Source organism: Corapipo altera, unplaced genomic scaffold (assembly GCF_003945725.1).
Source record: "Corapipo altera isolate COAL_440 unplaced genomic scaffold, ASM394572v1 343, whole genome shotgun sequence".
Classification (NCBI taxonomy): Eukaryota; Metazoa; Chordata; class Aves; order Passeriformes; family Pipridae; genus Corapipo; species Corapipo altera.
In genome coordinates, this window is record NW_020884913.1 from 5,604,940 (window position 1) to 5,730,363 (window position 125,424).

General features: G+C 46.0%; 8 protein-coding genes and 1 long non-coding RNA gene across 26 annotated transcripts in view; 2 read left to right on the top strand and 7 right to left on the bottom strand.

The window, feature by feature from the left end:
- JPT1 (Jupiter microtubule associated homolog 1) overlaps positions 1 to 4,476 on the bottom strand; it is a 10,290-nt gene extending 5,814 nt beyond the window's left edge. For both annotated transcript variants that reach the window (XM_027654558.1, XM_027654556.1), the window contains exons 1-3: positions 4,312 to 4,476; positions 1,574 to 1,716; positions 905 to 1,002 (exon numbers count right to left, since the gene is read on the bottom strand). In XM_027654558.1, coding sequence (XP_027510359.1) covers positions 905 to 1,002; positions 1,574 to 1,716; positions 4,312 to 4,367 — 297 coding nt within the window. In that variant the 5' untranslated portion in view covers positions 4,368 to 4,476. The remainder of the gene's footprint in view (positions 1 to 904; positions 1,003 to 1,573; positions 1,717 to 4,311) is intronic.
- A 6,593-nt stretch (positions 4,477 to 11,069) lies between these two features.
- SUMO2 (small ubiquitin-like modifier 2) lies at positions 11,070 to 19,161 on the bottom strand. 3 transcript variants are annotated; one of them, XM_027654452.1, is made up of 4 exons: positions 19,138 to 19,161; positions 16,891 to 17,022; positions 13,775 to 13,846; positions 11,070 to 12,229 (listed from the first exon to the last, which is right to left on the bottom strand). In XM_027654452.1, exons 1-4 carry the CDS (start codon positions 19,144 to 19,146, stop codon positions 12,167 to 12,169), a joined length of 276 nt encoding a protein of 91 aa, XP_027510253.1. In that variant the 5' UTR covers positions 19,147 to 19,161; the 3' UTR covers positions 11,070 to 12,166. The 3 variants fall into 3 exon arrangements, with proteins under 3 accessions (XP_027510253.1, XP_027510251.1, XP_027510252.1); XM_027654450.1 differs by lacking the exon at positions 19,138 to 19,161 and adding an exon at positions 18,368 to 18,559; XM_027654451.1 differs by lacking the exon at positions 19,138 to 19,161 and adding an exon at positions 17,794 to 17,885.
- A 370-nt stretch (positions 19,162 to 19,531) lies between these two features.
- On the bottom strand, positions 19,532 to 24,700 carry LOC113952399. 7 transcript variants are annotated; one of them, XR_003529536.1, is made up of 6 exons: positions 24,608 to 24,700; positions 24,029 to 24,077; positions 23,061 to 23,157; positions 22,614 to 22,869; positions 20,277 to 20,388; positions 19,532 to 20,203 (listed from the first exon to the last, which is right to left on the bottom strand). It is a non-coding gene; the product is annotated as an uncharacterized LOC113952399 (long non-coding RNA). The 7 variants fall into 7 exon arrangements; XR_003529537.1 differs by having other exon boundaries at positions 23,266 to 24,077; XR_003529539.1 differs by lacking the exon at positions 24,029 to 24,077 and having other exon boundaries at positions 24,608 to 24,692.
- Positions 24,701 to 24,899: 199 nt separating this feature from the next.
- Positions 24,900 to 36,283, top strand: NUP85 (nucleoporin 85). 2 transcript variants are annotated; one of them, XM_027654440.1, is made up of 19 exons: positions 24,900 to 24,983; positions 25,058 to 25,151; positions 25,335 to 25,497; positions 25,875 to 25,945; positions 26,416 to 26,459; positions 27,203 to 27,272; positions 28,199 to 28,320; positions 28,658 to 28,792; positions 29,104 to 29,226; positions 29,577 to 29,708; positions 30,100 to 30,206; positions 30,477 to 30,560; positions 30,716 to 30,781; positions 31,257 to 31,408; positions 31,502 to 31,619; positions 32,994 to 33,094; positions 34,703 to 34,854; positions 35,427 to 35,513; positions 36,095 to 36,283. In XM_027654440.1, the coding sequence occupies exons 1-19, from the start codon at positions 24,951 to 24,953 to the stop codon at positions 36,194 to 36,196; spliced, it is 1,956 nt and encodes a 651-aa protein (XP_027510241.1). In that variant the 5' UTR covers positions 24,900 to 24,950; the 3' UTR covers positions 36,197 to 36,283. The 2 variants fall into 2 exon arrangements, with proteins under 2 accessions (XP_027510241.1, XP_027510242.1); XM_027654441.1 differs by having other exon boundaries at positions 24,936 to 24,980.
- On the bottom strand, positions 28,815 to 56,560 carry GGA3 (golgi associated, gamma adaptin ear containing, ARF binding protein 3). 3 transcript variants are annotated; one of them, XM_027654437.1, is made up of 18 exons: positions 56,462 to 56,560; positions 51,028 to 51,112; positions 50,211 to 50,286; positions 49,632 to 49,730; positions 48,715 to 48,838; positions 47,820 to 47,923; positions 47,215 to 47,295; positions 46,203 to 46,340; positions 45,119 to 45,200; positions 44,534 to 44,650; positions 43,299 to 43,568; positions 42,610 to 42,677; positions 41,905 to 42,227; positions 41,131 to 41,384; positions 40,802 to 40,971; positions 40,037 to 40,147; positions 38,822 to 38,827; positions 28,815 to 28,855 (listed from the first exon to the last, which is right to left on the bottom strand). In XM_027654437.1, exons 1-18 carry the CDS (start codon positions 56,499 to 56,501, stop codon positions 28,823 to 28,825), a joined length of 2,181 nt encoding a protein of 726 aa, XP_027510238.1. In that variant the 5' UTR covers positions 56,502 to 56,560; the 3' UTR covers positions 28,815 to 28,822. The 3 variants fall into 3 exon arrangements, with proteins under 3 accessions (XP_027510238.1, XP_027510237.1, XP_027510239.1); XM_027654436.1 differs by lacking the exon at positions 28,815 to 28,855 and having other exon boundaries at positions 38,416 to 38,827; XM_027654438.1 differs by lacking the exons at positions 28,815 to 28,855; positions 51,028 to 51,112; positions 56,462 to 56,560 and having other exon boundaries at positions 38,416 to 38,827; positions 50,207 to 50,286.
- A 27-nt stretch (positions 56,561 to 56,587) lies between these two features.
- Positions 56,588 to 60,450, top strand: MRPS7 (mitochondrial ribosomal protein S7). The gene is made up of 5 exons (XM_027654445.1): positions 56,588 to 56,659; positions 57,455 to 57,646; positions 57,955 to 58,018; positions 58,633 to 58,800; positions 59,687 to 60,450. Exons 1-5 carry the CDS (start codon positions 56,604 to 56,606, stop codon positions 59,906 to 59,908), a joined length of 702 nt encoding a protein of 233 aa, XP_027510246.1. The 5' UTR covers positions 56,588 to 56,603; the 3' UTR covers positions 59,909 to 60,450.
- Positions 60,451 to 60,629: 179 nt separating this feature from the next.
- On the bottom strand, positions 60,630 to 65,850 carry MIF4GD (MIF4G domain containing). Of its 3 annotated transcripts, none has more exons than XM_027654447.1 (6): positions 65,763 to 65,850; positions 63,186 to 63,322; positions 62,927 to 63,036; positions 62,471 to 62,626; positions 61,704 to 61,796; positions 60,630 to 61,577 (listed from the first exon to the last, which is right to left on the bottom strand). In XM_027654447.1, exons 2-6 carry the CDS (start codon positions 63,265 to 63,267, stop codon positions 61,350 to 61,352), a joined length of 669 nt encoding a protein of 222 aa, XP_027510248.1. In that variant the 5' UTR covers positions 63,268 to 63,322; positions 65,763 to 65,850; the 3' UTR covers positions 60,630 to 61,349. The 3 variants fall into 3 exon arrangements, with proteins under 3 accessions (XP_027510248.1, XP_027510247.1, XP_027510250.1); XM_027654446.1 differs by lacking the exon at positions 65,763 to 65,850 and adding an exon at positions 65,308 to 65,406; XM_027654449.1 differs by lacking the exon at positions 65,763 to 65,850 and adding an exon at positions 64,932 to 64,954.
- Positions 65,851 to 65,879: 29 nt separating this feature from the next.
- On the bottom strand, positions 65,880 to 74,786 carry SLC25A19 (solute carrier family 25 member 19). 4 transcript variants are annotated; one of them, XR_003529532.1, is made up of 7 exons: positions 74,376 to 74,594; positions 73,699 to 73,854; positions 72,791 to 72,961; positions 71,813 to 71,996; positions 70,947 to 71,077; positions 66,489 to 70,226; positions 65,880 to 66,404 (listed from the first exon to the last, which is right to left on the bottom strand). XR_003529532.1 is itself a non-coding variant. In XM_027654443.1 (7 exons), the coding sequence occupies exons 2-7, from the start codon at positions 74,499 to 74,501 to the stop codon at positions 70,026 to 70,028; spliced, it is 969 nt and encodes a 322-aa protein (XP_027510244.1). In that variant the 5' UTR covers positions 74,502 to 74,515; positions 74,775 to 74,786; the 3' UTR covers positions 66,465 to 70,025. The 4 variants fall into 4 exon arrangements, 3 of the variants coding, with proteins under 3 accessions (XP_027510244.1, XP_027510243.1, XP_027510245.1); XM_027654443.1 differs by lacking the exon at positions 65,880 to 66,404 and adding an exon at positions 74,775 to 74,786 and having other exon boundaries at positions 66,465 to 70,226; positions 74,376 to 74,515; XM_027654442.1 differs by lacking the exon at positions 65,880 to 66,404 and adding an exon at positions 74,646 to 74,742 and having other exon boundaries at positions 66,465 to 70,226; positions 74,376 to 74,515.
- A 1,283-nt stretch (positions 74,787 to 76,069) lies between these two features.
- Positions 76,070 to 120,834, bottom strand: GRB2 (growth factor receptor bound protein 2). Its single transcript, XM_027654456.1, has 5 exons — positions 120,619 to 120,834; positions 86,625 to 86,722; positions 82,094 to 82,216; positions 79,818 to 79,986; positions 76,070 to 78,409 (listed from the first exon to the last, which is right to left on the bottom strand). The coding sequence occupies exons 1-5, from the start codon at positions 120,694 to 120,696 to the stop codon at positions 78,224 to 78,226; spliced, it is 654 nt and encodes a 217-aa protein (XP_027510257.1). The 5' UTR covers positions 120,697 to 120,834; the 3' UTR covers positions 76,070 to 78,223.
- Between the last annotated feature and the right edge of the window lie 4,590 nt (positions 120,835 to 125,424).

The following is a 125,424-nucleotide window of genomic DNA, read 5'->3' on the forward strand; positions in this document are numbered from 1 at the left end:
GCTATAAATTTAATTCACTTATATTTGCTAAATTGAAACAAGACATTTTCTGTAACAAAGAACAGTTTTGTGACTTAAAGCTCCTATTCATAACAAAAATGGGTTGTGATGCTTGATGTGAATTACCAAAATAAAACATTAGACAAAAGGTGTCTGCTACAACATTTGAGATCAACTATTTACTTACCCAGCTCTTTTCAGACAACTTAAAGCTCAAGTTTTAAACAACAAGATTTCTTTTTTCCACTAAAATTTGTTCATGCAAGTGCAGGCTACCCTGCATTCCTGTGTTTCTAAGGTCAGAGGAATTACTGGCTTTTTACTGAACCACTGTTCAGAGGAATCCTGTTTTTCCCATTAAATGTAATCACACATCTATCAAATGTCATCATACATCTAGCAAATGTTACCTAATTATCTCTATTAACACTACAAATCGTGCTCCATATTGCTACCAAGTGAACAGTTTATACAGAAAATAACACACCTGATGGTATTATTAACACCAGTAACAAATAAAACAAGCATTGATGCTACCGAGGCAAGAACTTGTTGAGATGTGAAACCAAGTTTTGTCAGACCCACGCAGCGTTTGCTGTAGGTAACTATTGTTTATAAAATGTCTAAACCCACAATCACACACAGAGCTGAAATTAGATTTTGCAGCACTTCATTACTGTCTGAGCGATAAAACAAGTTAAGAGCTCTGGAAAGTGGTCCCTGTGAAAAATCCAGCCCTCCATCAACATTTAAGAGTATCAGGTGGAACCTTCAGAAAAAAAAAAGATTGGGAACAAGGCTTTGAATCCTACAGTGCTCCCAACTGTGTGAACATCACTTGTAAGGCAACACCACCCAGGGCGTGAATTGCCCCTTATCGGGCTCTTTGTAATCAAGTACTGACCTTGGGATCTACAAAGTCTCCACAGTTTGCCTCAGTTGAGTTTGTTCTTTGTGGTCCAGATGATTCACAGTTGTCTCTGATTTCACCCGGCTTAGCCCCTACAAGCAGAGATTGATTCCAATCAGGTTGCAAGATAAACTTACCAGGAAAGCAGATCATAAATAGTTACAGGTTTGGGTACTCTGAGGGAGGTGCTTTTTTTTTTTTTTTTAATTAAAGTTTGACCATTCTAAAAAATCCTGGTCCTTCAGATAATAACTCACAAATTACTGTCTTACAGCATCACCTCATGCAGTGAGGGTGTCATTTAAATAGATGGGATTTAGGGTCCCTACTCTGCAGAAATGGAAGCTTAACCCCAGCTGTGAGAAAAACACAAGGCTAAACTTCCTCTAAGTTCACTGTACTGTGACTTGATTAACTTGGAGAAATTGCATCCAAAATACAATTTTCAGCTTGCAACATGCCCAAGACTTGCATAAAAAACCCCTTCTGGTATAAATTCATGAGAAATAAACAATCTCCTGCAAGCAGGTGTCATTTAGAGCCCAAAAGTACCAAGTAGGAAGCAAACTCTGCTTTCCACACAGCCACCACCAGCTTCAGGCTGAGGCACAAAACGAATCCATGCAGCTCAGCAGATGTGGAAACAAAGCAGGATGGTCTTACCAGATGCTTTAGCCCAGGAAGGTGGGTTCTCTTCAGGAGTCCCAAAGATGCTGGATGCCATTTTGTTCCTTCGCACGGGTTGTTCTTTGGGCTCATCAAACCCCAAGGAGAAGTTGGACCCTCCTCCAGGAGGACGCAGGACTCTGCAGAGAGAGGGGGGGCAGCTTTACAACCTGTACCCCTGCTGAAAGCTGCACTCCAGCCCATAAATCAGAGGCTGCCATGGCTCCAGTGCATCATTTGAACTATCCAGGTAAGCCCCTGCCAGAATTCCATCCTGGCACTGCATCTCCACTACTCTTCACTTTAGCAACACTTACAGAAATAAGATGCTCCCAACACTCTACTCGTGCCCTTGGCTTCATTCAGTGTCACCAAGGGCTGCTGCCACCAGCCTTCAGTCTGAGCCAAACAGAAAATAAGTACGTGGGCTTGTCAAATTCCAGCTTTTTAAAGAGAACTCTGTGAAGGTTAACATCAATCCTCAAACTGGCAGCACGGTAAAGGCTGAAGTTTGGAGTATGAGCCAAAGGACTGGTTGCACCACTGGTGGCTGCAGCCTTTTTTTAGATTTGTTTCCTCAGAAAACCCCCCAAGTCTGCAGCATGATTCTGGTCTAGAGGCAAAAGGTGCAATCAAACAGCTTTAAGTTGACTATTATTAGGAGAGACACGTGTACAAAGCTCCAGATATGTAACCTAAATCTAACAATCTGCTGTTAGACAGACAAAAAAGGAGCCTGCTCAGTACTTCATGAGCTTTATTGTTGGTCTGCTTTCCAACCTGCAGAAATCAACCAATATTAACAGCAGCAGCAAAGTAAATCTTTAAATGTAAACTCCTCCTGATCTTATTTTCTTAAGCATGAGATCTTGTATTTGCTGGAGAAGCCAGGAAAATAAAACTGACAGTGTGAGAACTGTCACAACCCCCAGAGAGATGTGAGTACACCAACAGAATTTGGGGTTTCTTGGGCTTTCAAGGCATCCAGTGCTCTGAAATGAACACCAGGACAAAATAGGGATGGTGCACCCTTCCTGTTCTTTACAAATAATTTAATAAATCAAAGTTAGAACCTCACAAAAGGGAGCAGCACACAGCTTGCTGATGCTCCAAGCCTGGGAATTCAACACGAAGAGTGTGTCTGATTGTACAGTGTCATCACCACGGCTGAAGCGTTCAGATATTTGGAGATTTTGCACTTGTTAAAAACTCCAGATGCAACACAAAAACGCTTCTCCAAGCTCAAACACAACAATGGCAATGGAAATTCCCAAAGGTGTGCAGCATGGATATTTAATGTTACTTAACCAGCAAACCACTTTTCCTTAAAAAATTCTTCTCCAAAGTTCTAATTACTAATGCTCAGCTGCTAATGGGAGGATCCCAGGAGACTGGACAGTATGTTTGATTATGATTTGTTTTGTCTCCTCCCTGAATTAACAGATATGGTGTAATGGTTTTGAATCACTCCTTTATCTTTTTTATCCCGAGAAAATGTCTCCATTCAGACGGCTTATTTTCTTAGTTACATCTGTTGCAGTTAATCTGAAGAACAGTCTGTTCAAAGCAGGGCTTGTTCCCACACCACAGATCACCTCTATTCCACCAGAGCAGTGAAACTAGTACTCTCTTAAGGACACGACAGTTTCCACTGACAGTCTTTAATGACATTAACAGAAGAGGCAACTGAAGGGAAAAAAAAAGCCATCACTCAAACTGTTAAAAAGGAATAATGCCTTTTTACCAGCCTCAGCTAAAGGCTGGCAGGTTTCATTAGAAGCCTCTCACAGCCTGGAGATGCTGTAACGTGCCTTATGAAAGCCACGTTTAACACTTCAAGCAATGAGCTGCTCTTAAAAATTCCACCTGATACCCAGCGATGTCCACTGAAAATCCACCCACAGCGCCAGCCGGGAAGCGCTCTGGAAACACGCTTTGCAAAGGGTATTTTTCGCTTTAAAACGCACCCTGAAAAGCTAAAAGGAAACAGGAAGCATCCGCTTTGTCAGGCCAAAACCTGACAGGGAAAAAAAAAAAAAAAACCCACACACGACAGCAGCCTGTAAAAACGGCACGATCCTCTCCAGCTGCGCCTCCGGAGAACGCGGGTGCCCGACAAACGCCGCGCATCTCCTCCACGCCAACCTGCCAAGTTTTTCTTTGTTTCCAGACAGGCTCCGCTTCCACCCCCCCCCGCCCCTCCCAGCCTCGGGAGCGGGGAAGGGGCGACCCCCGGGTACCGTCAGCTCCCGAAGCCAGCGGGTCCCCCCGGGCGGGGCGGCGCAGACAATGGAGCCCGCCCGGCCCCACCCAGCCCGCGGCGGCCCGAGGGGTCGGTGCGGCCGCGGGGATGGTGGCGGGGGAAGGCGGCGGGGAAGGCCCGGAGGGGCGCGGTGCCCCCCGCCCCCGCGCCGTGGCTGCGCGGAGAAGGCGGGGAGTCGCCTCCCTTCTTTGTTCGGCGGCAGCGGCGGGGCCGCACTCGCGCACCGGGCGGGTCTCGGCGTCCCCCGCACCGCCCCCCGCACCGGGCACGGCGCCCCCCGCAGCCCCCCGGGTGGGCGCGGCCGCCCCCCGCCTCCGGCCGAACCCCCCCGGAGGACCCGCACGCCGCCAGCCCCGGCGTGCCCGCCGCAGCACCGCGCCCCAGCACCGCGCCGGACAACAACCCCCGCCCCCAGGACCCCCGGCCCCGCCGCCATGTGGGTGCCAGCGACCCCCCGAGCGGCCCCGCGGACCTGGAGCTGTTCCTGCCATTGGGGTCCATGCCCGAGAACGTGGCCGTGGTGGTCATGGCGGAGGGACGGGGGGAGCCGGAGTGAGGGAAGGGGGCTCTGTGCAGTGGCGGTCCCGCGGATGGTGCTGCCCCTCCCGCCCGGCCCTGCCGCTGCCGGTGACAACTGCGGCCGCCGCCCGCCCCACCGCGGGTTTTATACTCGCCTCAATCCCCGCCCACACCCAGCCTTCTCATTGGACTGTTCAAACGCAGTCGCCATCTTCTATTGGGCCGTGCACTGCCACTCTTCCCTCCGCCCCGCCCCGCCGTCTATCCCGGGGCGCCTCGCCTCACCGGCGGTAGCCTATTGGTTCAGCAATACGTCTGCTCCGCGCTGATTGGCCGCAGGCGGGCGGCGGCACCCTGTGCCGGGGATTGGCGGGAGGGCTGTCAGTCATCTCTGGCGCGCGCTGTGATTGGCTCAGCCGCGCCTGAGGCGAGACAAAAGTGCCCGCGGCACTGCCCCCGCTGAGGGCCCCGGGGAGCGGGGATTCCAGGGGGGGAGTCATGTCGCCCCCTCAGCGCCCTCCCGGCCCCCTCATGCCCCGCGGTCCCCACAGACACGGCCCAGGACACACCCTCGGGCCACCAACGCCCCTCCCTGGCACCCACTCGGCCACGCAAGGCCCGGTCCCTCGCACTCATGGCCGTGCCAGCCCTGCAGGTGCCTCACGAGGTGTCGTGGAGCAGCTCCAAGGTACAGGGATGAGCTACTTGAGAATCACGACCAGCCTTAATATTAACACAGGAAGAGCTGAACTGCTAAAACTACACACAGATTAGAAAAAATAAAACGCTGTGGTCCTAAGACCTATTAAAAAAAAAATCTTGTTTGTTTTTTGTTTGTTTTTTTTTTAAAAAAAGGCCAAACCAAGGCCATTGTGCTGCAGGTGTTGGCACAAGGCCGCCAACGTCAACGAGGGCAGAGACACAGCAAGGGCCTGCAGGACACAGGGCTAGGCAGGGAACACACCTCAAAAAACGTGGTGCAATAAAATAATTTGCAGTATCAGTGTATTATTTCGCAGCAGTGGATTACTGCATGAAAACTGAGTTTCAGCACATGGTATGGCAGCAGGAATACAAAGCCCAGCAACGCTGCTCACCTGCCACGAGGCTGCACGCTTTGTGTCCTGTATCTCCTGCAAACACCAGCACAAATCTCTCACAGCACAGTTTATCACATATTGGCTGTTGACCCATCTGCCAAACCCACCTCTGGTTTGGTGACTGGGAGCTTCCTGAACTCCCTCCGACTTCCACACACACAGATGCTTCCTTGCTCATCACTTTTGCTGCAAAATCTACACATCAGAACCTGCCACTGCAAATATTATTTCAATGAGCACTCGGATAAAAGAGGCAAGTTCCATCCATCTCTCCCAGTCTGAACTAACGACCAGCCTTAATATCCCCATTTTCTCTGGAAAGTATTTCTTTGTGGTCTGGAAAACACAAAGATTGTGCCACTTCACTCTATGTACAACATGAGATGTCCAGTGTCTGAATTATCACCAGCCTTAATATTACCACAGGGAAGAGTGGAACTGCTAAAACTACACACAGGACCACAGTGTTTTATTTCTTCTAGTATAGAATCCATAAAAAAAAATTTATTTTTTTTTTTCAAAAAAGCTCCAGCCACTATTTAGATCCCCAGGGAATTCTCTGTTGCGTCACATCTTTCTAGAGGTAGATTAAAGGGAAATTTTAAGTAAGATGACACAGTTGTTTTAATTCTATTATCCCTTAGGCTTGGGCATTAAGAAGTCAAATGACACCTACCTGCACACAGGTAGAGCATCTGCTCTCTCGGGAACTTGCAGAAATATTTTGTCATCTAAATGCTTTTTATTCAAACCCACAGAATTTGACTCTTAAATTTGTACCCCTGAGACACAAAGAGCCCTTTTTTTTTTTTTTAAAGTCAAGATGAAGAAAAACCCGTTCCCTCTGACAAAGCCGGTTTTAACACACAGCTTTAAAATTCTAAACCTTCAGTGTTTTCCAAGGGGCTGCACTGATCTCTCACAGTCCAGGCTGCAGGGTGGCCTTTAAATCAGCTGCTTTGCTGATTATTCATCCATAACACGAAGGGCTTTATGAAGATGGCTACAGAAACTGGGCTTAGGATCCATCTCAGGATGGTGACATTCGACCAGAGCAATTCTCAGCAGCTGTTTGAAAGGCTCAGACACCAAACAATTCCACCTGTTGTTGAAATTCCACCAGCAAGGAATGCAAGAAGCATCTGGAAGTCTGAACAAGACTCCAGGAAGTGCAAGGGTTAGGCAAGGAGAGATAGCACTGGTTTGAGAAAAGCCTCAGCTTGGTCATCCTCTCGTGACCCAGAGTTTCTTCCTGCCAGGCTCTGCTACTTACAGCAGTCACAAAGAGCATTCCTGCTTTATTCCAAGCACATGGTACAAAAAAAAAAAAAAAGATGTTTTGACTCAGTTTTCTCTTCTTTCCTCATTTCTTTCACAGCTGAAGGTAAAGTGTCAGCTAAAAAATACCCCTTGCCACAGCTGGATTTGCTCCATGGAAGATGGTATCCTACACATCCAACAGTTTGTCCTACTGAGCTGATGCTGTCGTTTGCAAGGGTTCTGGAAGTTGCTCTTGTGCCTCTCTACATCTTCAGGAAAAGTTCCCAACAGTCAATTCCTGTTTAGGAAGGAGGACTGAACCACAATGTCCAGGCTTCTCTCAGAGCTGCAGAGATGTAGCTCTGAACACAAAAAGCAGAGGGGTCAACTCATGCTGCTGTTCTTGTCTGGGAATCCAGCACTACCAGTGTCCTCCAAAGTGCTGCTCCTTATTGGAAAAACAGGCATCTCTGAAAGGGTAAGTCAGTGGCCCAAAGAGCTTTCATTCCAATTTTTGTCTTGCTTGAGTTTGCCTAAACTCAAGGAAAGTTTTCTTAATCAACTGATCCTTCAAGAGCCCTTGCAGGGCATCAGATGTACTTTGATGCTGGAAGGGGGGAGACCTAAATCACCAAAACCAGCACAAAATTCACCACAAAGGGTGAATCCTTTGAACCCAAGTCTCCCCGAAGAATATTCCTTTCTAAAGAAGAAACACTATTTACTATTTGTACAAATAATTTGTACATTTTAACAACCTTAGTCTTTCATCAGCGCTCCAAAGTCAGTCTCATATTGGGATTGTTTAAACCTACAGGTCTTCCCACAGACCCCATTCCTCCTGCAGCTCCTCACCAACTCATCCCTTGTCCTTCTCCAGCACCTGCTGCCCTTCCCTTCTGGGATCTCTGCTGACTCTCAGCCACTCCTTTCCCAGCACCACCAGCCACACCTCACCCCTCCCATGCAAACTGAAATTCTTCAGGGACAAGGGTTAAAACTCTTCCCTCAAAGGGACTCCAACCACTCCATAAATACCAGCTGGGGCTCCCAGCACCTCCATGTTAGAATAAGACCACTATCCCATGGAGTTAGGGAAGGAACCAGGGAACCCCTGTAATTAAGCATCTTGAGGGTCAACCAAAAACTGAAAACAGGGATCAAAATTCCATCTTTCATTTATCCTCACACTCCTACATCCTAAACACCCAGGAGAAGTGCTGTGCCACCAATTCATTCTGACACTAAGCACAAAAAAGCGAGACAAATTCCAGGATTAAATTATTCCCTATCAGAACACATTTAGTTTGGCAACTGGTTACAGCCAGAATGAACAAACCTCAATAATCCAGAGAATGAACTGTATTAATTAGCATGATAATATAATTAAGAGTGATCCAAGTTATTTGCTTTCAGATTGTCTTTTAGTACTCCACAGTACTAAAAGTCCATAGTCCATCACAGCAGCTCACACACTGTACTCAGGAGAGGCCACTATCTAAAACTCTAAGAAAAATATTTCAATTTATTGTTCACTTTAATTTAATAGATGATGATCAAGGAAGCATCTCATTTTTCATTTTCAGCTTTGAAAACAAATTGCTATTCCTTAGAAATCCAGTTATTTCCAACTGGCTGAAGCCTAGGAAGTCTCCTCTCTTGGAGGCAGTCACATTATTCCTTTTCATTAATGTTGCAACAACAGACACAATAGAACCAGTATCCAACAGACAAACAACAGCACTTATGTTACACTGACTCTGAAGTAATGAAGTGAAGGTACTGGAGAGGAATATTCCTGCTAGAAAATAATCTCACTTTGACCTTAACCCTTGCAGAGATGCTGTACCTGCTCTGATATTTAGTTATCTTGGAGCAGCAATTACCTTAGTGTTACTTCAGGGATTTTTCTTTTGTTGAGGACACCTCCATATGCCAGGACAGGAATCCCTCTCATGTTACCCCTTGGAGTATTTCCTTACACTGTTGGCACTTCAGCAGATTCTATTTCAGAGCAGCCCTCGACTCCCAGAACCCCCTTTGAACCAGCACTTCAGGGCACTCAACACTGACCCTTCACAAGAGCCCCCTCTGGAGGGGTGTGATCCCCAGGGTGCAGATTTTCACACTGATTTTCAGGTGTCATTATCTGCCCTGTACATGAATAAAAACGTCTCACTAAAGGTACCTGAAACAAAGTTTTGGTTCCACCTTTCAAAAGGTCCTGTCCATTCCACAACTGAAGCTGTGTGAGGGACTGGAGCCTCACCATACCCTGAAGGCAGGGCCTTACCACCCACAGGACTCACCAGGGCATTGCATCCCAATTATGACTTACTCCATTCTTTTTCACTTTAAAGCCATGGGAGGAATATTAACTAAATTGCACAGCAATCACTTCAGAACACATTATTTGAAAATTGTGGGTAATAATATAATTTGCCCAGGCTCTTGAAAGATCCCAGCTGTTTAATAAACATGAAAAACTTACCTCCCAACCAGCCTGACAGGACCTCTTTGCCCAGTTTCTCTTTATCCTCCAACACAAGGACTTCTAGCAGTCCCTGTAGCTACCAGTGCAAACATGAGAATGCCACAAATCAAGCCAGGCTGAACCAAAAATTTGATCCAAATTTTTCATATCACTTCCAAATCATCATCCCTGGCAGTAGCTTCCTTAGAGGAGACAGTCACAGCAAAACCACTGAGGTTCCAGCAATCAGGAATCCACAGGTAAAATTTCTGACACCAGAAGAACAATACGGACAAGCAACAAGGAGAGTATTTGCAAGAACATGGAGGAGAGTTCTAAAAAAATGGGTTTTTTTGTTTTTTTTTTGTTTTTTTTAAATGTTCAGTATTTCTGCTTACTGTTACACAAATGTGTTATGTATGAGAACCAGAATCAGAATTCGGCCCACTTCAGTTTGCCAGACTAAAGGAAATTCAGTGTTTGAGGCTCTTGAGGAACTAAGTCACTGAAGTTCTTTGAGACAGTTTCTTGCTTGTTTAATCTAATCAAACAAACATTTCAGACAAGACCATTTCATCAGTTTTTGACTGCAGCCACCACCTTACATAACACCATTCAGTACTGTTAGAGGAATCATTTCAGAAATATGAGCAACAAACCCAGGTAACAGCAGTAAGACAGACAAATGCAGGTGAATCCCGTACACAAGTTCATGACAGATGAAGTAACACTCCACTAATTCAGGAAATGAAGACATTGTTTTTAAAAGCTCTTCAGTACCTGTCACTTGACTTCTGTTGCCTCAGGAAATAAAAAAAACACACCAGGCAAGACACAACAGGGAGCTTTGAGCTTCACAGTCTTAAGTTGAGCTGAAAAAAAAATTGTATTTAAGGAGACCTCACCCTTTCTTCAGAAACTAAAGCAAGTCCAAACACCTTTTTTGGCCAAACAAGATAAAGACAGCTTTCTCCTGGGAAAAGTCTTGGCAGGACATCAAGTTGAAAGAATTTTATACACTGATATCAGAAGTTTAGCCAGCTTAAAAGCCAGAGACTCCAAAGCCAAAGAGCAATGTATTCCATGTGTTACTCAAGAAAGGTGCTGAAATATATTCCCCCACCACCCTCTTTTTTAGTTGAAAGTATTTTTTTTCCAGGCCTTTGTGAGTTTGGATATGAAAACATTTGTTCACAAGAGGGAATTTTAACCTTGTAACACACCACAGAAGTCTACAAGATACACACCAAAATAAGAAATACTCTGCTTAGCAGTAGCATTTCCTAGAATTCAAACAAAGGCACACAGCAGGTTAAATTCTTCAGCTACAGAGTCAAAAGCCACTGCAAAACCAGACCCTATTTTTCCTTTAGATGTAACTGATGTAGCATCAAATGTATTAAATCCTGACACAAGTCAAATGGATCACAATTCATCAGCTACATGCACAGAGCCACCGTTCTGCCCCAAAGGATTTCCAGACCGAGCAGGCACAGGCCTCATATACAACAATCACTTCTTGAATTAACTGTTACAAAAACTACCACCAAAAGGTGACCTCTTGTAACAAATTAATATCTAAAAGAGCATTAGCTTACTGCAAACACTACAAAATAGTGGAACATTCCTAGGACACCAGGGACTGCTGTGGGGTCGACAAGTATATAATCTCTCATGAACATCCACGGATTTCACTGCAACCTCTAAACTCCCCCAAGAAGTTCCCCAAGAAGAACTTTGTGGAAAAGACTCGTGAAAAACATCATCATCACTAGCTCCCTTCAGCACTTCCAGCCTTTCCCCCTTCCAAGCAGGAACAGCACAATGGGGTAAAGCAGAGCTTGGAATCTCCACCACCACAGCTAAATGCAGCCAAAAAGAGAACTCAATTTTTTATTTTTGCTTTACATTTCCAAGCATCTCCCATTTGATACCATGGTAAACTGAATGGTTAACGAAATTATTTGCTCTTTTTAACTCAATGTTTACATCAAAAAGCATTCAAATACAGAGTCTTAAGTAAACTACTGCAACAACAATATTGATGCTTCTAATAAAGAATAACAAAAAGAGCTCAATCCAAGGCATTACTAAGTAGTTCAGTATTTTTCAGTTTGCCTAATTGAACAATTTTTTGGCTTAGCAGAACATTCACAAAAGAAAGAAATCAAAATAAAACTGACTTCTATTTCCAGTTCAACTGCTGACTGACAGGTCTCAAGGCAGCCTTTGATTTTCCAACAATCTTCTGACTACACTAGGAGGATTATGTTTACTTACCACAGAGAAAGCTGAGATTTGAGAAGCATAAAGTGCTGCAGAGAGAGAAATAGAGGTGCTGAGTAGTAGTACTCCACAGAAAAAGAAAGAAAACTGGTTATTTTAAACAAGAAGTTTATTTAAACAACAAGACGCTTTACTTGAAGGGAAAACTATCTAGAACTTTTTTTCCTTTTTTTTTTTTAAAGAGTAATTTACCCCTACTTAGACAGAGATTGCTCTACATGTAACAGCTACGTACAAAAAAGTTATAAAATTGCCCTTGGTTTTACAATGATAAAGAAAAACATTGAAATTATCCAATCAAACAAGGTATGCAAGGTTTTTGTTTTTAAACAGTGAGAGCAAAATAACTTACTGGAATATAAAGATAAAAGTAGAAGGAGCATGCCACTAACGGAGAGAGGGGCATTTTCACAGAACCAGTTTGTTTTCCCACCCCATCTCCATTAAATGTTGATCAAAACATACCATTGGCCATTTAGTTAAAAAAAATATGCATTATGTCTGTGCACGTCACCAGTTACTTTATGTACAATAGAAGGAATAGGAAAAAAATCAGAGAGAAGAGAGAAAACTATACTGCAGTAGTCAGGATGTGGCTGAACCAAGTCTCATTTTTCTAATTGTGAAGTGTTGCCTGCGGGAGCACAGTTCTGGAGAGGAAAGTAGCAGGTTCTTTTTGTGTTTTTGTTTTAGTAAACTCCTCCTGTTTGCTGCTGGAACACATCAATTGTATCTTCATCCTCCATTTCCAACTAGAGCAGAAAAGAGAAAAAAAGGCTTTCAGCTCTTCTCAGATCCCTGCCACAGGCTGGGTTGTTCTTGCAGTTCCTATCTTTGTGTTTACTTTTTAACCAGACCAGCCCCACTCCCCTCCACCATCACCCCTTGGTACATTTAACCTCACTAACTCAAAAGCAAAGAAACTGCAGGGAAAGAAAATGCCAGCTCCTAACTGCTGTCCTGGAATGAATTCCAGTGTTAACTTCACAGTGCATTGCATGACTCCTATGGAAGAGGTTCATAATATTTTATTTCTGTTGCCTGCTTTGCCACTGCATCTTTGTTCTCCTATTTCCTCCCTCAGTTTACCTTAGAACACTGCCACAATTCCACTGGGCTGCTGCTGTTCAAACGTGCAAATGGCTACAGCACTGAAGAAGCAGACTGGAATTAAGGCCTCTTCCCAGCCAGGCAGTAAAACCAAGGATCAGCAAGCACAAAAAAAATTGAAAACTCTTTACATGTAGCCATGTGACAAACTGCCAGTGAGGAACAGCAATACTTCATTTTTAGAATTCTCTTTTCTTACTGTAAATTTTTTACAGTTAATACTCCTGGGATGTTTGTGTCCCCTACTGACAAAATCTCTACCAAGACTGAAGGAGCTGCTATAACTAATGCAGGTTTTATTTCTAAATAGTCTCAACTGTTGTTCAGGAAATCAAACTGGTCTAAGGCATTTACCACAGCTATATATAGACTGATACTGAGCTTCAGCAAAACATGGATGGAGAGAAAAGCACTCTTTTGCCTCAATTATCAATAGTCCAAGTTAAAAAGTCACATAGGCTGTGGACATAAGAGGCACATTCTTTGAAGCAACAGCTTAGAAAATCAGACCTAAAAACAAGAGTCTCTTATTTCATAACAAGTGGTTCTGAACAGCAGATAAAACTGTATCACTTGGACAGGCTGGTTAAGCACAGCTATGTGGAGAAGTACAGAAAAATACTCAAGAATCACAGTGAACTATTCTGTTCTTGGAATGTCCCCTGTTCAGCCACTTAGAGACTGAAAATTTTCCATAAAAATTTTGGGAAAACCCCAAAATTTTCCTATGCTGCTGAAACAGCTTCAAATTACAAACAACAGAAAATTACGTTTGTATTATATATTGTATTTTGCAAGCTTGCAAACAGGATCTCTGATAACATCCTGGCAAGCTTTTATGTAAAAGATATAGCCACTGCTTCAAGAAAAACTCAATTCTTAACTTACCATCCTTACCACAGAGCCATGACTCAATAAAGTGACAGTTTTACAGGACCCACCATCTGTACACTGCACTTAATTTTCTTATTACAGTGACAGAGACTTATTACTCAAAACACTAGATAAAATCCTGAATTCTAATAATTCTAAACTAGTTACACCAAAATAATGGTAAAAAAAAATATCCAGTTCTATCACTGACATATACATTTACACAAGTATTTTATAGGAAACAGAAGCATCAATTCCTGCAGCAAACTTGCAGGGTTTTTTTGCAGTTCTTAAGCCTTGTTTTTGCTGGTTACCTGTGCAGGTGTGTCTGTCTCATTAATTGGCTGCCCATCGAACCGGAATCTGATTTGCCTCATTGACAACCCCTGGACAAAGAGAAGCAACACAAAGGGATGTTAAGTCTGGTGTAAAAGCACTCACTGGTTTGCTCTTGAACTTGTCACTGAATTGCAGCACAATCATTAAAAGCCACCATAATGCAGGACAGAGTTTTTGTACTCCCCTCATGCCCTGACTTTGAGGCATTTCACTCCAAATCCCTGCAATCTGTTTTGTATTAAACCTTGCATTGTGTCCAGCAACCCAGAGAAGCAACAGTGCCCCCACTGACTGAGAGTTAAAATAAAGCCATTCCTGGTACACTCCAAAGGCCAGGAGGTTTATTGTGCTTTTGAATAATTCACTGACAAAACAGATGCGACACTCCAGGTAACAAATGCCAAACAGTGATATTCAATACTCCTTTCTGATCTTCCCCAAAACCAAAAGGTATTCTAAAATATTTTTCCCAGAAATGAAACAATAATATTAATCTTCAGCAGCAAAGAGTAAGAAATGGGAGCTTTTTATGTCGAATTCCTATTATCGAGAAATCAAATGTTTTTCCATGCACAGATGGAACTTCCAAATAAAATAAAGGAACCTTCTACTGCCAGTAGTATTTTGAATAAGCATTTATACCACACAACATTCATTTTGCTGACCTCTTCCATCCCTGTAATACTTCTCATTCTCACCTGAGCCAACGGATTGGAAAACATAACTTGGGAGCAACAACTCCTTTTACTGATAATATCAGCTAAAAAAAAAATCAATAGTCAGTTTTCAAAGGTATTTTAGAGAACACCACATTCTGCAGGAGAAGGTGAATGACATTTGGGGATACAACCAGAGCCTTGGTCTCTACTTCCTTCCCAGTTCTGTCTGTTCCCTCTGGAGTATCTAAATATCCAAGAAGCCTCGTTGGGTTTTGAAACCAATCCAGTGGATTGCAGGGTCGTGCTTTGGCATCTCTGAGTTAGAACAGAAGCCTTCACTTAGCTTTGCAAGAGCGGATGTAACACACAAAGGAAAACAATGTAGTAATTATTTTTGAGGAGCAGATTTGTCAGGAAAACATATTTTAATAAATACAAGTAAACTTTTTCATTAACTTAATACTTCACAGCAAAATGCCTCCTCTAGCAGGACTGAGACTCTGCAGTGTTCACTCAGAGCATCCTCTGGTCTAAGAAAACTGTGTGGCTCAGTGACAAGGCAGCAACACTTTTCTGCACAGCAACATTTGGTTGGAGCCCCTCTTCTCTGACATTATGTTACTTAAAATACGTATTTCCTATTCCCAAAGTGATGTTTATTGCAGGTTCCTGACAGCTTTACATGCTAAATAAATGTCAGCTGAAACATACTGAAAAGTTCTACTTTGGTGGGATTGGTGTCCACAAAACACTGAGTTTATGTTCCATGGATGATTTTTTCACCACTTAAAATAATCACAAGTAGTCTTCATCTTCTAAACAGATCATTCAAGGTTTAGTTACTTCCATTTTAGGTCTACTACACACACTAAATGATTTTCATTCTTTAAAGCTGCCAAATCCTCTACTGTACCACCTCTCCAAAGTGAAATCTGAAGTCCACAGCTGAAGGATTTTAAGCCTGAGTGTACCTAGTTAGGTAAATAAATACATTAATAAAATCTAACTTTTAGAGACGTGCAGAACAAATGCTTTTAAACAAAGTTTGAGAGGCACCTAAGAAATAAAATGTAAAGACAACTCCATCTCCACAGAAATATTCTTTGGATAGCTACCAGCTTAAAACTGAAATCAGAACAAATCTCTCCCACTCTCAAGATTTACTAATATTTTCCTCCAATTGATGTCTGGGGGTTTTTTGCTAGTTTTGTTTTTGAGTGTTTGTTTTGGTTTTTTTTCTAAGCAGAGTAGACATTTTGGTGAGAAGTTCTAGAATCTTACTTTTGCTTGTTTTCAAAGTATGAATGGTTACTTCTCATTTCCCAGGATTTTACAGACAAATAGCCACTCCTCAAACTCCCAAAAAGACAGATACAACTGGACTTTATGACTGGAAAAAGCAACACACGGTGATTTGCAAAACATAACAAGATTTTGTATGACTGAGGTAGGAAAAACAAGCTCACAGGTTCAAGCATTCACTAATTTATCCCCAGAACACTCACTCAAGAACATATTCACATGTTCAGTAAGAGCTGATTTTTCTCTTTATTCATATCCTATTGTGGCACAGGGTAAGCCAAAGAGGTTTTACCACTCTGTGGGTGAACTGCAGTTTGTTTTTCTTGGTGATTAAATACTTTATTCTGACTTCACTTGTATTCAACAGTATAATTGAATATTTCTGGGTTTTAAAAATAAATAAATAAATTTCCAAATTCTGAACACTTTTGTAGAGCTGGAACTTTTTAAAGGCAGACAGTCATTAAAAAAAAAAAAATCATGGAGAGCAGAGACAAAATTTTCCTCATCAAAAGCTTCAGAAGAAAATGTTCCACAGGAATACTCAAACAGGTGTTGTTAAAACTTGTAATAGCTGCCTGCAGCTGCCACCACACCAACAAAATACATGGGTTTTGTCCCTCAGAGGATTAATTTGTCAACTAAGCCACAAGAGAAAAACCAAGGTCATCATTAAATGGAGAAGCTCCTTCTCAAACTAGATATCCTCTCATGTCAATACAGTAATACTGAGATAATAAATCACAAGTCAGTGACCAGACCAAGAAGTTACTCAGAGCTATAAAAACCCCTGATTATCACTCAACCCTCTCTCCTGAGTTCATATCAAACCCACCCTTTCCACGCTGATATTTCTGAGCAATAGAGCAGCAGTTGCCTCCCAACAGCCTCCACCTATAAATGCAGATTTCACAGATAACAACCCATCTTTATTTCACTCATTTCCTGTCACAACCCTCTCAGTCCCCCCTGTTAACAGACCCTCAGGACAATACACTTTCCACAACACAATTAGTTTCTGTTAAATCTCTACCATTTTGCATATTTACATAGTTTTAAGACTGCAAGTGTCTTCATCTATCCCTGTGGGGATCACTGTCCCCCAGACACCGGTTCTCCTGAGATCATACCTGTCGTTCACAATAGGCTTTCATTAGTTTACTAAGTGGTGTGTGCCTCTTAATCTTAAACTGCACCACAGACCCATCTTGCCCTGCCACCTTCAGATTAATGTGGTCATTGTTTTCAGTCTTCACTCCTTCCTGTGGAGGAAATAAAAGGGAAAAAAAAAAAATAACCAACACTTTTTTTAGAAGGTACGAAACAAGAAGTTAACATTTTACCAAAGTGCAACAGGTCATTAAAAAAGGAGGAAATAAAGATACTACAGCTGTTCACTGACTTGAAACCTTGAGAAGAATATAAAGGTCAGGAGTTTTTATTTGAAAATGTAAAGAAAAAAGCCACGTACAAAAAAAAACAAAAACAAACCCAACCCGAAATCCTACTGATATTAGCTGTCATTGTGGAGACTGGCAGAGTAGCAATGAAGAGTTACTAGGCCAGTCGTATAACAGATTAAAAAAAAAAAGTTATTTCTATCAAGGGCACGATAATATGCAACAGTGTTGCCAATGAAAGGGATGAAGTTATCTGTGTTATATCAACGATCTGTTATAACGTTGTTCTGTGTTATAACTGTGATCCCAACCAGCAGCGAGGCTCCTTCTCGCAGTATCTCAAACTTTTTCCTACCGGTTGAGGTACTTCTGAAGAAAACTTTCAAGATACTTTAAAGGGCTGTGTTTGAAAAGGTGACAAAACCTGAAGCCTCCCCTTCAGAAGAGGTTTAAGAAACCCCCCCTAACAAGCAGCCCGACCCTCCCGCTCCCTTTGGGAGGGGAAAACTGCGGAGGAGCGACTTCCAGCTGGGTCCCTCGTGTTCTGGGGAGCAGGGAAGGGGATCCAGCCCGTCCCGTTCGGGGGGTACCCGGCACCCACATCCCACAGCTCAGCTTTGTTTTCCCTCTTCCCTGCGCGCCGGGTCCCGCCATGTGTCCGCTCCGCGCCCTCCGCCACTTCGAACTCGGGTTAAAAATTGCGGGGGGAGAAAAAGATATTAAAAAAAAATTAAAATGAGAGGAAAAAAAACACCCCCAAACTATCCAACCCCTCGTCCGTGTCCCTGTTAATTCTCGCGGTGGGGAGCGGGGCCCCCGCGCCCTCCCGGCCCGAAGCGGGGCTGGAGGCAGCACAAAGGGGCCGGAGCCGAGCGGGGACCGTGTGGGCAGCGGCGGCCGGGGCGGCCACGGGGATGCTGCGGCCGAGCGGCGGCAGCAGGAGGAGGAGGAGGAGGAGGAGGAGGAGGAGGAAGGCAGCAACAACCGCCTCCAGACCTGCCTCTCTCCCCGCGGAGGGCGGGAAGGCGGCCCGGGCTCGCCCCCCCCTCCCCGGGGATCCCCCGCCCGCCCCGGGAGCCGCGGCCGCGGCCCCCCCCCAGCCCGCGCAGGAAAATGGCGCGCAAAGGCGGCGCGGGGGCCGCGGGCCGGGGCCGCCGCCTGAGGGGCCGAGCGCGGCGGCGGGAGCGGCGGAGCGCGCCGGCCTCACCTTGGGCTTCTCGTCGGCCATGGCGAGTCGGCGATGCGGGGGCGGCTCGGAGCGCGCACAAAGGGGGGGCAGAGCCGGCCGAGCGCGGCGGAGAGAGGGAGAGAGAGGGACAGAGAGAGGGGAAGGCGGGGGGGGCCGGGAGCGCGCACGCACAGCCGCGGGACCGCGCCTTGCCCCCGTGCGTGCGCGTCCCCGCCGCGCTCTCCCCCTCCCCCCTTCCCGAGCGCGTCCCCGCCGCCCATTGGGCCCCGGCGCGCGGGGAGGGGGCGGGGCCAGGCCCGGGCGGGGGGAGGGGGGGCAGGAGGGAGGAGGGGAAGGGAGGGGGAAGGGAGCGCGCGCGCGCCCCGCGGCCGTTACATAACGCGGCGGCGGCGGGAGGGGAGGGGCGCGCGCGCGCCCCCGGGCCCGCGCTGCCCGCGCGCTGCGTGCGCGCGCCCCCGCCCCGCCCCGCGCGGCGGGCATTGTCCTCCGCAAAATGGCCGCCGGGCCGCCCTCACGGTCCCCTCAGCGCCTCGCGCCCTTCCCCAACACTCCTTCCCCCGGCGATCCCCCTCGTGTATGACCTCCTCAAATACTAAATCTCCCCAAAGCCGACTCGCCACAACCCTATCAGTGCCCCCTCAGCACCTCATGCCACTCTCCCCCCACACACACACCTTCCTCTGAGGATCCTTCTTGTCTCACCCTCATCTTGGGCCTCCTCATATTTTAAATCTCAAAGCTGCCCAGCCGCCCACCAGTGCCCCACACAGTGTTCTCCCCACACACACCTTCCCCATACCATCCCCAGCCCGACTGAACGGGCTGCCAGGGAGATGGTGGAGTCCCTGTCCCTGGAGGTGTTCAAGGAAAGGCTGGACATGGCACTCAGGGCCCTGCTGTGGTTGACATGGTGCTGGATCATAGGTTGGACTTGATGATCTCAGAGGTCTTTTCCAACCCAATTGATTCTGTGATCCCTCTCATCTCAGCCTTGTCCTGGGCCTCCTCAAATCTTCCCCCCCGCTCATGTCTTTGCTGTGTTACGGGTGACACTGATGGAGGCTCCGGGGTCTGGCACCCACACGGTGCCCTCCAAACCCCCTGGGCTGCCCCGGTGAGGGAGAGGTGCAGTGTCTGCTGAGGGAACAGAGTCCCTGCCACATCCCAAAAATGCACCTTCAATTGAACTAAATTCAGTCAAGGTTTATGTGTGTTCTTCAGCAAGCTGAAGGCATGATGCAGCACTCCAGCAATTACACTACATAAATTACACTACATAAATCACAGGATATACCACCAATGATGTGATTTCTTCAAGTTCATTCCAGTTGAAGGGAAGAGGAAATTCTCAGTAACTCCAGGGATTTCATAGGTTCCCACAAAACGGTTTTGGTGCCTTTTTTCTTCAGCATTACACCCACCACAATCATTTGTTCAACTGTTTCTTTACATCACATAGATGGAAAAGAAACACCCCAAAAATTATCCTTGTCAACACCTCAGGGATGGATTTCCCAGGTGGACATCACTCCACACTGGTGCCGCTCGATGTGGGAACACACTCCAGGTCATGGCACAGAGGTGGCCATGTGGTCACACGCACCCTCTGCTTCCGGCATGACAAAACTTCCTGCACCATTTTGGAGATGTTCCTCGTCCATAATAAACTACTGAAATAGTGAAATATCAAGTGAAGAAAAACTCTGCCTACAGGCAGAGCCCAGGCTGCCAGGCTCCCTTTTCACTGTCAGCTCCGATTCTCCTCCTCTGCCTGTGTTACTTCACATTCCAGCTCCTTCCGAGCGCAGACACAGGGATTGTTTTTTTCTGGAAATTGAAGAACAGTAACACCCACTGAGCAGAGGAAGTTAAAGCCAAACCTTTATCCAAGTCCACAGTTGAGAAAATAACACAGGCACAGCCCTACCTGAGGCAAGCAGGCAGCTGAACTTCCACAAAATACTGCTGTGAAGCCTTTTACCATGTCCTTGTAATCCAGGCTCCTATATATTGTAAAACTTTCCCTCTGCTTCAGTACTCTGAAAGATCAAATTTAATCTAAAATTTTATAGAACCTTTCAGTTTTGGTATTTTACTCCTTCTGAAGAGTCTTCTTGAGTCAGTTCTGGAAAATTCCCAGGCACTGGATGCGCTGAGTCTGACCCAAGAAGGCAACAGATGCTGTTTCAAATTGCGACTGCGACTCAAATAGACACTCCTTTGAGCTGTGCTTCCACTCCTACCTGTGTCATTTTCCTTGATTTATCATCAAAAGACTGTTCCAATCACTTGATCCTGCCTGTTTTCTCTGATTTTAATTACTCATGCTATTATTTTACTATTTATTTCAGTTACAGGGATTTGAGAAGCACCTGTGGCTAGAGAAGACAATGTGCTTCAGTCCAAATCCCCCTCACATGTCTGATGGTTGACCAGCCTCCTTTTATTTGAGCTCTGAAGAGCAATGGGCAAGCCCTTTGGACCTTCTAAAGTCCATCATCATCACTAAGCAGCAGAACTACATGACAAGGAAATAAAGCACCTTAATCCCCACTCTATTCTTCTACCTCATCCATGGCTTTTTTAAGCAAGACTCCAAACCCACGGGGTAGTTCAGAGAACAAAGGACAAATGCCAATTCCCAATGGACCTTAAGTTCTATTTTTAGAAATGATGCAACATCTCAGAGAAATGTGAGGAAAGGCATCACAAGGCCGATGTTGCATGACCATCCTGTTTTATTTTGCTCTTGTAATTTCTTCCCCCTCCCTCCTTGAAGATCCCTGTGCTTCTTTGGGAGGTGGGATGAAACTGGCCAAGGCCTGAGCAGGGCATTAAAGATCTGAAGGCAAGAATGGCTTCAAGCGAGACACACGTTAAGGCAGCATCACAAATAGAACAAATGTGCTAAAAAAGACAGGAAAATACTCTAGATTTTATGAGAACATATGGGATTGCACTGCCACTGCAGGAGTTAGATGTGCTCAAAAAGGCTGCAAACTGTTTCAGCTGTACCAGCATCGGCCTCACCACCAATTACACAGATCCCAAATCACAGAGCAGGTTTCTACAAACCTCATCTCTGTGTGGCTTTTATTTTTACATAGCAACAGAGGAAACTCTGAGAAACCAGAGGCTCGGTGGAGCCGACAATAGGCAGTGCTAAAACCTGCAAAGGGACTGGCCAGCCGGCAGCACTCAGAGCCAGCGGCAGGGGAGAAGCCACACTGGGAACTACAAAGGCCAGTCCTGCAGGGACGGGGCTGCAGCAGAGGGGAGCAAAGCAAAGCTTTTTGTCCCTCTCAGCTCCTCCTCTTCAATGCACGGAGCTGAAGGGAAGTGAATAGGGAAGCATCCCAGTGAGAATTCCTGAGACATTCCAACTCTGGAGGGGGAAAAAAAAAAGTCCACGTGTTGTGTCTTAAAATATTTCCATGCTTTGTTTAATTCTTGTGCAGCAGTTTTATAAGGAAGGAATATGGTGTATCTTGCAGAGCTCTTTGGCTTAATTCACCAGCCTCTAGTGAAGAGGGTAGGGAATACATGCATTCCACATACATTCCTTTCACACTGAGATTTTAAATCGTTAAGATTTTTAAGACATTAAGGCAGCTACAGGCAGAAGGTGTGTGCTCCTGCCCATCAGCAAGCATAAACCTTCAAAAGCAACTCCAGCCCCTCCAGAACTGTGTGTTACTTTGCACTGAGTCCAAGGCAAGGACAGAAAGCAAACAGTAATTTGGAGGCATAAACGAGTGCATCGAGCTCAGCCCCGACCCTGCAGGTCTGAGTGCTTTACTCAGGCTTTGCTCTTCATTAATGCTGGCTTAGCCCTGGGAATAGAAATTACCTTTTGCCTGAGGCCCTGCCTGTGCTGTGCCTTCCCCATTCACGATGCTGATCATTCTCCCTGTTCCCCAAATAGCTTCCAATCCTCCTGTTTCACAACTTCTAACTCCTATCCTCATCAGACCTTTTCTTTTTGGCTTTTTCTTTTTCTCCTGGCTGTAAGACAGCAATGCAGTTTCTTTTTGCCTTTGCCTTCCTTGCTGGACCCAGAGCCTGTACTCCAAAGCCTTTCTGAGCAACACGAAGTTCCATGGTGACACAGTCATTCCCAATTCTGCTTAATTACATGGACTGGACAGGCACAGAAGCCTTTTTGAGACATGAGCAGGAATGTTTCCCTTCTAGATACATGCAGAGCTCCAGCCAGTACTCAAAAGAGGACTAAGAAATGTCAGGATTTCATACTAAAACTCACCTTTCCCAAGATGACCTCCCCAGGAACCAGCCACCTTTCTCATCAATTTAAGAACACCAGATGCTGCAGATAGAAAAAGCCCCTGAGGCTTTTAGTGAGTGAGCAAAGTGGACTGCACGTGCCAAGAGACAAGCAGGGGAGGATCAGAGAGTTTCACCTTTCAGTGTCTCTTTACACAGATGGATGCTGGAGCAGAAGAGGACGCTGCCCCACTCCTAGATCCACCACCTCAGCCACCAACACTTCTCTCTCCATGCTGAGGAAGAGAAAAAAAGACCAGTGAGGGATGGGCACCCTCTGGGGTCATCAGGCCTTGCAATACAGATGGTAAAGGTTGGTCACCTGCCTTTGGGCTGCAGGCAGGGCCCTGTGCCCTGCACAGTGTATATTCTATCTGTATTCTGCCAGTCACAAGAAACCGATGCAGTTGTAGAAACAGCACTTTACCTTTGAGGAATGAAGTTACTGCTGGGTTTTCATCCAGTTTTCATTTGTATCTGGAGCCATTTTAGATCTAGGCATCCCCACTAACATCCTCAGAAGCCTGCAGCATAGAGCAGCACCATTTTGTAAGACAAGAGCTGAATTTGACTTTGTACGACAGAGATTTGAATACATGCACATCCCCAATAACAAAAAACAGGACCCTTACCCGCAATAAAAGGTGAGATATTTAAAACTGATGAGTCAGTTTCTCAAGCAGCTTTCTGAGCATTTAAGTTCTCCTACCCTGCAACAAGCCATTCCTGCTGACCTGAGCAGACACCACTTCCTTTTCTCAGCACGACTGGTGACACAACATGCTCTTGCCAGAGATAACTGCTGGCTTTATTTTTATTGGAAATGATGGATGCAGCAGCTGATAAGTAAAAAAGGGCAATTTAGCCGTAGAGTGTTGCAGCATTTGTCATATGAGGACAGCGGATGATTTACGCTATCTTGAAAAATTAATTTTTAAGTGAGCGTCTCTGAAAAGCACCAGCCTGAGAGGGACTGGTTCCAGCTGTGAGGTCAGCAAGACAGCACTGCTAATATTTCTCTTAAAAAGTGTATCACTGAACAACTTGGTTATTGGGAGGCACAGGCAAAAAGTGAGGAGTACACAGAGGTGGGAAGGAGAGCAGGATGGGAGGAGCAGGATGTAGTCAGTGTTTTATCACACCAAGGTATCAAGGGATACTCAAGTAGCATGTGAGCTCCCAGCATCAGCAGAAAGGTGATGAGGCAGCTTCCAGCAGGCACCTCTGCCCAGGGGGTAGCGACCTTCACCCTGACCGTGAGTAATTGAATAAGGCACAGCGGGAGTTCTTCCTGCTGTGATCCTGCTCCATTATGAGTCCTTTCCCAGCCCACCGGCAACTCACTGAAGTCACAGGGCACTTAATTTGATTAGGCAGCTTTATCAATGAGGTCACCTGAGAGCTCCAGAGAGCGTCACCTTCAACATCCTGTAGGCTCATGTACCTGCACGTGTTTTTTGTGTGCAAAAAGAAATGAGAAACTGGTTATTACAGTGCAGTCGATGAAGCGAGCACAAAGACAATGCTGTGCAGTGACCAAGCACTGGGACAGATTGTCCAGAGAGGGTGTGGAGTCTCCCAGAACTGTCACTGGAGATATTCCAGAACCGTCTGGGTGCGATCCTGTGCCACGTGCTCTGGGATGACCCTGCTGGAGCAGGGAGGTGGGACCAGATGACTCCACTGACCAGATGTCCCTTCCAACCTGACCCATCCTGCGATTCTTTGACCAGCTGATCACTGCACCGCACACCCGGGGCCAGCACCACACCCACAGCGCACTGAATCCCTCCTGAGAGGAAAATGAGGTAGAGCAATATGGGGCAGCCTCCATCCATCCATCCATCCATCCATCCATCCACCCACCCATCCATCCATCCATCCTTCCATCCATCCATCCATCCATCCATCCATCCATCCGTCCATCCATCCGTCCATCCATCCGTCCATCCATCCGTCCATCCATCCACGCACCCCGTTCCCCCGCTCGCCACATGGAGGCTCAGAACCCCCCGGAGCAGCCCCAGCCCGGCCCGGGGACGCGGCTCCGGCGGGATCGGGATCGGGGCGGAGCGGGGCCCGTCCCGCCCCGGCGGGGCCTCGGCAGCGGGCGGTGCTTCCGGGGCGAGCGGCGGCGCCTGCCCCGACCCGCCGGCGGTTCCCGCTCCCTCCCGTTCCCCGGGCGGCGGCTCCGCCGGGGCGGCGGCGGCGGGGCCGGGACCGGGCTCGGGGCCGGGCCGCGGGGCTCGGGGCGGGCAGGCGGCGTTGCGGGCAGCCCGGAGGGGCCTGCGGAGCCTCGGCGGGAGCGGGAGCGGCCATGGAGGAGCCGGACACGGAGCCGCCGCTCGTGGTGCGGGACGGGCGGGGCGGGCGGGGCGGGTGCGGGGCCGGGGCCGCCGCTGACGGGCCGCTGTCCCCACACAGGTGGTACCGGGCGCGGACCCGTCGGCCCGGCAGCTCTGCTTCGCCTGGGGCCCCGCCGAGGTGCTGGTGTGCGAGACACGCTTCGGCCGCGCAGGTCGGTCCCGGTCCCGGTCCTGATCCCCATCCCGATCCCGATCCTCATCCCGGTCCCGATCCCCATCCCGGTCCCGATCCTCATCCCGGTCCCGATCCCCATCCCGGTCCCGGTCCCGATCCCCATCCCGGTCCCGGTCCCGATCCCGGTCCCAGTCCCTGGCGCTGACGGGCTCTGTTGCAGACGCCGGGGAGGGAGCGCCCAGCTCGTCCCGCGTGTTCGTGGTGCGCAGGGATCAGGACATCTACATCCAGACCCTGCGGAAACTCTTCAATGAGTCGCACGGGATCTTCATGGGGCTGCAGCGCAGCGAGGAGGAGCTGGCGGGGAAGTCGCGGAAGGCGCAGTGAGTGTTTTGGGGCGCGGGAGCGTGGGGGGCACCTCTGCCCCTTCCCCAGCCGGGCCAGCGCCGTGGACTGATGAACACCCCCAGAGAGGGATGTGCCACTGGCCAGGCTGCTTTGACCACCTCTGTAATCAGCAGCGGGACAGAAACAATGATTGTTTTGGGGTGATGTTACAAAACAAGTCTCCGATCCTTCCGATAACCACACTGAACAAGTCCATGCTAGTGTATAGTGTGGCACAGCCTCACTGATTCCAGCTGGAGCCACCCAAGTGCTGGGAGCCCCTGGTGCTCCAGAGAGACTTGCAAGGGCAGTTGGCATGAGACTAGAAAACTCCAACAGCTCTCTCCAACCAAAGCCTTTTTGCACTTGGCAGGTTGGTTCAAGTGAGTAAAAACTACCGGTCAGTGATAAGAGCCTGCATGGAGGACATGCACCAGGCAGCTGGTAAGTTGGTTTGTTCTCCTACTGCAAGAAAAGGAGACACTAGTGACTATAAAAGTAACATTTCAATGGTAAGTTACTGCAACTACTGTACTATAGCATGGGTAGATTTCTGTAATTCTCAGGACTCTGTTTCATGCCAGAGATTTCCAAGTTAGTGTGTAAATCTGGTCAGAGATTATTTTTTTCCCCACTGTGATTTTTGGAGGACTTTAAGCCTTTTCATATCTTTGGCTCCAGTTTTACGGGAAACTGAATCCAGTTTAACAGCTTGCTTCCCCAGAAAGTGGGAAATGTTACTCATCTATGCCCTGTAGCCATACCCAGATTTGTACAGGATTTATAAAACAAGTTTACAAAGCTCATTTAGGTCTGTGCTTGATGAGTAATCAGGTATTATTGTCTTATTTATGAGCCTACAAGGGGCTGTCAAAGGTAAACGTGTCGCTCTTTGATTTTTCTTGTTCCCTCAGTTTCAACTCGGGATCCTGCCCTCCAAGGCCAGTACAGCACCCAGGTAACCTGCATTCATGTCACACAGTCACAGCTGAACATGGATCTCTGGCTGGTGAATTCACCAGGCCACCACTGTGACATAAAGCACTTTAGATTTAACTCTATCCTGGTACAGTACATGCAGTTCATGACCAAGAATAAAAGGAAATAAATAGTTAGTTCCCCTACTTCTAAAGATCTCCAACACCTCAATTCACTGCCATGTCTTATATATTTAGTGTTATAGGTGTGTTTTCTTGCCATCTCAAAGCTGACTGACCAGAAAAGTTTCAGACTTGCCTGTCTGAACCTTCACCTCTCCAGCACTGAGATTCCAACCAGCTGCATCTGAGCCTCACAGCAAGCTCTGGGTGTCCACTGTGAGCTGTCAGACAGCACAGGGTTGTTCTGGGAGGAGCAGAGTGCTCACAGCAGTGTTGTCCTGTTAGCTGCAGTGCTGTTTCTCCTTTGGCCTTTCTTCCTTCTCTGTATTATTAATCCTAGAAGTGCCAAAGGCTGTTTGGTATTGCCCACTGCAGACTGATTATTGCTGCATTTCAGAACACAAACAGCATCAATACTTTCTGAGCTGAATGTGTGTGGTGAAGACACGGCCTTTAATTTCTATCTCTGAAATGTCAATATGACATTTTTCTGTACAAACTGAGTTTAACTGATTGCCATGGACAGCAGATGCCTTTGTGTGGTTACAAAACCCAACTGGAATAATTACTAACTCTGAAACCTGGCCCTGCTTTTCCTCAGGTTTCCATTCTCTCTGCGATGGAGCTGATCTGGAACCTCTGTGAGATACTGTTTGTTGAAGCAGCTGCAGGTGAGCAGGGAACTGTCCTGGTGTTAAGACTGAAGGGTTTTTTGCTTGCATACATATTTGTTTAAAATGTATATGTCATCCATTATGCCATAGTTTAATACGTTTTAGAGATACGTTGAGTGTCAATAAACCCTTTAATCCCCCTTCTGCCTCAGTTAATTGCCTTCTTCATATTGAATTATGTCAAGCTATTCAGTTTGCCCTCTACTTTTCCCCCTCCTGCATGGTACACTATGATTTAAATTGTCTCCTTTATCAGATAGGTTATGAAGAGAAGACATATCAAATGTTGCTGCCAATGTATTTGACTTCTAAGCATAAACACATCTTTTAGCATCAAATATGTCAATGCCAGCTGACATTGATACAGCTCTGATACAATTCCTTTAACTTCAGGATGCCATTTTTGAAGTCAGTTTGTTTACACCAGCATTTTAAAGTAGTAAATAATTTTTTTAAGGAAATCAGATTATGCAAACAAATACTCTACTTGTACAGTTCCAGAATTCAGAAGAGATTCACAAATTACTTAATCTGAAGAAAAGTTAATCACCTAATGCCAAATTTCTTCCTCATATTCAGTTAATAATAATGAACTGACGTTAAAATAAACAGAAATATTCTCTTTGTCTTTTGGCATTGCAGGATTTATGATCTGAGTCACTCACCTTTTATTTCTTCAAGTAACTGGTTTGGGTTTTCTGCTGGACCTTGTTGCTGCTCTGTCTAAAATTTGCCACAGGGAAACCTGTCAGCAGCGGGTGCTCCCACAGCCTGGCTGCTTGGGGAGCTCTGTAACTTGAGTGTGGGAGGCAGAAATCCAACCAGTGAACCCCATCTAATGATGTCCGACTGTTAAGGTTTCTGAGAGAGCAGTTTGGGAACGAACAGGTGGGAACTAAGAGGGAAACCTTGTCTGCACACAGCTGGGCCCCTCCTGCTTCGCCTCCTGGACTGGGTGCGACTCCACGTGTGCGATGTGGACAGCATGGTCCGGGAAGTTCTGAGCAGTGAGAACCCCTCCAAACACAAGCTCTTCTGGAACGTGGTGAGTGCCATCACCTACAAGGTTCTTAAACAAAGAGAATTCGTGCCTATGGGCTTTCCTTCCTCTTCCCTACTTGACACTAGACCGCACCTCAGAAGCTGGGTCGCTGCTGCTCTCTGCCCGTGTAGGTTTTAAGGTGAAGCCATTCTGAAGATCATCCTGCCCCTCGTTGCCATCCTGAGCCTCCCACTTTCATGACCCGTAGAGGTCAAGACTTACACTGTGTCTCTGAATTAGCAGTTTAAGCATTTTAACTCCACTCCACTTGCCTGAATCACAAGTTAGAATTCCCCTCTGATGCCCTTCCTGGGTGCTCATGGATGGGTGGATTTTGCAGGTGGATATCTTTGTGCTCCAAGGCCGGATGGACGAAGCACGGCACTTGCTCTCCAAGGAAGTCACTGCCAATCCCACCTCAATGAACATGTACAAAATCTTGGATGACTTGATGAAGAAGATGCCCATGCCCAGTGTATGTACAAAGTGGATTTTTTCACGCAGTTCATTGGGAAAAGAGCCACCTCTGATGTGTCCCCTGTAACAAATTATTCCCCATTAGAACATCTCACTCTTATTCCTTTACAGTAACAATATTTGTATTCTCGAATTGCCCAAAGACCCAACAATTCAGGTAAAAGCCTGTTAGGTGACAAACCAATATAGAAGGATCACGGGCAGCCCCATGTTTAGCTTTTTATCAAGAACCACTGTGAGTTCAGCCCAAGTGCCTGTTGTGATTTGACTTGTGTTTCACTTATTCCATGTTTCTTACCCTCTGTTCAGCTTGGCAACACCCAGACACTGACTGAGCTGGAGCTGAAATGGCAGCACTGGCACGAGGAATGTCAGAGGTTTCTACAGGACGGGACTTTTGCTTCCAATCCCCACATGGAGTCCATCTGCAAGGTGTGTTTTGGCTGGGAAGGAAGTAAACTGTGGATTTCAGGAGCTCAGTGTAGCCATAACTAACTTTAATAATATCCTAGATGATGTGTTCATTAAATCAGGAGATTTCAGGCCAGTCTAATGTCCTGTGTTCTTGGTTTGCAACAAACTTTGCAAGCCTGGGCAGATCCGTTGCTCCTCCTGTCCAAGGCCATAAAGCTGATGAGGAAACTGGGCTCTGAGAAGGATCTTATTTAATTTTGATCACATCCTCACCTTTGCAGAGCAGGAGTGATGCCCCTGGAGAGTTACAGTGCGTCTGTGTACATCACTGAGTCTGCAGAATTACTCCTGTGTTTTTATCCTGTTAGATCCTGGTGGGAGATGAGGATGCCATCCTGGAGAAGAAGGAGCTCATGACCACATGGTACCACTTTCTGGTTACCCGGCTCCTGTATTCCCATCCCACTGTGAAGCCGATGGAGCTGCGGTTCTATGCACAGGTAGGAAATGGAATTACCTTTATATTCTCCAGTTTCATGCACACAAGGGTTACTGCACTGAGTGAAAGACTTTGGGAGGGTTGAAATCTTACAGCAATGACATTCCTGTAAGATGTTGCCTGGGGTTTGTAAGAGGACTGGGAGACTGATGAAGTTGACAAATAATTGTTGAAGATCCACTTTTCAGTATCTAATGTCACCAGCTGTGTTCCTGCAACTGTTTTCCAGTTTTCTTATGCTGAAAAAAAATCTTTTTTCTTAATGTGTTTGGTCTCTATGACCTGTTATTTCCCATAAAATAAGTTAAACTAGGCTGCTACATCCAAACAAATCTTACTTTTATCATCTCACAACTTCTGAATTTATCATGTCTTGTCATCTCATTCCACAGTCTAGTATGGACCTGTTCCTGGGTGGAGAGAGCAGCCCTGAGCCTCTAGACATGATTTTAATGGCAGCCTTTGAGTTTGAGATGCATCAAGTGATCAAGGAATGCAGGTTGAGTTTTAAGGTTTTTGATTCTCTAGTTCTGCAGTATTGTTTCTGTGTTATTTGGGGTGGGGGATATGGGAGCAGCCCACCTGATCATCCTTGCAAAGAATTTAGCAAAAATATGTGAAGTTGGCAGCAATTAAAAGTATTCCATAAGTGCAGCCAGACATTGCACTGTAACAGAGCTGTGTATTGGTAAGAAATGCCTGTGGAAAACCTGACACAATCCCTGGCAGTGGCAGGCTTAGTTTTTTATTTCTTTTGCTTCGAACACAGCATCGTCCTCAGCAATTGGTGGTTCGTGGCTCACCTGACTGACCTGCTGGACCACTGCAAACTCCTGCAGTCTCACAATCTCTAGTAAGTATTTCTTGGCATTGATGATTTGGATTAAGCTGATTAAGATAGCCCCTCAGAAAACATGCTGCAGAAAGTAAAAGTACTTGTGAAGTAATGTCAGCAGGTTTTTCCAACGAGATGGAAATAATAATGTCTGTTTTCTCTCTTTCCCCCAGTTTTGGTTCAAACATGCGTGAGTTCCTCCTGCTGGAATACGCCTCGGGACTCTTCTCCCATCACAGGTTCCAACTTCTGTTTTATTACTCAGAGGATACACTAACACCAGGGCAGCCAAACCAAATAACTGCGTGTTCACGAAGTAAAAAAGGCAAAGAGAAGTCACTGTTAGAATTTCAGCAGAGGTATCCCTAAGGGATCATACAAGACTGGCACATTTCCTTTCCTGAATGAAAGACAAAAGCTGTCTGTGTGAGCCCATCACACGTAGTGACCAGGGCAGAGTCACTCCTGCCACTGTGCAGGGTGACTCGCACTGAAGCACTTAAGAGCTGCAGGTATTCCAAAGCTGTGGTATTCCAAAGTTACATTACAGGCAGCTGGCATTTGGCAGAAAGGAAAAGCCATTTCAGGTCTGAACACAAATTAATCAGAGCTATCAGTTATTAATGCAGACTGGGATGCTCCTTGGGGCTTCACTGTCGTGCTCATTGAAGGTTTATGTGATGGGAATGGTGGTTGATTTTGCCCCTCTCTCAGCCTGTGGCAGCTGGGGGTCGATTACTTTGACCACTGCCCGGAGTTCGGGCGGGTGTACCTGGAGCTGCACATCGAGCGCATCCCCCTCAACACGGAGCAGAAGGCCCTCAAGGTGCTGCGGATCTGTGAGCAGAGGCAGATGCACGAGCAAGGTGGGGGGGATTTTCAGTCTCACTCTTTGCAGGGATACAAGTGAAACTACTGAAACTTAACCCTTTCCCTCCCGTGCCGTGTCTCCTCCCCAGTCCGCAGCATCTGCAAGATCATGGCCATGAAGGCCCTGCGGAACAACCGCCTGGGCTCGGCCCTGTCCTGGAGCATCCGGGCCAAGGACGCGGCGTTTGCCACGCTCATCTCGGACCGGTGAGCTGGGACAGCAGCCCCCAGGCTGCTGCTGCCACTCTGGGGTGAGGGACGGGGCAGGCAGCCACTCTGCCAGGGCCAGGAAAGCTGCTGCTGGCAGTGGGGCTGAGCTTTCCCTCAGGGCAGGCACCTGCTTGTGGACTAGAACACATCCTCAGTGCTCTCCTCTGCAGTACCCAGCTTGTCCTCTACACCGTTTTCCTTCCTGACAGCTGGAGACAAAACAGCAATCCTTATTTATAAACCAGGAATCCAACCCTCTCAGACCTTGCTTTGATAAACATTTCTTTCAGTAATTTCTGTCTTCTGCACTGTTCTTCATTTGCTCTGATAGAGCTGTTTGATGGGCTGACAGTGACCCCAGGGGACTGATTTGGGTGGAGGATAATCCCCATCTGTGCTTTATTGAGCAGATTATTTATAACCAGTCAAGTTCCCCACACAACCTCCAAACAAGGCAGTGGGAGTCACTTAAGCCACCATTTCTGCTAAAAATCTCACCCCACAATTACAACATTTGCAGCAAGGAGAAAAGTGTTATTGTTTCCCTGGTTTTGCATGAGCTTGTCACAATTCCTGACCTTGCCAGGCTGGGAAGGGTGTTGTGAAAGTGAGGAGGATGCTGACACTTGGCTAAGGCCTCGACAAAACCTCTGCCAACTCTCTTTATGCTTTTTAATCTCCAGCAACCCATGCCATGTGGGTTTTGCTAATTGGAAATAGGCAGGTACCATCTCTTCATTGATAGAGTATAATTTTGAAATGACACCCTGGGTAGGTGGGCAGGCTTTCCACAGTCTTCAGCAGTGGAAAAAGGGAGTGGTAAGAGATTGCTGGTCTGAGCTTTGGTTTGGGCTTTTTTTTCATTTGTCCTTTGAGGGAGTGGGAATCGTTACATTTCCTTCAACAGAAGGAGAAAAGAAACCATCACAGGAAGCAGCTCTGCAAAAAGCAGCATAATGAAGGCTGTGACAAAACAGATGAAAAGCTTTCAGCATTGTTTTTGTTCCTGCTGCTTATCAACTTTTTCACACAGCAGAAAAACAGAGCTTTTGTTATGATCTGGGAGTGTTATTTATGCATCCACCAGCCTCAGCTTCCTGAGTGCCTTCCTTCAGTTGCTCTTTTTAAAGAATAGATCTCAGCTCCACAAAATGCAGAAGTATAAATGAGGTGTCTGTTAAATGTACTTTACACCAGTTCATTGGCTGCTTCCATGGAGTCTTTGATGACTTTGGAAACCCTCACAGGAGGTCGGTTAAGATGGAACTCAGTCAAGTACAATCAAATTTTCTGGGAAGGGATTAGGAGATACAGAATGGATGTGGATGATGTTCTCCCCTCTGAGCTTTCACTGTGTTCCTTTCTCCCCAGATTCCTTAAGGACTATTGTGAAAGGGGGTGTTTCTCCGACTTGGACCTCATTGACAATTTGGGACCATCCATGCTGCTCAGTGACAGGCTGACATTCCTTGGTGAGAACTGCCTACAGTTTTCATACTGGTCTGTTATTTAGAACGTAGTGAACTCCATGGAATTATTTGAATTTATCCTTTCCTCCTTCTGGCTACATCCTGGTTTAGTGATGAGGGGCAGGCAAATGGGAAATGTGATTTGGGATGCAGCTTGTTCCAGGGGATGGCACTGACTGCTGCTCTCTCAGCAGGACAGCCCCGAATCCTGACACTCCTACCTTCCCCTTCCTTAGTCATTTTCCAGGCTGTATCACTACCTAGAGAGGCTCTGAAATACTAACAAAGGCTACCTGGGATACCCTAGGAGGTTCCTTGGGGGAGTAAACCACTGTTTTAAGTTACATTGACAATGTGATAATTTTACTAAGTTCTCCAGAATCTCCACAATGTGGGTTCCCTGTGGCAGTCTCAAGCTCCCTGGAACAAGAGCCCTCCCTGCCCTCCCACTGCAGCTGCTGTGCCAAGTGACAGTGAGGAGCCCCAGCTCGTTTCCCTCCCGTACCACAGCTTCCTCCTCCTGCCTGGCACAGAGCAGCTGTGCTGACCTGCCCCTCTGCCTGCAGCTGCTCTGTGGCCTTTGATTCATGGACCAAAACAGGAAATGGAGCTAAAATGCCCCTTTCTCTGGTGCTGTGGCAGTTAACAAACCCAATTACTGGGACCAGAATCAAATAGGAATTTGGAATAGCTGTTGGCATTGGATTGACTCCCCTCTGCCTGACACCAGCATTACAGGGAGGTTTATCCTGAGTTTGGTCTGTTCCCACTTGGTCCCAGCTTGCAAAACTGGAACTGAATTTCCTTCGTTTAAACCTTATCCTAAATTAGGCCTAGAAGGTAAACATGACTTAGCAAAGTGGTAATCCCTCATCTCTGCATGCCCAGCATCAGCCAGTGACCCTCATGTCAGCCCCAGAGAAACTATTTCCCTTTCTGCTCTTTATAAACAATCCTGAGTGACCTGAAAATACTTTTGCCTGTTTTTCCTTTGGAATTTTAGAAGCATTAGGTGTACCTTTGCTTGACAGCTTTCCCATGTCTCTGCCTTGAGCTCAAGCATTAGTCAGAGGTGAATCTGAATGGGAATCATGAACTTCCAGGAGCTTGACAGTGTAGTAGCTACAAAGAAAGCTGCAGAATGAACCCCCCTTTAATCCTCAGCCACTTCTCACATGCTGGATGTTGAGCCCACTAAATCTTAGCAAAAGCAGACCTTTCCCTATTAACAAAGATCCCAGTTCCCATTTAAGCAACCAGGAGGGCAACGCAGCCTTTCAGACCTGATATTCTGTGGTATCCAAAAGAACATTATCTCTGCTCTCTAAGCCACTGGGGCATTGCTCCCCTGCAGACACTCAGCACGAGGCAGCAGCAGCCACTGAACAGGCTGGTGCAAACCCTGAACCTCACCCAGCACAGCAGCAGGTTTTGGTGCCCTTTCAGCCAGGCTCTGTTGTCACCTTTCTCCATGCACCACATTCCTATTCACCAGACCTGGCCTGCTTTGGGCTCAGAATATTTCAGTTGGGGGTGGTTCTGCAAAGGCATCTCTGAAGGCCCAGCAGCCCCTGCCCCTTTCTCCCCTCCACCAACCCCCGTGGTGTGCAGGGAAGTACCGGGAGTTCCACCGGCTCTACGGGGAGAAGCGGTTCCCGGAGGCGGCGCGGCTGCTGCTGACGCTGATGACGGCCCACATCGCCCCCTGCTCCTTCTGGATGACCCTGCTCACGGACGCGCTCCCGCTGCTGGAGCAGAAGGAGGTGAGATGGCTGCTCACACCCAGAGCCCTCCCCACCCCTGCTTCCTCCTTGATCTCAAAGCAGTGACCCCTTTCCTGCCCCAGGACTTGCATTTCCAGTGCAGGAACTGTCCATGGCAGTGCCGTGTGTCCCACCAGGGACCCAGGATGAGATAACCAATTCTTACCTCTGTTCCCTGCTTTTAGAACAGCAGTGGAATTGATCTGTGCTGGTATTTTAAGCACACGCTGCATCCAGCTCCTTTGGGTATTTGGCTTGAAGATTGTTCTAGTGTAATTCCCTCTTCTAATCCAAATTTTGCTTTAAGATCCATAAAGAGAAGGACAATTCAGCAATTACAGACCCAGAGCAGCCGCTCTGACCTTGTAGCTGACCCTGCTTGGTGCAGAAGGTGGCACTAGAGATCTCCCAAAGTCATATCCAGCCCGAATTATCCTTTGATCCTGCGACTGAAAGGGTCAGAACGGATCTGTGGGAGTGTGAAAGCATTCTCTTCCTCAAAACTGCATTTTCTCAGGCTGTGTGATGTCCTTAAACTTGATCATTCTCAGTAAATGCTTTCATTTCCACAGATCATATTTTCAGCAGAACAGACTTATGAGTTGATGCGATGCCTGGAAGACCTGACGGCAGGGAACGCGGATAAACAGAAATTCCAGGTAGGAATTTTGTTTTGAGGAGAACTGGATAATGAACTGGGGGGCTGTGGGGAATGTCAGGAAAGCTCTGCTCTTATATTCCTACATGAGGGCAGAAGAGAGGGACAGGCTGGCACAGGGTGTTCAAGGGCAGCCAAACAGGCCATCATCAAGAGAGCTTGAAATATTCTCAAACCCAGTGCAGGAGAGCTCCCACTCCTCATGTTCTGCTGGTTTGGATTAGACTGTGATGCTTTTCCAAGATAAATAATTGCAAATTACACAGGCAGTGAAAAGCTGAGGTGCTGCCATCCAGCAGCTCCAGCTCTGAGCGTTCCAGGCAGGGAACAGGGAGCCATTTGCTGCACATGCAAACCCCTGCAGCTGCCAGGGAATGAAAAGGCTTGGCACTGCTGTCCTGGGTTGAACTGTAAAGTAGGAAATGTAGTTTTTGCTGTTTGTGGGAGTCCCTGTAACAGGTAAATACACAAGGACTCTCCCTCTTAATGACCTGCATCCTTACTTTCCAAACCCAGAGAGAGACCCTGTTCCCAGCTTGTTACTGTGTGCAGTCCTCTGACCCAAGCTCTGCTCCCTTCCAGGAGGATGATGTCGAGACCACCAAAGTGGAAATGCTGAGACTTGCTCTGGCACGGAATCTTGCACGAGTCATTGTCAAAGAAGGCACCATGGAGGGGTCCTGAGGATGGCAGGATGTGATCTTCCTCTTCCTCTGGGGCTCACTGTACATAAACTGACTTTTTTAAAGAATAAATGTCTTGTTTTGCAGATTGCTTGATCATTTGTTCTTGTCTTCCATAAACAGAACTTAGATGAACATGATTTTTAACTTTTATGAAGGAGCTGCATCAAAACAGGTGCTTGGTTCCAGCTTGGCCTGGCAGCCCTCCCCTGGTGAAATGAGCCTCAGTGCAGCTTTTCCTTGCATTTCTTGGTTTCTTTACCTCTCAACACCCAGTCTGAAATGAAGGCCACTGTTATACCACTGGGGTTTTGGAAACAGCAACTTTGCCATTTTTGTTTAGTTTGGATGGCCTTGAGTCCACGGGTTGGGTTTGAGGCTTTCCAGAACCAGCAGTGCCCTCCAAGAGCCATTATGAGAAAGGGCCAGCCCAGAGCAAGGTAGGGAAAATGATTTATTCAACATGCAGCAGCACAAACTCAGGGGAGAGGTATGTACAGGTAGGGCTGTTGGGGATGAAGCAGGAACCTCGCCCTACAAACAAGGAACATTCATGGTTTAATTTCCAAAGCTTTCCACAGCGCATTCCAGGCAGCAGCACCGCTCTGCAGGAAGCACCTGCGCTCTCCTGCCTCCCTCCAGGTCACAGTGAGATCCACCTGCAGGCAGGGAAAGCAGTGGAACTGCTCCTCAGGACACACTGCCCCGACCCAAGCACTGCCCCCATGCCTGCTTGTGTCTAAAGTGCTGGCAAGAATGTGCCTGAGGCAGAGAGAATTCCCTCCTTGTCCCTTATCCCAGTCCATGGATTTAGAACTGCTTTAGGATCCAAACAACACACCCATCCCTCTCACCTGCCTTCTACGCTGGGGGAGCTGACAAGGCTGAGCTCTCCATGAGCTTGGATTCCACCTTCAGGGGTTTCTACTCTGATGAGGCCCTCAGGCCTTTCACCTCTAGGGATTTTACTCTGCAACACACTAAAAATAACTACAAATAACTCCAAACTGTGTTTGCAGCCACTGTTCATTCCAGCAGCACCTTCTCCTCTGGAGTTTTCCTACAAGAGGCAGGAGTCTCCTCCTGTTTACTGTTTTTCCCTGTGCTGCTCCTGTTCCCAGTTTGAGAAGAGCTGTTGCTTGACAGCACTGCTGGAAGTGCAGAGCTGGGCGTCCAAGGACTGTCCAAGCACCTGCCTGTGCTTGTGTCAGTGGATGTTAAAACCCCCCATCCATTTACAACAGTCTGTCTCAGAGCTCATTGAGGCACTGCTTGAGATTGGAAATAGAGGGAGAAGGAAGGAGCCGCAGGAACCAAGTTTCGGAGATTTAAACCTGGTTTCTGGGAGACTGTAGCTAAGGGGTCAGTTCTCCTGCCCTGATAGCACAGAACACTGATATCCAGCAAAACTGCTTTCCCCTTTGTGGGAACAATTGCACTTTGCCACTTAATACAGGGAACAAAGAAAACAGGGCATTAACCCAGCACATGCCCCGTCACAGCCCGGGGGAGCCTCTTCCTTTCTTTGCCTGCTTGTTCTGTTTTGATACCCTACAGCTCTTCTATTTACATCTTGCAGGTCATTGTACTCAGCTCAATAAAACATAGTATTCAACTGCACTAATAATACTGCCTGCATGAGGGGACACGAGAGGCATCTCTCCTTATCCCTGGATTCAGTCACTGCCCTTCACTAGTGATTGTAAAGACAGTTCTGCACTCCAGGTGCTGTCCCTCAGTAATACTGACCAATACTTTCCAGCCCTCTTACCTTCTCACTACACATTTCCTCTTTTTCCCACACTATGGAATGCAACGGAGGCAGAAAAATAACCAGTGTAACCATTTGCAGACAAAAAACTCAGCCCCAGCTGCCCGAAAGGGAGGCAACGGGGTGGCAGCCAGCAGTATAAAATAAATAGAACAATAAAGGTACAGCAGTGTGGCACACACTTACACAGGCCCTTGGGAATGCAGCAGGAGTGTGGGGGGAGGGAGCTAAGTGCCATTTCAGTGTAAAAAAGAAGCATTCCCTCACGGAGCAGCATTATTGCTCGGCATGCTCACGGGGCTGGTCACAGTCCGAGGGAGGGCTCGTGTCAGGGCTCTGCGCTGAGCTCACGGCGGCATCATCGCCCCACCAGCCTGTCGGGATCTCCAGACAGCAGTGCAGGAACAAACCCAACTAAATCCCCTTCTGCTGACAGGTCTCCCCTCAAATTACAATAACTTCAAGTTTAATAGAGTGGAAGATAGAACCAGATTCACCCAGAGGTCATGATAAAAGCAGCCAGCACTGCCTGTCACCAGCTGCTGCTCAGTTCATGCTTGGCATAAATGTTCCAGGGCCCCTTCAAGGCGGGGCACAACATTCTGGACTAAAGCTACAAGCAGAGTGGTCAGGACATGTAAACAAAGCTGAACATCACCAGTGGATAGCATGTGTGTCCCTCCCCACGGCACATCCAGTCCTGTGGGATCCTGCCCTGGTCCTGTCACAGTCTCTGGCAGTGTCCTGAGGTCATAGATTCCCCCACTGCTCTACCGGGGGAAACTGATCCACTTCACCCACTTCTGTGCTGGGCTGGTCCCCCAGGGTGAAGGTCAGTCTGTACCTCAGCCTCACCTTCTCCTGCAGGAAAGACAAAACCCAAAAGCAACATGAGAACAGTCCCAGCTCAACAGCCACAAACAAAACACTTCACTGTTACAGCTCTACAGAGAACACAACACTTCTGTTGTACAGAGCAAGGGGAGGAGGGCCCAGGTTAAATTCACGGAGTTCAGCTACTTACAAACCTGAATTATGTTCATTTTTTATTCTACCAAAGTTGTACTGCTTTAATGTGGAGCAGGAGGAGAAAAGCATAAATAACCTCTAATCAGTTTGCACAGATGTGGCCAGCACCCATTGCTCAGCTGCTCTCCAGAGAGCCTGAATAATGGGGCTGGAATAGTTCAACATTTTCAAAATTATATCCCTCATCATATGGAGGAAAATGAAACAGTTCCTGGTCTGTGAAAATCCTAGTGAAACAGTAAGCAGGAGATGGAAGCAGTCCTTCAATGAAGGCACCTCCATGCACCTCACAAAGTTATTCCACCACAATCCACCAAACCTCTCTGACGTTCATCCTTTTGGACCTCAGAGCTTTCAGCCTATACTTTAAGAATGCTTTTGTTGTAATTCTCAAGTAGTCACAGCTAGATTTGTCAAATAATTAGAAAGTCCTTCAGCTTTGGGCTGTATGGAGGAAGCTACTGAAATAACTACAGCAAGGAAAAACAGCTACTCAGATGCTCCCAGCACAATCAGCAGAAAATGAAGTGTTAAGCCCATTGTGTCCCTGGTCACAGGTACATCCTCAGAGAATAATGGAGCAGACATGACCTGCCATTTGTCTGTTGGTTCATAAGAAGTACTGCTGCAGTACCAGCTAATTTAGCATCGATCTTATTATCATCAAAGCCAGGCACTTCAGGTGCACAGGGGAGTCACAAACCCCTCTGCTACCCTTTAAAGATGAGCCTGACATGACTCTTGCCCTTTTTCTGGGAGAAATACCCAGTCCTTCTCATACTTTTTGCTGCCAAAGTCTGTTGTAAGGAGCCTCCTCTAGGCCTGAACTGAAACACCAACATTCCCCAGTAACCACCTTTGGAAGGCACATTAGAATCACAGGATCATTAAGGTTGAAAAACACCTCCAAGATCATCAAGTCCAACCTTTTAGAAAAAAACAGCTCTAGCTGCTCAAATGCTTGGTCCCACCCCTCCATAGAGTTCAGCTGGGATCAAATGTGTCTGACATGGTCAGGATCAATCCCACTGTCCCTCTCACCTTTGCAGGATTTGCCAGAAGCATGACCTGGGTGATGGCAGCAGGCGGCTGGATAGGATTGAATGGAGACAGCTCAGTGCCAGAGGGTGGCTGTAGCTTCACTTTCATGGACTGCAAGGGAAAAAGAAAGCAGAACCTCAGGGATTATCTCCTACCTTGGGGACAATGAAAGATGCATGCACAGGCTGGGGGGACAACAGCACACATCCAAATGGAGGAGGATCAATCTACAAGTGAGGATGAGGGAAAAGAGCCAGCCCAGCTTGTGGAATGTGACAGGAACAGACAGCCCAGAGTAGAAACACTGGTCAGTGAACACCACTAGGACTTCCCTATCTGGGTGCTCCTGTCAGAGGTTTTGATGTGAACACCTTCATGACATAGACAGATCACAGCTGAGACTGGGCCATGTTCAAAACACAAACACATTCAAAATTATCTAGGTGCAGTAAGACTAGAGTGGAATGTCTTGTCAGATTTAGGATGTCTGTCAGAAATTCTGGTTCTGAAGACCTCAAGGGTAGCTCTACCCATGCAACAGACACAGCTGGGTTGATCTTGGATAGCAAGAAAAACAGAACACCTGCAGTTCTTGTCTTATCCTGTTCAGTGTTTTCTGCCTCTGACAGGAACCTTTGTGTTTTGGAAACGGGCAGGGCACAGCCTATGGAAAGACAGGACCAGGCTGTCCCAGGTCCCCAGGTCCATGCCCAGGCCTTCCCAAATGCAGTCTCACACCCCAGGGTCTGCTCCCCGTGTCCCCACCTTGGGCACAGCTGCCTGCAGCACGATGTTCTTCACGGGGAGCGGCGCCGTGTTCAGCATTGACACCACCACGACCAGCACGTCCGACCGGCCCGGGGGGCACTCCCTGGCAAAGTGCAGGAGGATCCGGAACCCGTTCTTGTCGTAGGCTGTCACTGGGAGGGCACTGCCTGAGAGAGGGGAGAGGATCCGGGTTTATGGAGCAGCAGATGATCTGAGGCAGCGTCAGGCGATCGGGGTGCTCAGCTGGGGCTGCTCATCCCCTCTCTCTCCTTCTACTTTGCCTTTAAAAATCGTTCAGAGCAAGGTGAAAAGCCTGAGATACTTACTGGGTTTAATGGATTCCAAGGGAACGTGGACATTGGCCAAAGAAATTTCAGGTGCTTTCATGGGACTGCCTTGCTGCTGGAATGATGCTGGCTGGAAGAGAGGACTTCCTGATCCAGCAGTGCAGCTGCTTGGAAAGGGAGCTGGAGGGGCTCCAGGGGCAGTGGCTGGCAGCCCTGCAGGTGCTGCTAACGGGGCAGAGGTGACAGCAACCCCTGGGAACACTGAAGGTGTCGCCATGCCTTGGGTGGCAGTCCTGCAAGAGAGACAGAAAACACATGGGGAATGGAGCTGGAAGTGAAGCAGGTATTTCACCAACCCCGAGAGATAACAGCAGACCATGAGGACAAAGCAGCAGCCTGGAGCCAGACTGGAATCTGTGACTCCATCAGGTCTCATGTGAGGAGAGCTACAGGGACAGTGGTGGTGGTTGGGTTGGGGTCACTTCTGTAAGTCAGGAAGGAAAAGCAGAGCCCCACCTTGGCAAGGGTGGGCAAGGCTGAGATGGGCAAAGGTCTCTGTACCTTTACAGCTTGTTCCACTTCCCAGCACACCTTTGGATCAGGCAACAGTACAAGCTGTGTGCTCTGCCTGCCTTTCCCTCCTGGAGGTGGGACCTTCATACTCATTTGTAAACTGAAACCTCTGACAAGAAAAATCCCAATCCCACATTTCTGCCAAACTAGAGAGTTGCAAGTCACCCTCAGAACCTGGTGCTGCAGCAAACTGGGCTTTCTAAATGCAGAGCCAAAGCAAAAACCAGGACTTTTGGTTACCCTTTGGCTTCATCAAGGAATTGTCCCAGTGCATCCATCTTATGTGACATATTGCTGCCCACAGATGAGCTGAAGTATCCAGGAGCAGCTGGAATAGTCTTGGGAGGCCCGGTAGGGGCAGCTGGTCCAGCAGAGAACACAAATGGTGCTGAGTTTGGTGCTGGAATGCTGGGAGCAGTCTGGGAGGCTGGGAAAGCAGAAGGCAGCGTGGCTGATGTCCCACACGTGGTCTGTGGTGTGTGATGGAGAAGAGGGTTCCCTGTAGGGTTGCAAGCAACAGTCACCGCCTTCGGATTGAAAAAATCCAGGTCCAGCTGGTCATTCTGAAAGAGAGGACAAGCAGATGCTCTAAATGGCTGCTCCCCCTGATGCAGAGATGGCACAGTTCTGTTACAGAGGGAAAGAGGTTTACCATAAACACAGGTGCTGGGTGGTAAACAGCAAAGTCTGTGGCCTATGTCAGGGCTACATCTGATCTGTAATTTAAGCAAAGGAAGGGCCAACATCATGGGGATGGTTGGAAAACTGAGAAAGCCAGGTTTGGGGGCATCTACTCTGTTTAAACACAGCTATCCCAGATTTTAGGGCTAAGCCAGACTGCCCCTCAGCCTGTATGTATGATCACATGCTTCTCCAAGGTGACAGTGTGTCCTGGGACCTCCCACAATGGCCACCCCTCTCTTCCCCTGAGACCCTCCTTTGTACCTCAAACATGCTCCACTGGTTGTTTTCAGAGGTGTCCTTCCCTGCTGCAGGGGCTGGGTCATTCAGGCCTGGAAGGGAAAATAACAAGGAGGTGACTGGAGGAGAAAATGAGTTCCCTTGGCTGCTGTTTCAGTACCATCAAACTACTTGATTCAGCTCTGATGAAACGCTGAGATGGGCTGCAAGTCTATGATGAGAAACAGAGACCGACAGCACCAGCAGCCAACAGTCACCTCCTGCACACAGCCCTTCTGATGCTTCAGCATTACTATCCTTCAGCCCTTCTAACCCTTCCTGACTTGCACTGTCTCCTGCTGTTCACATCTGGGCTCCACAGGCAGGCATCCTATGCACAGCCCCTCTGAGGCACCTTCTCTTTAGCACAGCCCCAAAATCAGGGCTGAATCTGTCACAAACTGCAGCCTGCACATCCAGCATGTCCGAGCACCTCCAGAGACCAGACTGCAATTGCACTCAACAGTTATTTCCTTGCAGCCAGCTCTGGGAAGAGCTTTTGATACCGACTCACTGACCAAGTCTAATATTCAGGATGATGCAAGGAAGCGTTCCCTCGACTCCAGAGGCATCTCACACTCCTTTCAAACCTGGCACAGCACAGCCAGCCTGCACAGAAGCAGCCTTTGTCAGGATGTTTGAGCAGCCCTTTTCCAGGCCTCTCAGTGTCTTACCCAAGCACAGGAGCTCCTCATCCAGCAAGGACAGGGAGTTGGCTGTGCTGCCCTGCTGAGCGGGCGCCGCTTCCACTTGGCTGGAGGAGCTGCTCCGCAGCGGCGCGAACGTCTGGGGAGGAGGTGGGAGGATGGGGATTTCAGCTGGGGCTGGGGCTGTGCTGGGGGCTGGAGTCAGGGTGGTGGGTGGCATTGGAGGTGGTGGGGTGCTGGTGACGTCCAGTCCAGCAAGGTCGATGAGGGTGTTGAGATTATTTGTGGAGTTACTCCCTGCAGCGGACAGGAGAAGAGCACTACTAGGAAAGAAGGCAAAAGGCTCAGAGCAAACCCCGTGCACAGAAGAAATTAGCAGAGAGATGGTTTAGATATCACAGATCCTCATCTGATCATGGCTTATGGCTCTTTGTAACAGAGAACAGGTATTTGCTGTCCTCAGACCATGTAAATCAACCCAGATACCTCAAGAATTCCTACATGAAAACCTCTTGCAACCACTGCTCCTTCCCCAGTGCTTCTTGTAGCACAACTCATCGTCCTTTCAAAATCTTTTGAGCTCAGATGAGGCTTTGGGAGATCCTACAGCTCTACAATAAACAAAGGCTACCAGAGGGCTGGAGAGCTGAGGAAAATTCATACTGTTTTCATTTCATACTTAGGACAGTCTTGTCCCAGTAAGATGCTGCCAGGCAGCATCACACATTCCTGCTCTCCAGGCAGGAATGTTACAGTTACTCCCAAATGGTAATTCTGTCACACACACGTCCAGAGCTTTCAATGGGGAAGCTGAAGTGTAAAGTGGGCAACTGGCCCAAATTCACAAATGGAATTGCTGGCCAGGAACAGGACCCCTGACCCAGCTCCCATTCTCCAACTCTTGTGTTTTCGATAAAATTGTCTTCTTACATGTCACCGTTAAGAAACAGGACAAATGTGGGGAGGAAAATGTGTGAGAACTTCCAGTCACACAAACTGCTCAGCTGCAGATTTGCTACTGATGTCATCATAGGTTTCAATTATATGGACTGAGAATGGAAAATGCAAAGCTGCAGCACTGTTGCTCAAGTCCAGAATTGTTTAACCACAGCCTAGAAACCTTCTTGTCCCTTCTGATTCACAAACTGTTGGCCACAAAGAACCATCAAAACCCCCTTCACCACAATTAACAGGAAACACTGTTCAAAAGATTTAGAATTGCAGGATTCAAAAGTCACACAGATGGCTTCCCAAGAACTCACCTTCCACTACAGACATCCCAGGCAGATCCACTTCACCATTGATCACTTGCCCCTCTATTATTTTTTTATAGGAATTTATCACACGGGATAAATTGTCACTGGCCTGCAGAATATCCCCTAAATGCAAGAGAGACAAAAATGACCTCCAAGGCTTTAATCACTTTGTTTCCACTAATGCTGAGAGTGCTCAGTTATCAACTAAATAATCCAAGAAAAAACATAAATATTTGGCTATGAGCTCCATTATCCTGTCTGTGCCACACTTCTCTAAGCAATACCCTGACCTTTCTAGCTCCCAGCAAATTGCAGTAACAAGGAAAAAAATGTGTTCAAGGCTGTTCTCCACAGCAAATCCCCTTCCCTCCCAAAGCAGTTGTCTCCCATCCCTGTCCCCAGCCTCCTGAAACACCAACTCTACTGCCCAGTCCTTGCCTGAACTGATATGATAAAGAGGCAAGGATTGTCCTTTATCTGCTTGCTCAAAGCAACAGCCACCCACAGTGTTGAGGTGTCTTTACAGCTGGTCCCTTGCACAGACACAGGTCACAAAAGCAATTAAAAAAGGATAAGTGTAGCTCAGTTTACCCAAACTGCTGTCATTGTCCTCTGTCTCACTGGCCAGCTTGAACAGCGTCCGCCTTTTGGTTTCACACCTTTCGTAGAGCTCCTGGAGGACAGATTAGGACAAAGGGTTTCATCAGCCAGGAGCCACTGCCAGCAGCACCAGTCAGCACAGAAGGACTCCCAGCCATGCACTGGGGAGCCCAGAACAGAGCCCAGTCTTGCTGTGCTGACTGTGCCAGTGTGGCAGGACAACCAGGACCCCGCTCCCTGCCCCGTTCAGAGCTGAGCCCGGGGGTCTAAACACAACCTGCATTTCCAACACGCCATCTCTCAGTCCTCCCTCACACCAGCACTTAAGGACAGCTCTAGTCCCAAAGAGATGTTCATTCCTTTTATTACAGGAGTTCCTAAAAGCCCAAGGAAGAGTAGAATTGTGCTTCAACAATTAGGCTTCAGTTGTGCTGCAACTACTACTCAGAGTCTGCAACCACACAGCAGAAAGGTGGCAAGAACGAAATTTTTCACAGCAACAAACCAGTTTCTTAAGCTTCTTACCATTGTTTCAGGAGCTTGTTGTTAAAAATGAATAGTTTTTAACTTTTAAAATTAGATAATTGGCAACCCTTCAAGGCTCTGGGCCTACCCAGTGGCTGTTCTGATTTTTACCTTCCTGATGTTCTCCCAACCCTACAAAATGAGCTAAAACTCTTCCTCTGAAGGGGAGGAACCATTTTCTGCTCTATTCAGTCTTTCGTTTCTCCATTTCCAGTGCTGTACAGGACGGCTATGACCTGCAATCTGTGTGTCCTAATAGGATCAAAGATTACAAACTGCAGCTTCCTGATTCTGCCACGCTGCACCTTTGGAGAACAGCTGCACCTCACTTCAAGCATGTGCAAAACTGAGCTACTCCCCACTGGGTCCCTTGGTAAAAGGTGATAAAAACAGGGGTGTTTTCTTGCCTGCTGTTTCCAGCAACCACTTTTGTTTCTCACCATTGCTCTCCATTTTACTGCACTGTTTGTAAAACTCTGCAAAACTCAAGTCTGCAAGAAGAAAGGACTGACTCCAGGATTTCTGGGAAGAAGGAGCAGCTCAGACCCACCTTCATGAGCTCCCTGTCGGCCTCTGATGAATCCTCTTTGCTGTAATGAACTAACATCTCATTCAGCAGCTTGACATTGTTGTTCACCTCCTCCAGAGTGTGCATGCGCTTCGTCACCTTCTGAATCCGAGCCTCGTCCTTCAGGGTGTAAAGCACAGACAGAAAAGGTGAGCTTCCCTGCAAAGGTCCAGGTATCACAACCACAGGTATTATCTGTGAACATGTCAACTAATGTCCATTTACCCTGTATTTCCAAAAAGTCTCATTAAAAAGACTTGAATGTATAATTATTCCACTGAAAAATAGAAAAGTTCCCAGAAGTTCTTTCGGGTAGTTCCTTTTCAGATTTTTTTTTTGTTCATTTGTTTTGGTTTTTGGGTTTTTTTTTGTTACTTGATGCTATTTAACAAAATAGATGTGTTTCAAGTAATACATTTACTAGGAACAAGCAGCACTCTCTGGAGAAAAATGTCCACCCATCTCTGATTTAGGATTCCAATTAAAGATGAAGGAGAGTCTGCCCTGGGGACACGAGAAGCTTGAATGGAAACATTTTGATAACCTATACATCCTCTCCAGTCTAGAAACTATACCCTTTTTTTTGCCAGAATCCCAGTGAGTCATTTCCTGGACTCCAGAGTTTGGAATGACTGCCCTGGGTGGATGCATCACAGCTCTACAAACAGGAAGGTGTCTCCACGAAGCCTGTTTGTGAGAAGACCCAGTGCAATGACTCAGCCCTCAGCACCCAGGGGTGGTACCTCGATGCTCTCCCCCAAACCCTGACATGAAATATCACTTTGAGTGATTAGAATGTACTTAATTACAACAAGGGACATTCAATTCTTGCCATGTCCTCCATGAGAGATACCAATTGTGGACATTTCTATGACAGAAACATCCCCCAGGTGTTAGAGCACAAATCTCAAGCACTCCACCATTTTGAAGTCAAATTGCTTAATACCTGGAAGGCAGATTGCTGACCTGGACCAATCCTACAGGAATTTCTTACCTCTTTTACCATGGATTTTATAAGCTTGTTGGCCTCTTGTAAATCATCTGGGTTTTTGCTTTTCAGCAGTTTGGCTAGAAGCTGTAAGACAAGAAGAGGATACTGAGGAAACAAATAAAGACTCTTTGGCAAAGGGAAAGGAATCTAAGTGACCAATTCAGGGGAAAAGGGATACAGACCATTATTACAAAGCTTACACAGCTGTCACAGATACAAGGACTTTGGCAGGAATCATTTATGGTTTATTATCTTATATGAGTTGCTGTGTTCCTCCTTCTACACAGGACTGTGAAATCTCAGAGACTTCTGGTACTAGACAGTTATTCCTCCCAGGCATCATTTTTGGTCCTGTGTGTGAAACATTCTCTGCCTTGCAGGGCTACAGCAAGATGGCACTTGCACCAAGAATAACCCCATAATGGTAACACAGACAATGCCTTAATGGGAACTTTGGGTTAAGCAGGTGGGAAAAGCAGTGAATTTTGCAAAAGCACACACCACCATGCCCAAATAAAACCCACATTATTATCCTTTGCTTCCTTATTCTAAATATGCACTGATTAATCACTTTTCATTAGGGATTATGATACAAATCTTCACTGTACCTTGGATTTCTCCTCATCATCAAACACAGGGTTTTTGGGACGAGGTGGTGGAGAAGGAATCAGGGTTCTGTCTGCAGGAATCACAGGATCAAACATGACAATCCCTGGAAGCAGAAAGGGAATCCCATGGGTTGGTACAGTCACACCAGGCAGTGCTCCCAGGTATTCCCAGGCTGCTGCCAGTGCCAACACACACTCTGCCCACTGACACTGCCCTGCTGTCCCAGTGAACAATACAGATACAAATCCCTGAGCATGGCAGATGATTTTTACCTTGATGTTCCCCCAGCCCCTCAATACGAGCTAAAACTCTTCCTCTGAAGGGGAGGAACCATTTTCTGCCCCATTCAGCCTCTAATTTATCCATCCCCAGTGCTACAAGGGACAGTTATGACCTGCAGTCTGTGTGTCCTAATAATACAGGATGGTTTCCAGACAAGAATGGTTTCCTGTGTTGAAGCTTCTGAGCTTTTTTCACTGTGCCTGCACAAGAAATGTGCCTCAACTGAACCAAAGGTACAGCTGCAAAGCCATCTCGTTAGAACAACACAAAAGGCGACTTGGAGGCTCTTATTTCACTTTAAATTAGATTTGTTCAAATCATTTAATAACTAGTTCCACCAAAAAACTCACCAAAACCAAACAACTTAAAAAAGGCCCTTCGAACCAAAACTAAAGTATTTGCAAGGTATTTAACTAATTAAGTTAAAAAAACCAACCCAACCCAGCCCAAGGCACTTAAACATAATGAAAAGCTTTTCAGAGAATTTCTCCCTTTTTCCATCTCCCCTCAGAGCTTGCCTTGACCCCATTTAATTAGAAGCTGTATATTTTGTGACACTCCTGCTTAAAGCACAGCACCAGAAAATGCATGAATGAGCAGCTGACTTCCTACCTTGTCTCTTCAGCATGTAATAGGCATCCTTGATTTTGGATTCTTCTGGCAATGCCACTGTCCAGCTATACAGCAATTCAATTACTTTGGACTTCACCTTCTCTGAGACTCGGTCTCCCAGGTACTAAGAGTGGAAAAAAGAAGTAAATTCTCCATGTTCCTAGTTTCTTTTTAAAAATAAAGCTCAAAGCCAAAAGCTCAGTGATATACATTAAAAGGTGTATGATCCAAGTTCCAAGATAATCTAAGATACACCTTATTAAGAGGAAAAAATGCTCCTCTAAGAGATTTGAAATAACAGTGAAGAGAAGCTTTGTTATTATCTTCAGCAAACAGAAAAAGCAGATGTTCTCTTGGCTTCAGGATTTTGCTATTTAAAAATTAGAGCAATCAGATAACCACCCCCTCCCCTGTCTTATGGGAGAGAGTCTGGGAATACTTTGCTGCATCAATCATGCCCTGGGGATGATGTTCACCATGTTAAACTGATCATGAATGCCCAGGGACTTAGCCAGGCACCCTTTACACAGCAAGTCAGCAGCAGAGTGAGGACTAGAACTCTATGGTGTGTTACCAAGTCTCTTGTTTTAATCTCTACATCACAGTTCTCCTCCACTATCACTGGAGTTTTGTTTTTTAAAACAACACAGCCTGAGTTTTAGAAGCCCTTGAGTCACATGAAGGATTAGAAGAGCACAGAGACTGTATACTGATGGTTAATAAGTACATCTTAATGAGAAAAATACTAAGCAGAGCATAAAAAACCCCAGACAACAAAAATTCAGCTAACAAATGCTCTTGAGTACAGGCTAATAAATGCAATGAGCCAGACAGAACACTGCAAACATTTTGGATGTTGCCTGTAGCTTACGGATGTCAAACAAAAAGCAACCACAGCCACAGAGTAAGGGACTAACCTTTGGAGACACAACTTTTATTAACTCGTTTAAAAAGCGGAACTTCCCAACTTCATTGTGAAATCTTCTCCCACAATTCTTCATACAAGCTTCCAGCACCTGCATTCAAGGAACAAAAACAGGGGCTGAAACCAAAACCCTACAGTAACAGTGTGTGTTCTGCTTATAGGGAAGGTGAAGGGCCCGTGTCAGTGGGACACATATTCCTGCTCCATACAGGCATCAGTGTCCCATCTTCAGGGGTGACACATCAGGGCTTGGTGTCCCACCCTCACCAACTGTCTCTGGGTCTGTTTTATCACCATTAGGTCTCACAACAATGAACACAAATCTTGCTGAAGGTAACAAACAAAAGCAGCTCAAACTAACCCAGAGTTACCTCTGGCTGCTCTGTGGCTGATGAGCAGGTTGGACACTTCAGGGATGGAACTGTGCTCCCTCCCACTGTCCACTCCCTCCCAGGGATGGGAATCAGGGCACTCAGCCCCCAGCTGACCCCATGGACACTCCCCGAGCTCCCCTAAGATGATGTAATAGGATACATGACTGGATTTAAGAGGAGGGGTAAGGACTACCTACTGTCAAGGCTTGGACTGCCTCCCATTCCTGTGGAGACTGGATTTTATGAGCCAGGAGTCTCACAGCAATCTGTGGCCTGGAACAGAGCAGAGCCCTGTTACACACCAAGCAGGCAAACACAATGGAGGATTTTCAGACTTTCACAAATTCTGCTGTTTAAATGAAATGTCTTCCACACAATTAAAAGGAAATGCCATTAAGTGCTTTTTATCTTTCCACCACAAAGGCTAACAAGAAATTCTCAGGGCATCTTTGTAAGCCTGGGTGTCTTCACATGAAAGGGAGTGAGGGCTGGTAGTCTGAGCCAGCAATTCCAGACTCCTCCTTGGGAGGGGCCAAACAACTCCCAGTACAGTTCCCAGCCCAGGAAATCACTTCATTTCTCTTGTATTTTTTTTTCCTTTTTCCAGAATAAAACAGTTCTTCCTTAGCTCTCAGGAATGCTGTGAGCCAGGAGGTTTCCTCAGTTAAGCCCAGTGAAGATTTTAAAGATGTGAAGCCCCACCAGCACTGTCAGTGACAACCCCATTTTACAGGCTGCAAAACAGGGTAGTTTTGGCCAGAGGAGAACCCTGGAGCTGCAGAAGCTGAAATCAGAGGCAAATTCAGAATTCCCAGTTTCTCAGTGCTCAGTCTGACTGAGCCACACTGCCTTTCACAGAACAGAAACACTTCACAGCATCTTGTGTCTGCTGTAGCCAGATCTCCCTTGTGATATCAGTATATATAAAGAAAATGGGAATGTTTGATGATGAAATGACACATTTTAAACTGTGAATGTTAATTTATGAAGTCTAGAGCAGTTTGGGACACCCACCCTTCAAGTTCTTTGTTGATCTGGTCACAGAATCCAATGATGTATTCCCAGTCTTCTTGCCTGTTAGATGGGTTGGTGGCCTTATCTTTGGCAAGGGAAAGAGAACATATCACCAATGAACAACAGAAACAGTATAAAAGATCACACATTTCCTAGAGAAAACCATTTGACACCCTTTGCCAGCTACAAAAAAGGAGAAAGAAGTTCACACATGGTACTTCTGTTCAGGGAAAGGGTGTGTCCAAGCTGAGACATCCAAATATCCAGCAAGAATCACTGCTTTCCAAAGGAAACAGGTGCCAAATCTCAAGTACTTAGAAACAGGCTATTCCCATACTCTAAATGAGAGCACAGGACAAAATATTGCAGCTCACAGTTTCCTCTGCCTGAAATGCTGTCTCTATCTATTTGGCTGTAACATTAAATTCCTTAAAGGTTAAACCCTCACATTTTCTACACAGGAAATTATTTTTGTATTCCCTGGGAGCTTTGCAGAAGCAAGAGCTGGAACATCAGATGTCTAATATAACTCATTTAGCATTAACACTTGTTTTTGGAGTGCCAGCTGATTTGATAGATGCCTCAGCATTTCTCCTGGGAATTAGGAACTGAAATTTATTATTATAAATTGAGTTCTTCTTGCAAGTAATAAACACCACAGCTTGTACCTGATCAGGAACTCAAATCCTACATGCTGAGGCCAAGAGATCGATGCTCTTCTGCCGGGGCTATTTCAGGCTCCTGAAGGATCCTCCCTTGGGTACTGGTACCTTGCTGACTGTACTGATTGCACAGTAGTGAGGCTATCAGCATCTTTTCTGTTAGGAATGCATCTTCTCCATGTATTCTACTTAACTCTGATGCAGCACTGATTTTACAGTAGAAAAGATTCCTGCTTTAACCTAATTTTCCAGCCGAGCTGACTGGACATGATGATTTTTCTTTCTTGTAAGGGAAGAAACAACGGGCTGTGGCTCTAGCTATATATTTAAAAGCTGGCATCTAAGAAGCTTTCCTCAAAATTTCAATACAAAGGAAAGAGATTTAGGAAATAAAATGTTGCTTAGTCAGACAGCATAGAGCAGGAGGTGAAGGACAGGAAAAAACCCAGCACACATCCCTGTACCTTCATCTCAGAGGGAAGAATAACAAACCAAACACATGCTGCATTACTGTCATTTTTTAACCATCATTAAAACAGACCCTTTCACCTTTCCAGAGGCAGCTAAAACCAGTTGTCAGATATCTACTCCAAACCTCAATCCTACTGTGCCTGTCCTACAAGGTTTGTTCGAATTTCCTCCTCACTGAATGATGCTTGTAAGGCAAGGAAATTTTTCCAGGGGTTGTATCTGTAAAATATTCCACAGGGGTGAATCTCTGTGCCCACTGCTGACTTCCATGGGATCCTCGATGAGCAGAAGGCAGCAGCCAGGGAGGATTAACTGCAGGATCACATCACTTGCCTGCTGAGCTACCAGGCTAGTTTTGAACTCAAGATTCGAGGGAGGCTCAGTTTAAAACACAATTCTTCCAAACATGTGGCACCTAAACCTTATTACCACATTCCCAACTGCTGAACACCCTGCAAGTGTCATGAAACCACGGACTTACAACAATCTAAAGGCTCTTCATGCAAGTGAAACAACACTGTGGTGGTTTGGTGCTCCACAGCACCTCTGGTGCTCAGCAAGCCCAGATGAAAAACACTCAGCTCTTGGCTGGAGTTAAGGAAGTTTATTTAAAAAGTAGAGGAAGGGCACAAACACCTAAGGACACACAACCAAACAGACTTTGTTGGTTGCACATCCTGAAATTAGGAAAAACATAACCCCCCAAAAAAAGTACAAACAGGAAAATGTAACTGATATTTCTATCTTCCAAGTGTGGCTTTTAAAGCTGTTCTGAACATCACCACAGATTTCTCACAATGACACTGGATTATCTGATACTCTCATCAGATCAGGTCCAGACTCAGACCTAAGTTTTTGCACCAAAAGCTCTCATGTGTGGACAGTGAAGCCTCAGAAGGAGGAGTGACTGCTGAAGGGAAGTGCTGTTCCACAGGAAGAAAATCCCTGCTTCCAACATCCATAAAACCTCCACGTGAAGTCCTGGTTCATAAAAGTTAATGAGCTTGATCAGAAGTCCTGCCCTGGCTCTGGAGATGGATGTGCTTGCATGACACAACACAACAGGGCATGTGGATTCCCAGCCTCAGCACAGCCACACAAACACATCCCAGTGGAGCAGAATCACCTCCCTTCACCTTTTCAGAACAGTCCTACAGGAAACTATGTCATGTGCACCAAGGCATAACTTAAAATCCTCTCTTTTTATGCAGAATGCTTAAAACGTGGACAAAGAGCTTCTCTGTACTGCTTTAGAAATCTGATTCCACCCTTATGTGAAAGGATTCAGTCCAGGATGGAGAGCTGGGTGCTCTGGAATATCAAGTCCTTGGCTTCTCTACTGAAACTGCCAACTGAGGCCCATTTGGTACCAGTTATTTGCTTTCAGAGACACTTGTCCATCAGGTCCCATCCTGAAAATCCCATTTCACATTAGCAACCAAGTGAATCTGGATTAGCAATCTGGGGACAGAAGTCTGGGCACCACCCCAGTCCCACCACCACGTCTGTCCCAGCTTTCAGACCCCACTGTGCTCAGGACTGAAAAGCTGCCTCACACCTGCCCTGAGCACCAGAGCCACTCAGCCCTCAGGGGCTCTGCCAGACCCCAACACGCTCAGGAGGCAACATTCAGATGGATAATTAGATATGAAATAAAGGTGCTTGTTTTCTCTAGAGACGCTGGAATGCAGAGAACCACAGACCACTGGCTGACTGTTAATGAATGCTCATGTTTTCCTGGGTTCAATTCTCTCCAGAAATGAGACAAAAGCCACCCCAACAAAGGGTTTCCCCAGGTCAGGCTCAGCATATGAATTGAGAATGCCCAGCCCAGGCATGTTGAATCTGACAGTCAGATTCTGTTTGCATCCCTGGGCAGAAAAGAATGCTGACCCGTGACAAACCAAGGAAAAAATAAACTAAGACAGTCATTATATTTTATCCATCTGTATCCACTCCAGAGCTGGACATTGCCTGAGCCTGACAGGAGTAGGATACAATAAGCTTCCTTCTGGATGCAGCAGAACAGGCAGTGCTGGAGTCAAAGGCTCCAGCTGTGTTTGCACAACTGACATTATTTTCTAACCTTCTCCAGTTTCAGCTCAGTGCAGGAGCAGAGCCTGCCAGCCAGGAGGGGACAGCAAGGATCACCTTCTCTCATCCCAGCTGCCTGGAACGAGGCAGGACACGCAGATGCCAGATCATGGCTGGCTGAGGCGCAGCTCTTGCTGCAGCGGGAGGACACGAGGATGATGTTACTTCATGGCTCTGTGACTCCACCTGATGCCAGAAACAGGGCAGCAGGAGGCTGCACAGCACCAGAGGAAAAAAATCATTGGCAACAAGAAATTTCCCATCTTCCTGTGGCTGGGAAGTTGGCTGTGCTGCTGAGCCATTCCCTTCAGGAAGGGCACAGCAGGGCACACCCTCAAGGTTAGCACAGCCACAGCTTTGTGATGATGAGACAAAAACCCCAGGGAGGCCCTGGTGAAAGCTCTGAGCTGCACCAGCTCTGCCTGCCTGGCCTCAGATTTCTCCAGTAATTCCCTGGCAGGGAAGGCTCCGTGCTCCCTGCGATGGGAGGAGAGGCACAACCACACCAGCACAATCACTACAGCAGTGACCTGGCATAAAAGCATCCTCCTAAATGAGAGAGCAGCACTCAAGCCTTGAAAAACGTGTGCCCTTCTGCAATCAGGCTCTGCCATGTTTCTCACAGTGAGTAAGGCCTTTGGAACTCTTCCCTTTAGCCCATGTTCTGAATATCTGACTCTTCGGCCAAGTACTAATCACCTCCGTCTTAACTTCCTCAATTAAAAAAAAAAATCCCCACAAAACAAGCAGCCAGGCAGCTTTCCAGGCTATACAACCTAAAATATCCTTCCTACTAGAGATATTTTCACATACAAACTGAACTCAGTGAGTCAGCTCTCCTCAGAGAGATCGCAGGGAAGGGATGTGGGTGTTTCTTCTTGTGCCTCACTGGCTACAATAAAAGATATTGACAAACTGTGGGAGTTCAGAGGAGGAGCAAAAACGGTGAAGGGACAGAAGGGATTGAGCTAAAATGAGGAGGAAGAGCTGAAAACAGCTTTTAGTCAGTAACTCGTATAACAGATGATGATAGAATGTACATGTTTGAGTTTTATGTAAAAATACCAAGGAAGAAGGAGAATTATCTAATCTTGCTTATGGAAGGATAACTCCAAGGGTAACAGGTTTTACACTCTGAAGTATTTAGGGTAGTGACCATCTTCTGCTGTTTGCCCAGTGCCCAACTACTTGGAGCTTCACTCACTGCCACAATCAAACAAATAACTATTAAAAAAAGAAGAAAATCTAGGCAACAAGCTATGATGTGCAGGATGGCCACCCAGGGACAGCAGCAGGAGCTCCTGTGCATGGAATATATGAAAAACAATTACTGTTATGACTGATTCATTCAGGAATCACATCCTGCTCCGGCGGCGCTGGGCTGGGATCCCACATTCTGCACAGCCAGAACCCAAAGGCCACGGGCAGCACAGGGAGACACAGAGATAAGAGACACTCAGCAGGAGCCGGGGATGAACAGGCCACAGGGGTTTGTCCCCTGTCTCTAACCTTTAGGACTGTGTGACAAAACATACCTTATGTCGACAAAGGGGTTTGATACAGTCCAGCCCGTACAGAATGGGTGTCCACAGCTCCCCTGAAACTGCAGCCAGGCACAGACCAGAATCTGTCTGCTTGAAAACCACGGTTGTGTAACACACGAAAGCAATTTATTTGGGAAACCAGACAGCTCTGAGCCTCACAGACAGCACTCAGGCTGTACACTGGGCTGGCCAAAACCCAGGTAAAGGAAGGGACAGCAGGGACAGAGAGCAACCACGAGTCTTTATGGTCAAAAAACAGCACCAGCGGAGCGAGGCGAGCTACAGACCTGTCCGTCCCTCACATTTCCCACCAAGGAGCCGATTACCGGCCCCTCCCCACCCTCACCGCGGGGACCGCCGGGCGGGGCGGCCCCGGCCCTGCCCCGGGTCCCATCCCCGGGGTGCCGAACCCCCCCCCGTCCCCGGGGTGCTGTGCCAGCCCGTCCCCAGCGCGCTGACACCTCCCGGGGGTCCCGCCCGGCTGAGGGGGCGGCGGCGCCGGGCGGGCGGGCGCTGAGGGGGGGCGATGGGAAGGGCCGGCGCGGAGGGGCCGGGGCGGGGTCTCCCAACGCCGTGAGGGCCGGCGGGCTCTCAGCAGGGTGCCCCGGTGGCGGCAGCGCCCGGACGGTGCCCGGACGGTGCCCTCAGCCCCCCGGTACTCACTCAGCCACGACTCCAGGCTCTCCCCCTCCGCCTCCGCCATGTTGCCGGCGCGGCCCGAGGCCCCGCCCACCCCGCGCGAGACCCCCGCGAGGGGGCGGGGTCTGCGCCGGCCCCGCCCCCCGCGGCGGCGCGCGCAGGGAAGATGGCGGCGCCCAGCGTGGCGGGGCTGGGCCGGCGGCTGCGGGCCTGGGTGCCCCGGTGAGCGGCGTGAGGGGACCCGGCGGGGAGCACGGGCGGGTCGGCGGCACCCGGGGCACACGGGCAGCACGGGGGGAGGCCAGGGGGCGGCTCAGCGGGAGCACGCAGGAGGTGGGGGGGGTCTGCGCCGCACAGGGAGCGCACGGAGAGGCCGCCCGCCTGCTGGTTGCCGGGCTCACGGAATGACGGAATTATAAAAACGTCAAGGTTAAAAATGACCGTTGAGATTATTCAGTCCAACTGTCCATGTAATCACTAAACCACATCACTCAGCGCCAGATGCAGACGCTTCCGGAACACCTCCGGGGGTGGCGACTCCATCACCGCCCTGGGCAACCTGATCCAATGCCTGACCACCCGAATAGGGAATAATTTTTGTAATATCTAAACTGAATCTTCCCAGTCTTATCTTAAGGCCATTTTCTCTGGTCCTCTCACCTTAGGCACGGCAGGAGACCAACCCCCACCTCACCACGATCTTTCAGGTGGTTGTGGAGAGCAATGAAGTCCATCCCCCCTCCCCCAGGCCTTCTTTTCTTGAGACTAAACCACCCCAGCTCCCTCAGCTGTTCCTCGTAAGACGTGTTTTCTAGACCTTTCACGAGGATGATGTTACTTCCTGGGTTCACGGTGTTGGTTTGTGCCTTGGGCTCTGCTGCAGTGATGGAGAGGAAGGCAGAGATGCCTCTCACATCTAAGGTGTCCTTCTGAGACGTGTTCACATCTGTCCACATCTGCCCACATCCCTGTCACTGCATGTGTGGGGTTACAGCCCCCCTTCTCTTGTCCCTCCAGGCTGATGCAGGTGAGATGGAGCCGCTACAACCCCAGTTACTTGGAGCCAGAAGTGAACAAGGAATTGTACCAGAAACCTTTGGAGGAGCTGACTGAGGAGGAAAGGGAACGAATGGAGCTCAAGGCTGTTCGACCCATCAAAGCTGCTCCTCCCACTCTGTCCAGCTCTGTGTTCAGCGACCCCATGATCAGGTCAGAGAAAGCAGCAGCTCCTCCTCTCTCAGAGGATCCCACAGAGCCACAGTTCTTGGGAGCTGTGCTGCCCTCCTCAGCCTTCATTCCTGGCTGCACATTGCCTCCTGTTACAACACAGTCCCTTTATTCCGGGTTAATCTTTTCCCATCAGCCAGTCCATTGTCCTACAGTGATTAGAGATAATTACAGATCTAGAAGCACCCAGACTTAACCGTGGGAACAACACAAAGGGGTGGGGGGAGCTTATTTGTGTGGGTGATAAAATCAGAATTCAACTCAGATCCCATCTGACTTTGTGTTTTCAGTAAATTCACCAATATGATGATGAGGGATGGAAATAAAGTGCTGGCCAGAAGCCTCATGACTCAGGTGAGAACTCATGTTTCTTCTCTCTATTATGTTAAAACAAGACAAAATGGAAGGCTGGGACATCAAACCCACTGGAACTGGGAATTACCAGAACTCATGTCATCTCTGTGGTCCTGATGCCTTTCCCTCTGCAAACACACTACTCCCACCATGATAAACCATGATTTCTCTGATAAGATATACAAGCCCCAGCCTCATTAGCTCACAGACCAGGTGACAGCTTAATGGAGAACCTTCTCTTTCCACTCTTCAGTATCCCTGTGACCTTCTGTACTGCATAAACTCAGAGAATACCCTTAAAAGCATAATTTTCTCAAAAGATTTCCTTTCCAGCTCTCTGTCATGCTTTGCCTTCTGCATAACTTGCCTGTGAAGTCCCACGAATGTGTCACCTTCATGACACAGCTTTGACCCCTGCAATGTCTGATAAAGAGACTGAAGAGATGGAATAGGGTGGAATAAAACTTGAGCTAAAAAAACTCCACTGGGCCTGTTGCTTATGGGGCTGGAAAACCATCTCAGGTGAAAATGGGGTGCCTATAAAAGTGATGTAACCTCATGGAGTGGGATAACCCATCTGCTCTGCATGTCTCCTTTCCTGCCTTTGTCCCAAGACTTTAGAGGCCATTAAGAGGAAGCAGCTGGAGAAGTACCACAAAGCTCCAGAAAATGAGAAGGAGACAATTGAATGCAACCCCTACGTCATTTTCCACCAGGCTCTGAAGAACTGCCAGCCCATCATCGGGCTCAGCAACATCACCAAAGGAGGCAAAACCTACCAGGTGAGGAGAGAATTAGCTAGGGAGGGAGATGAACGGGCTTCCACCCCTTCAGCTAAAGATTTTCTCTCCTTGGAAAGAGCTACTTTGCAATCTGGATTAAAACAGCACTTAGAAACTCTGCCCAAGATCAGGACTCCCACCTATGAGCGTGGTAATTCCCCTGTCAGGATCACTAAGGTTGGAAAAGACCTCTAAGATCCTAGAGTCCAGCACTAAGCAGCAGCAGTCTCTGGTTTTCTGACTAGGTGTGAGGAGAAGTGCACAGCAAGTATTTTCCAAGGAGACAGAGACCAGCAGCAAAAGAATTGGCAGTCATGGGACTACCAGTCCCATCCTCTCAGCATCGTGTTGCTTGTGGAGAGGTCCCAAAGCCCTGGGGCAGATCAGTGTGGCAGAAAAGGTCAGCTAGATCCAGTGTGATGTTTAAAACATGAGCAGAACCAGTTTCTGAATACAGGCTCTGTAACCCTCAGAACCTGATGGAGAGATAAGATGTGGAGGCATTTGGAGCTAGATGATGGAGGTTGGAATTACAGGACCTTTAAGGTCACTTTTAACTCAAACTGTTCTGTGATTTCTCTGTATTCAGTGCAGGGATGGGGTGACCTCTCCCATCTCTGCCAGAACAAACCAGCCTGGATCCAGCTCCCATTTAGGCCAGAAGTCCACTCAAAGGCCAGTGCCAGTACCCATGGCTGGTCAAAATTTCCATTTTGGCAGCAGTGGCCAGTTGTGTGGACAGAGGAGGAGAATTGGCACAGATCAGCTGTCAGGAGTGGGTCTGGCTGCAGAGAGCAGCACAGTGCACTTCTGCAGGTGCCAGCTGGTCCTGTGTGGCTGCTGGAGAGGAGCAGGAGAGAACTGCTGTGCTCTGAACCTTTCCCAGGTGCCCGTCCCGCTGAAGGACAATCGGAAGCGCTTCCTGGCCATGAAGTGGTTGATCACCGAGTGCAGGGAGAACAAGCACCGCCGGACACTGATGCCTGAGAAGCTCTCCCAGGAGCTGCTCCTGGCCTTCAAAAACGAAGGGCCCGTCATCAAGAGGAAGCACAGCCTGCACAAGATGGCAGAGGCCAACAGGGCTTACGCCCACTTCCGCTGGCAGTAGGGACTCACAAGGACACGGTGCCACGGCCTGGAGAGCAGAGCCCCAGGGCTGCCTGCCTGGGAGAGGCTGGGGAGAGGAGGGAAGGGTGGACCATCCCTTCCAGACTGCTGCTGATCAAACCCAGGGAGAGCTCACACCATCCCCATGAGGTTCATTTCCTTTGTGCTTGTTTGGATGGGGGAAGGGGGAATCTGAGTTACCGACCCTGGCAGGGATGCTCCAGTTCTTTCATAATCACTTTCCTGTGAAGACAAACCTTAGATGTTTTTCTCAGAGCAATGTCATCTTTCACTTACCTGTTTCCTGGGGACTTGGAAGTCTCTCTGCTCCTGAAATCAGCAATGTTTCTGGCTGCACAGCTAAGAGCAGAGCTGGATGTTTTCCATACCACAACCAGCCTTAGCAGGAATGGAACAACAGGTAATAAAAGGCCCTTTTTCATTTTTGGTTCTGATCATCAGCAACACTCTCTGCACAGATTTGATGGGAATGGTAACAAGAAAATAAAACCAGTTTTATGGGGAAGGTTTCTCAATTCCAAACCTTGGTCTGTGTTGCTTGAATCTCACACTGCACTTTCCAGCTACCCTGGTTCTGGACAGCCAGGCTAATGCCTTACACTGGAGCAGAAACACTATCACAGCCTTAAGGCTTCGGTCAGGAGCAACCCTTAAGCATTGTTCAAAGCTCAGCAGCTGCACAGAGAGAAAAGCAGGGCACGTGTTAGTGGAAAACTTTTATTAGAAAAAAATCCTTCAATAGACTATTTTGTTTCCTTTCTTCCTCTCCCATTCTTATAACAAACATCCCATGGCTGAAACTCGCTAAATTCTGAAAAAAACATGACAGTTATTGTATAAAACTTATAAAACCTGTTCCTACATGTGCTCAGGGACCTCTCCTGGCAGGTATTCCTGGCTGAGGGAGAGGCCGTGTGCATGCAGGTGCAGCCAGCGTGCTGGAAGGAATCTGGGGAAAAAAAAGCACTTGGTTGAGCTATTTGTGAGGCCACAGTGTGTTCTGTGACCTGTCCCAGATATCCAGGTACAACCTGAGCTGTGAGATTTCCCTGCTGCCTCCCACGGCTCTGCTGGCTTTGGGGTGAAGCAAAATGTTCTCAGCCTAAACTGTGCTTTCCTTACCACTCATAGAAAATGCTGGTGTGAGCTAGAAGCCTTAGGAGCCCTTTGCTGGCAGCAGCCCAATATTAAGACAGTATCAGTGGGAGAACTTCCTGGGATAAACGTGCCCTTCCCACTGCTCCACACCTCTGAAGTCAGGCCAGCACCAGCTGCAGCCTGACTGTAGGTGCCCAGGGGCTCTAGCCAGTATAAATCCTATTTACAGGAAGTGCTAGAAAATTAAGGTGAAAAGAAATTCCAACTTGGTACGAAGCTTGCTGGTGAAAGTGCTGGGGACTCCCCTCCTCCGCCGCGGGTGGTTAATCCGTCACTTCGCTGTAATAGTATTTCTGGGCAGCGTCTGTCATCTTCCAGTCAGCAGCACGGAACTCGATGATCTCCAGCAGCAGGAGCTGGGACAGGGAGCTGAGCCCCTCCTGCAGTAGGAAGCCGTCTCGGAGGAGGGAGAAGAGCTCATCCATCCGCTGGGAATTCATCTTCTCCAGCTGCTCGCCGATGCGGTGGAGCTGCAGGACCAAGCAGTCCACCTTCAGAAGGAAGAGCAGATGGCTGAGCACAAAGCAATGGAGAGCTCCTCTGCACCCCCCGGGCTGTGCTCTGAGCAGGTCCTTGGCAGGACAAGGGGCACATCAGCAGCTCTCCCCTGCACTCACCTCTTCCTCCTTCTGCAGGCTGTCGGGCTGTGCCAGCCGGAACAGACAGTCATAAACGGGGTTCACCAGAGCCATCATGGGCATGTTGTTCACCTGCAAGGAGGCAGGAGCCATGTCACCTTGGGGCCACAGAGGGAGGAGTCTGCAGCTATTTCAAACAGTTGTTTCCTTGCTGCTCTCCAAAGGAGATGGAAGCAGGATTTAGTTGTGCTGCAAAATGCCATATTGGTGGGATTTACATTTGAGTCTCCAGGAACCAGAGAAGCTGAACAAATGATGTAAAAAACATCTATTTTTAAATGTAAGCAGATAAGTCTTGGGAAATACACTTGTTGCAACAGCATTTTTCCCTCTTACAGCTCTACTTGCATCATTTTTACATCTACCCTAAGCAGGAATCCAAGTTCACACACTGCACAAAGGCCTGCAGACAAACTCTGTCAGTATGTCCCCCCAGGACCCCACAGCAACTAAACCAGTCCAGTCTGGGACATCTGGGAGCAGGCAAATCAGAGAATTTCAAACACCAGGTACAAAATGAGGAAGCTGAGACTCTGTGACTGTTTGTGGAGACTCTTTCTCTGCCTCTCCAGGCCTGTTGCTTGCCTGTAGGTAGCACCAGCCCTGGCAGCATCCTCATGCTGAGAACCAGCTCTGGCCCCCACGGCCCTGGGGCTCCCACCCAACACCCCTGACATCTTGGGATGCCAAGGCCCTTCTGGCACCCCAGGCAGCAGCAGCTGGGTGCTCCTGCCCTGGCTCCTCACCCTCAGGTAGTCGAAGATGTTGCAGATGAAGGTGACGTAACAGATCCAGGCCTGGAGCGAGCGGGTGCGCAGCTCCTCCCTGTCCTTGTACTCCTGCTGCAGCCGGTTCAACAGGCTCCTCCGGAAGATGCTCTGGCCAACTTGTTTGCTCTCTGCCTACAGTCCCACAAAAGCAGGATGGAGGGATGAAACAGGGGTGTGAGAGGGGCAGGAGGATGCTGGGGGATGCAGGACCACGCAGATACCCTCTTGTGATTCCCAGGCAGAAATGCTGCAACTCACTGCCTGTGCTCACCCACTGCTCTGGATGCTGCTACTGCACGGGGCAAGCAGCAGGAGAGGAAAGGTGGCCAAGGGGTCAGAGCATGGGGCTAGGGCAAAGCCTCTTCTGGTCCAGCTGGGGGACAACCCACACAACGTATCCCAAGTGTTTCGCGGTCCGGCAGGAGCTCTCACCTGGATGATGGTGTAGCAGATCCGCCCTGCCTCCTTGCTGAACACACAGTCTTTCAGGGACTGGTCCACTATAATATTGGCCACTTTCTCCAGGTCCACATTGCTGGGGTCTGCAGAGAGGAGGAACACTGTCAGGACCCAGCCCTCTTTGGGCCCTGATTGCTTTGGGGTGTCTGGAAAGCATCCCAGGTCAGTGCATGGCCTGGTACAGCCACGTTGAAGCTGCACATGGCAGGGGAGCTCACAAAATCCTGCTGACCTTTGAGGGCTGTTTTCAGCAGCTTCTGAGTCTCAGAGTCGAACGACTGTATTTTGTACTCTTCTTTGCCCGTTTCCCCCATGACTGGATTCCTCCAGGGGCCAGAGTCAGAGCAACAGATGGGCTAGTGCCAGTCCCTGGGGAAAGAGCACACAGAGCTTAGTTGGACAGAGAGGCACAAACCTTCACCTGCCATTCAGCAAATCCCTAGTGCTGGAGCACACACAGGCTGTTACCCTGACAGCTCCCCGCCCCAAGGAAACTCCTCTGTTATTAGGGCACCAATTCCACCCCTAGATCCAAACACATCCTCACTCCTACATCTTCTTAAGCCTTGTTTTCTACCAGCCTATGATAGAACTTCATCTTCAGAGCCTTTACATTCTTCTGATATGAAAAACATGTTACAGACAAAGCAGACCCAAAATATATCTACCTTGCCTCAGAAGGCTTCACAGTGGCTGTATCACAGGGAAGCACACGCTGCTCCCTTGTACCTTTGAAAAACCCATTTAGCTGGTTTCACACAAAACCTGGGAAGAACCAAAGCCAGCATGAAAACATCCAACACATGCTCACCTGAGCACCTCTCCTACACCAAAGCCAGGCTCCCTCGGCTCCCAGAGAGTCACAGAAAGCTCCGCAGCCAAATCCCCAACAGCAACAGCTCCTGTCTCATCCCCCTGCAGTCAAGCACAGCTCTGCAGCACCAACAGAGCACCTAAATAGTCTCTGGATTGATTTTCTTCTGCTCCACGATACAGAAAAGAAAGCAAGAGGGTACCCACAGCACAGAGAGGAAGGGCTCTGACACGCACACAAGTTGATCTGCTGGATGTGAAATGCTGGGCTGCCAGACCCGCAGCACAAACAGGACAAGGCAATCGGCCAAATGAGTTTTGCCAGCTCGTCGAAATTCCTCGGCCATTACTCACCCTCTCTGCAAACACCGGATCAAAGCCCAAGAGCCCATCACCCTTTAGGGGCATGGGCAGCACAGTGGGCAGCCCGACCCTCGGGCACAGCACTTGCCGTGAAGCTGTGGCACAACAGGTACTAACCCAGAGCAGAGAGCAGCCCCGTGGGGGTGACAACCTGCTGACACTGCTCTCACAGCCAAAGCTCTCACCTGGCCCGGGACCTGCACAGGTGTCTTTCCCAGGTAGATTCACAAGCAGCTGGGTGCCCTCCGTGCCATGCCTGGTTGGCAAACACCTTCCCAGCCGACCTCTCCTCCTTCTGCACTCTCTCTCTGCACCTGCACTCACTCTCTCCTGCTGCACTGCCAGTGGAGCAGCCCGAGCTCTCCAGCAGCCCCGTGTCCCACCAGCAGCATCACCACGCAGAAGGAACCTGGCAAGAGCTCGGCACCGCACACAGCGAGGCAGGAAGTGCCCGAGCCCGTCTGGCAGCGTCTCTGCCGCCGCCGCCGCCGCCCTGCCCCTCTCCCGGAGCATCCATCCCCATGGCTCCCCGGGACGGGCACGGCTGCTTTGAACCGCCGTGCCAAATAACCCTGCCCAGAGCAAACCACAGCGTGTCAACACCAAACCAGGCGGGCCTCGCCTGCTCTAGAGCCTCTGCTGCCAGGACCACCTTGTCTGAAAGGCTGGTGGCAGTGGGTGACACTGGGCACAGCATCGCCCGTGGGTACCAACTGCTGCTCTGCCAGTGATCCCCACCAGACGAGCTGTCCCTGGGACTGACAGGGTTGGGGTCAGCACCCTCAGTCTGCCGGTGATTCACCAGCCCGGGTGCCAGGGCCATACCCTGCGAGGACACACCTGGCAGGACAAGCCCCGGCCAGTGCAAGGGGAGAGACAGAAGCGCAGCGAGCCTCCTCTGCCGGCCCTGAGCAGCTGCCCGAGGGGCGCTACCAGCCCCCAGGACCCCCGTCCGGCCCCGCCGAGCCGAGGGGAACGCCCTGCACCGAGACGCCTCCGGCCCGGGGCACCTGCGCCACCGGAGCGTCCCGGAACCCCCGGCGCTGCCTCCCGTCGCTCCAGCCCCGCGGGTGGCACAAGCCCAAGGGCCCCCGGGCGGAGGGAGCGGCGGATCCAGGGAAAGCAGCCCCGCCGCTGCCCCGGGCGGGGCAGGGGGAGCCGGGCACAGCCCCACCGACCTGCCGGCCGCCCCCGCTGGGTCCTCCGGCCGCCGGGACATCGCCGGCGCCTCCCGGGCCCCGCGCCCTCCCGGCACGGCCCAGGTTTCCTCTTAGGTCATTTCCTCGCCCGAGCCGGGGGAGGGCCGGGCCGGGCCGGGCCGGGAGAGCGCCGGCGGCAGCGCCACCGCCTGCGAGCGCCGGGGCACGGCGGGGCTGAGCCCCTGCACGGCCGGCTGCTCCCTCGGGAAACTCCCTGGCACTTCCCAGGCACGGCCGGCTGCTCCCCCGGGCACCCCCGCGAAACTCCCGAGCACCCCCCGTGGCACGCCCGGCTGCTCCCCTGGGAGCCTCCCGGGGAACTCCCGGCCACCCCCGCAGGCACGGCCGGCTGCCCTCCCCGTTCCCCCGGGCGCCCCTGGTTGCTCCCCGGCCCCCCCGGGCCTCCCCGCCGGCGGGTCACGGGCAGCACCTACCCCTCTATCCTGGTCTCCCGCGGGGCTCTCCCGGCGCTCTCCGGGTGAAAACGGCGTTTATTCCGCTCTCCCCTCCCGGCCAGGGCAGGCTGCAGCAGAGTGGCATAAAAAAATCAATAGGAAAAAAGAAAAATCAGGAAAGGGGAGATGTGCCCGGGAGATGTGCCCGGCAACAAGAGCTGAGTATGGCATAACACACTTCACGTTTTTCTTCTAAACTCCCAACCGTTTCACAGGGGAAGAGCCCCCAGGGGGTGAAGCCTTTGCAGCCGAGCAGCCAGGCTGAAACCAGGGAACGGCTCAGGAAACACAGAACGAGCAGTTTGGGAACATTTTCTGCAGCGCTGTGTGGCCTGGCTGGAGACAAACAAAGCCTCAGCTCACCCACCGAGGGTGGGTGGCTCAGGACTGGCTGCTGTGGCTCCGACAGCCCCTCTTGGACACAGCGATGGGATCAGGCTGCACAAATCCCCCTCGGCTGATCCCTTTTGGTGAGGTTCTCAACTGTGATACCCAATGCAGAGGGTACAGTTCTGCCTGCTGCTGAAGAGCACCCAGGAGACAGCGATGGGAAAAACAGATGGCTCCTGCCATCTCACACTCTGGGCCCTGATTATCCTTCCCTTTTGGGCCACAGTGTTCCTGTGGGGTCCAGAAATAGGCACCAAGAAGAAAGGAATAAACCCACTGTAGCCAAACATGTGCATAACAAAATATTTAATGTACCTTGTCTCAAAGGTAGGCACACGTTGTGCTCAGATGCTTTCTGAAAACAGCAGCTGTGAAAGATCCGCTCAGGCAACACAGCAAAACACCACAGAGTTACAGTTCTACATCACAAGAGAAACTTAAACCCAAATTAAACACGATCTATTCCAATCCCGACCGTAAAACATTCATTTCTTTTCAAAAATGACGCTGTGTAGCTCTGGGTGAGCATCCTGAGAGCAGGACTGTCCTAGGAACTGGAGGAGCCAGCCAGTGCTGCAGGGAGCAGAGTGTTCATCACAGACCTTGTGTGTTCACCCGTCCGAGGCCGGCTCAGCGTCGTGGTGGAGCCAGGAACAACTACAGCACGACTCCTCTGCAATGCTCTGCCTGCTAAGGAGGTTTTGGACTGTTCTGATGGTAAAAGGCACTAGAAGAAAACAAATGCAACTGCTGAGCAGCTTGTGAGGTGAAGTGCAGGCAAATCCCCGTGATAGGATTACCTTGGAGAGAAATCCCACTGGCCAATATCGGGCACAGTCGCTGTGTTGAGTCACTTCACACTGAGCCTCATTGAGTCACTTCGCACTGAACGGGAGCAGCAGCTTCCAAGAGGAAATCTGTCCCAGCATATGGGAGAACAAGGTGACTACAGATCTCTGCTCCTCTAATTCTAGGAAATTTAGCTCCTAACAGTGTGTGTTTTGCCAGAGCAGCAGCAGAAATAAGACCTTGTCCTCCTAGTGGTTCTTTCAGCCTCATTCCCAAAGAGAAAACAACATTTCTGTTACAGTCGTTTCCTTCAGCAAAATGCACATGAGAAATCTATGAGGGACAGGTGCTGCTGACCAGAGACAAGCGACTGCTGGATGCAACTCCCAATATTGTCTAGCTGAGGCTGTCATATCTTTCTCCCTCTCTCACTGGAAGCCCAGGTGCCTTCATGGGCCTGTAACATTTGTGACTCACAGTCCAAAAGGCCCTATGCCAAAGCCCTCTGACTGGGGAGTGTCTCTTCCACAGCCTGGGCCAGACTGGCACAGCTTAAACTCCGAGTTTGCCACCTGTTGGGTGGAGGCAAGCTCAGTTAATGCAGAGTTGAGGAAAAAACTATCCCAGAGAGGAAAAGCTGCTCCATACTCCCCAGTGCTGCCCTCTCTGTGGGGCAGCCAAGCTGCACATGCCTGCATCATCCACAGCACCCCAGAGGAACGTCATCTTAGCAGAGCACTGACTTTCCTGTTCTTTCCCACTGCTGAGTTCCCAACCAGTTTCCACATTTTGTGCAGTTTAGTGGCAGCTCTTTGACATGAAGTGGAAAACAAGTCTTGCAACGTTCAGACAGGACGGATGAGTCCCATTTCCTAAGGAAGCCTAGGTCAGCACTGAGCATTCTCTGCTGTGGCCTGTCCCTGCTAACCATGAGAGCACTGCTCTCACCAGCAGCCAAAAGACAATAACAAACCCAACCTGTTTGTGTCTGTTTTGAAATGAGACATTTCTCTCTCTCAGAAGGATGTCAGAAGGCTGAGTTCATTACTGCTTATGATGTCTGTCCAAGAAAAACAGGTGAACAATAAACAAAGGCAAGACATTGTTAAGATTTTGAGCAATCTCAGAAGAGCCTAAAAAACACACGAAGATGCCAATAGGATTGAGGCACTTTGAGAAACTTCATTCCACATTGTTTGCATTTTCTCCTCTGAACAAAACTGCCATTTTTAGAGTACATGCAGCTCACAGCCCCTCTTTGAGGGTCACATATCGGCCTCCTGCCTGACACTGACACTGCTCAGGGAATTTAATTTTACACAGCTCTCAGTCACCTGCAGTGAAACAGCCACTTTGCACTCCAAGATCTCAAACCACAGCAGACACAAAGTTATTTGGCCCGGGCTTGCAAGGAATCTCTCCAGATACCTCAGCCACCAGTGAAACAGCTGCTTTTTAAAAACAGTCTCTCACAATAGCTCAGGATAAGTGAGCAATGCTGATACGTTCAAAACACCAGGAGAAGTTGTGTCAACGGAATGGAATTGGTCACGCTGGAATTTGGCCAGACCATTTTGGGATTAACACCCTGAATACTGCAAAAGAGCTGGGAAAAGCTCTGTGTTAAGAGAAGAACCATGAAACCATCCTCCAAATAACCCAGGATTCTGCCCCATCCACCCCTCACAGATGACTAAAGTTTGTATAGCAGGGCTCTTCCTCAGGACTCTTCCACACAGCCCAACCACACCCTGCCCAGCTTGAAAACACACAGAATAAAAGAGGAGGAAGAAAGTAATTTTCCTCTTTTCCACTGTTACGTAAATCAGAGTTGTTGGTTGGTTGTTTTGTTGGCTTTTTTAACCACTCCTAAAACGTTTGAAACTCCAGAAAAACACTTCTCCGGCTCTAATTCAATCATCCTTCTCTTGTGAAACACCACCACGCTCAGCCAAACAATTCCCATTTGATGTTCATTCCTTTCACTTCAGCTAATCTTGTCAAAACATTTTCATCTGTTAGTGCCAGTGTAGGACCGAGGTTCAGAAATTTTTTGAGGCCACTACAGAAATACTTGCTAGAAACATTCAAAGGTGTTTGAATTATTACTAAATAAATAACAATAATAATAAAAATTTGCCAGTTTCCACAGGACTTTCCCTTCATTATTTCCAACTTAGAGTAAATATTTTTAACTCCATACAGCATTTGTTTACTTGCTGCATTGAAGCAAAGAACCCTGAAGTAAGAATTAGGCTTGTGCGTTGAATCCCTTCAGAGCAGGGCTCTTAATCTGCAGGTTTGCTTGTGAAAAGTGTGAGTGAGGCAATGCAAACCCCTAAGAGGTGCATGGCCAGACATACCCAAGAAGAGAAATGGGAACTCAGGATACAATCAAGCTCACTGGAGTTAAAGAAAGAGCAAGTCTGGGTCAGCATGATCAGAGAAGACTCTGTGTTTAAGGTGGCTGGGAATGCACAGCCAGCAAGTGGTGACCAAGCAGCATCAGCTGGCAGCAAAGGAAAGGAAAACTGAGGGCCTGTGCACTCAGGTGGTTTTACCTGACTTCACTCCAGCAGAACAGAGGGACCTGTGCAACACCCAGACAAGGATTTGGTGCAAACAGCAGGCACAGAGCAAGGGAACAAAGCTGTGCGGCTGCAGCGCTAGGAAGGGGTGTTTGGTTGGTTAAGCTGCACTAGGCTGGGTCAGGATCCCTCTCTGGGATCCAGGGCGACCTCAGAAATTCACCCACTTTATTGGGTGCCTTTCCAGAGCACAGTTGCTGCTAAGGAATGGTCTGTTTGTTCCCTTCTCTCCATTAAATGCGTGCTTATGAGAGGAGACAGATCTAATAAAAGTGCTCAGTTGAACAGCCTCCAGCAAAGCAGTTCAGTGTCTCCAGCAGAACTGCAGTCACCTTCTCCTTCTGCTTGGTCCCAGGAGGTGATTTCCCACAGGCTGGAGGAGCTCTGGGAGCTCTGGCCTTTCCAACATGCTCGTGACAGAGCAAAGCCATGAGTCTCCCCTCCTGAGGAGAACAGGCAGCCACAAACATCCCTGTCAGCCTTCCTTCCTCCCAGTGCTGTTGGGGCTCTTCAGGGCGCACAGGAGGCTGCAGAACAGCTCATACCAGAAGAAGACGAGGCCAGTGGAGAAGGCAGCCTTCAGCAAACTGGGGGAAAGGCCCTTAAAGAATCCACCTGAGCCTTCCTCCCGCATGATCTGCCTCAGGCAGTCCAGGAAACCCCTGTACGTCCGTACCTGGGAGAGAAACGGCAACAAGATTAAACAAGAGAACTCCAGGACGACTGGAAAACAACACAAAGATCCCCAAACTGTAGCACAGAAGCATAACCTCAGCATGAAGCCTGGAAATGCTTTTCTGGCTACTATTATAACTAAGTGAAAGTTTCAGAGAGGCAGTTCAGAGAGAGCAGGACAGAGGAAAAGTACACATTTAGCATCAGCAATGGCTTATGCAGATCATTCTAACTGTAAAGTCTCTGTGCAACAACAGCATGACTTTAATTTTATGGCACAAGTTTACAAGTTTGTGAAGTTTATTTCAGATTATTTCAGATTGTGCTGCTACTGTTTTCCATCCCCTTCACTCTTTAAGAAGGGACAACTTATGAGCTTTTTGACAGAAAGAAAACACATCTACAGGACTTCAAAGTTTCCAAATTAGCTGTCTGCATGTCATTGTGTCACACTGTGCAGTTTTAACATCTTGTGACACATCAGTGCTAAGAACAAATTCTGTACCTCGCAGGAAGAGGAAAAGCATCCAGTGCAATCAGTTAAGACTTCAAATTCTTATCCCAAAGTTTCTTAGGGTACAGACTGATTTCTTTCTCAGATCCAAGGAATTTGAAGGAAAAACATGAACACAACAGGTACCACTGGTGGATCGTCACTGCATTCCAGTGCACTGGACTGGCTCCACAGTCATGAAAATCCATCACTTCCAACACTTCTCACCTGCCCAAAGGCTGCCCGACCGTGCTCAAAGCCACCCACTTGCAGTCGCTTTTTGACCACGTCCAAAGGGTACGTGAGGGTTTTGCTGATGATCCCAGCACAGCTGCCACAGACAAGGTTTTTAATGTTGCCTGAGAAGCAGAAAGGTAAGAGGATAGCAGGGAGGGGAAAAAGAGGATTAGCAGGAGTTGTGATTAAAGATCATAAGAGGCAGGTAAAAAAATCACTTTTCACAAGAAGTAAGGTCAAAAAGGCCCTCTGAAGTTACACAACATAGTTTGGGCCACAGCACCTCAGTCTGTATTTTCTAGGTCAGGCTCACAGTGTCCACTGGAGCCAGAGCCCAACAGTTCCTCTTGGTCCATTACACTGACTTATGGTTTTGCTCTGCAAAACCTAACCCCCAGGCACCAGTGAACTTGCTGCCAGTGGATGAAAACATTTTCATGCTCACAGCAAAAGCCTGGTCACTGGATATTTTGCACCCCTGATTGCTCAAACTGACTTATTGTGGATTGGAATGTCACAAGTTGGCACTGCCTGACAATTTCAGAGGCTTGTGGGAAATAAGTTGTGTGTCCTCCCAGAGCAACATGACACAGTTCAGGAAAAAGACCCCTGGCCTGTGACACTTCACTTTCCCATCCACTCATATTCCATAACAGGAGCTGTTTGTAAACTCCATTGTACTTACTTTGGCAATATCTGTAGAGGGATAAGAATGAGAGGTGGGAAATAGAGATAGTTTTCAGATGTTGCATCAAAAAGGGTGAAAGGACTGAGAACTGAGCTTACATCAGTCACCCAGACTAACATTCCTCCTCCTTCTCTCCTGACTGCAGACATCACTGCCCCAAAGTGCCTACCTCCTTTCTTTCCTTCAGCTGGAATCACCCATTCTGAATATTGCTGCAGGATGTTGTAGAAGAAGAACTGGAGACCAGCATATGGGAAGATAGCAATGAGTGTGGGGGTCAAACCTCTGTAGAAAGTCCGAGGCCCCTCCGTCTGGTACATGGTCACTATTGCGTGGCGAAGGTTGGGATAGATCTGGATGAGGAAGAGCAAACCAAAGGTCAGGTCATTTCCCAGTAATGGGGATAGGAATTTCCCATCACCCAAAAAACAACTGACTGTTTTCAGCACAAAGTGATGAGCAAGGTGACTTTGCACACCCTCAAACAAGGTGACTTAGAAGAAACAAGGCACAAAGCTGAGTCCTGAGAGCACTTGTACCACAGACACAATGTTTATTTTTGTCTCAACAGCTCTGCCTATTCCTGCAGCACAATTAATATAATACATACTGTGATCACATATTGTGATTCTTCTGCAGGCTAAGTAAAAACCCAGAAATGGCTCTGATACAAATCTGCCTCTGGTTACTACAGACCTAATTTACAGGGAGACCAATTCTTGTGTAAATAAGAAGATGAAACACAGGTGAAAGGTAACTGGTTTCAAATATCATCCCTATCATTACCTAAACATGACTCTGTGTAAATGGAAGATTTCGAAACCACAATGTTCAACAGCCTGAGGAAGGGATTGTATAAATGGCCAACAGGTGAAGTGAACACTGAGTTATCCTGTTAAGGACAGTTTCTCCTTTCTGGATCATCTGTCAGGAGTCAAACACTATCAGGAGCAGCAAAACATAATTAAGAAAGCTGTGTCAACAGCACAGTGGTAACCTGGCAACGGCGCAAACACTGCCCATCACAGCACCTGCTCTTTCATTCTAACCCACAGGCTGTGTGTGCTTTCAAACCTCCTGTGTTCAGACAGGTGAAATATCGCTACGGCTACGGGTGACATCCCAAACCCTGACCCCTCAGCCTCACCTTGGGCTCTCCCTGAGCAGCGAAGCGGGTGCGCAGGGTGTCCACAGGCTGCACTGCCACGGTGGCTGTGCAGGCAGCCAGGCCCCCGCAGACCAGGTGCACGAAGGAGCCGCGGGCGCTGTAGGAGGTGACGTTGTGCACCAGCTCTGTCAGGCTCTCGAACGCCATGAACTTCCGGAAACAAACGGACACAGGTCAGGAAGTTGATTCCTCTCACTCACACGGATCTCCCACTCCTCTCTTGTTTCACCAAGAGCTCCGCCCCCCCTGCTTGCAGCCACCTTCTCTGTCTGTCCTTCAAAAGTCCTCCCCAGCTTGCAATGTGTAAAAGTCACTAGGCAGCCCAGGGAACACCTGGGATATTCTGGTCTCTGACACTTTTGCTAATTGTTGCATTTAGAATCATGAAAAACTCACTTTAATGCTCTATGTACCCTGAAGAGCATTCACTGTGTTACAGATACACTGTCCATTACCCTTTCAACCACTGCTCAAAAAACTATTCTTAATATTTACAAATTAACAAGAAACATGCTGTGTAAAACACCCTCATCAGCTTCACTGATTTTTTCCTAACAAGCCCTTATGGTGACAGCACAAACAAAAGCAAAAAACTACCCTGGCTTGGGACATCAACAGCGTCAGGAGTAAACAAGGCTTGCCTGTGACACCAGATATAGCCAGAGCTCAGTTTGCTCTTGCTGTGCTTCTGGCTGCTCAGCAAGCTCAGGAATATTAGCTTAGGAATTATACATCAGCTTTATACAGCTACACATCCTCGAGACTGGCACTAGTTTGTGTCAGTGCAGTGTAAGCCTGGGCCTTCCCACACCTGCCCACGCAGGGATGGGAGCAGGGCAGTGCCCTGTGTGCTCACACTGGGCCCAGGTGATGTCAGGTCACCTCACCTGAACAGCTCCGTAGCCAACTGAGAGGAACTGAGCGGGAACATGGCCCTTCCAGAAGGCTCCCAGGCCCTCCTCCCGGAAGATGCACTGCACAGCTTGCAGGATGCCGTGGTACTTGGCCGTGGGGTTTCTGGAGGAGAGCTGCTCGATCTGGAGCTGGAGGAGAAGGGAGAAAATATTTTCCATTTCACACTTCAACAAGGTTCAAGCGTCCAGTTCAGGAATCCACAACCCTGTCAGCCAGCCAATGCTAAGATGTGACATTCTGCCATCCCACAGAACCACACCCAGATCTGACTGGGATGTTATTTATGTGGGGCTCCAAAAGAATAAAAACGTGCATGAACACGAAGGTAAGCAAGTAGGGATGGGGGTGAAATTCAGTCAGGTAGTGGAAACCATTCACAAAAACAGAGAAAGAGAACAAAATACGAAAAACACGTGATCCCATTCAAAGGGATCCCATTCCCACACAAGTTAAGTTATGTAAGTAGAACCGCTGGTCACAAGACAGCCCTGTTACCTTGGGTAACCTGTACACACCGTCGGTGAGGGCTGAGGAGCAGATTTAGTGCTCTCTGGCTGCACAAGTGACCCGTTCACCCGGGACAGGGTCTGCTCTGCTCCCTGACAGGCTCTCCCCCCCGCTGCCCCCGAGCACGCCGCGAGCGAGGCACCTGAAAGCGGATCTTGAGGACATCCAAGGGGCTGATCAGGACCCGAGTGACCAAGCCGGACGCCGACCCTGCTGCGGCCGCTTCCGCCGTGGACACGCACTTGGCCTCGGGGTCGTAGCCCACCATGCCTGCCGGGTGCCCTGGGCGGGGGAAGGGGCTGTGAGCACTCCTCACACACGCGGCTCCGTCCCGCACCGAGTCCACAGCCTCACCCCCCCACACGGACCCTCCACCCCACAGCCCCCTGCTCGCCCCGCAGCGCACACAGACCGGCCTCACCACCCCCCCCGGTGCCCACAGCCCCGCCCGTGGCAGGACCGGCGCGGGTCCCAGTGGAGCCCCGGTGCCACCGGGGGTGTCGCGGCCCTGGGCCGGGTCCCGCCGCGCCGCCTCACCCACCGGCCCCGCACTGCGCCTGCGCCGCGCGGGGGCCGCTGGGAGGTGTAGTCCCGGGAACGGCGCCCGCACCGGCCCCGCAACGTGCGCTGGATGGGGCGTTCACGGGACCGCGGGGTCAGCGAGGCTGGAAAACACCTCCGGGATCATCGAGGCCAACCTATGACCGAAAATCACCATCTCCACCAAACCATGGCACCACGTCCAGTCTTTCCTTAAACATCTCCAGGGACGGGGATTCCGTCACCTCCCTGCACGGCCCGTTCCAATGTCTAATCACCCTTTCTGTGAGGGAATTCCTCCTCATGTCCAACCTCCCCTGGCACAGCTTGAGGCTGTTACTTCTTGTCCTCTTCCTTGTTCCCTGCGAGTAGAGCCCGACCCCCCCGGCTCCCCCCTCCTGTCAGGGGGTTGCAGAGCCAGAAGGTCCCCCCGAGCCTCCTTTTCTCCAGGCTGAGCCCCTCCAGGTCCCTCAGCTGCTCCTGCTGCTCCAGACCTTTCCCCAGCTCCATTTCCTTCTCTGGACACAAGAAGAGCAACACAGCCCTGCACGGTCCCATGAGCCAGAGCCACAAGAGGGGAAGGTCAACTTACACAACCACGGCAGCTACAAATGCTTTCTAAGCTACCCCAGGAACAGTAGCACACCACTTGGAGCAATGTGTTCTCTTATGGCATTACAAAAAAGCCAAGAGCTCCGAAACACTCTGCAAATTTTCCATACTAACTTCTGGCACAAATACAGATCTAACCATAGGAATATCCAGGCATTTCTGAGCAACCACCTTGACATCATCATTTGAACATAACAACCAAGAGCAACTGTTAAAAAAACACCCAAGCTCTCCTGTGGGCCTTTTCCTGGCATGTATTACAACTGACTACAACATTCACATTATTCACAGGCATTTTCTGACCATAAGAAAAGGCTGGGGAGAAGCTGCAGAGCCCACGGACCAGCCGCTCCTGACAGGTGACCTCCCAGCCTGCCTGCACACCTTGTGAGCACAACTGAGCAGTTGTTTAGGCATCAGAAGTGAAAATCTGCAGGGCACTGACAGAGCAGAGCCAAAGCCACAACAGCCTGAGCCCCAGCTGTGCTCACACCAGCCGTACACCCACCTTCCTGTCTTCAGCAAGACACTCCACAAGTGTCTGAACAACGATGCTCAAGAGTCTGAGCATTTTCAGGCCAAAGCACACCTTGCAGCTTTTTCCTCCCACAGCAATTTAATACCATAAAAATTATCTTGATCATATTTTGGTCCGTTCACTGAAATAACAGACAGATGCTCAAGTGAAGAATTCAATGTATATTTATTATTCACAGTTAATTACTATCTACCAAATGCTGCTGCAGAGTTAAAGGATTAAGTACATAGGCCTTTTTTTATTTAAACACTGATTTTTTTTTTTAATATATATACACACACAAGACATATGTCTGCAAGGCTGCATGATATACACCAATTCCAAAATAAGGAAACAATCAAATGGTCCAGGTGTAGAATGCCATAGATTCCTTTTCCAATCACTTTACAAAGAGGGAAGAAAGTGAGTTGACAGCTAGCAAGGAGAGGGGGAGAAAGTAATACTCTACAGGATAGCTCTCTCTTTCATTTGCTGGAAAATTAAAGTGTAAGGCAGAGTCCATCTCAGGAGTAAAACACTTGTAACACTTAGTACAAAAAAAGGCACCCTCCAACAAAAGATTGCCCGTGCTCAGACAGGGCGGGAGGAGATCTCCGCTGCAGGTTTGGATTCGTTGGTGGGGTGAAGGGATCCAGCCAAATGGCCACCAAAGGAAAAATAATGCAACTGAAGATTGGCACAGAGCGTGGTGCGGATTGATTGCCTTCCTTCCGTCCAATTCAATGTCAAACTGCCCCGGGGAGGAGCCAAGGGCCGCCAGAGCCGCCCCTGGGGTGCGGGTGGGGAGAACAGTCACGGTCACACACAGCCTGCTGTGAACGGGAGCTACTCCAACAGTAACACTGACCTGAGGAGGGAGGAGAGACTGGAGAACAGGGATGGCCAACTCCACTTCTCAAGAGCAACACGACTGCAAATGTTCCCTATCCAGGCCGAGGAGACAGGCTGGTCACATGCATCACATAGAGACATTCACTAAGAGCGTAAAGGTTTTTCAAGCACTATTTCTTGAGGTTTCTCTGCGTCATAAAGTTTTCCATCAAAGGAATGTACATTTTATAGGACATGTCAGGGCTATTATTCCTCAATTCCCCCCTTAACCCTCCCTCCCCAAAATATTCTTCCTCATTTTCCCTAGTCATAACTTTCCCCCTTCTCTTACTTCTTCTGAGGCTCCTGGTTGCAGCTCTCCACCTCTGAGCAGCCTAAGTTGCCACTTGAATGCCTCGATTTTATTTTCCTTGGAATAAGGGAAGTTGAACAGTAAGACAAATCTGAAGATTAAAGCTCCATCTCTGTTTGTAGATTTTTCTCAAGTGTCCATTGATAAAACCACCCTCTTTTACCCCCTTCCCCCAAAGTATTTATTTACATGTAGGCAGAAAAAAACCCCTCTGAAAAGCTCTGGACTGTCCTTTTAACTTAAAAAATAATAAAAAAGAAAATAAGGGAAAGGCACTATGGAAAAATTACAGAATGTGCTCAACCGTACACCTTTAAGAAAAAACAAAAAAGCTGTCAGCACAGCATTAACAGACTTCAGTTGTACATTGGAGTTTCTCAAAGCAGCTCTGTGACTCAAAAGAAAAAAATAGAACAAAAAGCCACACGACTCTTCTCCCTTCCTCTGCTTGGAAGCTGCTGAGCTTCAGAAGAAAGTGCCAAAGGAGAAGAGACAATAAAAGTTAGATTAACACCTCATCTTTCCCAGGCAAGAAGAGCTGAATGTTGAAGGCAAAAGCAGAGACTGATGATTTTTGTTTTTTTTTAAAGGCAGGACTGTGGATTTGGTTCTTCTCTCATGTCCCTTCATGTCAAATGAAGACCGTTTGCAGAGAGAGAAAATACCAGCAGAGTTTCTCCCTTTTCCTTTAACTGCATGGCTAGGACTTTATATGGCATTAAAACTTCATGCACTGATGGACAGAGGAGGAGGGGGGAAACAAGAAGAGTTGTGGTGGTGCGACCTTAAGTGACCTTAAAACACTCATTCGCGACAAGAGTGAATAAAAGGGGATAACCCAGGAGCAGCTGAGGAAATTTGTTATTTTCATTTTTCTCTCTCTCTCTCCTTTTTTTTTTTCTTTCTTTTTTTTTCCTTTAAGATAAGTTTTGGTGTGTAAGTTGAACTCTTCCCCCCCTGCCCCTGAAGTTCCGTACTGAGGGAAGGAGGATCACCTCACGGTGAAAGGTGACTCTGGTTTTATCGCCGTGTGATTTTAGGTCACTGGCTGCAGTTAGGCTCTGTATGTGTATTTACTGTTTCTCTGGTTTCCTTAAATAATCTCTAATATTTATCTCTAGATGTTCCGGTTCACTGGGGTCACGTAGTTGCGTGGAAACATGCCCGTCTGTCCGCGGCAGGCTCCCTTCCACCAGTTGGGGTCAGAATTGTCAAGGACTTGGATAAAGTCTCCACGATGGAAGCCCAGCTCTCCTTCCTCTTGGGGATCAAAATCAAACAGGGCCTGAACGTATGTTGGTTGCTGAAAGGGGAAAGAAAAACATATACAGAGTGAGAATCACCCTCGGCACTCAAGACAGCTGCTCCCTGGGGCAGGAGCTGCACTTACACCCCAGTTTAACAATAAACATTCTGGCTGTTTTGTTTCCCAGCTTCCAATATCTGCAACGAGGTGCTGAAACAGGAAAGCACAGGCTACAGAAGACCTTAGAGAAAAGACAAGTTTCTGTGAAAGAGCTGAAATAAAGAGAGCAGATAATTCTGATGTTTCTCTAGTATTTTTCAGTCTTTGTGATCCACTGGAAATCTGTGCTCTATTGCAATACAATCATCTTGCTGCTTATTCATCCTGTTTTCACCTGGCAGCACAAATATTACTAATCTACCTGTGATACACAAAGTTCACCCTAAAAACTGGATGTTGGCATCTTACACATTTTCCTTAAAACTCTCTTCTGTCACAGAAGACTTTGCCTTGTCAGCAAATACTTCCATTCTTATGCTAACAGTTCATTTAAAATGCATTTGCAGTCTTGAAATCATGAGGCCAGGAAGGTCTCTTCATGCTTGTCCTTTTCAGCCAGGTATTTTCTCATCCTCTGTTTATCCCTGACTCAGCAGTGCAGAGCCACTTGTTAATTCAGACAGACTGTGACACAGGGTGCAGCTGGAGAGCAGTTTGAATTCCTCACCCTTTTCTTCAAGCTAGAACCAGAATGTTGCACTCAGAAGGCAAAAGGATTGATCCAAAATTGACAAAACATGCAGTTACATGCAATATAACCCTCTGATTGACCTGGGAAATGAAACAAAACAGAGAGCTGGATATACACAAGCTGCTCTGCTGGCACTTCACAGTAGTTTTTGGGGTTTCGTAACACTGGTTAGATCCAAACCAGAGCAGGGATGTTCCATATGCTGTAACCATCTCTTCAGGAAAGCCCAGCACCAAATTCTCACTGGATCTTGAGGGGTGCAGTTCTGGCTATGAACCAGTATAAAGCAGAACAGAATCACAGAATTGTTTAGGTTGGAGAAAACCTTTAAGATCACTGAGTCCAACCATTAACCCAGCACCTCCCTATCCTTTCTTACTGTGTCCTATAACAGGAGTAAATCCATTTTTAATTCAAAGGAATCAGATGATGTTCCTGCAACAGAATCCATAAACATTACAACAAGCCAAATGTCCAAGCAGCAACAATAACACTTTGCCATAGTTCAAGGGAGACCTGGGAGTGCAGGTAGGCTTTGCACAAGAATGCAACTTATTTATTTTGACAGCAGGATCTGAAGGTACACTTCCACAGACAAGAAAGATCTCAGTCAGCTTCTTTCCATCCCTATTCAGTTACACTAAAATGCAATCCCACATCAGACTGTGGCTGTAATAGCCCAAATAGCACACTCTGCAAGGACACTTCTCTTACCTGTGGCACCTGTTCAATGTCCCGGAGAAATATCTGCTGGTTCCTGGAGACAGATGTGGATCTGTGATAATCTACCAGCTCGTTCAAAGAATTGAACTTCACCACCCAGAGGAAATACTTGCCAGCCCCATCTCTAAGCACCTTGAAGTGCTGCACATCATTTCCAAACCTGTGTGGAAAGAAAGAAACACACAGAAAAGCACATTATTAGTCACCAAGCACTCCTCTTTTGGGGTCATCATCAGAGTCTGGAACAAAAAGGTCCTTCAGGGCACAGTGAAAACTGCCAGTGACATTGATAACAGATGTAACCCCACAGCTGGCATCCAGCACACGTACTTCTTGATGTATGGTGGGTGTGCAGTCACCTGTGTCCCTGAAGATGGTGAAAAAATCCCAAGGACAAATGCCATGGACTTTGCAAGGTCACATTAACACAGTTGCATCCTGGTACCTTCCACTTCACATCCCTAAATACAGGATTTCCAAGTCAAACAGCACAAGCATTTCAGTTTAGCTCTTCACACCCAGCAATTTCACAACTGACTCCAGCCAGTTTCAATTTGTGTTACTCCTGCTGTGGTCCTGTGCTTGTCACAGTCCCAGTCCCTCCCTCCCACAGCACCACTGGGCATGTGCAACAATGCAAAGCATAAGCACCAGTCCCATTACAGGCAAATTCCTGGGAAAACATTGCCATGGGAAGGGTAGGATTGTCTCTTTCTGGCAGCCAGTGTGGATTTGTGCAAAGGATTGTCTTATGAAACAAAAAGACCTCTCTAGTCCTTAAAAAAAACCCCAAACCAAAAACTGACAAAACCTCCTCCAAAACCCACCAAAAAAAAAAACCCAAACAAAAAACTCAAACCCCAGAATGTCTGAAAGGTGATGCTGCACACATAACAAAGCAACTTCAGTCCTGTGTTAACAATTTTTCTGACAAATTATGGCATTCAGTTGAAGCTGCATTTCCAACAGATTTTTGCTGAATAAAGAGGAACTCCAAGAGGTCCATTGGGATTTTCCAGATGAATGGCACGTTGGTATTCTTACTTCAGCCTAAAACACTGAAAACAGAAGATGACTGTTCCCACTTGGCATGCACAGCTTCCATACATCGGCTGCAGAAGCAGACACTGCTTTGGCTACAAAAAGGTGACATGGAACAACTTGTGAGAGCTGCCTCTGCTCTGCCTTCCTCAGCCTGGCAGCTTCTCATCATTTAAAATCCTACAGATCACCGTTTAGGAAAAGGACTTTTCGAAATTATACAAACAGAAAAAACCCACACAACTGAGACATTACCACCAGATGGCAACACTAAGCTGAACAGGAAGGCAGAGCAATGCCATTGTAACTTTCTGTTTCTTAAAGGAATGCACTTTCTGGAAGGAAGCTTCCATTCATATCTAATATTCCAGCTCAGATGACTGTAACCAAGACAGAAATATAAATATCTCTAAATTCAGGGGCCTTAATCCAGTTTGTTGGCATGACTCAGTGCTGCTGTGGAGCAGGACAAAAATTTGGTTACAGACCAAAGATGACCAGAAAAACAAACAAACCTTGTCGAGGCAGATCACTGATAGCCACAGAAAATACAGCCAACCAGGAATTACGTATGAATAATAAAAAAATGTTGTTAGGATTCTAAAGAAAATTGTGTTTATTTATGGTAGGAAAGGGAAAGATTACAGAAAATAATAAAAAAAAAGCCAAGGTCAACAAACTCCCTCTGACCCCCATCCCATGTTAAATTACATCACATGCCCTTTCAAGTTCCTAATGCCTCTATTATACAGTGACTTCAGATCATAGAACCATAGAATGGTTTGGCTTGGGAGGGACCCTAAAGATCACCTGATTTCAACCCCCTGCCATGGGCAGGGACAGCTTCCACTAGACCAGGTTGCTCCAACTTGGCATTCCAGGGATGGGGCAGCCACAGCTTCTCTGAGCAACCTATGCCAGGGCCTCACCATCCTCACAGAGAAGAATTTCTTCCTAACATCTAATCTAAACCTTCAGAAGTGCCTGGAACTACATGAGCCATGTGCCACCAGGTCAGTCCTGTGGGACCACTGCAAACCAGAGCACAGATATTTGTTCTATTAGACAGGGAATAAACATCACTAGAAGAAGAGAAATGCTGTGGGGCAGGCATCTGGAAAATTATTCCTGCTCCTCAGCATTGACAATTACCTGCCCTTTGCTCACCAGTCCAAAGGAGCAGCAGATCCCTGATTACCACATAATTGCTTCTGGGCATGACTTACTTGACTGAGAGGGAGAAGTCCCCTGGAGCACTCTCACTCTCCCTGATGAGGAAGGCACCATCGTGTCTCTGTTTGCCCAACATCTCCTCAGCCTTCGCTCGGGGAATCTTTCCAAAAAACCACCTGCGTAGGGAGGAAAAGAAAACAGCAGGAAAAGTTAAGAATTTTAATCCCTTCATGGAAGAACCAGAAACATCACAGCTATAGAAAGATCGTGTCTATGCACTGATCCATCCTGCACAAGTGGAAAGTGCATTTTGTATAAAAATCAATTTCTATTCTCTTTTAGATCGGGTGGTAAGACACAACTACTTCACTGAGAGAATCAATATCTTCATCCAGCAGCTGTTTGCTCCTGCAGCTCAGTCCAATCTTTCTGAGCCCTACCAGAGTGCTGTGGTCCAAGACAAGTATCATCTGTCAGAAAGCTGAGGCAAGTGCCAGGAGAGCAGTTACACACAGACCAAGTGAGAAAAGTTCCTTCAAGGTCTCTGCTTCATTGCAGAGGAGTCTGAGCCAGGCACACGATTCCGTTACAGGAAAGATGCTGGTGGATACTTGTTTCAGAAGCCTCTTTCCTTGCTTTCTCCTACAGGCAGGACAATCCAGCAGCTTTCACAGAAGGAGTCACATGAAGTAGCTGCCTCGTGGAAGCCACATCCAAAATTCTTACCAGCCACAGGCCAACCATAACACTGAGGCTGAACCTCCCTCGGGCCACCCGATCGTCAGCACTGACCAACAGCCCTGGTCACAGGATCCTCACCCACATCTACATTTGCATTTCCAGAGTAAAACAAGATTAAAGCCAAACAAGGGCTCAGTGGACTGTCACATGGCATGAGAAAAGCAGAACCATCTTCACAACTAAAAAGTGGAGCTTTCAGTTCTGGATAACAGATCACCCAGGACAGCAGCACTTATCACAGCCCATAACCACACAGAGGACTGACCTTAGAGGAGAGCATTTCATAACAAGAGCTCTACTCACACTGTCTGCAGTGAAGGGTTTGGTGCAGCAACAAGACAGGAGTTGCAGAATCCTTCCCAAAACAGTCGCTCTTAAGAGAAGTTGAGGGTTTCATGAAGTCACAAAGTCACCAGATATTTCTGTCTAAGAGGAAACTATCTCTAGGGGTGAAGGAGGACTGATTTCTCGATTAACAGACATGTTTAACTTGCCTGAAACTTTCATTGTATATTTTTTAAACCTCAGAAATCTTTATCCCTTAACCATCCTATTTCCAGTGGTAAAGAACTTCCTGGCATTTTGTACTTTCTGGCTGGTTTAGCACCTGTGCTGCTTCTGGGTACCTGAGGTGGTGGCAGAGGTGCCCCTCACTGCACTCTGCTGTCTCAAAAATCAACCAAGAGAACCCATTATGTGAAACTCCCTCAGAATTCAAAGGTAATGTATTTTTTCCTGGGCTTTTGGCACTATTGTCACAAAGACAAGGAAGTCCTGAATTTTGCCTCTGCCAAATGCTACATAAAGCAAGCTTTATATAATGATTTGTGGTATCTCGCCATATTTCTTGTTTACAAAATGTCTCAATCCTGTTCAGTTCTCAAATAATTCTCAATTACTCACATATGACTTGAAAGTGAAAGCCTCATCTTAAAAAAACACAAACAAAAACCCACCTCACCCATGTCTGTAAAATAGAAGGAAAGCCTGAAAGAGCTTAACAGAATCCTTCCTGAAGGCTCAGCAGTACACCCCCTATTTTACCCCCAAGTTTTACTGAATCACTGCAAACTAGAACTGTACTATCTGATTAAAAGAATTACCACTTCCAAAGTGACAATACTAAACTCTTGAAGTTGTCTGCCAGCTGCTTTTAAGGCACTTGAAATAGAGAGACTAAAAATCTTTCACAATTCTTGAACTCCCTTGCAGTTTTATGGCTTCACTACCCCATTAGCAAGAGAAAAAGAACCTGGCTAAAAAGATGAAAAGAAGTCCCACAGAAGAAAGAAACAAAGGAAGTTACTTTGCAGGACTAATGTCTACTTTAGAGCACACTTGAAAAGCAGCAGAAGTGCTGTGCACCTATGACTCTTTGCTATAAACTGTCTGAAAAAATGAACAAAAATCACAGCATGTCAAAAACCCCACATGGAGAATTAGGCAAAGTGACCACGATGTTCCCAGAGCTTGAAGGGCCAAGCCTGATAACACTTGTCTCCAACTAGCTCTGCAATGGAGCTGAAACTCAGCCAGTCAGCACTGCAGAAACAAATCCAGGCATTCCTGCTGATGCTGCAGAGCCAGAGGGAGATGCACTGATTGGCACAACCCAGGTTCTCATTGCTTCCAGCCTCCTTTCCATCGGCAGTTTGGCAATTCTTTTGGCTTCACTTCTCACAACCATTTCACTTGGCCCATTTCCTCCACAGGAATCACAATCTGCAAAGTCAGACCTCAGCAGTATCCCCAGGACAAGCTGGTTATGAACACAAACACCTGAGATAGCCTGGATCAGACTCGTGAGGTTTCATAAACAGCAAATTCTTCCCCTTCCCCCTTCAAGAGAAAGGTGTCCTGTCACTGAACTCTCTGCTGTGCCTTCACAGGAACCTCCCTGCCCAGAGCTTCCTGCAGCTCTTCCCTGAGTGTCCTGTCTATCTCTGCTCACATCTTTGCTTTGTTAACTGAGGTGGCAATTCAGATTAACCCTTCAGAGCCCAGGGGACTCAGCTGGTGACCGACAGGTGCCACATTTTCCTTTCAGCTTCGTTTGCTGGTAGTTACAAAGCAAACTGTAAGATCTGCAAAATGCCAGAGGAAACTCTGCATTTAATACCAGCTGTGCAGTTGGAGGATTTCAGTCTTGGATCCTTGGACAGGCTTTAAAGCCATTTTAAGTTGCTTTCTTCCCAAAACCTCTTGAAAATGATTTGACAGTAGTCTGAGAAAAGGAACATTCTCTTTGTGACTCGTAAGCTGCCTGCAGTTTGCTTTTTATATGACCTGTATGACTAGAGAGCTCTGCATTACAGCTAAGCCAACATTATGCTATGAAAACTTCTGCACAATTTCCCAGGGTTGTTAATGCACTAGTTAAGACTCCCAGCATTGCTGACACATGGAGCTGACTCCATCCAGATGCCATCAGCAGTTTAAACATCTTCAGATAAGATCAAATTAACTATGCTTAAAACCCACGTCCAAATTCACCCACTTGCAGGCTCAGATATTGTTCATTCCCTTTTGATACAAAAAAAGTGAAAAACTGACGGCTCTATCCCTCTAAAACAAAATACCTTGGATGATCACAGAATAAACTGATCATCACAGGAGACAACAGCACAGTACAGCTCGAATGCCTGCAAAACTGTTGTGAGAAGATGCAACCATCAAATCAATGAGAGAGAAATTGCAGTGTGAATTTGTGATCCCCAGTGGCACAATCAGGGTAAACAAGACATGTTACTGCAGAAAACAAGGTTTTAAACAAGTTTAGAATTTTCTTGTGTGTCCTTGCTTCACTTCCCACTTGGTTGCAGTAAAGTATTACACCTCCCTTCTTGGGGCACAGTCCCTCAGAAGCTTCCTTCTGCTATTTCAAGAGAGCCCTTGGAAAAATAATTCTTGATTGCATTTAACTGCAGTATCTTCATTATATAATGACAGCCAACACTTAAATCAATCATCAGTTTTTGTGAGCAAATGAAACACTACAGCTCCTTGCAGAAACCTTGATTACAGGTTTTGCTGCTCCCTCCTAACCTTTCTCTCCCCTTTGAATCTGTTACCCAGAGCTTGCTGTTTTCTTGTTCAGATGTTGCAGGATTTCAAAGGTTGGCAGAACCAGAGTTTAGTAGCAGACAGCAAAAACACATGAACTGACACCAAGAAAACACCCAGTCATGAAATGCTAGTGTTTTCATATGCTGGATTCATTATATCCAAGAGATGTTCACAGTAGTTACTCAAGGGCAGCTCCCTGGAGCAGCAAATCAATGCAAGGACACTTGTGTGACAGCAGGTAGGCTTTGAGGTTGGCCTGTCTTGTGAGGAAGGTGTTGGATCAGATCACTGTTAGAAGTCCTATCCAACCTAAACAATTCTGTGATTCTATACCAAGGATGTGACAGACATACTACAAATTCAGCCCCAAATATCCTTAAACACTCTTCTGGTGAGCTCTGAATGCCATGGTTTTTACTGTTAGCTGCTCAGTGGGTAAAATAGAAAAGCATGACAAAAACACAAAACACTCTTTTTCTGGGGCAGTGGTGGTGACAACTCTCTAATAAAGAGTTTTCTGCTGGTTTATGCCTGATAACCCCAAGGTCACTGTCTGACCCTAAAAAACACCAGAAAAGCTTCCCAAAATATCCTGCTATGCAGCTGCTGTGAAAGGAGTCACACAAACACTGCAGCCAGAGACGACTCAGCAGCCATCCTTTACCTGCCCATACATTTGGGTAGAGCTGTAAGTTACATTTTAGCAGAAAACTTCCTTCTGTTGGAGAGGATGTGCAAAGTCAGACCAAGGGAGCCTCTCCCCAGAGTTCAACTTACGGATGTGGTTTCATTTCTATGTAGTTCTTGGGAATGAAGCCGTCCTTTCCGTTGAGTTCTGCCTTGTACCAATTCTGATCACATTCTTCATTCAAAACCTGGAGGAAGCAAACAAAGATTAAGCTTAGCACAGTTCAAGGTACAGCAAAACTGATGAAGGTACCGGGTTATTCTTCCCACCCTTCTTTCAAAACTGCTCCTGTGAGATGAACCTGTAAAAATGGTGGTGGTGTCTGTTCCACTGCATCTCAGGAGTGTTCAGAACTGTCATGAACAAACACCAGAAGAGGCCCAAGCTGGATACAACTGGCAGTTTCAGCTGTTTTTGCCAATGCAAGTTAAAACCAGCTTAAATCAGGCATCAGAAACACTAAAAAAGAGAAACACATTCAAAGAGCAAATACAGACGAACAAAGTTTCTTCTTTTTATTTTTTCAAGGGGATACTTTTCTTAGTGTAATTTTAAAATGAACAAAAGATCACAAGTCACAAGAGACGAGTCACATGAAAAGGTAGCTTTAAAAAGCACAAATTGATACTTCAAAGCAAACCTGCTCTAAGTACTTTGGTGCTTTATTTTTCATTGAATTTCTGTCAATAGGCAAGTCTGGTACACTGACTCAAAGCAGTCTTTCCAATATAGTTCTATGTTCTGTAAATAAAGCCATGCCATAGTTTGAAGCTACCTCTCCTTAAGATGATTTTACTTGGTGTTGGAAGTAAACACTACAGAAAACCTGCCCCCTTCTCTTTAAAATTAAGTACCACAGCAAAGGTTTTTCTCAAGCACTTTCATTCCTTCTCAGCTTTCTCAGGAGGATCTTTAACTTTGCAACAAAATGCTAGATCTGAGTTAAAAAATAGAAACTTAAGGCCTCAAGTCACAGAAGTATCACATGATTAGCATTGCCTGAGTGCAGGAAGATGAGGAAATGCAAAGAGAAAGATAACACAACACAGATCCAGAGATCACATGCTACATGCACACACAGTTATAGTGAAGGTATCCTGAAAAACCCCAAACTAACTCTTTTGCTATGTCACTATGTTTGTTTATTTGAAGGATGATGAGAGGAATTGAAAAAAAGAGAAAGTAAAAGCAGACAAGAATTTGCAAGGGCAGGTCTTATTCTTACAGTTGATTGGGAGTGCTTCAGGAAATTAAACTCTAAAGATCAGTGCTTGCTGCCTTTCAAAAACATGTGACACACCAACACCCTAAATCTTCCTCACTGCTGACTGACAGGTATGACAGAGAAAACCCCCAACACCTACTGAAATGAATTGTGATAAAGGACAAAGAGAGCAAAATGTGAATCTCCTCAGTGAATCACAATGGTAATAGTTACCTGGATGCTCCTAAATTCCTGACCCAAGAGGCTGATAGGATGTGCATTCCCCAGGTGCCAGCACTTCCACTGGGGAACCAGCACAGTAGCAGGGATACATCTACAGAACTTGAGGTGAGCAAAGATATGCACCTTTATGGTCCATTTCAGGATATTTTCAGCTGAAGAGACTTTAGTACTTAAAAGATCCCATGTACTTTCACAGGGATGGAAACGTTCAAGCTATCATTGGTGCAGTTACTGCTTTGGGCTTCCCTGTATTTATTTACAAGCTCTGTTCCAGTGAGCACAACAGAGTTCAGTCACTGAGGAGGAATAATCTGAGCACAGGTCACGAGCAGTTCAAGCGTGGCTCTGTTACAGGCTCTGAGGTAAGAGCTCACACGGGGAGAGCTGACATGGATCAGCTGATGTTTGCTGGGCTGCCTTGGAGCAAGCAAACAAACGTCCCACCCACTGCCCTGCCCGTAGGACGGCGATCTGTGCAGAGCCTGATTCCTCCACAATATGGAATAAAGGTGGGTGATGTCAGCAGGAGCTCTGGGACACTGAACAGGGATCACAGAGATCAAAAGCAACTGTGTAAAAAAGTGAGTTGCAGAGAGATCAGGGAGGGCACAAGCTGAAGCCCAGATCTTACTCAGTCAAGATTTCGGCACATGGCTTGAAGGCCCAGGAAGTTTGGCTGTTCTGCACCTCAGCTGCTTTCACCACTTACAATATACAGCACAAACGTGACACCTTTTGATGTGATTTCTCATAAACCAAATCTCACACAGTGGTGTGCATTATCACCATCAGACCTTTGGTAAGATCATGTACTACACACTGCTTTCATTACCATCAGAGAGCAGTTAAGGCACATGGTAGTCTGCTTTTCCAAAAAGAATGGGTAAATTGTAGTTTCATTTGAAGGACATTACCACATTTTTGTACTTTTGGCAGTTGGTATTAAAAATTATCAGAAATTCTAATGCCCAAATGTAAATTACTTTAATGAGTTTTATCTTGCTCTGAAGATATGCTAATAGATTTGGAGGAGCCAAATCACATCGGGCTTGGGGTACTCATTAATGCCTGGCCTGAAGCCAAAGCAGTGCTGAGGGATGCATTGAGCTTTGTGACCAGAGTGAAAAAACAGCTGGATAAAAGGCAGAGTGAGGTGAAGTGCCTACACATCTACATGTACAGCCTGTTCAGGGGACTTCTGCTGCAGTGGTGAACCCTCCACAGCTCCCCCCTCAGTGCCTTTGTTTGCTCCCAGCACTTTTTCCTGCTTCACACCCAGACTGCCGTTATCTGCACAGCCCGTTGTCCTTTCTAGGATCATTTTAACAAGCTGTCACAGCTCCATTCACACCCTGGCAGACATCCAACTCTCCATGCCCTGTGTTATGGACCAGAGAGCTCACACACACACGGTCAACCCTGTAAACACCCCTGTTTTCCCCTTTCTGACTCTTCCAGAGGCAACGGAACACGCTGTTTTCTTTCCAAAGCTCCGTGTTCCTGTATCATTTCAAGAGGAGTCACCTCCCCAACACAGATCTACAAAATCATTTTACTGACAGTGTCAGACACCGCTGGAGCTGCTCCCAATGCTTAGTCAAGCAAAACTGACTTGTAATGAAGTGCCTCAAATTCAGGACAACTTTGAGGTCACGTGCACGGGGCTGGAATTCTGGTGGCTGCTATGAAGTTATGTAGTTATTATCATGACAACTGCAGAACAATCCTGGAAAATTTCGGCTTTCAAAAAATCTTATGCCATTAGTGAAATACAAAATAAAAAGTAAGTCAGGAACACACATGGGAAGCCTGTGCACTGGTGTATCTGCCTTTGATGTTTACATCTGATGTTGTCCTCTCTTAAGTCATTAATCCATCAAAATGAAAGAACTCACTAAGTAACTACACAATTTTTTCTGCAAAATCTTTTAAGAAAACCATCCAGTAAATCCATCTATCCCATACCTCCAACTGGCCTCCAAGTGATTTCCAGATAATAATTCAGATTAAAATTTATAATCTGGATACTTAAAACACAGTGCTATGACCCTAAGAAAAATAACTATTCTGAACTGAACTACAGTAAGATTTCCCAGTCTTACCAAAGCTACAAAATTTAATCTAAGTACCACGTGCATCACTGAATTTTGCTTTGACAATTTCCTCAAGTACAAATAAATAAAATTAAGTAACAAAATTAAACTTAAAGATTCACTGCTCCAAACTGGACAACCTTCAAAGCCTGCAAAACATCTAAAACACTGATCTCAACTGTTCGAAAGTGCTGCTCTTTGGATAGGTCAAAACATAAAGCTTTCCTTTGCATCCAGTCCCCAAGGCTGCCATAGATCTAATCACTCTATGCCAGAGTGACTCTTCCTTTCACACTGGGGCATCTGTGCCTGAGAGGAGGAAGGAGGAAGGATATTTTTAGCCCCTGCATTTGAAGCTGCCATGTGATGTCCTCAGTCTGCAGTCGGCCCTGCTTTACAGTGAGAGGGGCTCAAATGCTGCCAGGCAGTTTCCCCAGTTTGGTAACAGGTCTCTTATCAACAAAAGCCCATCTGTTCCCATGGAAATGAAGAGGAGGCACCAGGGAAGAGTCACACAGCAAGGCAGCTCCCAAGTTTTAGTTAGAACAGTTCACACATAACAAGCATCCCCAGGCATGTTCAATTCCATACCTAGCGAATATTTCCAAGCACAGCTTTTCCTTGGGAATTGTTGTACACCAGATTGAGCATCTCAAAACCTCAAAACAACTTTCAGGAACACACAGGCACTAAACTGGAACATAACAAAACAGATCTGGCTCAACTCTCAAGCTGACATCCAGATGCAAACATGAAACTAAACATAATGCCTTGAATGTTACGTGCTTGTGAGTTTAGCCAAGTTAATCATCATTCTTGGGTTTTGGAGAGACAAAACCCAAAAAACTTACTAAGAGAGGGGTCTGAATGTTGGCTGAACTTCCTCTTTTCCCTGAACTTCAAGTTTTTGGGATTCTTGCTGCACTCAATGAAACAGAAAGTAACCCAAGTGGTGCAGTACCACCTGTGAGCTGCCAACGTGGTTTTCCTCCTCCACAAAGTTGCATTGACACCACCACAAAGAAAATGAAGCAGTATATTAAAGACATTCCCAAAGTCTCAGGAAAGTGCTCATGACACTCAAACTAGGGCAGGAATTAAAATTTATAAAGTGAACAAATGTTTTGAAGGCAGCAGTTCTGCAACTGAACTTGGAAGCCTGGGAATTCCTTGTCCCAGGATGGAATGGCCCCTGGGAGGAGAGTTATCACCCTCAGCAGAGGTGCTTTAACACAGCTTTTCATTTCAGAGAAAAATGGCTCATTTTCTGCTCCAAGAAGAGTTACAAACTAGATACAAACGAGCAAGCAAAATCTGCTTCAAGGCAAGCTATGCCTGGATTCAGCAGAGCAAGTTCACCACAGTCCATTCTGTATCATTTTTGTTCCCTGCAAATTTACTGTAAATGGCACCACAGGATATTCAAATTCATCATTTCAGTGTTTTGCAAAGACAACCCAAAACACGGCCTGGTCCCCTGCAGCTCCCTGTCTGATCCCCGTGTTGAACAAATGAATCCTCCCCCCTCTGGCTGCCTGTCACATCACAAGGTGACTGTGCAGCAGGAATGGCATCTTAAAGAAACCTGGAGGAATCTGCACATCAAAATGTAACTGTGATTCAGGCCATGCCAAATCAGTTTTTCTTTTCTTGATTTACTCGTGACACACAGTACAGTTAATTTTAACTGCAAACTTTCAGTGTGAAAAGATACATTAGACAATTAAGGTGATTCAAGAACACATAACTGCTAAAGTATTTTAGGCTTTTCCTTCAATTCAATTTATCATAACACACAGGGAGTGCAAAATACCCACATTTTTCAGATCAAAACCAAAAGCACTACATTTGGACGTGCTCTAGGATGGTGCATACTCGCTCTCTAAGTGGATATAAAAGCTGTGAAAATACTTAACAACCACTGAGCAAATGTTACTGAAAAGAGCTGGAGAAAGACTGGTTCTTAAATTGCACTCAACTACCAAGTATTATAACATAATACCCAAATAATGGGTGTAGATTATACTATAATGCAGCAATGTGTTATGGATACAGGTTTTCACGCTCACTCCCCCCAATTCCCATTATCACTGTAGAAATACTCCTTCCACCCATATCCTTTTAAAAGCACAAGAAGAGCACAAAATACAAACTCAAAAGAAAATAATTTCAGAAAGTCTTCCCACCAAGACAAACACAAAGCACAGGGGCCTTTCTTCCCCACTCCTCAGCAGTGCTTTTGTCAGAAGCCTTATCTGAAGTGACCACTGGTACTTCAACACGTGGACTTTGCACACCCAGAGCCTTTCCCACAACAGCCAAGCAGCTGCAAGGAGGCAAGGAGAGCAGGCTGGTGTCTGGGTTACACACTGCTGTCTTTAGTTTCTCTGAGAAGAAATTATCTCTAAGTTATTTCCATTCATCTTGAAGGGGCCTGTGAACTAATCCAAAGTAAAACACATGACAAAGTTGAGAGACGACAAACCAATGCCAACAGTGAAAGTCACAGGACAAGGCCACTCTCCGATCTAAGTTTCTCTTTCCAAAATCTATATAAAAATGTCCTCCCAGTCTATTGCACAAAACTACTCATCACTGGAGGTTTGTGCAATATAAACATTTATAGATAAAGTCAGGATTCTCCTGACCTTCAGACAGGGTTGATGGGGAGAAGTAGCTGGGTAAGATTACAGGAAATGACGTTAATTACTTTCAACTGCATGAAATAAAGGCAAGTTGTCATTACAATTCCATGCAATATTTCACCATGCAAAACTCAAATCCATTGGAGCACTGGCTACAGTGGTCAAGAAATCCACAAAGCAAGCACAGCAAAGTCTATTGTGACAAGGCAAAATCCACAGAGAGGACTGAAGCAAGAAATTAGCACTCAAACCGTTTCAAAATCAAATTTTTTTTTTTTTTTGTAGGTAACATAAGAATACTTGAAGCAACTTTAAGTTATCTGAGGCACAAACAAGTCTAGCCACAAGGACAGAACTTAGAACAGACTAACTCACCCTGCCTCTCAGGCCTTGCAAGTCTTGTACTACCGTGTCCCCTCCAGCAAAAGTCTTCAGTTGTGAAGACTTATTTGTTTAAGATAATAGGAAAGAGAGAAGTAAAAAAAAGAACAATCTAGACATCAGTTCTCTTTCCCTATGGTTCACCTTTTTTGGTTTATGTGGCACAAAGATGGAAGGAAAAAACCCAGTATTTTAGAGTATATTGCAGTGAGCTCCAAAATGTCTAACGGAGATCCTGGAAGGAGTCAATAAAGCTCAAGAACCTTTGCCACAGGTCTTGCCTCCAATGAAGTTTCCTTCTGTGTGTTGTTTGCACTGGCACAAACACAGAGGTAAAACAATAAAAAACTCACCAGTCCTGCCTTGGCTGCTTGTGATGGATGGCAAGATGTCAGCCCCAGTGAGCATAGAATTCCCCCCAAATTAGTCCTCCCACGATTACCACCTGTGTAAAGGTTAAGCTGTAGGTACTAAGAATTGCGTATTTTCAAGAAGGCTGATGCAAAATCTCCCAAATAGAAAGCAGACAGCCTGCAGCAAAAAATCAGTATTAATGATTTTACAACCCAAACAAAAACAGCTTTACAGAGCCAGAAGTAGCTACAGCTCCTGCCCTAATTAGGCTTCACACATCTAAAAGACCCCCAAGTGTTTCCGAAATAGCAGGGATTCCCAGAAGTGAGATTCATTTTATGTTCAGCAACTTCTATGGTGCTTAAGTGAACACAACTTCTGACACACTTCATAATGCAAGGATGACTTCAACATTTGATGCTGCAAGGAAGGCACAGTCTCATTTCAGTGCCTGATCAAAATGGACTGCAAATAAGTACTAAGCCTGTTATCACAGCCTAAGCTCCACAGCTCAGCTTGCACATGTGGACAGCAGAATGCCAAAGGATTCACAAGAACAGTTTCTTAAAAAGAGGAAGGGGAGTGTTGTTTTTCCCTAACACACCAAGGGTTAGTTTACAGTGACTAAAGACCAGGACCAGCCGCCTTTCCTAAGGAGCTGTGGTGCTCAGGATGTTATCACGGAAACAGAAGACAAAACATCCTTCCTTAATCTCCAACCCCATCCACACTGAGTTTGGAAGCTCTGAAGAGCCCAGCATTTGGTCGGTTTTCTGTTGTGCAGTGTGGATTAGTTCACTGAGTTACTAGTGGGGATGGGCACTTGCTTGCAAATAAGTGTGTTTCCTCATTGAGGTTTTATTTAGCACTGCTTAATTTAGGTTTGAGCAGGGTCCCAGAAGAACCACCATGGGTGAAGCACACAAACTGAAGAACAGGTCAAGCTCTGTGAGAGCTCTCTGCCATCCTCCCTCTTTTTTACTTAGGAAAGAAAAAAAGCCTTGAATTCTGAGTACACACCTGCTCTATTTGGGAAAGGTTCAAAATCCAAAACCACACCCCAAAATAACCCAGATGCATATATGCACATGTGTACATAACCAACAGAGTATACATTGCCTTAAGCATCTAAATAAACCCTCGATTTTGAGAAGAAAGATTTTGAAAGAACTCCTTTTACCCAGTGGTCAGAGTAAGGTCTCCTGGTTTCTATTCCTGCATCTGCTGCAAACACCAGTGCCATAAATTCCAGGCCATCTTACAAGAAGGGCTGTTTTGAGCTGTAACTTCAAGTTTAGCAAGATGGACACCAAGTATAAAACATCTGTTATCGTATACTCTAGACTATTTATCCAAGTACAACCAACCTTTCAAGCCTTTAATGAAATTGTGAGGCTTTTGTAAGAGCTCTTGGCACAAGCTCTGAGGGATGAAGGTCAAAAGTCACTCTACCAGAAAATGATAATAGAAGCTATCAAACATTTTAATAAGTGTTTCAGAGCTGCTTTCGAGCTGAACAGAGAAATACAGGAGAATTAGCAGCAGTGGGCTTGTGGCAGTTTGCAAGAATATCAAAATGATATATTTCTCAATTTACACACTCTTCTCATCATGCTGAGTCTGTTGTAAACCAGGACTTGATGGTATGTGTCAAACAAAAACAGCAAAAGGTAATGAAGAACAAGCAATCATAGCATGTTCTTGTCCTTTTAGAGCTTTACAAACAAATGAAGCTGGTCATATACAGTAAAAGTGAAAATACCCTGAGGAAATACTCGTCCCTGACAGCCCATACTCAGATTCACAGCTTGTGAACTCCATTTGTAACCTGCTTTGCATAACAATTTTACTTGAATACCCTACAGTTCTTACTTCTATTTGCATGTGTCCTACTTTGTCCTACTTATCTCTCACTAAAATCCACCTCTGGAGAACATATTTCTCACCATCTCTGAGGAAGCAGAAACACCTGTCCCAGGCACAGGACAATTCCTCTGTGACTACACAGCAGAGCCAATAACAGAAGGCAGAGTTCCTGGCTGGCTGTCCCATGTGTTGCCTTTAAACTCACCACAGCAGTCAGTGACCCAAACTCTCCCCAGAGGACAGGAGAAGGTTTGCTTTTCACTGAGGACTGGGACAGTGCAACAGTAACAACCAGCCCTGGAGCACCTCATGCTTGGTACCTCAAACCTCTACAGATATAAAATCCCCCAAAACTCCTCCATCAAGAACGAAAGACAAGAAATGCTGAAATTTAGAGTTGTCCTTTCTGTTCCAAGTGGATGATGTGTACCATTATCTCTGCTACACTTCACTGCCCAAGAAAGCACCAAACCCAACACTCCATTCCTGAACTTTCACTCTTAATTACTGCTTTTCCTGGCACACAAACTCAGCAATTTACCTATCACTATTAACTGAGTAGGAACAGTTATTTGTGGAGTGACATCAAGCAGCTGCTCCATGTAAGAGGTTCTCTGTTTCAACCATTTATGCTTGTACACATCAGAGGTGCTGTGACGTACACAAATAACAGCAGGTTAAAGTCCAAAAGGATCTGTTAAGGGAGACAAACTGGTTATAAACAGCTGTGCAATGCAGACCTCCAAAGAAGGTGTGTGACTGCAGCCACTGAGGCTGAACATTGCTCAGCTCACTTGGCATCCTGCAAAAATACCACACCAGGTAAGGCACCTCTAGCCCAGGGCTGGAAAAGCTGGATGAGAGGAAAGATGGACAACCTGGACTTCATCTTGGACCAGAAATTTAGGGTATGTGACCAGAGGGCAGTTTCACAGCAGTCCTGTGGACTTCAAACTACAGTTTGGCTCCCCAGCCACAGTTCACATGCACCGAGTTCTTTCCATGCTGGGTGGGTATTACAGCCCTGTCTATACAGCTCATGATGAGCTTTGCTTGTCTTAAGAACATGACATCACCTTTATTTCAACCAATTTTCCACTGTAACATTTGGGGTATTTTCAGAGGAACCGATACCTGATGAATTGCTCCCCATCCTGTATTGGTGCAGTTGATTATTTCTGACTATGACAGTTCATTAATCCTTGTTGAACATCTTCCTGTTTTTACACTTCTTCAAACCATCATGACAGTAGGTGTCACCTAAATGAGGGCTGCTTGTAAAACAGGCTGGCAATGGCAGTGGGCAGAGTTCAAGGAGATGGACTTGGTGATACAGGATATACTGGTGACTTTGAGTGACAAACTACATGACTAAAGCCATTAGGAAAACTGAAGTCTTGATGTACTTTGAAAACCTGAAAAAAGTTAAAAAATGAACATGCCTTGCACTGGCAGTCAGACTATTTGGTGAGGAGCAAGACAGACATCAGCACTGATTGCCTGCTACAAAACAAGCCAGCAGGGAAAAATGTAAGGGTTGTCCAAAAACTACTACCAAAACCAACTATATTTCCATGGGAAATACAATTAGGAACATTATCTGGTGCATTTTAAAGTACACTAAGAAAAGACACAACCCATAAAGGCCTTAAAGAAAACTTTCAAGAGTTCAAAATACCGACTTTCATTTTTTGCTTCTAAAAGAAGCAAATTAACTTGAGCTGCAGCTGCTTGATCTGGTTTTTCCAGTGAAAAAGCTATTGCAAACACAGGAGTAAGGGGTCCAACATGCTTCCAAAGATCAAGATAAGAGGCAAATTCTTGCAATTAGTGGTAGTAATGTAAGTAAGGGGAGGTCAAAAAAGGCTTTCAACACAATTGGCACACATTTACAATACAGATAACCTTCAAATTCTTTTTCTCTCCAAATGCATGGTTTTGTTTAAACTGTTTTATTACAGTATTTATTGCACATTCATTTTACAGTGCAGACAAGTTAACAGAGCAATAAAAACCTTAACTTTGCTTCATCTGGTTTTAAAATTTAAAAGCTTTCGGATTCTACTAGCATAGATTCTTGAGTTAAATATTGATTGTCTAATATATTATAGCATTGTAAATTTTACAGAATGTGAAACAGTCTTACTCAGCTTCTTGCCAAAAAGATATCAGGAATAATATTGACAACTAATTACCTGTAGGGCAAAGTACCCTAGGTTAATTACCCTGATAATGACATATTAAAAAAATATATTTGAAGTAGCTATGCAACACTTTAGTTATTCTGGTATTACTGAACTTTTGTACACCTCTTATTGACGGGTTCTCAAACCCCAGAGTTGTTAAGTCATGCCTTGAAAGGTAGAACACTCACTCAGCTAAATACAGAGCTATAAGCTAAAATCCAGATCATTTAAGCCTCCCTTCAGGAAAAGGGATATTTGCAGGCACCTCTCCAAACAGCCAGCAATGAAACTGTTAATACTGATATTGCACACATCTTGACCTCGGAATTAACAACTTTGCTTGGTAATTCTTACTTCTGAGCATGAATTCCTGCCTGGGTACAAACCCAGAGGCTGCACTCCCAGTTTGCAGCAGCTCCAGGTTTTGCAGCAGCTCCGAGCTGGTTTCTGCAGTGGCTGCACCCTCCCACCTGTGACCCCCACAGTGGGAACAGGCACCTGTTTGGTTCACCAGACTGGAGAACTGATGTGCAGAACAGTTCAGGGAGGGGGTGTACTTCTCACCTGACTGGTTGGCTCCACTGCAAGTGCAGGGGACGGCTCTGGAAGTGAAGCAACAGAGGAGATGGGAAGGAAAGGAATAGGGCAGGACTCCTTGGGTGACACTGCCAAGAAGGAAACACCCTTCATTCCAGTTTCAAAGGCCTGTTCTACAATTCTTGCAACAGCCCACCCCAAAACTTATACGCAAGAGTAGTTCTACTTGCTCACAGTTTTATTTGGGCAGAGTTAAAAACAGTAGATTATGGGAAGAGGGGGACAAGAGGTCAAGAAGCAGCATCGGGGTAGTCCTGCACTGGGGCAACAAAACCCCAGGACTTACTGACTGCAAGTGGCAGGAAGGGAAATGGGGAAGCAGGAGTGAGGGACTAAGCCTCAGCTGAGGTTATTTGTGTTTTCTGATGATAGGCTTATTTGGGTAAGTGTTAAGACTGTGGGTTTTTCAAGCTGTATAAAAAATGAAGCTGAGCCCTTTAACGGCCAAGGTGGAAAGAAGGGTCAGGTCAGCCAGGTTAAGCTGAGCTTCACACTGATCCTGGCAAGAGATACCTGAAGATTTCTGCAGCATAGATAGAAAAAAACCTCAGACTTTGCATGAAACAGCTCTCAAGTTCAGGGACACTTACAGTAAATACAGGTGGGCTCATCCATCAAGTCTTTTTGTGCTCCATACCTTCAACAGTGACAGCTGCTGGTCCTCCTGACAAGTTTAATTCTTTACAGGTTACATCACCAACATGCAGAGCAAAAGTCAGCCCTTCTATCCAACTGCACGTTGTGAAACCACACACAAGAGAAAGTGGGGCTTTGTGATGTTTGAAATTGTGTTAATTCCAGTGTACAAAACTCAAACCTTCTAGACACAGAATGTCAAGTGAGTGCTAACTGCAGTAACCTCTCTGCAGCAACTGAACAAGCAGTATTTCTATGAACGACCAGTATTTACTAATTTCTTGCACACCTAAGGCACACATGGACTTTTCTGCCAGTCCCTGGAGCCAGCTCTGCAATTTGCATTTGAAAGTAGAGAAGAAGGAAAAGCCCACGTTCCACCACCCTGAGGCAGCTGCCACAAATGTCATCACCACTCAGGTCAGACCCCGCTGATCACTCTGGCCAATGAAGCTCAAGTTGCCATTTCCTCTTAGCACCAAAAAGGTTTTACAGCCTTAGTGATCTAAGAATAGTACTATCACAACCTATTTGAATGGCATTTTCCCCAACCTCAAAATACATCTGGAACTCCCCACACACGCATTTCAATCCCCACCCTACTGAGAAAGAGTGAAATGAATGGTGTGGAAATCTTAATTTGAGATGAAATATGAAAATTACTTTTAAAAGGACCACACAGAATTTTATTTTTTGCAGCAATTGCTGCAAAGCAACAGTGCCAATAGATCCTGGACAGGATCTGAGAATCTCTCCACAAACTACTGTCAGTCTGTGCAAAAAAGTCTATTGAAAAATATACACATAAAATACAGATATTTCAATATGATGTATTAATAACAAATATACATAATATAGAAAATATATATTTCCTGTTGTGGTTAGGACAGGCAACAGCAGTTGTACCTGCACCTTTGGGAAATTTAGCTTTGGCCATAAAACTTACCAGGCATTCTGAGGGAGAACAAAACAACATAAGTGCTTGTGGGACAGAAAGACATAAATTTTTATTAAGCAGACTTCACAAACCAGCAAAATGGAAAAGGCTAACTAGCAATAATTAGTCCAGAAAATAGAACTTAAAAACTCCAGCACTTTCTACTACGTTACGAAAAATCATCTTCCAATCTCCAGGCCAACAGACACCACAAATTAAAGACTTGCCTCACCAATGCAGAGCTTCCACAACCCTGTTTGCTAGATTTTAATGGAAGATTCTTATAGACCTTGTTTATAGAGCCAACCCTGGCCCCAGAGGGACTGTAATCTCTCCTCTGCTTTGTCAAGAACCAAGTACAAGGGAGAAAAGAAGAAAAGTTTTGTGTTTGCCAGAGGAATGGCTCACTGTGCTTATTTGAGTTATCCCCCCCTTACAACAGAGGAGATGTGACTCATATCAAGCATCAAAGTCAACAAATTCTCAACATCTTTATTTTTCCTTCCACCCTTGACAGCTCCTCACAGAAATTATTACTGGGGGAGTGTCACAGCAACAGCTCTTACATCACCATCTATTCCCCCTTCCTCCTCCACTACCCCAAATGGAACAGGCATGCTATCACTGAGCCAGCTCATGCAATTCTTTATTCTTTGCAATTTCCTACCTCTCATTTGAAAAACAAATACTTCACTGTTATCTAAAAATATATTAAAGCATTGCCAGCAACTCAGCACTTAAAGCAAAACAACCATCACCACCCAGTGTGAACGCACAATAGAAGCAGCATTTTTGCTAAGGCAAATTTTTCAGGAGTTCTTGAGAACAGCAAGAAAAATAATTCAAGCTACAAAAAAGAAAGGGCTGCTCTACAATCGCCAAGAGAAGGCTGCTCTGCCATCATGAGACTCAGCCAAATGCACAGCCCGAGGGCAGGAATGGAGACTGCAATCTGAGAGCAGCGTCAGCTTGGGGTGCACCGATCCAGCTCCCATCAAAGCTGGTCCCCTCCCAGTGCAGCCAGTACAGCTACTTTAGAGCAAACCAAAGACAGCTTTAGCTAAAAATAATAATAATAATAAATACATATATATGTATATGTATATAATCCCCCCCAACAACACCAAAACCCCAAAACAAAACAAAAAAAGCCACCAAACGCACACAGAAAAACCCCAAACCACAAAACCCAACAAAAAAACCCCAACAAAACCCTCACCAAACCCCTGTCCACTGCCCTGTTCACAGTGCAACTCCACCAGTGTCTGCACCACCACAATAGCAGTGACACACAACACAGAGTACCCTGTTTGTACAGCTCAGATGTGTTCCCAAGGCAGTGATTCCATGAGGGCAGTCTGTGGCAGAGCTCCTGTTCAGCTGCTCCCAATCCTTTCTTCCCTCTGGCCATTCATTCCCACCTCTCACTCTCCACCCCCAAATGCTGGCCCAAGCATTTGAGAAGTTAGTCAGGACAGAACAGGGTGAAAGGAAAAACCCCCCCAGTTTTCAAGGGCTCAGTCCCAGTGGAGCTCAGTCACTTGGGTGAATTCTGTACCCACAGAGCACAGGAATCAGCAGCTCAGAAGCTCAAGTGGTCCCTGTACTGCACAGAGAAGCCTCTTTAGGAATCAGACACTCCAGGCAGCTGGGGCAGCAACTTCAGTAATGTCCTGCATTGTATGATTCCCTCAAAACCAGGTGTAAAAATATTATACAGAAAGGCTCAGTTTAGATGACCTATAAAAATGACAGACCAAACAGAAGGAGAAGGAAATTCCTGCTATCCCAGCTTTGAGGCACTAACACATCTTTTCCCCTTTTTTCCAGTCTTCTTCCCTGTTCTCCAAATGCAGCTTCAGGATGGGAACTGGAAAATATGCTCCATGTTCAAAGGCAACCAGCAGAACAGTCAGAGCAATATTCAAATGCTTTTAAAAGAGTCCCCTAAGTATCTAATCTAGAACTCCATCAGTGCAGTAAAATAAAATCTCAATTAGTTTATGAATCTGTTCCAAGAAGAGTTACAATAAAATACAAATCTCAAAGGCAGGGAATCACATTTGCTTTTTAACTCCTGCAATCAGCAGCTGCCTTTTGCCTTCTTTTAATTTCCAGGCCTGAAGAAACAACATCATTTTTTTCATAATTGATGCTCAAAACTGTGCAGAGAGGACAGAGCTTCCTCCTCAAGTTTCAGACAAAAAGCTCTTGTAATTCTCAAGGTCCACCTGACAATGTTTGCATTGGTGTCCTCAGTAAAACCTCAGCCCAGTGTTGAAGAGTCTTCTCCACAACACATTACAAAGTTAACCCTTTGCAATCAGTTAAATGATCTCCCAGTAACGAGCATCAAGCTGTAGATTTGGAAAAGCCAGGGAATTCTGTGCTCCAATTCAGCTGCCCTTCTGTATTTAAAACACAGAGCAATGTATCTTCCAGCATCTGGTATTAACTTCTGTGTTCTTGTAATGAGACGAGGAGACATTCCATTAAATTTTATATTTCTTTGTGACAAATATCAGGTCAAAACTCTGGAAAATCCTATTTCTTTTCAGAAAAGCTAATAAATAAAATAATTCTGACCTACCATGAACTAAGGGTCTCCAGAAGGTGCTCTTATTTTAGATTTCCCAAAGTATTAAATTGAAAACAGAATTCTTAATAACCATTACTACTTTGTTGTTTTACGTGAATTCCATCCCTTGTAACTCAAATGAGTTGATTTCCTCATCATTTTAAACAGTCTGTTTACACAAAAACAAACAAACAAACCCCCCAACACCCTCCCAAAAAACCAAAGCAATAAACTATTGCCAACAAAGTATCTCAGTAGGGAAGTCTTCAAGTGCTTGACTAACTCAGGATAACAAACATTTCACCTGAAGTTTGCAGAACGCACCCCAGTTACCTTTTTCACTGCATTTTTTGTAGTTGTTGAAGAAAGAGTTAAACCCAGGACATTCTCAAATCTAGAGATTAAGTGTAATGAGATCAGAATAATAAGATTACCATAATCTGCCTCACACACATAGCTAGGATCAGCCCTAATCTCCTCATTTTGAGACAGATGGAAAAAGTATGAAATCAGAGATAACAGGAGGCCAATTTCCTAGAATCGGCAGCTTTGCAAGGTTCACCACAGCTGTAAGTCAATATTTTGCTAGATTTGTACCTATTTAACCAATTCTAATATAGCATATGGGAAGGGAGAATCAGGCATCTCTAAATCCACACTACATAAACAGCAAGTAAAACGTCAATGTAATTTTAACATATTGCAGAATATTAAAGACGAAGAGACTAATTTATTGAGACTGCAGCCAACACCATTCCCAGATGCCTTAACTGGGAATGCAGTGAGTAAAGAGCCAATCACTTGAAAAACAAAGATCTCAAACCTGCACATGACCAGAGACTTCTCATTGATTTTTACTATAAGGTGGACAAACATTTAAAGCAGCAATTTGCATCTGCAATCTGTCTGACACAAAGCAGTTGCAGAAAGGGACAGTTTTAATTTTGCTTTGAGCACATTAAAGAGATGCAGCATGGAATGCCCTTAATTCTTCTTTCTGCAGGATATGAATATTGGCAGGGGAGAGAGGGAAGCATTGAAATAGCCTCAGCTACACAAGAGAGTGATTATGGTGGCGACTATTCTGCTACCTCAGTGGAACCTGGCCAAGAATCAGCAGTGGGGAAACTTAAGAAAATAAAATTAAAACAAAACAAACAAACAAACAAACAACCCCCCCCAAACAAAACAACAAAACAAAACAAAAAACAAAACAAAAAAAACAAAACAAAAAAAACAAAACAAAAAAAACAAAACAAAAAAAAGCATGCTGTATTTCAGCAACAAATAGGATCAAGGAGATGTCTTGAGATTAAGTAACACTGTTATGGGAAACAGAGGTAAGCAAAAAACCATCCAAGGAATTAAAAACAGAGTGGTGGCTGTAAGATAAATGCTAGCAGCTCCTAACTTTTTCCCAGAAAAAAAAAAAAGCCCTACAGTGCAGAACAGCAAAAGCCTCAGTGTCCCTAAATCAAAGTCTGCAACACGAGACCTTTGAGGTTCGATGTGAAGTTCAGCAGTGTTGTAAGACAGTTACACAAGGACCTGAGAAAGGCAAAAAAAAAAAAGAAAAAAAAAAGCAGCTCTCTTTCTGAGCAGGTTCACCTGTCAGTTCAGACTAATTACTCTCATAACTCTTAGAGCACAGTTCCCATCCATCTGCTCTTGGCCAATAATTTCACAACATGTCTTAATTCAGCCCACGAAAAGCCTGTTCACACTCTGAGAGCCCCCAGGATTTTGTGTTGTGTTCTGTAGACACAGCCACAATTAATACTCTGCCTGGTCTCCACACAAAGCCCTTTCTGTTGCCTCAGCCCCGTTTGTACATAGGAAGAACTCACTGCCCCACCTCTTATCTGTTAAATGTTAAAATGTCAAATTTAACTCTCCTTTGTGGGGAACCCGTGCAGATCTGCCAAAGGCACTTATCAGCCATTTCATTTTGGGATGGTTCACTGAGGAAAGCCAGAAGAGGAAACCCCATCCCATTAGTTGTGCAGGGTTGCTCCAACAATCCCATCTCCACAAAAGGAGCAGCAGCACCAACAGCACAGCTTCACCCTCCTGACAGGGATATTTTTTGCTACCAGCATCTCAACCCAACTGCATGTAAACAAACCCTTGCTTAAAACAAGACAATTTCCAAACTAGACTGGAAAATCAGTTATAAAGCAGCATTGACTAAACTAAAGAGAAATTAATGAAGCTTATCTTTTCCTGTACAAATCAAAGCAATTTCAGTGCATACTGCTAACAACATTTTGGCTCAGTGTGACATAAGAGCTCAGTTTTCCACAGTATAAAACCCACCATTTAAGGCACATAAACCACTAATTTACCACAAAGGAGCTGCAACGATATTTATCAGAGATTTGCCAGCTGCAGAGTGACAGTTTTAATTACTCTATTTTTGCCTGATATAGTTTATTTAATCTGGTTTTACTGACTTATATCTAGCAACATCTTGAAGAGGAAATGTACAGGTAGCTCAGTCTGACTGATCTCCAGGGTGAGAATATTTAAGAGAAACGGGAACTCATCTTGTTTTCCAGTAACTGAAGCTGCTCCAACTTCCTCACTAGTGGGACACGAACACACAAGAGGAAGACACTTTGCAAATGGTTTCTCATCTGAACGTTGAATATCATCTGACTCACTCCTGTCACATTTGCATAATGCAAAGCACACCAAGAGCCTGCAAACCTCTCTGAGGGGAGAGCAGACCGAGCACACTGAGGGCAGTGGCTCTAGGACATTAAACACACAAACATTTCACAGAATGTCTCAATCTCATCAAACAGAACCAAACAAGAAATGAGATGCAGCTTTACTCTACATTACGTTGGCACCAGTGATTCCCTGCCCATGTAACACAGAACTGAGGGAGGAAACAAAGGATAATAAAGAGGCCCTTTAATGGAAAAAAAAAAAATTGAGGGGAGACTTGCTTTTAAAGGTCTGAGATGGCACATTGCACCCCTGTTTCAACAGACAGGCTCAACCCATCAGTCACACTTCAAAAAACACCAAAAAACCAAAAAAACCCCAACAACAACCTGGTTGGTTTAAAAACAACAACCAAAAAAACCCAATGAGGACTGTGCTGGTGTAGCACTAATAACCCAAAGTTCAAAGACAGTTCAAACAGTCCATTCTTACAGGTTGTTCAAGCCATCGCTGGAGATTGTTATGAGATGCAGCTCTGGTCATTCCTACCTGACCAGGTTGTGCTAAGAGGAAAAGATTTCAAATCACAAATGTACTAAAAGACTTTTGTTCACCAAAGATATGAGGTACACTCCAAACCCAAACCTCTGGGCCTGCAAGAAGCAAACAAGTTTTTTTTAAAAAACCAGTCGACAAGACAAATACATTAGATTTAAAAAGCAAACAAACAAACAAAGAAAAAACCCCACACAGAAAAAAATGGATTTCTGTGGATTTTGCAGCTAAATAACCTTTGTGAAAATATAATTAATCACAACTTTCCCTCACAGGTTGATGTGAGAAATGATTTCAACAATTTTAAAAGCCAGTAAAACGAAACTGCACCAACTGGTTGTGCTCCGTTATCTTTCAAAACCTGCAAAGTTCCCCAAACAATTTGTTTCAGTTAGAAATCCTTCTTTCCAGGTTTCCTCAGCTCTTTGATCACGAGGGATACAACTTGTATGTCAATATTCTTAACATTCTATCCTCAGTCAATTTACGAGGAACACTTGGGTGATACATTTATCCACCATCAATCCCAGCTCTTACACTACTGCCAAATATTCCAGCCCTTCCTGCACAAAGCTTCCCCAGTGCTCTCCCAGCAGACTCGTGCCTTCAGCATATGCAAACCTCAAGAGGGCAAACACACTGAATTCCCTAAAAACACAGAGTAGGGGTGGTGTACTGATGTCTCCCACTGATCTTTAATCCATGATAACTTTCAAAAGAAATGTATGATTGTTTTCAGGCTGCTGCGGGATAATGAACTATTATATCCCAGAAATCTTTTAATGACATGTAAGTTTAGCCTATTTTTGGGTCACAACAGGCCTTAGTTAAAAGTGCTGATTCATTCCAAGGCTAATCCATTTTTCTTTCTTCTCCTAACTCATCATTACATCAACTTTCAATTAGTGGGGAACCCGTAAGATACAGAAATGAAACACTCACAATTCTGTCCTCATAAAGTTGGAATAATAAATTCTGGAATCACAGTGGCTTCGATTTAACCATAAAAAGCCCAACAGCTTCTGGCCAAATAGGAAAGATTGCCCTTCCCAAGAGAAAAGAAAGGAGGGGGAAAGATGCCACTTATACAGAAAGGACCACACATGTGCCAGAGCTGCTGCTGGTCTGTGACATCCACTCATTCCAGTGCCAAAACACCATTCCCACTCTGACTTAAACCGGGAAAGTGCAAAGCCCAAGAACTCCAAAGCAAATTTGACTTTCATTCTACCTCAGAAAAAGTCCAAAATCACAGCTGTGGGGCCTTACTCAAAGTAAACTTCTGAATTACACACTGGAGGGAAGGAGAGAGGGGAAAATGAGGAGCATAAAAAGAATAAAAAAGGGGGGGCAACATCTGCTCGTCAAAGTGATTCTTAAAAAAATTCCCCTTGTGTAATGAAGTTCCTCTTTCACTTCAGAGCCAATAAAACATTTGTTCATGTCCAATTCTCTCCATAAAAGGAAAATAAAGTATTTAAATTGAACTTACTCACACAAAGAGTAGAACTTTGTATCTTTAACAGACTGAGCCTACAACAGTATCTGTAGATCATTATCACATGGATTGGGATATGAAACACTAGTCCAAAGTTACTCAGGGTCAGGAAGAAAACCAGTATCCTAATACAGGAATGATTTTTTAAATTTAAAAAGAGGCACTACTTACAATATTTCAAAGGAACAGAGATATATGAAACTGATAAATGCTGCCTTTTTCTTTAATGTAACATACTATTTAAAACACCAGCAATCTCTACAAGAAAAGTCTACTGCTGGTCTTTTGGCTTATGGGCAAAAAGGAAAAATCAAAGAGTCCCCTTATATGAATAATGCAGAAATGCAGATACTAAATGCCAAAAGCAGTAACTTACTCCAGAATCTTTAAGTCAAGACAGCTGAGGCACAAGATTCTTCACGGAAAAGATCAGAGATAACTAAAACCATCTCCTAATTAGTGTCTCAAATTAGAAGAACTGTTCCAGGTCAAGAACAAATTAAAACAAGAATAGAACTCGTTATGGCTCCACTGCAATAACCTGGAAGGGATATCACAATGCAGGTCACTGAAACCCCAGGGTATATTCTTTGACCACAGACTAATTTTAAGCTCCCAATTAAATTATAGTAGTACAGTATCTCCACTGTAAAGTCTCAGTAAAAGCTAAGGCACTAAACCCCTCCCTTGCTGGGAGATTCCAATCAGGAGATCAATGCCTTGACAACAAAAACCTCCCCCCAGGGCCTGGACAAGGGGTCAATCCCTCCTACACAACAAAACAGGATTTTCAGACCATGCATTAGTGTGGACACATTCAAAAACTTCCCCAAAAGTGGAGTTCTGGGAGGACCTCAATATGTGGAAGTGATGTACTCACCAAGCAGGATCAGGCCTTATCTAAAAATACTAACATGCATATCCTGCACCAGGACAGATGCTGGTTGGTCCCAGCTGGTTTGCAGCAATATTGCCAGTCCACAACCATAAAGCCTCCCTGGAAACACAGGGAGTATCCAATTAAGTTGACTCTCAGGCAGCTGTTGGGAGGCTGGGCTCTTCTGGCAAAGCTATAAAAGCAAAGAGCAATCTTCACCTCAGACCTCCACTTAATCAGTGGCAAGAAAGAGTAAAAATATAACTCCATATAGAGGACAGATGAATCACTCATTGATACAAACTAGAATAGTTGCAAGGCTTTTCTAAGTTTTATGTGGGCTGCTTCACAGTTAAAAAAACAACAACTCATGCTTTTGGCTGCTCATCCCCACAAATGTACTCATTAACAACACCAGAACCCTGCCCTTGGTGGCCTGACATGAGGTTAGCACTGAAACCAAAGGGTCAGTGTTGCAGGGCAGGGAGGCTGTGCCACAGGATCCAGGACTGGCTGCAGCTTCAGGAGTGATCCAAGAAGGGGACACAGGGCTGAAGTGGCAAAGTTCATCAGTGTACAGAAATCTTAAAATTCATCAGTTGCACTGAAAACTTTTAATAATAAAAGACCAAGGGATGAATGCCAGATTAAATACAATATGCAAAGTAACGCATGAGGAAAAACACAACCAAAACCCCCAAAGAACTGTAACTATATGAAGCTGGAGGCCTTAAACTATTACTCCTCAGCAAATATAACAGAATCAAGGGGGCAGTAATATGAAAACTAATCAGAAATGTTTCCTAACATTCTGTTAAAAAACAAGTATTTTGACACTGTAAATCTGTTCTGTGTCAGCCCCTGAATACTCTGAATACCTGCACTCAACCCATCTCAAAAAATACTAAAATGAACTAAAAAAAAAGTAACTTCACTCCACACAGTACATGTTTACATCAGGGGGGTTTCATGCTGTAATGTACATATGGACTCAAAATGGGTTTAGAAAGATGCAGAGAAGGTGTGGCCACCAGTGGCTGCTGGAACACAATAGCCCAGACACAGCCTCCAGCTGAGTGAGTCACTGCAGCTCCACTGCAGGAAGCCAAGACCTTACACAAGGAGGAAGATGATGTCCAGTGCTAAATGTCTCACCAACACAGCCAGCACTGGAGGGGCCCATCTAACCCAGTCTACAATGGTAAATTGTACAGATATCCAGAGAAGAAAAGAGGAACAGTTCACGTGTAAAGAGTTCTCCATTACTTTTCATTGTGAAAATTGCAGAGTTCACTTCAGATGGGAACTGCTCCCAGAACGATACAGGACAGGATTTCAACATTGTGAAGGGGAGAATTTACTTCCAAAGCAGGAAGCTTAAAGCATAATCCATTACAGAGGTACAATAAACTGAATATGATCTGTGGCAATGAACAGTGGGTAGGAGAAAGCTGACTAATACAGGTAGCTGGCAGCACAGTCCAAGGGCCATGTGAAAGGTCAGCTCAGATCTGTCTGAGTGCTGAAAAACCTTGCAAAGCCAAGCACACCCCAGCAGGGTTATCTGATCCCTGCCATTAGGACCCCAGAGCTTGTTTGTACCCATTTGGATGATGCCCTCTCCCCTCCAGTTAGTAAATTAGGAATTTACCGAGGGGAAAAAATGTGCTTTTAGAAGATTTTGATTAGAAATGGCCAGACTTCTCATTCTGGACTGCAATCCTGATCAGGAACAGCTAAATCCTGATAGATTCAAAGCAAACTAAGAAAATGGTATAACTGTATTTGCTTTGTGAGAATTTTAAACTAGGGAGCCCTGAAGGATTCAGAATGATACCCTGGGGGTAGCTCATACACCTCCACAAATGTGAACCTGCAGCTCACAAAAGTCACCCATGGGCAGTTTTCAGTAGCTGACCAGACTGCAGAGCAGCTCTTTTATCAGCATATTGCCCTGTGTTTAATAATTTCAGCCTTTTTTGCAAGTTAAAAATAATTTTTCTTCCCAACAAACAAGCTTTAGGGTGAACTTATTACTCATAATGCAAATAGCATCACCAGTCTCTAATCTCACTGCGACATCATGCAGGTGTTTGTAATCCAAACAGAGACAGGTGGACTGAAACACAAACTTTTCAAAGACAAGAAAGCTCAACAGAGTTTACAGAAACATTGAAAGCCTCTTTTTACTCAGGCTCGTCCTTTTTATGTTACCTAAAGGGAGTGAAGGTAACAGCTTGCAAGATTCCCAGACATAACAAGCTGTAAAGGGAAGGGGTGGAAGCCAGGAAATGTGGGTCAACTATAATCACTTTGGTTATCTTTATTTTTTGTGACCCTGGAGAGAAAGTTGGTGGCTTCACTCCGAGTTTTCCTAAGCAGGAAGGCTGGACTGGATGATCTTGGAGGTCTTTGCCAACCTAAATGATTCCATGATTTTAGGGCGAGTCCCAACAGTCTTTATCTGTCCACCCTGGCAGGGAGCAAGTGACACTCAACCTAATGGGCAATTTTCAGGGAAAAAAAAAAAAAAAGAGGAATGTATCCCTTTCTAGTAAGGAATAAGGAAGAGTTGAGACAATTTGATGCTGGAATAAAGTTTAAACACCCTGATACAAACAGCCAAACCAGACAAACCCACACAGTTTTGGACAAACTGTAGTTTCATGAGGTAGGGCAGAGGCGTTGGTGCAAGATATATTTTAAGAAATAAGGACAGAAGTGAAGGCAAGGAGGAAGCAAAAGCAACTTCTGCTTCCTCCATTCCAGTGGTCAGCAGAGCTGAATTGCAGCCCACACTTTTTATCACTTCCAGGGTTAAGGACACGTCTTGTCAAAGCAGTCATGGAGGGCATGCAAAATGTTACAGACACATAGAATTTAGCTGTGGAATACAAGCACAACAGGCTTTCCTGATATTGCCTGGACAAGGCATGTTTGTCAAGCTGATGTTCACGTCACCAAAATTCAAGCATTATTTGAAGGCAGCTTGGGAAAAACAGCATTTTAAATGTCAAATTTCACCTTTAAAGGTTTTCCCTGTCCTTGTCTCCATCATGGCTGCCACTTCCTCCTCATTTTTTTCTGTTCTTCCCTTCTTCTGCAACTGCAGGGACACATTTTGAACCCTTGTTTAGCTCCCCTTCCCAAGAATTTGGGTGTTTTCCCTGATTAGTTATGCCTCCAGTAGTAGTAAAGATTAGAGCACAAGACCTGAACTGCTCAGAAGCTCAGGGAAACACCTCTTCAGCAGAAGTGGCAGATTTTCCAGAGGAAATCATGAAAGATACACAATTCTGCAGCTTAAAATCCTATTTATTCTGAAATAAATTCACTTAGACCAGGAATCTAAGCATAGCTCTTCCCAAGCAGACCATAATCTACTGTCAACAGCAGAAAGTAAAAGCCAGATCAAATGGTCACAATATCATTTTCATACTTATGCTAAAGCTTTGTAGGTAACAAAAGAATACTCAGAATTTGACTGCACATAAGGACTCATAATGGAAAAACCAACTCAAGCTCAGCAAGAGTTGCAAGAATTTAAAATTTTGTGCCAATTTCTCACAAACCAGAGGGCTGACTAGCCTTCTGCACTAGCAGAGCTGCTATGATTAGTGGAACCTGCTGGCTCATACATAACTCATGAAGAATTCCCCCCTTTCCTCCCAAGGGAAACAATTTTGCATAACAGCAGCACTTTCCCCCCCCCCCCCCCCCCACATGTAAACCTGTAGAGTTTTAGTACAAGTTAGAGCAAGAAGTAGGTTGGCTCGATGCAGAAAGCATGAATTCCAGAGACAAATTATTTAAATAAGAGGTTTTAAAGACTAACAGTATAATTACAGTTCAGCTGAACTGAAAAAAAAAAAAACCAAACCCCTGCTTTCTGCTCTCTGCATGAGGTCCAGCTGCAGTGGAGCCAACAGGCAGCTCCCAACAACGCGTGCAGGCTGACACGAACACATGCAAAGCAGCTCAATCCAGCAGGTACAAACAGAATAAATCCACTCTGTTAAGTATTCTCTTCTTATATTTTATTTATAAAGGGCAGCAACGTTTGAACCTCGCAATTCTAAGTTAATTACTCTACAGAGGCTGACAATCTACTTCCTAGACAAAAATAGCTGCTCCTCACTTTTGCCTTATTCCAGTCACCGTCCTGACCTGCCACCCTGGGATCAAAAACCAACTGATTGGATGGATCTTCAATACCAGGACTGTCTATTTGTTTTCACAACCTCAAACTGCTGGGAGACAAAAGGATCCAAGATCAGGTAGAGAAATTTGAGTGAGCAATTATTCCTTAAGGGGATAAAAAGCCTCTTAGGCTCCTCAAGACATTTAAGACATTTTTAAAATGGGCTTTTATTCAGTATCTAGAGAAAAACACTATTCTTTTTGTAAAGAGAGAAATACAGGCTGAGGAAAATTATGAACACAACCATTTAAAATGCAAATTTCAGATACATCTCATAACTAATCAGGAAGTATTGTAGAACAGCATCTGGGATTCAGGACTATAATAAATATCCTAAAAATAATTTTCATGAGCAGTTTTGGAGACTGTCAGTTCACTTTTTGCTCCATTAGAGCTCAGCTGTACAACCCCATGTGTTTAGCACATGTCACCATGAAAAAAAACACATTCTGAAGTTTGTTAAAGCAATTCTCACTTGAGTTGTCAGATGGTGGCACCAATCATGCATACAAGCCATGGGAACAAGTTCAGGCTGCACCACAGACATTCTGCTTCACAACAGTTTCTGTTCCATTTGAACACCTACTCTTAGGAGGTGTTACAAGATGTCTTCAAAGTTGAAGGCTTGTGTCACTCACACAGTGCTTTAAATACTCAGCAACAGGGCATGAGCCTCAAATGTGACAAACAAGGACAGCCCAAGGGTTCACAGACTGACATGGACAATGCTGCTGGTCTGTCTGAAGAGGTTTGGTGTTTGAGGGAAAGGAATGACTTTATACAGGATTTCCAAACATAAATTATGCAAAAAAACCCCAAACAACCCACCCCCAAGATCACAGAAAGTATTCTCCTGTCTTATTTTCCCTCCCAAGGGCCAAAGCATCTAAAAAACACATTTACTTCCCTGTGTCCCTTCCAGTCACTGGTGTTTGCCCAGCCTGGAGATAACAATAACTGCCACTGCAGGGCCAGCAAGGGAAATGAAAGAGCAAGAAGCTGGGGGATGAAGCTGCAGATAAGACCTTGTGTATCCCACTGCTGCAGTATCAGTGTGCTGATCTGCCTCGAAATGCAGAACACACACAAGTCACCTACTCATTTGCATTTCGAATTTAACAGAATTGGAGAAAACTGGAAACGATAGAGATCAAAGGCAGCTTTCCTAGAAAAAAGATAAATAAAGCAAGTAAAAAATAAGACACCAAGACCTAGTGCCTCTTTTCACTAGTGCCCCAGTGAAACAGATAACTACACAAAAGCTGCATTTCTAACTCTGTAAGACTGGGCACCAGAGAAAGAATGAATGCATTTGCTTGGACACTTTTCTATATAAATATTCCATTCACAAGCCTCAGCTTCATCTCCCTGGCTAGAACCCATCCCACCAGCACTAAAAGAAGCAAGTGAGGGCAGGGAGGAAGAAGGGAAATAGGCTTATCCTTTGCTACACATCGTGCTAATTAAGACCTCCAGAGTAGCTGCTCAGACATTAACTAACTCAGACATGTTCATCCAGCGTCCCCTGGGAGTTCTGTAAATCACATGAATCCCATAATGTGGTTACCACTCCTCCAGCTACCTGAGAGTTAGCTTGGCTATAGCTAGAGAAGACCCAGTCCCATCTCCTGGCTATGCAGTGCAGACATTGCCACAAACCTCTGTGCAGAGGGGTGTGACAGACCTACTGCTACAACAACCCTCAGCTGTCAAACCTGGAAAGGACATTCTGCAGTTCAACACCACAAACCAGAAGAAAGGTGATGCCACATAAAAGAGTCACACAGAAAAAACCTCAAACAAAACTCAGCTCATGTATGTTGTCAAATCCTTTGCTGATGTTCACTATGTGAATGGCTTTAAATGTGCTTTTATTGAAGGTGTGTGTGGGGGGGGTGTGTAGGGGTGTTTGCTGGATGTTTTTTTTTAAAGTTGTTTATGGTTGTTGTTCTAAAACCAGCTCTCATTTTTCAAGTCTTTCAAGACATGCATAAATAAAATTATTAAAAATTTAGCAAAGGTTTTAATTCAGGGATAAACAGCAAGTTAAGTATGGAAATCTGCCATCATCAATATAATAGCTTACATTAATACAACAGCACTTGTGAAAATGTCCAAATGTATCTTTAGTAGTTCTTCTGGTTTAGATTTCTACCGTAAAATTAATCAGGTTTGGTAAATGACAATCCCTTTTTGCTCAATGTGAGATCATAAGATTTATTGGCTCCAGTGTTGTGAGGGCACTAATGCCTAATTTTCTAATTTTCAAAGAAATAGAATTAGTTTTGTCCAGCTTTCCCCTGAGGTTTAGGGTTCAGTTATTGATTTCTCATATATAACCACTGGCAACTTTAAAGCACAAGGGATTTTATCAAGGGATCATATAGTTCACTGCTTAAGTCAGGCTGAGCTCTACACGGAAAAACTGGATTTCTTATCTCCCCTTGCTTAGTTGGATCTTTATTGATTAGAGAGAGAAATCAGGAAAGTTTGACTGTCACTACAAACAGGATTCCTCATCCCCCAGTTAGCAGGGCTCTGCACAGGAACTGGAAGGCTATGATACATTCCCAATCCTTTATACGTGCCACTAACAGTCCTAATCCCTCTTTTCTTCCCTGAGTTGCAATCAAGCTTTTACCATTATAATTATAAAAAAAAAAATTTAAATCAAAGCTAGTTCATTAACACGGAAGATGTCCAAGAATAACACTGATAATATAATATTGATAATATTTGATAATATTGATAATAATATTGATCTGAAATCCTCAGCCAATTCCCAATCACAACAGTTGAGAGGAGAGAAACATCCCTGCACCGAAGAGGGAGGCGACAATTTTGTGTTGCCAGTAAATAAAACCAAAAGCACATGACACTGGTCACGGTTTGACATGAAGGTTGAACAAAGCAGATAAATAATTTATCAAGCCAAAATGTGATTTGCTGCTCTGCCTGTGCTGACACTTGTCAGGAGTCTGTCACACCCAGCATATCACAAGCTGGACCTCACAGAGAGGCTGTAACAGCACTTGCATTAAACTGGCAAAAGGCAGCAGAGTTTCAAATTAGCACAGTCTTGCTGGTTATCAGAGAACACAACACGTGTTAAGGCAATAAAACAAAACCAGCTGAGTTGACCATCAGCTTTAATCAGCTTTTGTTTGACATTCAGAACTCCAGCAGCCTCAGGTAGCACACAGCTCGTCAGTGGTCATCTTTCTCTGCTTTCAGTGACATGTTCAAATAATCATCATGTAAAGTTTCCAAACGAAAACAAAGATGCTGTTTCTAAGGAGGAGTGTGTTTACTCTCTGCTTGCAAAGACCATTTTACACCTTCCGTGTGAAATACTCCATATTTATGTTTTCTGCACACCTCTAACATCACAACCTTGCTCTAAGCAGGTCCAAGCTCTCTTACAAACACAGAACACGAGTGTTTTCTTTTTTAGGTACACACACCTTGGGGAGGTTCAGTAGTTCCTCCCCACACCCGTCACCCTGACGCCTAAAGAAGTTGGCTAACAGAACACAAACCATCTTGAGATTACTCTCCTATATGAGGAAAAACATTTGAGAAGTTTGCACTAAAACAGAGGCATTGAATAGCTGGGCAGACCAGAAGAGTGCAATCTCTTAGAGCAGCATTTCTTTGTAACACAGATCTCCAACTGCTGGCACTCCAAATCAGCCACTGTACTTGGTTTTATGATTCTTTGTAATGTCCTGACAATTTTGCCTTCTTAGACTGCAATATTGATCACATATTGATGACAAATATCACCCTAATTCGAGGCAGGCAGCCAGAGAACATGACCTAAGAGCACCTTTACAAATCAAGCATCACATACAGCAGAGCTGCCACTCACAGCTAAGTCAGAATAACCGAGGTTGGAAGGGCCTCTGGAAGTCACCCAATCCACCCTCCTGCTCAAAGCAAGTCTAATTAGATCAAAGTGCTCAGGGATCTGCCTGGGTATCTCCAAGGATGGGGATTCCACAACTTTTCTGGGCAACCTGTTCTAATATTTGACCTATTTCACTGTAAAGCTCACAGTGCTTGCAATTTGTCTGAGTCATTAATTCAGAAAACTGCTTCTCACATATTAAAATCAACATGACCACACTGAGTCCATCCCCTTACAAAAAAACGGGGAATGACAGAGGAGTGTGTAAGGAAGGGAGAGAAAGAGTGAAGACAATTTCACCCAAAACAGGAAAAATCTTGACACCACTCTTCAGCAAGCCATGAATTTCTGTTCTCTAGCACAGACAGAACATAACAGCCAATGTGGGTGAGGTCACAGACAAGGGATGAGAAAGAGCAGAAGGGACACACTGCTCCCCTCATTTATCGTACTCCTCCCTCTATTTGAAACTGTTCCATTCTATCCTGACACACAAAAAAGGTTTTCATGCAGGAACTGAAAATGCCACCTCAGCATCAACTGTTTGCAAACACTCCATCCTCTTAAAGGCTGACAAAGAAAATAAGTGTGGTGACAAACACCCCTGTGGACAGAACCTGTGGTGACTGTTCAAGTGTATGGTTGGAGTAGGAAAAATAATCTTGACTTTGCTGAACAAAGTTGCCAAGTGATCAAAATCCCATCAAAGGAAATCTTTCTTTTAGCACATAGGGAAGCTGGTTTGTGTGTCACTTCACTTTCACAAAAGTGAAAACCTCAAATTTCAAGATGATGGCCTTCTACTTAAAACACCACCTGAGTAATTTTACTCATAAAAACAATCTCTAAGCTGAATTAACTATGCTGACAGCTACTGGGAACAGGAACTTATACAGTTCTTGAGAAGATCACTTTCCAGCTATGCCCCAACCCCATGACAGAAGGAGAAAGAGGAAATGGAGCAGTGGTTTATAGTTTTAAAAACAAAGCAAAACTATTCCAGTATTTGAGATACTAATTAATACATTTAATTCTGCATTAACCATACAGAAATGATTTTCACAGCACCATGGCATTAACTGTACACCTCTGATTAGTTTTAAGAGGAGTAGAGAAAAGAAACGGCAATGAGAAGACAAAGAACAGTGATTTTTCTTCCCTTTTCCTCCTCTGGGTGCTGCCAAACCACCAGCACACCTTACATCTGAATACTTGCCACATAGTACAAAGGCCAATAGTTTTGGGGAACATAAAACCTGAATAACAAACATGGAGACTGAAGTTAATTACTCCCAACTTCAATAGATACAGCAGAAGTGAAAAAGCATCAGGGCAACCACCAACTCTTCAAAAATTTAAATTTTAAGTAGAAATCCCTCAGTTTCCTTATTTTAGTTTTTTTAAATAAATAGGACAGGCCATCTTCACACCCCACAACCCCCCACAGGGTGCCAGTCATCAAGTTCATGTGAAGCAACCTCCAGCACAGGAAACGAGCAGAGCTGGAGGGCTGCAGCACTCTGCTGTACTCAGAAGGCACAGAAGGAAGCAGCAATCTCACCTCCCTGTGGAAAAGGTTCAGCAAGCAGTAGTATTTAGAGTCTTTAAGGTTTAGAGAAAGCTGTCAGTGAGCACCACCTGAATGGCAGTACCACACACTGCTACAGAGCCACGAGACAGAAGGGTGAGGGACCCACTGCACTGCCAGGCTACAGAAATCACAGGAGCAGCTTTTACCACACAGTGCCCACACAAAAAAAAAAAAAAAAAAAAAAAGGCCAAGCACTTTTCCTCTTCACTCAGCTGTTTTACAATTGCAAGGCAAAGGTCAACTATCTTCATTCACTTTTGGAAACCAGCCACAAGATTACTAACAACCAGCTTAATGGCTACAGTTCAAGTGCTATTCAATCAGGTCCCAAATCTGTGGGTAGGCAGCAGTAATGGCACATGACATCATAGGCAAGTTATCTGCTGAGGTCAGAGCAGGCAGACTGGGCACCTCTGCCTTCGCTCCCCACAGAGAGAATGGGAACTGCCAAGGAGTGGGAATCACTCTGTTCCAGATTTTGTTCTTTCCTTAGTGTGGCCAAGGCTACAAAACAGCCTTCTGCCATCCTCAAATATCCCATCAGACCGAGGTGGTTGTCTGGGGGTGCATCACGACAGGTATCTGGTCACTGCACACCAAGGGACACCTCAAGAGCAAAGGGGGCAGGTGCATTTAACATGTGAAAAGTTTATTTCTCTTCCCAATTCATTCAGGGACAGGAGGACTGACCTGGTTAATGGGAGAGATCACATGGGGCACATGACTGGGATACCCTGAGATTTCTCAGTCGGGAGCAGAGCTCCAACACATAGATCTGGAATGTCTGATGAAAATAAAATTTCCACAACCTCAAACCCATTTGAAGTGAAACAGACTTTTCAAAGTGACAAAGTGCCACTGAAGTGAACTGTAACAATTCTAACTCGTTTTGGCTTATTTGTCTGAAATTTGCCAGCTTTGCACAGTGACTCTGACCATGCTGCACAGAACTCAGCTCAACCGTGTGCTGAAGGATTCCTGAAACTCCTGAAGTTTCCACTGACTTTACGGATGATCTTGAGGAATTTACCATTTCTATGACTCAGTTTATGCATACAAGAAATAAACATGTAAAATTTGTAAACATTTTCAGAATATGAGCTGAAAGGAAAGGAAATACAGAATAAAGAATGGTTCATCGATGCTGTGAAGACGTGTTTGGCCTAGGTAGTGGATAAAGTAGGAAAAATTCCAGGAAAAATACAGTTACAAATGCAGTGTAACAGCATACATACCACCTTGTGTCTATTTGTGGGACAAAATTTGTATCTATGGGAGAACATCAAGTGGATAAGACTCCAGAACATCTTACTATCAAGCCAATGTGCAGAGATGCAAGACTTTTATCACAGACTGAACTTTAAAAAGTCTAAAAAAAGTTATATTTCCTTTAATTCTTAGATAAGAACATATTTCTAAACAAATGCAAATTTTAGAAGACATTTTTTCAGGTACTTCAGCAAACTTCCACACCAAACTAGACTAAAATAGTTGAGAATACACTTTAAAATAAACTTTATTATACTTAATTCTTCCTTCCTGTTCAGCATTTTCTACAAGCTGATTTTAGCTGTGCTCTACTTCAAATACACTGTAAAAGTTGAGGGTAATTAGTAGTAACCCAAAATGGAAGAATACAGCTCAGGTTAAAAAAAAATAAATGCAAGGTTACCACAGAAGGTTTATAAAATTCTGACAGTCTCAAATGTTTAAAACAACCAAAGGAAATATTCTGATAATTTACACACACTCTGGCAGTGAGGTGTACAGGTCTAACAGGAGCTTTTAGGCCAATTATGGGCCAGGGATGTATATAGATGCAATTATTTTATAAGTTAACAGTCTCAAAGCAGGATATATTTTTGCAGCCTTTATCTGTTGATGCTCACGTGCTTTAAACAAAGCCACAGTTATGTTATTGAAATATCAGCTACCAAAGACATATATTAAGTTTATACACAGAGGTTATTTTTTCCAACTTATCTTAAAATAGTAGTTAAAAATCAAGCCCTTCCTTGGCAAAAATTTTGAGCAGATGAGTAATCCCACTGAGGTCTGCAGGACTTGATTTGTCAGCATACACACAGTCACAACTGCAGAAAGGCACCTCTCAAAACTGCTTTGACTCAAAAAAGCATTTTAGAAAAAACCAGCTTAAAAATACTTTAATATTAAATACATCACACTAAGAAGGTAAAGACCACCTTAAATGTTTATAGAGAATAGTGACTCTGAATGAACTCCATTAAAACATTCTGCAGTACAGTCTTATTCCTTGGAAGCAACAAAGCCCTGAGCTGTGCTTCACTGAGGCCAAATCACTATGGATTTTTGCATTTTACTCCCCCTCCAAAATAAAATTTTAGGCTTGTTCTGTGTGTCCAGTTTTATTAAAGTTTTAGAAATTCAAATATTTTTCAAATTCCAGCAATATAGCCAAGATGAAGTCTTAAAAGCCTTTGATATATTGAAAGAACAACAGACCAAAATTCCTCTAATGCACTCCAACATTCACTTACATCTGCACAGATCCATTAAATATTCAGCCACAAGCTTATCACTCAAGTTCATCAGGACTGAAGATAAAACTCAGCTTCAATATTTGACAGCCTGATGCTAAAAGATTATCTACTGAGAAATAATCCAATCACTGTTCTTTGATATTGGGATCCTTGGCAGGAGGCAAGGAAGAGGAATACCAAATTGATCTTGATTATTTTATGGGGCTTCCTCTCATAAGGGGAATTCAGTGTAGAGATTATCTTCTACTTCTGCTTATTTGGTATTGTGTTTATGACTAAGTTTTCAAATATTCCAATCTCAGAGGAGAGTCTTTGGAGACCGGGATGCATGCTTAACACTGAAATAAAACGGCTTCTCCTGCTCTTAGAGAGGTGTGACTGAGATTTCGGAGATCTTGAGGCTCCCTGTTAAAAGGAGATGGCGCTCCCCGGGGACCCACAAGAGCGTCAGGTCTGACGGACAGGAAGAGACTCAGAGAGCAGCCGAACAGCCCAGGGGTAAAGAGGAACCTCCCGAGCCCTCGCCCTCCACCTACCTTAAGGACATCTCCCCGCTTGAAGCTCAGCTCGTCATCCGCCGTGGCTTTGAAGTCGTACTTGGCGATGGCTTCCATGCTGGGGCTGCCGCGCCCGGCGGTGCGGGCGGTGGGCAGGAAGCGCTCCCCGAAGCCTCCGCTGCTCCCGCGGCGGCTCCCGGCTCCGTGCGAGGCGCCGACCCCGTCTCTCACATACAGGGAGGCCGGGGGACGATCCGCCCTAGGGGAGGGGGAGGAGGAGGAAGAGACGGGCCATTAGGGGAAGTGGCACGGATCGATGGCCGGGGCCGCGCCCAGCGCCGCTCCCTCCGCCCGGCGCGGCCGCCGCTTCCTCCCGCTGCCGCTCGCCCGGGCCGGGCCCGCCCCGAGTGACGCGTCCCGCGGCCAAGGACCAACCCGCCGGCCCCGGGGGCGGCCCCGGCACCGACCCGCGCCCCGGGGCTCGGAGAGCTCCGCTGCCCGCGGGGGAGCCGCGCCGGGCGGGTCCGCCCCGCTCCCGCCTCTCCCGGGAATCCTCCCGCTCCTCGGTGATCGCGGCGATGGAACGCTGGGCGAGGGGATGCGCTCCGCTCCCACCACATGCTGCCCCGGGAAAGACCCGTGTGGAGACGCAGCCTGCACCCATGGCTTGGGATCCATGGATTTCTTCCATTCATACAGCTCGGGCAGATTTAACTCCAGCGAGTTAGACAAAGCAGAGAGTGCTGCCGGGTTCTTGGAACTGAAATGCCTATCAAAAAGTGTCCTCAAATAACATTACACAGAGACAAAAGTTTGGGCTCACTCGAACACAAAAGCAACCACCCTGAAATTCCAGGGTTTTGAGCAGCAGAACACGTTAAAAAATATTCATAAGCACAGTGTGAGGGACAGAAGGTTTGTGTATCTCTCATGGGCACGCAGAAGAAATTACATCAAACCGGGCAAAGTATATATACACACTGAAACCACTGAAAAGGCTTAAATCTTGATCTCAGGTTATAACAGGAAGGATTTAATCTAACTCCAGCTACACTTGATAGCAGAGAGGGTAAACAATCCGAAAAAAATAAAGACAGTATACAAGTTAAACCCCATGAATATCCTCCTGAAGAACAAGCAGAGAGCTGGTACTTGTCAATGACAATTCAAGACAGGAGAGATCTGACAAACACTGGTGAACCCACGCACCTGCTAATTCAGGCTCTGTGGTTGCAGCCCAGAAAGAGCCCTGCTGCATGCAAAGGCAGCAGATGGCAACAGAAATTTCTCATTTCAGAGAAAAACATGCCTTACATAAATGCAGCTCAGCAATTAACACACTTATATTCCACGAGTCCCATGTTTGCCCAACCTTGAGCTCCCTGTAAAGAATAACGAAGCTCAAGGCAAACACCAGAAGTGAGATTCTATCACAGGAATCTGGCAGAATGAGAAGAGGTACGTACAGGATTTACCTTGATCAATAAAAAAAAGACCAGCTTAGCAGAGTCCCCACGTGGACAGAGCTCTGGGATTTCTCTGGTCCTCCCACACAGCGATACCGAAACATCAGCAAGACTGACAAGGCTGTCAGGAGCCAGGAAGATCCCCAAGCTGCCTGTGCCACCCTGACTGGTGGAAATAAATTCACTGTATCCAAGCTTCGACCGGCACACATAATTAAAGTCATCCAGTGTATCATCCGAACTGCCCTGGTAATTCTAAGACTTAATTTTAAAGGTGATGAAAAAGCACTTTTCTGATGTGTGTCTTCCCCACCACACCAGCACACTCCCACAAACAGCAACAATAACTTTCCTTCACCAGGAGTATTTTCCCTTTGCTGCCTCTATTGTGCTGTGTTCACCATCTCACCTTTCCAACCTGGCCTCCTGGGGTTTTTTAACTGATGGTATTGATAATTTTCTGCCATTATTGCAACATTAAGGAGCAACACGAGTGATCATGTACGAAGCAGTGGAAAATGCAAATGTTTGCTCAGTGCTTGCACTTACACTGTCCTATACCTGTTATGGTGAACAGCAGCTATTTCTATTCCTCCTTAAGTGACAAATATCACTGGCAGCAACCTTTGGGTGTTTCTAAGAGCACTGCACCACATGTGAAGATGTGTGTGATTACATGGGCACACAAACACCTTTCAGCTTGAAAACCCAGAGTTCCAAACCTAAGAATGCAACAGCAAGTTGCACAAATTAAAAGGCTCAGGCACATCTAAAGAAAGAAACTTCAGCTGGTAAATGTTCCTTTCTTTGGGGTACACAAGTATTGCTACCCAGTACTGCATTACCAGTGAAGAATTACTTTTATTTTTAACTGAAGGGGTTAACACACAACTGCCTTAGAGAAACTGATGCAGCATTTCCAAGAACTACACTGGCATTTCCCTGAGCTTAGCAGCAGCACAATATTGGGAAATTTTCCAGCACAATTCAAGATGAAAGAGATTCATCATGCAATTTTCTTTACACATGCATTGGGATTACTACCACCATCATATATATTGCCAGCACATAAAGCAGTGATGTTTTCAGGTAACAATGTTAACAGCAGCTGCAGCCTAGAACAAAACTAACCATCCTGACTTTAGGCAAAAGCACAGCTGAAGTTTAGGCAACAAACTCACATGTAAAACAGGGAAAAGCTTTGGAAATATTAAACCAAGGCACAGCAAATGTCAGGAAAGGTAAACTCAGAACGTAATTCCCTTAAAGTCACTTAGAAAGCATTTGCTGTTCACAACCTTATTCAATAAGTTCTCACACACAGTCAGGCACGTAATTATTAAAATATGAACAAATCAACTGCACGAGGGGAAAAATGACCTTACTGGGGTAGCTCTGTGCCCACTGAGAGCACAGCTGTACCTGCTTCATGCAGAGAGCAGGGCAGCAGGACACATTACTGTAGAGAGCCCCAGCAGACTGCAAATGGAATAAGACTGGTATGAATGAATAACAGGCAATATATGAATACAATGATTACATGTTACAAAAATTACCAGGTGATCTTGCTAGAGAAATGACTAAGATTTCTCAGAATATCAATATCTCTCACCTTACTGTGGCTTAGAGCAAGATACTTCCTTTGCTCTTAAAAAAAAAATAAAAGTGGGGAGGAGAGGATGAAAAGGCAGCAGATGCAGCCAACAGTAAATGCTCAGCAGCAGTAGTGCTGCAGCTCAGGATGGAATATAAGTAATTATAAATACAAAACTCCCTGTTGTGGCCAACAGGAAACAATTCTCACTTGCTTTTCAACAGATATTTCAAAAGCCACACAGGCAAAGGTGGGCTTTTTACACTGCTCTTAAAAACAGCATGGTTTTTAAACAAGAGAGAGCTTTCTCATTGTTCTCTTTCCACTGTTTTACTGCTCTTCTGGAAAGTGATACAGGCAGGAATAGAACAGATAGTTTAGAAAAGCCAAAGTGAGGGAATAAAGAAGATACAGTCAGTGGGAGATTTTGGAAAGAATCAGATCCTAAGCTTCATCAGCTGTTCTAGGACAAAACATTATTAAGGGTGGTGGAGAGAAAAATGTGTGGATACATCATCTGGAAGACATGCAGAAATGGAAGTGTCAGGCTGCAGACAAAAGAATAGAAAGCAAAAATTATATGGGCAGAACACTTATTCAAATTAGCCAAATAAGGAAGTATAACATGATAAAGGAATGAGGTAAAATCTAAATTCAATTATCAACATACAAACCCCAGAACATTCAGGATCACAAATGATACTCAGGATCCAGCTGCTTAAAGCCATTCAACTTCCTTAAGTCCAGATATCACTTACAAAACTAAGCTACAGCACAAAGCACAGATAATACTTATCAGATCAAAACATTTTATCAGGTAACAAAAAACTTCACCTCTGCCAAAACTTATTTGCTAGCACAGTTTTTTTTCTTATTTTAAACTGCATAAAGTAGCTTTAAACGTCATGGGCTTGGCTGGCATTATGAAATACTCAAAACACTGCGTGACTTAATCAACATAAGAGATGATAATAACTGAAAGGTCTTTTTTTGGTATGAATTCTCAATATCCAAAGTTTGTATAGAAATGGATTACAAACAACACCATGTTTGAAGATTAACCATCTGTGATCCTTCAGATTTTGCCCCTTCACCTCAGGCATTTACTAAGTTTTAAAACAAGGAATTAACTTCCCTAAGCACTGTATCTATGAATTGCTCTCACAATTATTAGCTGTGCTACAGAACAGTTTTCTCTTTAGGTTATAAAAGAGATGTCTGAGTCAGATGTTGTGGGAGTTAACAAGACTGCATCACTGTCTTCAGAGATCATTTGAAACTATACTGTCAAGTCGAACCTTACCCCCACAAAACCAACACTGAACGTCAGGCAGGAAGCTCAGAAAAGAAGGAAGAGGCTACAAGAAACACGTCCTTCTCCATCACAGAAACTCGCGTGTGAAGCACGACCCGAAAGGCGTTCAGAGACACAAAGGTAGGGGTGTTATCCTGCCTACATGGTGCTCAGCCTTTTAACCTCTGGGAGCGGCGCAAAGTTATGGAGCGCTCTGTAGGGCACAGTAAAGATAAGCCCCAAGAACCACGAGCAGAGCACACTCCACAGCGGAGGAAAAAGCCCCAAAATGAGCCCCGGCCCGGCGGTCCCCAGCACGGAGCGGTACATGAGCTGGGGCTCCCGCCGAGCGCACACCGCCTCTACAGCCCAGACCTTATTCCATTCCCGGGGGCAGCAGAGGCCCAGGGTCGCGGGGCCGGCGCTGAGGCGGCTCCCAGCGCGGAGCACAGGCCGCGGCACCGGGGGCTCGGCGTGTGCGCCCCCCCCCC

Coding starts and splice junctions, on each gene's coding strand:
- MRPS7 (XM_027654445.1), top strand. CDS start 56,604: ATGGCGGCGCCCAGCGTGGCGGGGCTGGGCCGGCGGCTGCGGGCCTGG. Junction 56,660..57,454: donor CTGCGGGCCTGGGTGCCCCG/GTGAGCGGCGTG, acceptor TTGTCCCTCCAG/GCTGATGCAGGTGAGATGGA. Junction 58,801..59,686: donor AAGGAGGCAAAACCTACCAG/GTGAGGAGAGAA, acceptor AACCTTTCCCAG/GTGCCCGTCCCGCTGAAGGA.
- SLC25A19 (XM_027654443.1), bottom strand. CDS start 74,501: ATGGTGGGCTACGACCCCGAGGCCAAGTGCGTGTCCACGGCGGAAGCG. Junction 73,855..74,375: donor TCCTCAAGATCCGCTTTCAG/GTGCCTCGCTCG, acceptor CTTCTCCTCCAG/CTCCAGATCGAGCAGCTCTC. Junction 71,997..72,790: donor CTGCTCAGGGAGAGCCCAAG/GTGAGGCTGAGG, acceptor TTCCTCATCCAG/ATCTATCCCAACCTTCGCCA.
- GRB2 (XM_027654456.1), bottom strand. CDS start 120,696: ATGGAAGCCATCGCCAAGTACGACTTCAAAGCCACGGCGGATGACGAG. Junction 86,723..120,618: donor AGCGGGGAGATGTCCTTAAG/GTAGGTGGAGGG, acceptor TGCTTCCTCCAG/GTTTTGAATGAAGAATGTGA. Junction 79,987..82,093: donor GACTTCTCCCTCTCAGTCAA/GTAAGTCATGCC, acceptor CTTTCCACACAG/GTTTGGAAATGATGTGCAGC.
- GGA3 (XM_027654436.1), bottom strand. CDS start 56,501: ATGGCGGAGGCGGAGGGGGAGAGCCTGGAGTCGTGGCTGA. Junction 49,731..50,210: donor AGGCAGTCCAAGCCTTGACA/GTAGGTAGTCCT, acceptor CCTTGAATGCAG/GTGCTGGAAGCTTGTATGAA. Junction 47,924..48,714: donor TTACATGCTGAAGAGACAAG/GTAGGAAGTCAG, acceptor TTCTGCTTCCAG/GGATTGTCATGTTTGATCCT.
- MIF4GD (XM_027654447.1), bottom strand. CDS start 63,267: ATGGGGGAAACGGGCAAAGAAGAGTACAAAATACAGTCGTTCGACTCT. Junction 63,037..63,185: donor GCTGAAAACAGCCCTCAAAG/GTCAGCAGGATT, acceptor TCCTCTCTGCAG/ACCCCAGCAATGTGGACCTG. Junction 62,627..62,926: donor TCTGCTACACCATCATCCAG/GTGAGAGCTCCT, acceptor GTGGGACTGTAG/GCAGAGAGCAAACAAGTTGG.
- NUP85 (XM_027654440.1), top strand. CDS start 24,951: ATGGAGGAGCCGGACACGGAGCCGCCGCTCGTG. Junction 34,855..35,426: donor CGCTGCTGGAGCAGAAGGAG/GTGAGATGGCTG, acceptor TCATTTCCACAG/ATCATATTTTCAGCAGAACA. Junction 35,514..36,094: donor CGGATAAACAGAAATTCCAG/GTAGGAATTTTG, acceptor GCTCCCTTCCAG/GAGGATGATGTCGAGACCAC.
- SUMO2 (XM_027654450.1), bottom strand. CDS start 18,388: ATGGCCGACGAGAAGCCCAAG. Junction 17,023..18,367: donor TGGCCGACGAGAAGCCCAAG/GTGAGGCCGGCG, acceptor TTTCCTCCACAG/GAAGGAGTGAAGACTGAAAA. Junction 12,230..13,774: donor AGACAGACACACCTGCACAG/GTAACCAGCAAA, acceptor TTTCTGCTCTAG/TTGGAAATGGAGGATGAAGA.